At 37.4% G+C, this 117688-nt stretch overlaps 2 protein-coding genes and 1 long non-coding RNA gene across 5 annotated transcripts; 1 reads left to right on the forward strand and 2 right to left on the reverse strand.

Annotated features, from left to right (window-relative positions):
- The first annotated feature begins 6336 nt into the window (after positions 1 to 6336).
- On the forward strand, positions 6337 to 41532 carry LOC142531664 (uncharacterized). The gene is made up of 11 exons (XM_075637886.1): positions 6337 to 6400; positions 6539 to 6653; positions 6796 to 6980; positions 7612 to 7720; positions 8571 to 8910; positions 14664 to 14733; positions 14842 to 14909; positions 20438 to 20553; positions 20638 to 20744; positions 29566 to 29705; positions 41141 to 41532. Exons 1-11 carry the CDS (start codon positions 6378 to 6380, stop codon positions 41401 to 41403), a joined length of 1536 nt encoding a protein of 511 aa, XP_075494001.1. The 5' UTR covers positions 6337 to 6377; the 3' UTR covers positions 41404 to 41532.
- Positions 41533 to 41813: 281 nt separating this feature from the next.
- Positions 41814 to 116474, reverse strand: LOC142531663 (phototropin-2-like). 3 transcript variants are annotated; one of them, XM_075637884.1, is made up of 24 exons: positions 116320 to 116474; positions 115382 to 116046; positions 114493 to 114675; positions 104358 to 104449; positions 104043 to 104274; positions 103099 to 103315; positions 102810 to 102880; positions 102203 to 102309; positions 102081 to 102130; positions 101861 to 101965; positions 75926 to 75985; positions 75656 to 75745; positions 74666 to 74742; positions 73632 to 73716; positions 71915 to 71995; positions 60602 to 60705; positions 59631 to 59680; positions 59147 to 59253; positions 55552 to 55671; positions 55150 to 55201; positions 43294 to 43406; positions 42587 to 42727; positions 42380 to 42483; positions 41814 to 42265 (listed from the first exon to the last, which is right to left on the reverse strand). In XM_075637884.1, exons 2-23 carry the CDS (start codon positions 115936 to 115938, stop codon positions 42382 to 42384), a joined length of 2796 nt encoding a protein of 931 aa, XP_075493999.1. In that variant the 5' UTR covers positions 115939 to 116046; positions 116320 to 116474; the 3' UTR covers positions 41814 to 42265; positions 42380 to 42381. The 3 variants fall into 3 exon arrangements, with proteins under 3 accessions (XP_075493999.1, XP_075493998.1, XP_075494000.1); XM_075637883.1 differs by having other exon boundaries at positions 55552 to 55686; XM_075637885.1 differs by lacking the exon at positions 71915 to 71995 and having other exon boundaries at positions 55552 to 55686.
- LOC142531666 (uncharacterized) lies at positions 43407 to 45324 on the reverse strand. Its single transcript, XR_012816355.1, has 2 exons — positions 43763 to 45324; positions 43407 to 43673 (listed from the first exon to the last, which is right to left on the reverse strand). It is a non-coding gene; the product is annotated as an uncharacterized LOC142531666 (long non-coding RNA).
- Positions 116475 to 117688: the final 1214 nt, after the last annotated feature.

The raw sequence follows: 117688 nt of genomic DNA on the forward strand, positions 1-117688 counted from the left end.
AAGCGCTATCAAATCCCAAATCGCAATCAATAAGCGGGGCCACTAATGACTATATTTTAAGGGCCATATAATGCCAAACATAACATTGTATTCACAAACCCCATAATCAAATCCAATCATAATAGGGTATCCAAGGATCATAGCTCAACGTGTATGTCATGTATGCCACATCAACTCAACAAATAAGGCATATAGACATATATTTTCAATCAAATCAATCAAACATATATCATATGATACAGATACCTTTGGAATGTTACTCGGTCGCAACATACCTCAATTTTTCGTTCCAGTCGATGTAGCTTGAAGATATCAGTATAAAAATCTATCTACATCAATAACATATTCATTTCAAATCTAAATCATAACATAATTCAATTTCGACTTCAAAACTTAGTTTCTTGTCGGTTATTCTACCACGTATATGGATCTCGACTTCAAATACATGCTATTCCAGCATTTCAATAAATAAAGGTGTTGAAATTAGAAGACAATTGCGTCAAAAAGAAGCTCTCGATGCGAGTATTCCGAATATATAATTTGTTTTGCGTTCTAATAACGTTTCGAGGTGATTTTGTACGATATAAATCGGTTTTCAACTTTTACTCTAGGCTGAAATGAAAGAAATGTAATAACATTTCTCGATAAACTCATTCTTAATACATTACCTTTGGCGGTTTCGCGCTTGGGCAGTAATATCTCGCGCTCGAGCGCGAGATGTTCTGCCCGAGCGCAAAACCGCCAAAGGTAAGCTGATAATAATGATTTTATCGAGAAAGGTTATTACATTTCTAGATGTTCTGTCCTCCGGCTGTTCCTTATGCCGCGTTCGGGCGGTAAGATCTCACGCTCGGGTCCGAATTAACCAAAGTGGTCAACATACAATTTGTAAGTATATGTCTTATCTTTCATTTGTCACCAACCTCACTAAATTTGAATATCAGACGCGAGAGTTATGTTCATTCTCCCAACATGTGTCAGTGTAGGAACTGAAATGCACACGTTATACTTCAGACTGATTTTGCCCTATTTCCAGATGGATTTGGACAAAACTCAAAACATAAAAACTTTAGTACTATGTATTAGTTTTCTAATGAAATTGATCTCATTTCATTTGGACTAATACTCAGATAATTATGCTAGAAACCGTAAAATGTGTCACTTTTCTATTGCAGTTTAGCATATTATCCAAATACAATTTAATTACTACTACAATCATTCATTAGCAAAACATATTTTCTCTAACAACATAAGAATCTCATAAAATTATCGATAATCAAAGTTTGATTTACTATAATACGATGCATGGTTGTAATGCCCGATATTTTATTATTGTAATCTGAAATGATTAATTGATAATTGATGTGATTATAGACGGAAAAGATCAGATTGGGGAAGCTAAAAGAAGACATGTTATGTGCGAGGACTTAACCTCTCGCGCATATGCGCGACCAAGCAGGGCACATATGCGCGAGGCAGGTAGAGAACCTCGCGCATATGCGCGAGCATGACAGAGAACCTCGCGCATATGCGCGAAGAGAGGATGTGCATATGCGCGAGCTGAGGAAATGAAGAATGCCGAGACAGAGTGTCTCGCGCATATACGCCGGAGGAGGTCGCGCATATGCGCAAGACGTGCTTGAATACTGAGCCACGTTTCTTTGGACATGCATGATATATATATAGAAAATAACTTCATTCCTCAGAATTGAAGAAAGAATCGAGAGAACCTCAGGGAAAGCTTCAAGGTCTTAAATCATAGATTTGTGATTTGTGTAAGATCCAACCGTCTGATTTTCGATCCAAACATAATTCCGTGTTCCTCTCGTCAAGAACTTCAAGAAGAGGTAAATTTTATTGATTTCTAGCATGGTTCGAAATTCATGTGTTGGAAGAATTATGGTTCGCTTATTATTTGGTGTTCCTAATATTGTTGTCATTGTATAATTGAAATCAGATCGAAGAACGGATACCGTATGAAATTGTTATCATTTTCAGATTGAATTTGATTGAGATTATACAGATTTGGTATCAGATTGTGTTTATAGATTGATTATGAGTTATGATTTGTATCTGCTGATATTGTATTGTTGGGTATATCAAGATTGTACTGTTATGCCGTCGAAACAGAATTAGATTGAGTTCCGATTATATACAGTATTGATTGAGTTGTATATTTATATTGTACTTCTCAATAATGTCATTACCAGATTGAGTATTGACGACTTCGAAGAACGATCAGAACTAGATTGATATTGATTTCATTGATCAGACTGATCTACGAAAAGAAATGTATAAATCAATATCGAACCGGGAAGATACGACTCGAGTTAGATCCGACTTGAGTTTACCAAAAAAACCACATACTTAATTTATTGCATTGATGTTTGCAATTCATGAGATTGATATGCTTAGTCTATTGATTTATAGTAAAGCATGTATAGAGTTCGGGCAGATGTGCCTAGTCTTTGGCAGAGCCGCCAAGACACTGGACTTTTGGTGCATCGATGTTGCTTAGGAGTAGATCGACTTCTATCGCTGAGATTCGATACAGAATGCCAAAGTCTGAGTTCGATCGGGATCCCTAGATTAGAGAAGAGTCGAGTCTGAGATTATGAGTCAGAGTTTGATTTACAGTTTTATATCGATTAATGTCTTTCAGATTTTGATACATATTATTGATATCTATTTATATGATTGCATGTATACGTTGTTTATATTGGGAATATATTTCTCACCAGAGTTATCCGGCTGTTGTTGTGTTTGTATGTGTGCATGACAACAGGTGGGACAGGATCAGGGTCAAGAAGAGGATGAGAGATCAAGTTTAGCGTGGAGATCCGGACTTAGAAGTAGAATTGGCTTTCAACACTTGATGTATAGTGGTTGAACCTTAGTTTGAAATAAATGTACTTTGTACAAGACTTGTACTTTACTTTTGATGTTTATATCAGACTGATTATCATATGTTCCGCACATGCATTTTTTTTTAAAAAAAATTTAGACCCAGATTAATTAATTGATCCTAATGTTGATTAAGAAGACGAATTAGGTTCGGGTCTCCACAACGGTCCTTACAGAATTAGTTGTATCTCCATTCCATTTCTTGTAAATTCTATTGGAATTGCCATTTCCCTTCTGAAAGCTTTATAGATTAGATGATGCTTTCTGTTTCGTAGGCCAAGACTTCCTAAGAACTTTTCTACCTGTTCTGCAGAGAATCCCTGATATCTCTGAAGACTAGGATTTTCTCTCATGATCCTTTGGACCATGTTATTAGATATCAGGGATTCTTCATGTGTCTCTTTTCTCTCATGATCCTTTGGACCATGTTATTGAATATCAGGGATAAGAGACACATGAAGATTCATTTGAACCGTTGCCTGTCTAAAGAAACCAGACAAATCTTCATGTGTCTCTTGTCGAAACATCTCGTCTTCAGTCAGATTCCGATTCAGTTCCATCGGATTATTCCTGACTTAAAACTTCTTCTTCTTCATATATACTTTCGTATGAGACAATATCCTCAAACCGGTATACTTGAATAAGATCCTTGTAATAAATTGCTTCTTCAATATCCGGGGTTAGATCAAAGCATTTTATTCATCTTTTTTCATTTTCTTGACAGTTGGTCGAAATATGACCTCTTGCTCCACATGTCTAGCAATTACAATCTTTAAAACTTTCATTAGCTCGAGTGTGAGCTCTTTTGAAAGGTTTTTTTGTAGGTGTTCTCCTTGTGTTTCGAAATGTACTCGATGTTTGAGATGATATCTTACTTCTTGATGGTGCACTTCTTTGTCCAGATTTGTAAGATCTGGCTTTCTGTCTAGATCATATTGTTCTTGGTCTCCAATAGCTTCTTCCACTTCTGGCGTAAGGATGAGATCTAAAATTCTTCCTTTTCTGCCTTTGTGGTTTACTTCCAATTATTGTTGGAAGATTATTTTCTTTATAACACAAAGGAGTTCTTTTATTGATACCCCTTAAGCGTTTGTAATTCTTTTGTAATATTGCCATATGACACAATTCTGCCAATTTTTCTTTGAGAAAAGAGGCTCTTCGTGCCAACGTATCTGGATTGCCAGGGACATATTCCCTTATAAGCATTTCTCTCCAAGGACTCGGCATTTTGGCGAAGAAAAGCTGCATAGCTATATATTTTCTTCGACCCCTGAATTCCATCTATATTTAGTGAATAACATAATATATTCATCCACTAAACATATGTCATGTAATTCAAGGCTATACAGAGCTTGAGCATATTTCTTCATCTTCTCTGTATCTTGACTGTTAAAATAGTCTACCCCTATAAACTATGCTTTAAATAGGGTAGCCATTTTTCCATCTATCTCACTAAGAGATTCTCCAGCTAGGACTGACTCTTTAGTTTTTAATGAAGTCATACCCAAGAAATTTTAACTGATTCCATAAGACTCATTTCTAAAAATTTAATGAATCCTCATCTGTTGAGATCAAGTGTTCCTACAACGATTCTCATAGCAGATGTCCAGTCATCTATGAGATATTCTCTGTTTTTGAAATCTAGTACCTCAAGGTTAAGCATAACCCCATAAGGATGTATATGTTCTAAAACAGTTTTCCCGTAGGGTGTTTGATGCAAGGAAATTTGATTTCTCCTTGTCCTTGTTCACGCTGGGTGTGATTATCCACCAGTATGGAAATCGGGTTGAGATTCTCTTATATTTATATTCTGAGATCCACACTTTCCCTTGGTGGTTCCTGAGAAGATGACCAGGTTATAGAAGGTTGTTCACCTCCCGTTGGGTTCATCTTCAGACCTACGACCTTGAGATTTGAAAATGATTTTGCAAGTTTTTGTAGATCCTCGAGACCAATCCTTTCTAAAGTTTTCATCAGATTAATTTCTTTTCTGAGACAGATTTAATTAGATTGATCATTTTTTCTTCTTCAGTCAAAGGTTTTGACACTACTTTGGTCTTCCCTTGTTGATGTAACAAGGGTTCAGTACCAAAGGATGGTGGTAACCTTCCTTCTGAAGTTCTCTTACTAGAACTTGATTGTTGTTCTAGGATTTGAATTCTTGTTCGTATATTCTTTAATATTCCAAGAATTTATTCCTGGTTTTCAAGGATTTTCTCCACAATTTGTGGTACATAATACAACATATTGCCATAATTTTGTACCGTTTTTTGAATTTCTCTAAGATTTTCGGAGAGTTTAGAGGAATCCGGTATTATTTCTAAGAACCTGTTATTTTGAATCATAAGTTTTCCTTAGGATTCTGATAAGTTCCTTCTTGATATCTAACATTGGTTAGATCTTCCTGTTTCAAATATTCCGGAGTTCTGGAATAAATCCTGTAAATAATTAATCTCAAACCTGGGTTCGGATTCATTAATCGAGAAAATTTCCCTCCTCAAACATTTAATTACTCATAATAATAAATTTTTATATTTGAATAATTTACCTAGGTTCTGATACCATTTCTAACAGGAAAATCAATCACTTGAATATAAGGGTGTTTTTGTCACTTTTTTGATTTTTAGGGAGTTTGGACAAAGTGTTTGAGGTGTAGGGAGTTAGGATAAACTTAAGTTTGAGTTTGAGGATTTAAAGCCAATTTTCTCAATATATAATTTGGTCAATAAAATTTTTAATTTTCTTTTAATGATTTTATCGTTTGTAAAACAACAGTCACATTTATAAGACGTTATTACTAGCGCTATTCAAATAAATGATTGGACACTCATGTTGTCTGTGTTATAATACATGGATATCATATATTGAACATATTTTGTTTTTCAAAATTTTGATTTTGTTATGATATTTACAAAATTAAATATGATATAAAAGTTGATAAAATAATTTTTCTATAAAATGTAAAAATTCAAGCAAAATCCATTATGGAAGTTAGTTTTGAAATTAAAAAGAATTTCACCAAAAGTCAGTAGTGTTGGGATCTCTCTTAATTAATTGTATAAATATATATAATTTTTTTTTGTGTTAAATAATTTTTATTATTTTAATTTTAATTTTTTTTATAAGAACACTTTTATGTAGATATACAGATAAATAAACCCTGTAGTTTTATAAACTTGCAAAACTGATTATATTTATTAAGGTATTTTTGTGTTTGATAATTTTTATTATTTCTAAATTTATTTGTTTTACATATATGTAGATATACAGATAAATAAACTCTGTAGTTTTATAAACTTGCAAAACTGATTATATTTATTAAGGTATTTTTGTGTTTGATAATTTTTATTATTTCTAAATTTATTTGTTTTACAATAATTATGATAGTTTAAATATTTAATAGTCTATATAAAATTTTTAAAAATTTTACAAATTTCGAAAAAGTTTATAAAATCTTTTGTTTCTAATAATCCATGGCGGCGCCGGCAAACCCGCTGTAAGGCTTGTTCCCTCCCCGGGCTATTTTATTTTTTAACCAAAGGTTGTTATTTTTTAACCAAAGGTTGACTTGGTCTATTTTCCCAAATATCTCTTCCCTCAACGGTGATTCGGCTGACGAAACTTTCTTTTGTAGGTTAACTACTGTTTCTCCTTTCAAATTCTTCAAAATGGATTTGGAATCGATTTACGAAATTTCGCAAGTCGCCAACTTCATCCACTCCAATAATTTCACCAGAGTTGCTCTTCAGGTACCTTTACATCCTCTTATTTATTTCTCCACTCATACTATTCTATTTGTTTAATCATGAAGTGTGCAGTTGTTTTTTTATTGCTTCAATATTATATTAATGTTTTCTATTTGAATTCTTACGAATCTTGTTGATGTAAAAGTTCCCAGATGAGCTACTGAAAGATTCAACGATGGTCGTGAAAGCTCTGCGCCAGGAATTGGATGCTTCTGTCAAGTTGTATGTGATGGCTGATACGACTTATGGCAGCTGCTGTATAGATGAAGTTGGAGCGGCTCATGTCAATGCTGAGTGTGTCGTTCATTTTGGTCATACATGCCTAAGCCCGTGAGTATAAACATGGTGCTATCATTCAAATTCAAATCATACACAGAAAAGCAGATTGTCTTCATATTTAATCATGGCCTGCATCCCGTGATATTGAGATCCTATAAAGATGCTATTTAATTTACTTAGAATGTCAATCATTATTCCAAATTTGTTTTTCGGCCACATATTGTGAATTTAGGAGACACTGTTCATCAAAGTGAAGAAGTTAAGGCGGTAGTACTCGAACAAGGCCAGTTTATGTTGTGGTCGATCTGAATTTCAGAGAAGAACTAGCCTGCCTATCAACAATTCAGGTGGTTTGGTTGATACTATAGGCCCTTCTGGTGTTTGAGATTGCGATTTACAGCTTGTTTTTTCATATACTCATACTCGCGTGCGTCTGCGTTAGTGTTAACGTGTCAAGTAAAAGTTTGCACTTTAAGAGGATAACGTTTAACAGCCAATTTTAGAACTGAGGATTTAGGTACACGGGCCTGAGTAATGGGTATAATATTATTCTGGATAGTATATGTCTGACTGATTCAACAGAAAATTTTCAAGTGCAGAAATTTTGGTCCTGTAGAATTTCAGTCATGATCTTTTGAAGAGAACATTGTGTAATCTTCTTCTTCTTCATTCATGATTTCAGGACATCGACTCTTCCTGCACTGTTCATTTTTGGAAAATCCTCAATCAATGCTTCTAACAGTGTGGGGAACTTGCTTGTTTGCGGGTTGAAAAGTGGCAAGCCTGTATTGGTATGATCATGTTTTGCTTCCTTGTGCCAATATTAAGTTTTGGTGCTAAATTAGCAAAAAAGAAAATTGCATTTGATGTTGAACTAGTCATTTGAAAACAGTCAAATACGTCAATGCAATCAGTTTGTTGGTTGTGCAACTCTGTTATTTAACAACCGAGCCCATATCTTTGTAACTCACGGCGATCTATTTGATACCGTGTTTTTAGTTTTTACTACATGGAAATAGTTTATGGTCTAGTGATGGCCCAACATAGTGTAGAAGTAAGGTGAGCTGAGGACCTCGATCTGCCTTTATACCATATAGAATTTATGTTAAACTAAGCAATTATAAAACAAAAACAAAACTCGAGGGATTTAGGTATATAAAATGATTAATTTACTTTAAATTTTCATTTACTTGGGGGATTTAGGTGGACATACAACAATTTTTTTCAGCATGCCATTTTTTTCTTTTTCTTCTTTACAGATTTTCTCATCGGAGTTTCAATTCTTGGTGTGGTATTTCATCCACTACAACTGCTTTTCAGCTAAAGTTACTCAATTAAGAAAGGAATAACATTTATTCGCTCTCCGATACTGAAAAAATTGGAAGCAGTGAAGCACCCTTCTACTTTGTGACTGACATAAGTATTAATGCCGACAGACTTTCTTTGATCATCATGCTTCAGTTTCGCATTTCTCAAAAACTCAATCTAGAGATGTTCATACCCACATATTCCTCCATATTTGTAAGGTTGCTTAGCAAATTGGTTGAGTTAGGCCTGAGATAAAGTTTGATTTAGTAATGCTAAGTCTCATCTGTGTTTATCGGTTAATAGCTATTAGTGGCTTACCTACTGTATAAGCAGGTTCTTTTTGGACTGGAATACGCGCATGCGATACCGGAAGTTAAAGAAGCATTGGCAGCTGATGTATCGAGTTTAAATGGAGAATTCCTTTTCGCTGATGCAAGGTGTTCTATTATAAGCCCATCTGAAGCTTCTGGACCACAAAATCAATTTGGATTAAGTTATAACCAAGTGGCTGGTGAATGCTTTTCTAAAGGAGCCGTCCTGGATTATACTATGGGAGGCTTGAGCTGGAGATTGCCAGAAGGACGGAAAATGGAGGATTATTTGCTCTTCTGGATTGGGTTGAACAATCCAGCATTTACAAATGTCTTACTTGCATTCAATAGCTGTGAAACAGGTCAGTGTCCACACCAGCTTATGTATATATAGAGGTTCTGAATTTTTCTCCATTCTGTGTTTCTGTGAATTTTTTTAATTATGGTGTTCACCGTTTTCCCTGGGTTTAATCCGACTTCTTTATAGAAGTGATTGTGCATTTGACTTTTACCCACTTGACTTAATAAATGATCGTTGGTATTACACCTAGGACTGTAAACTCTCATCAGTTCATAAATCTACTGAAAATTCTGCGTTATTTTGAATTTTTTATTTGGCCTAGTATTTTTGAGAAAATTTTAATGGAATTCAACTGCATACAGTACTGACATATCCATTCTATCATGTATTTTATGTTGTGTTGTGTTTAGTCAAAATATTTTCACATGTACATCATTGATTGGAGAAGAGGAAAGTAGCAAAAAGAAGCCTGATAGTGTTCTATTTTGATTAACACCTCATTAAAATGCACGGGTCATTATGTTGACGACAGGAATTTCATTAGGATGATGAAGAATGTAATATAATTTGAAGACCATGCTTTTATAATTGCACAGTTCAGAAGTGCATGATACCTGCTTTACATGTCAAACCTGCTTTACATTTGTCAATGAGAGGGCGTCCAAAAGAAATTTATCATTAACTAATTGAAAACTTAGCTAAGTTACGTTTGATGAGGTTTATATGATTGTAGTTACTATAAAAAGAATGATGTAGTTTCTGGGTACGTGTCTTCTTTCCAGTCATAGTATAGACATGCAAGCCAGGTCCAGTGGGCAAATGAAACATGCCGTTAAGCCAATGGATAAAGAGGAAGTGGTTAAGATTGAGTTTAAGATGTTTTCATTAAAGTTGGTTAACAGAGGCTCTTCGATTCGGTGGTTTGAAAGAACAAGGAATGCGAGTTATTTACTGGACTTAGATCGAGACGAGGCTTGTTGGTTCAGTTCAAAACTCAGGAATTTCATTCACAATCCCCATTCATGCATGGATTTTTACCGGTATAGGGGCCGAAATGCGATAATCATCATACAACGATTTTTCAACATGAGAGGCCGATTCCTAGAGATTTCAAGATTTAATATGATGGGAAAGAAACAGATTGTCACTGTGCCAAGCGTTTTAAAGTCTCAAGGGTGGATAAGGATATCAGACATCCTCATTAAGCTATTGTCAGGGAATTCTCAGAGGCTGGACCAAACTTCTTTTGATCATGGAAGAGCCCCAATCATAATTACACGCACTCAACAGCCAAATAAGAATGAAGAATGGGCTTACCGCCGAGGATTGAAGAAGATCACGGAGGCCAGTGGCAGGAAAAGAATAGAAAGAAACTGGAATGAAGCCCTTATTCTCACTAAAGGAAGGGTTAACGTATCGTGGGAGCAGATTGAAATGGTATTAGGCAAAGACGTCAAAAGGAGGATCGAATTACATCCGTTTCAAGCTAACAAAGCAGTTTGGTGGCCTGCATACCCGAAGGAATTTTCTTATTATCTTAACTTGAAAAGAGGATTTTTCGACTATGGAGTGGCTTTAGATTTTGAGGAATGGAGGCCAAATATCAACTCAGCGGATACGGTTTACAAGTGTTGCAACAACTGGATTAGGATTTTTGGATTACCATGGAACTTATGGTCGCATGATAACTTCAAAGCGATCGGGGTTCAATGTGGGGGTTTGGTGGAGGTAAGCGACGATACGATACTTTTCCGAGACTTAGGGGCAGCCAAGATAAAGGTTAAAGGAACAAAAGATGGATTTATCCATAATAGAATGATGATACTCTTAAACGGGGAAAATACGGAACTTACAATTAGCGTTGAATCCTTCGATCTAGAGGCTTACGAGATTTGCGAAAAACAAACTTACGCCCAAGTCGTGGTTAATGGCAAGCGGATTGTGGCAGGGTGGGGAAACTCAAATATTTGCAAAAACATTGAAGATAATGGGGAGTCCACATATTGTCACAAGGAAAGGAACGAAGACGTGCGGGGTCTACGAACAGAGTAGAAGAAGGGACATCATAAAAGAGCTTGCCGGCAGTCCAACCAATGGGAAGAAAGGTGGAAAAAATGTTACAAAGAATTTCACCAAAACAAATCGAGGAGTCCAGAAGATCTCCCATCCATTCTATATCCAACATAGAAAATGAGGACAGGGACAAAAGAAAAGGTGATACTTGACCAAATACTTTATTGCATACTTACAGACAGAGTTACTGCAGAAGAAGTAACAAAGCTAACGAGGATACGAAACTTACTGAAGACAGAGAAAGGTTGAAGGCTGATGAATTGAACATGGAGGATTTAAGTAAGACAGGGGAAATCGATCTGGATGACAATGAAGAACTACATTTCGATGAACCAGATGACGACCTATTGGACGATGGGTTTTACTCTACAGAGTCTGGTATCCAAATATCTTGTCAGTCGGAGCCTTTGGCAAATAACGATACAGATGAAGTGGACATTAAGGGGCTGTTCTCACAAGAGGAAGAAATTCTGCCCAACAAAGAGCCTCCTATTCTTGAAAACACTAATCCTTTAGTGGGCAAGGTACTTTCTTGTTTCCATTCATCGAGTCTTAATCATTCATTCAAACTTCATTCTATCCTACCTGCATCTTTCTCCGTTCTGGGGCTGTCTAGTGGGTTATTAGGAGGGGTGCAATCAAGAGAACATGACAAGCCGGGTTCCGAGAGAGAAACTTCCGTAGGGAATGAATTGGAGGTAAATTTAAATGCCATAAGGAAAATTCAGGACGTGGGTTCTAAATCTACAACTAAGGAAGAACTCAGCAAGTCAACGGGGGATCAATTATGAGGAAGGATCGACTTTGAAGGGATCGAATAGGTTGATATGAAGCTTTGCTTTTGGAATATTAGGGGGGAGGGTCGGCGAAAAGTAGGGAAGTAGTACGTACGGTTATACGTAAGGAAAATCCTGACATTGTTGTGGTGTTAGAGACTAAGAACATTGCAGTGGATCGTCGCTTTGTTGCAAGTTTATGGAAATCAAGATTCGTTGATTGGGTGAGTTTACCAGCGGAAGGAAGATCAGGAGGTGTTCTAGTGATGTGGGAACCAAGAGTGGTCTTGGTAAGTGACAATCTGATTGGGAATTTTTCGGTGTCTATTGAAATCCAGTGGAAAGAAGAGACTAAATGGTGGTTCTCAGCCGTTTACGGCCCATGCAAGCCAAGGGATAGAGATTTATTTTGGGATGAACTAGCAGGTTTGTACTCCATTTGTGGGGACAAGTGTTGCGCCGGAGGAGACTTTAACGTGGTTAGAAACTTGAGCGAAAAGATGAATATCACCTCTTATACCACAAGTATGTACTGCTTTGATAATCTGATCGAGGAATTGGGTCTACACGACCCTCCTTTACTAAATGCAAAGTTCACTTGGTCAAACTTCAGGGCCAACCCGATATGTTGCAGATTAGACAGATTCTTTATCTCAGGGGGTTGGAAGGACATTTTCCCCACGTTCAGACAGACGGTGCTGCCAAGAATTACTTCGGATCATTACCCGATTGTATTGGACACTACGAAGTTGAAATAGGGTCCAACTCCGTTCAGATTCAAGAATGTTTGGTTGTTGCACAATAAGTTTAAAGCGTCAGTCGCAACATGGTGAAACAGTGGGAACACTTGGGGTTTTACTTTGGCTTTCTATCAAAAGAATTGGGATACGATTAAAGCTAATCTTATGAAAGTTTTTGCTGAACTCTTTGAGGGAGGAATTGTTAATGGAATTACGAATGAAACTTACATTTGCCTTATTCCAAGAGTGTTTTCCTCATCTTTTTCTTCTCTCATCGTCCATTAATAAACCGATTAACCATTTCTATTCCGTCATTGTTATTTAAGTTAATTCTATCATTCAGTGGGTTGTGCGGTTCAGAAGAGGGTTAAACAACATCGAGTTGGGAGAGTACACCATTCTTTCAGGGGTTTTAGACTCAGTAAGGTTGTGTGGGGGTACGGTGGACGTTCGGGTTTGGTTAGGGGAGTCCTCTGGTGTTTTTTCTGTTACTTCTCTTTACTCTTTTTTCTTTCCGATTAATCTTCCTTTTTTCCCCTACTTCTCTAACATCTGGCTAGTACCAATCCCACATAAGGATAAGGTTTTTTCTTGGATAATGGCTATGGGGAAATTGCAGACTTGTGACAATTTACAAAAACGACGGCCGGGCCATGTAATAAGTCCTCAATGGTGTAACTTGTGCAAGGAAAATGAGGAAAATCAAGATCATCTTATGTTACACTGTTCTTTTACGAGTCGTATTTGGATCAAAGTTATGAAACACTGGGCTTCGAGTGGATTTTTCCAAGCAGATCGAAAGACATGTTTCTCATGGAGCCGGGATTTCTCAATGGGAAGGGCTTTAGGAATTTTTGGTGCATCATTGTTAATTGTATTTTTTGGTCGACATGGATGGAGCGCAACAATCGAATTTTCAATGTCAAAGAAGACTCGTTGGAGGAAGTATGGGAGAAGATCAGATTCAGAGTAGCGAGTTGAACGATTAACATAACACAGTTTCAGCATCTGCTCATATCGGACCTAGTTAGGGATTGGTGCTTTATTTGCTACTGAAGAGTTTGTAGTTTATTGATTGCAGTGGTGTATTGTGGATCGCTCATCCACTAGCTTTGTAATCCTAACTATTATTATAATAAAACCATAGTTTTCAATAAAAAAAATTACCGGAAAAACTGAAGAAAATATTAGGTCGTGGATTTCAATTTTTTAAATGTTTTTTAAAAATGAAGAAAATATGAAGAAGTGGATTTCTGTTTTTTTTTGTAAATTCATTTGAAGAGTAGTGGAAATTCCAAAGGATTACACCTGAATTTATGAACAGTGTGAAGTTTTTTCAATAAATTTGAAAAACCACGTGGCATCTGATGGTGATGATTTTCATTATATTGTAGTCTATATTTCCATGGCAATGGGAGCATTTTTCTCTTCCACCTTCCCCACTTTCATTCTATCGACCTATTCATAGCATGACAGACATTTTCCAATAACACTGTACTCTGAAAGATGAGGTTCCCATGTTCAAATGAGAATGCTAGGTATGTGCTATGTTTCTTGGAGGCTGGTAAATCCTGTGGATGAGGAACATTAGCATTCATATTTCACACTATGAGATGGTTACAAGATACATGAAATTATACTGATCTTTGAAATATTGAATTGATTTAAAAAATGATGTATAGGTGTTTAATCACGTGATCTACTGCTCTGCAAAGACTTTATATGCTCTTTTCTCTGTTTTATGCATAGACTAATGGCTCATTATAGTTCGGTCGTTTGTTTTTTGCTCAGGCCAAGTTTCATTTATGTTATATTTTGGTCTGTTCTTGTGTTAGTGTCCATCTCACTTCTCAAGTGTTAAGAGATGTGGTTTTCACTGAAGATTTTCACAAAATTAAGCGAAACCATTCAAATTTATTGTTGTTTCTCTAGTTGCCAGATTTTCTGTAGAAGGAATGGATCCCTAGGTTTTTGGGTCAGGTCGCTACAACATATTCTGGGAAGATTTGTTTCTTTCTTCTTGATTTGATTGTGATTTTCGGTCCATACGTGTACCTTGTTATAAGCCAGGCACAACTATTACACAATTTACTGGTGATAGCTATTAGTGTTTTAGATACTCTGAGATTTTTTGTCTTTGCCTATTAAAATCTAATACATATGTATTTATTCACTCACTTTGTCACAAGGTAGTGATATTTCTGATGATGCCTTGCTTTGTTTAGTCAGATATGCTGCGAATGAGGGTTGCTTGGTGACTGACTTATCTCAGGAGAAAAAACTTCTAAAGCGTAGGTATTTGTCAGCTGTTGCTTCACGTGTACTCGTATTTGTTCCTAAACTTGTTACCCATTTGTAAGTTGTAATGTTCTCTGCAGTCTGACACTTTAATCAACTTTGCAGATATTATCTAGTTGAGAAAGCAAAGGATGCCAACATGATCGGAATCCTGGTTGGAACACTTGGAGTCGGTATGTCTTAGAGTAGAATCTTTGCTTATACTACAGGGATGCTCCAATTATGATTGGTTCATCTTGAACTGATTACACTAGCATGTGCTCTCTGCCCACTGTCCGTGAGGGGCATATTAAGCTGCTTGATAGGCTAATTTCCAAGATTTCTTAATAATAGCCTTTTTTTGTTATGGGATATTCATGTATCTCACACCTATATGAAAAAAGTAGGAACCGTCCGTAGATTCTAGAAATATTGATCCTCTTGGACCATTAACCAAAAAATCTATCACTGTTCTATTTTTTCCATCGGTCCAATCCATCAGGCAATAACATGCACTCTTTTTTGCATAGTCTTCCTGGTGGTCTTTCAGATTTTTTCGTATGCTCCATTTCTTTCTTTAAATAAGTTGGCCCAACTTCATGATAGGTTGACGGCTTCCAATCTTAAGTACAATAAGTCACAGCTTCTCAAAATTCCTTAAAGCTATCATAATTTACATCACTGAATGGAGTACTTGCATCATATTAGTGGTTAGTGATAAGTCGGGTATGTCGGAGAGCAAATTCCACATGGGTGATAACAACAGTGGGGGGATGAGGATATTGTCCGAACATGACAGAGGTAATGGATGCTTGGAGATGATGGGAGTACAAAGGGTGGAAGTGGGGGTTGGATTGCATTCGGTTGGAATAAGTGCAAGGGAAGATAAGAAGTTTAGATGAAGATTCTATCTTGGAATATAAGAGGAGGAGGTTCGGCAACGTGGAGGGGATTCATTCGAGATATGTTACGCAAGGAGAAGCCAGACTTAGTTATTCTACAAGAAACAAAAAAAGAAGTTGTGGGCAGAAGTTTTATATCCAGTGTATGGAAATCAAGGTTCGTTGAATGGATTCATCTACCTTCAATTGGCAGATCAGGTGGTATTTTGGTTATGTGGGATCCAAGAGTAGTAACCATCAAAGACAATTTGATTGGGGAATTCACGGTTTCAGTTTGTATAGAAAAGGAGAAAGACATAGAAAGTTGGTGGTTTACTGCAGTATATGGCCCATGCAAAATACGATTGAGAAATATGTTCTGGGATGAATTGGCGGGTTTGCGAGTCCTATGTGGGGAGAGGTGGTGTTTGGGAGAGGATTTCAATGTTGTGAGATCTCTGACCGAGAAAATGAACAGTCACTCACAGATAACAAGTATGAATTGCTTTGATATGTTGGTACAGGAATTGGAATTGTATGATCTCCCATTATTGAATGCCAAATTTACATGGTCAAATCTGAGGGCTACACCAATCTGCAGCAGACTAGACAGATTCTTGTTTTTGGGAGGGTGGATGGAGTTATTTCCATACCATAGGCAATCTGTTTTGCCTCGAATAACATCGGATCATTTTCCAATTGTTTTGGAGACACAAAAAATCAAATGGGGGCCGAGTCCATTCAGATTCGAGAACATGTTGTTGAAACAAAAGAGTTTTAAGGAAAATTTAAGAAGATAGTGGAATTGGTCACAACAGCAAGGTTGAGAGGGATATAAATTCATGAGAAAACTCAAGTCTGTTAAGGAAGAGATAAAATCTTGGAATGCCGAGGTGTTTGGGAAGACGAAGATGAGGGAGGCAGAATTGAAAAACAGAATTATTACATTGGATGAGATGGAGAGTGACGGGTTGGGGAATGCAGATGCGATGAATGAAAAAATACTTATCAAATGGGAGATGGAAGAATTAATGTGTCGACGAAACAGAATGTTATATCAAAAAGCAAAGATAAAATGGCTACAAGAAGAAGATCACAACACCAAATTCTTCCACTCTTTGCTTAATCACCGAAGGAGCAAAGGGATAATTAGTAGATTGGAAAAGGATGATGGAGTGGTTATAGAGGATGAAAGTCAAATAATTAAAGCCATTGTCGATTACTTCCAACAGCTATACAGTAAAAGAGAGGTGAGAAGATTTGGGATTGAAGGTGTAGAATGGAGGACTATCGATGTCGAAATGAGGACAGAACTTGAACAACCATTTCTCGAGGATGAGGTTAAGAAAGTTGTTTTTGAATGTGACAGATGCAAAGCACCGGGGCCTGACGGTTATACTTTGGCATTTTATCAAGATTGTTGGGATGTGGTCAAAGGGGAGTTGATGAAGGTTTTTGAGGAATTTTACGAAGGAGGGGTCATAAACGGAATAACTAATGAGTCGTACATATGCTTGATACCAAAGAAACATGACTCATTAAAGGTCAAAGATTTCAGACCCATTGGTCTCACAACGAGCTTATACAAGATAATTGCAAAAGTGTTGGCTACAAGGATGAAAAAAGTTTTGTCAAATACATTGTCCGAATCTCAAAATGCATTCATTGAAGGAAAACAAATTTTGGACTGTTCTTTGATTGTTAATGAGCTGGTGGAAGAAGGAAAGAAGAAAAAAAAAGGGATGGATCTTGAAAATTGATTTCGAAAAAGCATATGACAATGTGGAATGGGATTTCTTGGACTTCGTCTTAGGGAAAAAGGATTTCGGAGAGAGATGGAGAAGATGGATAAGAGGATGCGTATCAAATGTTTCATTTTCAATCATGATAAATGGGAGACCGAGGGGGAAATTTAAAGCGAATAGAGGGCTTCGACAGGGAGATCCTTTATCTCCATTCTTGTTCAATATGGTAGTCGATGTCTTGGGAAGTTTGATTGATAAAGCAAAAGAGAAAAAATTAATACAAGGGTTTGAAGTGGGCAGAGAAAAGGTGGAAGTATCACATATACAGTTTGCGGATGACACACTGTTTTTCGTTCAAAAAAAGGCTCATTTAAACTTTTTGGTGAAAATCTTGATGTTGTTTTGTGATATGTCAGGACTTAGGATCAATTGGGATAAGAGTGCTTTGTTGGGTTTATGTCAAGATGATGTTGAAGAGGAGGAGCTGGCACAGAGGATTGGTTGTCGTACGTATCAATGGCCAATCACATACTTGGGAGTTCCTTTAGGGGGTAATCTCCTCTCAAAGTGTCTTTTTGGGAACCTATACTGATCAGGATTACTAGAAAATTGGCAACTTGGAAAAAGGCATTTTTATCCCTAGGGGAAGAGTAACATTGATTGCTGCGGTATTGAATGCTTTGCCTATATACTTTCTGTCACTTTTCAGGGTACCGAAAGGAGTAACGGGGAAGATGGAGAAGTCAATGAGGGATTTTCTGTGGGATGGAAATGAGGGTGAATCACATTGTCATATGGTTGGTTGGGAACAAGTTTGTAAACCAAAAGAAAGAGGTGGCTTAGGTATTGGTAACATTTGCGTGAGGAACAAAGCTCTTTTGGGAAAATGGTGGTGGAGGTTTAACGTTGAAAATGAGTCGTCGTGGAAAAGAATATTAAAGAGTAAATATGGGTTACAAGAAAACGGTTGGGATGCAGGGTTGGCTACGAATGTGACGTTTAGATGCCCGTGGAAATTCATCTCTAGATCTTACCCGACATATCACCGACTGCTGAGATTAGTGGTTAGAGGGGGTACAAAAATCAGGTTTTGGGAGGACATTTGGTGGGGGGATTTGGCGTTCCGGGATTTATTCCCATCTTTATATCGTATTAGTTCGGTTCGTAATTTGCCTATATCTTTTTTTGTTGCATTCGATACTGTGTCACATCAGCATTCATGGGATCTGCATTTCCGTAGGTCTCTCAGAGAGGAGGAGGTCGTTCAGTTGTCCTCGTTTTTAAACATTTTGGATAGGGTTAGTTTGGTCGAAGGAGTCGATGATTTTCGAGTGTGGGATGGGGATCTATCTGGGAAGTTCACAGTCAAGTCTTTTTTCCATTCATTCTTTTCCGTGAATATTTGTGTCCAAAATTTCGAATTTTACCATATCATTTGGAAAACTCCTATTCCTTCGAAGATTCAAATATTCTCGTGGACGGCAATTCTTGGAGAATTACCTACATCCGAGATGATGCAAAAGAGATGGCCTACCTGTGCTCTTTCTCCCTGTTGGTGCGTGTTGTGTCATAATGATTCGAAAACGCAAGATCATATGCTCATTCACTGTAAGCTTGCTAATGATTTGTGGTCTAGGGCTTTGGAAGAACTGAAATTTGTCTGGGTCATACCGAAAACAACACAAGATTTGTTTAGTGCGGATCTTGGACAGCTGGTCGGCAACAGAGGAAGAATTTTTTGGAGGGTGGTGATCCATGACATTTGTTGGGGTATATGGTTAGAGAGAAATAGAAGAATTTTTGAAGAACTGGAAGACAACGCAGAGGAGTGCTGAGAAAAAATCAAGATTAGGATAGCAAACTGGATTGGAAATATTAAAGAGTTTCAAAGTTTAACCATACTAGATCTTTTGAGAGATTGGAGTTATGTTTATTGCTAGGAGCATGATTTTATCTTTCTTGGTAGTGGACCACTAGTCCACTTCATGTGAAAGAAACAATCTTTCTTTATTAATAATATTAACAAGTTTCTTATCAAAAAAAAAAAAACATTCATTAACAAATAATGCAAAAACTAAACAAAAGGATTATATCAATCAAGTACAAACCACATTGAAGTGCACTTGATTAAAAAAAGCTGGACAGTGGACTAATTTGCACCCCTTTCATTTCCATTGAAGCTTTATTGTGACAACAGATCAGCTATTAATATTGCTCATAATCCAGTACAACATGACCTTACAAAACACATTGAAGTCGATGTACACTTTATTAAAGAAAAGCTGGACAGTGGACTAATTTGCACCCCCTTTTATTTCCACAAGAGAACAAATTGCAGGCATACTAACCAAAGGATTGGTTGGAACAGTCTTCCAGAGACTAGTTAGCAAGCTTAGAATGGGTGACATCCATTCCCCATCTTGAAGGGGGGTGTGGGAAAATCACTTTAAAATGAAAAAGGATTATATGTATGATTATAATTATTAAATCAATATATATCACAAATTTTGTGCGATTTCAGTTAGAGTAAATATTCTCTATGATTAAATCATTCTAATTTAGCTCTTAGTTAGGTGTATATACGCTAGGCGCTAGTCGGGCGCTAGACTAGCGACTAGAGCTTAGGCCGCCTACACGGGGACTAGGCGCCGCTGGCGGATTCCACTGTATCAAGACACTTGTAATGGTTTTTAGACTAAATTTCAACCCAAACTTTGTTAAAATCCAATCGACACCTGGTTCATTCCTCCTACTTCTGCTTAAGGTGGATCACAATAATAGTCAATGCAAAAGAAATCAAATTAAAGAAAAAAATTACTTTTAGGGTCTGCATCAATTTTCTCAAGGACTCTATACCATCATTGGGGCAGTAACCAACAATGTGGTGACCACCGACCCTTTATCACGTTTGAGTCTTCCTTTTCCTGTGTATCTGAAGATGTCTTCTTGTTATCTGTTGAATCATACCGCCACCTTCAAAATGTCATCCTAACTCGAATGTTGCATCAATATTTTTTTGTGTTCTTCTAATGTCTTATTTTGTGCATGATTCATTACTTCTTAGTTTAGATTTTTTAGTGTGAATTGTTGTTGCAGCTGGTTACCTTCACATGATTCATCATATGAAAGAACTGATTACAATGGCTGGAAAAAAAGCATATACTTTTGTTATGGGAAGACCAAACCCGTCAAAACTTGCCAATTTTCCTGAGGTAAATTTTTTTTAAGATGTGGGTTGTTGCTGGTATTTTAAACTTTCTGATGATAATACTAATGCTCAACATGTTCTGTGGCAGTGTGATGTTTTTATAAATGTCGCTTGTGCACAGACAGCTCTATTGGATAACAGGGAATTCTTTGCTCCTATAATTACTCCGTTTGAAGCTATGCTTGCTTTTGACAGGTTGTCAGTAACTCTACAACTTTGAATTTTATTCTTTCATGATTTTGAAATGCAAATTATTCTCTTAGTTGATGAGTGCGATGGAGAAACGTCAAAGATCTTTTTGTGATTTTATCCATATTTGTTCATGTCCCGCAACTAGCGGGAATGTACTTTGATGATGATGATTCATATTTGTTCATGTTAAAACCTTAGTCAGTTAGGTAGTAGCTGAATGGACGTAATCCCACTAGGGAAAAATTGCAAATATTAATTATTTGTGTGTGACGATGGGGGCACTGAAAGAAACCGAGAAGAATCTACGGGAAACGAGATTGGAAGTGCTATAACAAATAGAAAGGTACAGTGGTCGTAAGGCTCCACCTTTCTATTCACTTGCCACTTCATTGACACAAAGGCCTTTGACGGTAGGATTTCATGTTGGAAAATTTGACCGTGGACAGCTTAAGAATGCATTGTGGCCATGAGCAGTACATTGGGGGTTTCTTTATTAGACCAAAAGATGAAAATGAGAAAGGTGAAAGAGCCCATGGCCGGATTATAATTATTAGGGCAATCAGGGCTATGGAATTAAGTTTTGGTTTGGAGAAGGAAATTGGACGGGATGTGTATGTATTTTTCAATCTAAGCTATGGAAGTGTTGTTATGGGGTCGAACGGTCAAATAGTGCAAGCCTCTATCTATCGTCAACTCCACACAATGGAAGGCAAGGCAGAATAAGCCAAACAAGATCATAAAGAAGTTGTGGAGTAAGAATTAAGGGAGAGAAGAACTGCAGATGGCGAATTCAAATGGTGAGGGCTACTATTCAACTGAGTGGAAGCAATGAACCTCATCCTTGTTGGTAGTGTATTTTGTGGCCCCACAGGTACGGTTATCATAAACAGTATTATATTGGGCTAGTTGCATCACCTCTTGTAAAAAATAAAAAAAGAAAAAGAAAAACGCCCTATGTAAATTAATAGCATTTTAGGCTCCATATTTTTAAAAATCAAGCATAAAACCCCCACCAGAGGGGTCATAATTATCAAAGGTGCGCTGCGCCTAGGTGCAGCCAGGTGCACGATAGCCCAGGCGCACCTCTTCAATCAGGCGCACCTAAATCGCACGCCTCTGCCTAAGCGAGAAGAAATCCTAAGGCGCAGAAGGGTGCGCTTGAGCAAATTTGTCTCCACTTTAAAAATTAACTCAAGATCAAGTTGTTTTTAAGCCCAATTAGCAAAGCTATACATATTTAACTTTAAAAAACCCTGCATGCATGACTTTTCATCTCCCAAGACCCAAGTGCAGCGCTACTCCCCTTCAACGTTCAATCAAATTCAAGATTCAAGCCTCAAGCCTCAAGCTAAGTTCTAGCTTTCTAAGTTCTGCCATATACCTATTTTCATCTCCAAGTGCAGCGCTGCTCCCTGAATTCTGCTTTATACCTCTTCATCTCCCATAATGCTTTGTTGATGAAAATGACGTAGTGGACAAATTCCTGAACAATAACTGATAGAAGTTCCACAAACAAATTCAAAATCACATTGTAATGTTAAAAAGAATAACGAGGGAGCGAATCTGACAAAATTGAGGAAAGAATACAAACTATTGAAAGCTTTGTGGGTTGAGAAACCTTGCATGAGCTGTATATGAATATTTGTGGGTTGACAAATGGGCAACACCTGTAGAAAGATTGTTTGTACAGCATATTTGTTCAAAACAGTATGTGAGAAAGCAAAAATAAAAAATAAAAAATATCTGCAAAGCATTATAGACAGAAAGTTTCCCAAAGATCCAAGCTTGTTATAACAGTTTTACATTCTTCTTTTTACAGCTTATTTACCGATAAAAATGTCAAATGCGATTAAATTCGGTAAAGCGTAAGCTTCGTCTTGTGCCTCAGGTCACAAGGCACCCTAGCGCTTTAGTGCGCCTTGCATCCCAAATAACTATGGAGGGGGTAAATATGTTTGAGTTTTTATAACATATGGGTGAATATGGTGATGCAATTAGCCCAATATTTTGATGATAATGGACAATGTTATTCGTCACATTTTTGTTTTATGGTTTGCAGTGAAGAGGGTGAGTTTGTTAATTGAGACTTTGACATGATTAGAATTCTGGTGGGGAATGGATATCAAGACGCGGTGAGTGGAAAATGTCGTGGATTGAGAATCAAACTAGCAGCGTGTGATGTAGATAGACAAACATATATTTGGAAGTGAAGGGGAACATTTCATGTATGGTCATGGTGGGTTGGAGAAGGACGATACTGAAGTATGAGAAGTGGAACGTGGACAAAGCCTATTTTCCGTGGGGTGGTAATGTTAAGGGCTCAAGTGTATTGGACTTAGAAAGTATATTGGTATAGAAAGTCAGTAATTACTAGAAATAGGAATTAGGCGAGGGAAAATATAAAGGGAGGAGAGTTGGATAGGGAAATTCATTCATGCATTTCCTTTCTGTCTTGTCTAGCAGTGGAACTGCAAGGAAAGGGAGTGTCTTTCTTCTTGTAAAAGATTTTATTCTTGCTGACTGTTTCATTCAGATTAGTTTTCTTAGTGGATCAGCCAATTTCTCTTTTTATTTTTATTTTTTTTAATAAGAAACGAAATTTTATTAAATACTAAAAGGTTTTTAAAATACATAAATTGGACTAGTGGTCCACTATCTACGAAACGCTGAACAATATCCTAACCAAATCAACATCAACAATACATAAAAGCTCAATCTCTCAGTAAATCTGATATCGAAACATTCTCAAATTTTACGCGAGATCCAATCCAAGTAGCTATTTTAATCTTGATTTTTTCCCAACACTTTTCACTCGTGTTTTCGAGATTGTGAAAAATTCTCCTATTTCTCTCACACCGACCAACAAACAATTAACTGCCACTCTCCAAAAAATTCTGCCCCTCTTACCGAGAATCTATCCCAGATCCGTAGCGAATAAATCTTGCGTCAATTTTGGCACCACCCAAACCAATCTCAATTCTTCCAAAGCCCTAGCCCACAATCCACTTGTGAAAGTACAATAAATCAACATGTGATCTTGAGTTTCTGTCTACTTCCGACACAACACGCACCAATTAGGGCACAGAGCACACGTAGACCATCTCTTTTGCATCATTTCAGATTTCGGTAACTTACCTAGAACCGCCGTCCACGAAAAGATCTTAATCTTGGTTTGAATCAGAATCTTCCAAATGACATTAAAAAACGGAAAGACGGGGAAACGAATGTTTGAAAATTAGGAATCAAAGAATGACTTAACTGAAAAGAGACCTGATCGATCCCCATCCCGCACTCGGACATCATCTACCCCTTCAATCAATCTGATCCTCTCTAAAACTCCCAATAACGAACTCAACTCGTCTAACACCTCATCCTGCAAAGCTCTCCGAAAATGCAGGTCCCATGAATGGGAAGAGGACGCATTCTCCAACAAAGCAAAATAAGATATAGGCAAATTATGAGCCAAAGAAGGTGGAAATAAAAATGGATAAGGATCCCGAAAGGAAGAATCCCCCTACCACCTGTCCTCCCAGAACCTAATTTTAGTACTCTCTCTAACCACTGATCTCACATGTATATGAAAAGTCGGGTAAGATCTAAAAATAATCTTCCATTGGCATTTGAAAGTCACATTCCTTGCTAAACCCGCATCTCAACCATTTTCTTGTAACCCATATTTACTCGCTATAATTTTCTTCCACATCGTCTCATCTTGAACATAAAACCTTCACCACCATTTTCCCAACAAAGCCTTGTTTTTCAAACAAATATTCCGTTTACAAATTTGCTCCCAAGCAACCAGATGACAATGTGATTCACCCTCAATTCCATTCCAAAGGAAATTCCTCATAATCTTCTCCATCGCCTCCGTTATGCCCTTTGGTACCCTAAAAAGTGACATGAAGTACATCTGCAAAGCATTAAAAACGGCCGCAATCAATGTTAATCTTTCCTTCTTGACAGCAATGATTATTCCAGCTTGCCGATTTCTTTGATAGCTTAGTCATGATGGGTTCCCATAACGATTTTTCATAGGATTACCTCCTAAAGGCACCCCAAATATTTAATTGGTCATTTCTCTCTACCACATCGATTTGCTCGGTTAACTCATCCACTTCTTTTTTTTTGCAGATTAAACCCAACAAAGCACTCTTCTCCCAATTGATTCTTAGCCCTAACATTTCACAAAACGACCTCACAACATCCACCAAAAATCTGATATGATCCTCCTGCTTAACAAAAAACAGTGTGTCATCAGCATACTGAATATGCGATATCTCAACCCCGACCCACCTCGAAGCCTCTAATAAAGTCCGAGGCCTTTGCCTTGTCAATCAATCTCTCCAACACATCCACTATGAAATTAAACAAAAATAGTGGTAGAGGATCCCTTTATCTAAGCCCTTTTACCCCTTGGTCTTCCATTAATCATAATCGAAAATGATACATTCGACACACAACCCTGTATCCATCTTCACCATCTCCAAATCCCTTCTTTCTTAATACAAAATCAACATTATCATATGCTTTTTCGAAATCAATTTTCAAAACCCACCTTTTTTTCTTCTTCCACCTCATTTCTTCTACTACCTCATTCGCAATAAGACAATAATCAAGTATTTTTCTTCCCTAAATGAATGCATTATGAGATTCTTATATTGTATATGACAATACTTTCTTCATCCTTGCAGTTACACTTTAGCTATGATCTTTATGGACTAGTAGTAAAAAAATTCTTTGACCTTGATCGAATCCTGTCTCTTCCGGATCAAACATATACATGTCTCATTGGTAATACCATTTATATCAACCCTTTCGTAGAATTCACTGAAAACTTCCATTAAATTAACTTTAACAATATCCCAACACTCCTGATAAAACACCAAGGTAAATCCATCTGGTCCCAAGGCCTTACATCCATCACACTCAAAACACTGTGTGGGGACCCGGACGCTAATCATCTTCTTAATCATTTTTGGGATTTAATTATCAATTAAGATAAATAGGGTCTAAAATTTTTTCTTTCACAATGCAAGGGCGGAACGTAATGGAATTTAATTAATATACATATCAGTATAAAAATACAATTCTGTACAATACACATTCAGACTAGACTAAGGTTCAACTACTAGATTCCAAGTGTTAGAACCATATCAACAACAAGTCCGGAATCACCACGCTAAACTTGTCCTCTCTCATCATCTTCTTGACCCCGATCATGTCCCACCTGTTGTCATGCACACATACAAACAAGACAACAGCCGGATAACTCCGGTGAGAATAAATCCCAGTATAAACAATGTGTACATGCCATGGTATAATAAAGCATGAAACAGATATCACATGTATTATAATCTAACAATGCGAATCGATATCAAACTTTAAATAAAACATGAATTGAAATCTACGAAACATAAATTATACAATCTGTAATTCAACTCATGACTCGGCATCTCAGACTCGACTCATCTCTCATCTAATCTAGGGATCCCGGTGAATAAGAACGTAACAGGTCTCCCACCTACTACTACCGGTCACGGTGGCGGTACGTTCTTATTTCTGGACTTTGGTCTAGTCTATATCGAATAATCTGTAATAAGGATGCTATCTGTATCTGAAGAATCTCGATATACCAAACGTCCAGTGTCTTGGCATGTCTGTCCAAGACTAAACCTATTCTGACAATGTGCAATGGGCCAGTGACTCCTCTGTCATAGTCTAGCCCCTCTGTCAGTGACTCTCACTCAATAGCTCTCTGCTTTCTACTTTTTAATTCAATAGAATAAACATAATCATTAAAATACAAAGGTATAAAAACAATACCATACAAGTATGTGGTTTAGGGAAACTCGAGTTAAATCTAACTCAAGTCGATCTCCCAGTTAACATCGATTTATACCTTTCTCTTCTCGATCTGACGAAGTCGAAGTTTCGGGTTCAAATCTGTCCATTCCCAATCTAGCAATGACAATCGAATATGTATAATATCAGTGAACAACTCAATTCAATACCTGTTCTGATCAATACTCAAAGCAACACATAATCTGATCAATGTCAACGACATACAATGCAATCTCAATCACTATTGAATCTGATCAAAATCAATCTACTGATGTCTCGACGGCATATAACAATACGGTCTTGATAGACCCGTCAATCTCAACATCACAGATATAATCATACAACTCATAATCGCTACCAATACGAATCATAATCTCAATTCTGTACAGTCTCGCAATACCGGCAATACAATATCAGTATATTCGAATCAACAACTCATCTGATCCAAATCTGAATAATATCAATATACCCAGCGATACAGTATAAATCAGATATCAATTCCAACACCTCATAATCGATTACAACATAATTTTGATATCAAATCGGTATAACCACAATTGAATCAACTCTGAAAATTCATAACAATGCATAAACAGTCTGTTCTTTAATCCGGTTTCGATTATACGATGTCTATTGTCTCGAGAACAACATATATGAATCATATTCAATTCCATCAACATCATATTTTCAAATCATATCAAAACGTAATAAAACTTACGTCCTTGTGTAACTCGTGTCGAGAGGAACTCAGAATTGAAGTCGGATTCAAAATCGGACGGACGGATTTCTCACAATTTACAATTTAACCTACAAAAACAAGAAAGTTTTTTTCCTAGAGAGTCTCGGCTCTTTTCTCTCTGAATTTCGAAAGAAGACATCATATATATACTGCATGCAACACCAGGAAACGTGGCTTATTTTTCATGCTGCACGTCACACCGCGGGTGCGCTCACTTTTGCACCGCGGGTGCGCTCAGTGTACTGATATACATCAAATTTTCTAGAAGCTTGGACCGCGGGTGCGCTCCCTTTGGTACCGCGGGTGCGGTGCACGTTCTGCCCCAAAAACGTACCCTACTGCCCTCCAAGCGCGTGTGCGGTAGAAGCTTAAGCGCGGGTGCGGTGGGTATTGAAATCAAAAATCCAACTTTCTGCCCTTACACCGCGGGTGCGGTCTACTTCTTGGCGCGGGTGCGGTCTCTCTCTTTGTCAACAAACTCAATTTGCAACGTCGCTTCTCCACGTCTGTTCTTCCATCGCCTTATTCATAATATATAACAATTCAAAAATATCAAACTAAAATCTCGGGCATTACACACTGCCTTCTTGAACTCATCTTCTAATTATGGTTTCTCAAGCTCTAAACCATCTCGTCATCAATGGGGCACCACTCCACTCCATCAATACCATGTCCCCTTGTCTCTAGTTTACTACACAAATCCTTGAAATATTGGACTATGATCAATACTGTTCGTTCCTCATCCTCAGTAACCGATCCATCATCCCTTTCCATTTAACTGATTCTAGCCTTACTCCTCCACTGATTCAAAAGGAAATGAGAGAGCTTTGTATTTTGATCCCCTTCCTTAACCCATTTGACCTTTGCTTTTTGACTGCTCATTTGATTTCTTTGACACACCATTTCTTCTAACGTCCATGTTGCTTCTTTTCTTTCAGCTACCACCTCTTCATTCCCCCGACCCCCACTCTCCATCTTGTCCAACCTACTAATTTTTTCTCTCAACTCAGCCTCCCTCACTTCTGCTAACCCAACACCTCTTCATTCCATCTTCGAACTTTACTTTTAATAGCCTTAAGTTTCTGCTTAAATTTATAGAGGCTATGTAGAGAGGTCACCGTTGTGGAAGAGGGTTGTTATGAGTAAATATGGGATGCAAGAAAATGGATGGGAGTCATGGGACGTGGGTTTAGCAAGGAATGTTACATTTAGAAGTCTCCTAAAGATTGTTGCCCAAATTTATTACGGATCTCTTTGCTTCATAACAAGCCTATTATACAATTCATTCAAGAGGAAGGAGATCGGCTTAATTCTTCTTTATCTTGGGTTTTGCACTTTCAAAGGGATTTGAGTGATGGGGAAGTGAGATGGTTGATTTCTTTGTTAGGGGTTTTAGATAATGTTAGGTTGGATGTGGATGGTGAGGATTTCAGGGTTTGGGAAGGGGATTCCTTAGATTCTTTCTCTGTTAAATCCTTTTACGATTCATTCTTTCCTATTAGTGCCTTTCCTTCTTCCCTCCTTTTAAATTTATTTTGAAAGAACTGATCCCACACAAGGTACAAGTATTCTCGTGGATTGTGGCCTGGCTAAATTGCCAACTTGCGACACGATGCAAAAACAATGGCCTAATTGTGCGCTATGTCCAAACTGGTGTATCCTATGTCGAAAAGAGGATGAGACTCAAGATCACTTACTTTTGCATTGTCCCTTTCACGAATGGTATTTGGTCAAAAGCTCTGGAGGAGTTGAGTTTGGTGTGAGTTGCTCCGAGATCTGTGTGTGAATTGTTTATCTTAGATGGAAAAAGTACTTTTTGGCATGTGACAGTCTATTGTATCCTTTGGTCAATTGGTTGGAACGGAACAACAAAACCTTCGACAATATAGCAAAGTCGATTGATGAATGTTGGGATAAGATCAAGTTTAGGGTTGCTGTTTGGACAAGGAAGCACCCCGATTTTGTGCATTTATCGATTTCAGATTTAGTTAGGGATTGAAACTTTTTTTGTTGTTGATGATGTCAGAACTTCTATTACCTTAAAACAGAGATTGCTTCCATGAGTTTGTAATTAAATGATTTCATCAAGCGAGATTGTTTTCTGCTGCATTTTGTTTGTTCAAGCCTAGTCTTGATTTCATATCAACCTATGTTAAAGTTATGCTGTGAATGTCAAAGATTCTGTATCTATCCGACAAATACAGGAGTTCTCTGCCTTGTTTGTGAATTATTTTGAATTCATAGGGGAAGTCAATGGACTGGAGGATATGTGATGGAATTTCAGAGTTTGATTGGTTCAACTCCTGTAAAAGCAAGGGAACAGCCTGAAGAAGCACGATTTTCTTTCCTTCAGGGTGGTTATGTTGAAGATTTGGAACTACAAGGTACTTGGATTCTTTTGTCTGATTTGTAGATCTTTTAACTTGACAATCTGAAGGATGCCTGCATGGTAAACTATTGAAGATGCTTATTTTTCTGCTGGAATGCATATTTTATTATTGTAGTTATTGAAAAGGCAACTTTAATAATTCACGATTTCATCTTTAGTATTTACCAATTCTTCTGCATACATGCTACTAAATATGTTATACGAGAAATTTCTACTCCTGTGGGGCATTATTGTGATCTTGAAGATGACTGAATCAATCTCTTAAACGGGTTGTGGAAGAGTATTAATTCCCCCACAGTTTTTAAATTGCAAAAATATGTCCAGCTATAATAAAATGTAGTAGCATAACATGTTCTTTAGATTTATTACCGTGCTAGAAGATGGTGCCAACAGTTAAACTAACTAGTTTTTGAAGGTCTCGGAAGAGTAATCATTATGAACTTCTCCTTTCCAAGGATAAGCGTTTTATGTTACAAAAGAATACATCATCTACAAATTAGACCTGGACCATTGCTCAGTTACATGTTCATGTATCTTTTTATCAGTCTTGCTCCAAAACGTATTTTGCAACATTTCAAACAATTAAAAAATGACATTTTACCTCTAGATGTCCTTTATCTTCTATCCAGGTGTTACCTCTGATGGTATTGCCCCCAGCACCCCCCATTATTTCCCGGGCATCATGTCAAAAAGGTTTCTTCTGTTAAAAAAATCCCACTTAATAGCAATCATTGCGTCAATCTCTCTCTCGAAAGATGAAAGGGCTCCCACCATCGTACAACATCTTCCGACTCTAGGAATTGGGGTCTTGTTTTGTGTTAATCTATTATGATTTGGAATTAGCGTTGTCTTTGTGGACCTCTGGTTCATTTATTGTAACTAAAAAGTGAGAGCTTGTTTAACGAATGTAGAGAGATAATTTTTTAAAAAATGCTCTCCCCCTCATTTAACCGTCGCTCAATCGGGTTCTTCCACTGTTCAACCAACATCTTCAAGTCCTGAGTTTCGTCGATCGCACCTCCCTTCTGTCACCGGCGCTAGCCGTCTACCGTCGGCGGCCCTCTACCTTCACACCTTTCTTCGCCGTTCTCGCTTTAGACAAATCGAATATGCTTTGTCCCCCTCTTCGCTACCTAGATAGCCTAGCTGCGCTTTTTGTGACCTGAACAACCAGATAGCCTAGACAATCCTTTTTACCTCACCGCGACTCCAAGCTTAGTTAGACCAGACAACTAGATGACCTTAGTGTCGACCTGAACATAACTGCTCTGTTACCTACCTACAAACCGAACATAGCCAGTACAATAACCACAGCTAAGATATCAGTCATGAACAGAGGAACGAATCGGGATAATTGCAGGACAGCTTGCGAGGTGAAAATAGAGCAGAAATTGTTTCTAATAAGCAGTGGTAGGAGGGGCCTTACTGTGTGTATGACGGAGAGAACTAGAAATGCGAGCTATGGGTTGGAAGTGGATTTGGAGAGCTTATATTGGATCTTGGTGAAATTGTGGGAATATATCAACAAACCACAATCATGTTCTAACTTTAATAGATTTAGAGGAAGAGAAGCAGTAATTTATATGCAGAAAATTGTGAATGACCGAGGAAGCTATCTCGGAGTCTCAAAAATTGTCTGGAGGGGAAAGAGGCAGTGCATCATCATGCCAAGTGGTCGATCTGATTGGGGTTGGAAATGGGTGGCACACAATCTGTCCAGATTTATGAAGAAAAGAAGGGATAATGTAATAGCATCAGCGAACAAAGGAGACCTATGGAACAATCACAAAAGCTTGGAAAATTGTGCCCGAACCACATTAAACAAGGGATTGTAGAAGCTGATACTTATGATCAATTACCAGCATGTTTGATTAAGGATTGGAGTAAAGCTCTCATCATCACAAGGGAATGTGTCAATACATCGTGGGATTTGGTGCGCCTCACTCTTCGGAAGGCAGTCCAGAGGAATATTGAAATATTCCCATTTCAAGCCAATAAAGCAATATGGTGGCCACATAACGAAGAGGATGCCTCCTTTTATCTGCAGATGAAGAAATGCTTTCTGGAGAAAAAAGTTACCTTGTCATTTGATAGATGGAGGCAGCAAATCAACTGTGATGAAGAAGTGTTCGAATGTTGTAATAGCTGGGTGCGTTTATTGGGGATACCTTGGGACTTATGGTCCACTGTGCTTTTCAAAAACATAGGAGACCAATGTGGAGGTCTATTGAGCATCAGTCAAGACAATATTCAACTAAAAGATTTGTCGGCGGCAAAAATCAAAGTGGTGGGACTTGAAGGTGGGTTCATTAGTAGAAACATAAAGATCTCAACTCAAAGAGGACCTATGGTTATTCGCATTGTAGTGGATTCGGTCAACATATCAGCATATGAAACTTATGAAAAAAGATCTTATGCACAAGTGGTGGTTAATGGTGCTAGAGTGTTGGCGGGATGGGGTAAAGCGAAAGGATTCAACGGAAACGGTAGCAATGTAGTACCTACAAGTGACACTCGCAAATGGATTCGGATGAAACCAAACTTCAGCAAATAAGAAATGAAGAAGGATCCAGTGAGCTTAATCAGAAAGGTCAAAAATTGAGGATGGAGATCAAAGTTCAACCCACAGGACAACAGATAGAGGTAATAAGAAAGGAAGAAGGATCCAGCAAGCGTAATCAGAAAGGTCCAAAAAGTGAGGATGGAGAAGATTTCAAGAAACTTTTTATGCGATGGAGCGGATGGAGATGTACGTAGCCACTTGGTCGCGTGGGAACATATGTGCAAACCTAAGGAAAAAGGCGGATTGAGTGTTGGGAATATTATATTGAGAAACAAGGCCATGTTGGGGAAGTGGTGGTGGAGATTTTAGGCGGAAAATGGGACGTTGTGGAAGAAAATCATTGTAAGTATATATGATTTACAAGATAATGGGTGGGATGCGGGGTTGGCAAGAAACGTTACGTTCAGGTGCCCATGGAAATTTATTTCCCGCATATACCCAACTTTTCAGCATCGCGTTTCAATTAAGGTGAGAGGAGGTAACAAGATTAGATTTTGGGAAGACAGGTGGTGGGGAGATTCTTTTTGATAGAACTTTTCCGGCATTATTTCAGTTCTCAGTGGTTCATAATTTGCCTATTTGTCATTTTGTCCAATTTGATAATGCCACATCTATTCAATCATGGGATTTTCATTTTTTTTTTTGATAGGAAAAATAATTATATTATAAAGAAATTGTTTTACAGTTACATGAAGTGGACTAGTGGTTCACTAATAGCAAAGGTAAAACTCAAAATTAGCAATACACATAAGTCCAATCCCTTAAAAGATCCAGTATTGATAAACTCTGAAACTCTTTATTATGTCCAATCCAGTTGACTATCTTGATTTTGATTTTCTCCCAACACTCTTCTGCACTGTCCTCCAAGTCTTCAAAGATTCTTCTATTTCTCTCTAGCCAGATGCCCCAGCATATGCCATGGATCACCACCCTCCAAAAAACTCTCCTCTTTTTCCAACCCACTGTCCAAGATCCGTATTGTACAAATCTTTGGTAGTCTTCGGTATCACCCAAACAAAGTTCAATTCATTCAAGGACCTTGACCACAATTCATTAGCAAGCTTACAGTGAATTAGCAAATGATCCTGCGTTTCCAACTCATTACGACACAACACACACCAACTGGGAGAAAGAGCACAGTTAGGCCATCTCTTTTGCATCAACTCTGATGTAGGTAATTTTCCGAGAATAGCCGTCCAAGAAAAAATTTGTATCTTTGAAGGAATAGGTGTCTTCCAAATGATATTGTAAAATTCGAAGTTTTGGACACCAATATCCGCGGAGAAGAATGAATGGAAAAACGACTTGACCGTGAACTTCCCAGACGGATCCCCCTCCCACACTCGAAAATCATCAACCCCTTCGACAAGCCTAACCCTTTCTAAAATACCTAACAACGATGACAACTGAACAACCTCCTCCTCTCGGAGAGGCCGACGAAAATGCAAATCCAAGGAGTAATCATTTGACACAATGTCGAAAGCGAAGAAGTAAGATATTTGCAAGTTACGAGCTGAACTTAAACGAAACAAAGAAGGGAACAAATCCCGGAAAGCTACATCCCCCCACCAAACATCCTCCCAAAACCTGATTTTAGACCCCCCTCTAACCATTAATCTCAATAGTCGGTGATAAGTCGGGTAAATTTTAGAGAGAAATTTCCATGAACATTTAAACGGCACATTCATCGCCAACCCTGCATCCCAACCATTTTCTTGTAACCCATATTTACTCCTTACCACAACGGTTCGTTCTCAACGTTGAACCTCCACCACCATTTTCCCAAATTGTTCCTCAAGCAAATGTTTCCGATACCCAATCCTCCTCTCTCTTTCGGTCTACAAACTTGTTCCCACCTTACCATATGACAATGTGATTCACCCTCGTTTCCATCCCACAAAAAATCCCTCATTATCTTTTCCATCTTGCCCGCTACGCCTTTCGGTACCCTGAAAAGTGACAGAAAGTATATAGGCAAAGCATTCAACACCGCAACAATCAATGTTACTCTTCCCCCTTTGGACAAAAAAGCCTTTTTCCACGTTGTCAATTTTCTGTTAAACCTGATCATGATTGGTTCCCAAAAAGACACTTTCAATGGATTGCCCCCTAAAGGAACTCCCAAGTATGTAATTGGCCATTTATACCTTCGACAGCCAATCCTCTTGGCTAGAACCTCCTCTTCAACCTCATCCTGACATAAGCCCAGTAAAGCACTCTTATCCCAATTGATCCTAAGTCCTGACATATCACAAACAACTTCAAGATTTGCACCAAAAATTTTAGGTGTTCCTCCTCATGCACGAAAAATAATGTGTCGTCTGCGAACTGTATATGTGATATTTCCATCTTTTCTCGGCCCACTTCGAACCCTTTGATTAAGTTCGCATCTTTTGCTTTATCAATCAAACTTCCCAAAACATCGACTACCATGTTGAACAAGAAAGGTGACAACGGATCTCCCTGTCGAAGCCCTTTACTTGCTTTAAATTTCTCCCTCGGTCTCCCATTGATCATGATGGAAAACGAAACATTAGATACGCATCCTCTTATCCATCTTCTCCATCTCTCTCCGAATCGCTTTTTCCGAAGCACGAAGTCCAAGAAATCCCACTCCACATTGTCATATGCTTTTTCAAAATCAATTTTCAAGACCCAACATTTCTTTTTCTTCTTCTTCCCTTCTTCCATCAACTCATTAGCAATCAAACAACAATCCAAAATTTGTTTTCCTTCCGTAAAAGCATTTTGAGATTCGGACAATGTATGAGACAAAATTTTTTTCATCCTTGTAGCCAACACTTTTGCAATTATCTTGTATAAGCTCGTTGTGAGGCTAATGAGTCTGAAATCTTTAACCCTTAATGAGTCATGTTTCTTTGGTATCAAACATATATACGATTCATTTGTTATCCCGTTTATGATCCCCCATTCGTAAAATTCCTCGAAAACCTTCATTAACTCCCCCTTGACCACTTCCCAGCAATCCTGATATAGTGCAAATGTATAACCATCAGGCCCCGGTGCTTTGCATCTGTCACACTCGAAAACAGCCTTCTTAACCTCTTCCTCGAGAAATGGTTTTTCAATTTCAGTCCTCAAATCGACATCGATAGATCTCCATTCTACACCTTCAATCCCAAATCTGCTTACATCCCTTTTACTGTACAAATGCTGGAAGTAGTGTATAATGTATTTGATTATTTGACCTTCATCCTCTATAACCACCCCATCCTCCTTTTCCAACTTACTGATTTTTCCTTTGCTTCTTCGGTGATTAAGTAGAGAATGGAAGAATTTGGTGTTGTGATCTCCATCTTTTAACCAATTTATCTTTGCTTTTTGATATAACATTCTATTTCGTCGACACATCAACTATTCCAGCTCGCATTTTATCAGTTTTTTTTCATTTACCCTTTCTGCATTCTCCCTTCCTTCACCCTTTATCTCATCCAAAGTAATAATTCTGTTTTTCAATTCGGCCTCCCTCATCTCAGTCTTCCCAAACAGCTCGCCATTCCATAACTTGATCTCTTCCTTAACAGACTTGAGTTTTCTCATAACCCTCCCAACCTTGAAGTTGTGGGCTATTCCACCATGTCGAAAAATTTTCTTTAAAACTCTTATGTTTAAGCCACATGTTCTCGAATCTGAATGGACTCGGCCCCCATTTAATTTTTTGTGTGTCCAAAACAATTGGAAAATGATCCGATGTTATTCGAGGCAGAACATATTGCCTATGGCATGGGAAAAATTCCATCCACCCTCCCAAGAACGAGAATCTGTCAAGTTTGCTGCATATCGATGTAGCCCTCAAATTTGACCATGTAAATTTCGCATTGAGTAATGGAGGATCAATCAATTCTAATTCCTGCACCAACATTTCAAAGCAATCCATACTTGTTGTCTGAGTGTAGCTGTTTAATTTCTCGTTTAAAGATCGCACAACATTAAAGTCCCCTCCCAAACACCATCTATTCCCACACAAGGCTCGCAAACCCGCCAATTCGTCCCAAAAAACATTTCGTAATCGTGCTTTACATGGGCCATATACTGCAGTAAACCACCAACTTCCTATATCTTTCTCCTTTTCAATACAAACTGAAACCGTAAATTCCCCAATCATATTATCTTTGATGGACACCACTCTTGGGTCCCACATGACCAAAATCCCACCTGATCTACCAAATGAAGGTAGATGAACCCATTCAACAAACCTTGATTTCCAAACACTGGATATGAAGCTTCTGCCAACAACTTCTTTTTTCGTTTCTTGAAGAATAACTAAGTCCGGCTTTTCCTTTCGTAACATATCTCGAATGAATCCCCTCCTCGTTGCCAAACCTCCCCCTTTTATGTTCCAAGAAAGAATTTTCATGAAAAACCCTTTTCTCCCCTTACACTTTTTCCAACCGTATACCATCCATCCCCCATTTCCACCCTTTGTACTCCCATCATTTCCAAACATCCAACATGTTTTTCATGATCAGTCAGTATCATCTTCCCCTCACTGTTGTTATTATTGTCGTGGATATTGATCTCCGCCATACCCGACTTATCACCAACCATTTTATCTTCCCTAACCTCTAATACCCTCCCCTTCCCCGAGACTCGATTGAATGAAAAAGACAAAGAAGAATCAAGTGAAAGTTTGGGTACCTGGTTATGAGAGTGAATATTTCTGTTGAGTACCTTATCAGAGTTTGTTGCGAAGAGATCTCCTATGTCCTCCAATCCCAAACTGGTGTGTGTCGTCCATAGTTGTCAAAGGCGCGCCTAGGCGCGCCTCAGGCGCTAGGCGGAGCTTCAGCGCCTTATGGGCAACCAGGCGACGGTGCATGGGTGGGCGAGCGCCTTTAGCGCCTTGAAGCCGCCTTTCTCCGGGCGATAGGCGTTCCAGGCGTTGCGCCTTTTTTTCAGAACCATGATCGCATCGCATAAGCAGGTTTCTCCTTTATTTTTTAATGACCCAAAGCCCAACTAAATAAGCCCATAACTAATTTCAGCCCACAAGTAATTTATTTTTAAAAAAAGCCTAGTTTTGCTTTGCATGTCGATACGTATTCTCATTTCTCCCTGCCGATTGAAGCTTCTGCCGCACACCATTCTCCCCTGCCATTTCTGCGCACACCATTCTCCCCTGCCTATTGAAGATTGAAGCTTTATTTATTTAGTTTTTCATATAGTTCATTTTTATTAATGGTTGATTTTTAGTAGAACATAAATATATAATACATTCTCTCTATATTATCGCCTCGTGGCTAGGCAATCGCCTTTTGTCGCCTAGGCGTTCGGGCGCTAGGCAGTGGCTCGTCGCCTTGACGTCGCCTAGCGCCTTGACAACTATGGTGTCGTCGCGTCCGAGCTGTCTGAAATATGAGTTTCAACGTCACTGTAATCGCTATCCTTTTCCGACGCAATATCGCGATCCAGTGTGGAATCCCTGTCCTCCCATGTACCATCCTGTCTTCTATTCGATGGTGCATCATTAATCCGCCGTGTGTTTGTCTTTATCACGTCGAATTTCCTTTCTTGTTTGCATGTATCATGAAAACAACCATTTTGCTGTGATTTTTCATTGTGCACTCTGTTCATGGAATTCACCAATCCCTTCTCAAAATGCTCCACCCCTTTCGGACTAACCCTTTTGAGAATGCTGATATGTTTTCCCCCGCACAATGGTTCTGACCCACTTGATTTAGGACCCCTAATCCCTCTCCTTCTCGCTGTGAGGACGCTTTCCTGTTGATTTCCAACAAACACTTCCATTCCTTGAATGACTCGTGTACTGCTGTATTTCCGTTCTTGGTATATCGAAGGAATTTCTCCCCCCAATTCCATCTCTGTGCCATTTGTTTTCTGTTGGCCAGCTTCTCCTTCAGTTATTTTCTGACTGTAATTTGTTGTGTCCTCCTGAATCTTCTCTACACAAACTTTTTCCAGAAGTCCTGTATCATTAGTAGCATGTTTTGTCACTCTTCCCCAGCCAGCTATCTTTCTTGCACCATCAACTACTACCTGTGCATAGGATCTTTGTTCGTATATTTCATACGCTGAGATGTTGATCGAATCAACATAAATGCGAACTGTCAGAGCACCGCGGGGTGTCTGTATTACCAAAGAGCTATTAATGAAACCTCCTTCTAATCCTTCCACTTTGATTTTAGCAGCTGCCAAATCCTTGAAGAAAATTGTATCTTGACTGATATCCACCAATCCACCGCAACTGTCCCCTATGTTTTTGAGCACTTCTGTTGTCCACATATCCCATGGTAAACCAATAATCCTGATCCAGCTGTTGCAGCATTCCCAGACTTCCTCTTCCGTGTTGATGTCACTCCTCCATCTTTCAAAAGTTAAGGAGATCCTCTTCTCCAAAAAGCATCTATTAATTTTCTAGTAGAAATCATAATACTCCCTGCTATTTGGCCACCACATTGCTTTGTTCATTGAAAGGGAAGATCTCAATCTTCTTCTTCACCGCCTTACCAATTGCTTCTGTTACCATTACCCAAGAGATATTGACGCAGTCTTTCGTAACAATCAGTGCTTTATTCCACTCTTTGCTCGAACACTGTCGAAATTCTGAACGGGCATCAATGTCCCCTGACCCTGTAAAGCTTTGACTTGTCTTACCACGATTCATAGATTGTTGAATTTGCTGTTTACCCTTCTTTTGGAATGATACTTTGATTGTTGTGTTGATCAAAACTTTATCAATGTAAAACACCATGCATCTCCAGCCCTCTTCATACCTTCCACTCGGGATTATAATTCGCTGTCTCTTGTTCGATCTCTCATATCTTGCCACTTCAATATAGCTTCCTCGGTTATTGACAAATTTCTGCACAGATACAACTACTTCCCCCCATCTCATTCTGTTAAAGGTTGTAATCGATTTAGGATTGATAATGTAATCACACATTATTTTCCTCAACCAGTTAGCACTCTCACTATGTAGTTCCAGCATGTAGCTCGCATTCCGAGTTCTTTCTGTCACACAGATAGAATCACCCCTTTTTCCCACTGATATCAGAAATAATTTTTGCTCTATTCTCACCTCTTCTACAGCCTTAGCAACCTGGAACTTACTATTCTCCCTTCTTGACATTTCTGAGTATGGTAAAGGATTCAGTTTTGTGGATGAACAGCTTGAATCAGTGTGAAGCTCAGTGAATATTAAAAGAAATAGGATATTATCGGGATGAAGAGAAAATGTAAGTCGCCGATATGGTTAGAATCGGAAATGGTCGGAAATGGTCGATGATAAATGGCGAAGAGCGGCTGATTTCAGTTCGTTAGGAACCAACCCACTGAAATGACGATCGGAAAAGGTAAGCAACTTCGAATTTTCGAATTTTCGAATTTTTGAATTTTTGTAAGGAAGTGATAGTATGAGCGTCGCCGACGGCCGGCGGCCGGCGCCGAAGGTTGTGGAGCTGTCGGTCAACAGATCTCAGTAGAAGAAGGTGAAGATAGATCGGTGGAGGAACCCTAATGTTCGATGTTTGAAAGTGGGGAGGAGCATTTTCAAAAAATTGTCTCACTAGGTGATGTCCGAGTTATTAGGTGTGTTAGAGAGAACTAGGTTGATTGAAGGGGTAGATGATTTTTGTGTGTGGCGAGGGGATTCTTCTCGTATTTTCTCAGTCAAATCCTTCTTCGAGTCTTTTTTTCCCTAAACTCGTTTTTCAGTTTTTCCTCTTTTCCATCATGTTTGGAAGGTTCCGGTTCCAAAAAAGATTCAAGTATTTTCGTGGACAGCGACTCAGGGTAAGCTACCCACCTCAGAGATGATGCAAAAAAGATGTCCATCAATTGCTATGTGCCCAAATTGGTGTGTGTTGTGTTCAAATGAAACAGAAACTCAGGATCATATGCTCATCCATTGTCCATTCACGTTCGAATTGTGGGCTAGAGCTTTGCAAGAGCTTGAATTGGTTTGGGTGTTGCCGAAGTCAACGAGGGATTTATTCGTTTTGGATTTAGAGGGGCTAACCGGTACGAGGGGAAGAATTTTTTGGCAAGTCGCGGTTCATTGCATATGCTGGATAGTATGGCTGGAAAGAAACAAAACAATTTTCGATGATAAGGAAGAAACTAGAGAACATTGCCGGGAAACAATCAAGATCAAAGTTGCTATGTGGATCAGCAATCATGATGGCTTCAAGAATGTCTCCATATTAGGTATTTTTGAGAGATTGGGCTTACGTGTATCATTAACAAAAACTTGATTATGTACTTATGATGAAAGTGGATTACTAGTCTATTGATGTACTAAGTTCTTATAACATCATTAATAAAATAACGATTTTTATTAAAAAAAAATTATTGTAACTAAATTTATTAAATAATAAAATATCGTTTCTTAAAAAAAATGGCATTGACTTCCAATCAAAATCCAAAGACATAATTCCCAAGAGATTTGTCTAAAGGTTGATTAAAAATCAAACCTCGGTTTCAAAGGAAACTTCAAATAATCAGCGGCTCCTAAACCTTGTGAGATCAACCAACCAGTATTATTATGAGAAACACATCCCTTTCTTTTCTTGATGGGGGCTCAGGTGTAACATGAAGTTTTGGTGTAATTCTTGTTATTAATTCCTGATTTGTGTTTGAAATAAGATTGAAATATACTCTAGAAAAATTGAAAATAGAGCATAGCATTTCAGTTTTAGTGTGAGCTACACCTGCTTCTGTTTAAACTTCTGGTTATAATACATTTCAATTGACACTTTAAATGCTCAAAGTGACATTTCCCTATTTAGTCACAAAAATGTTAAAGCTTGTGATCATTCGCTGTTTCTACAATTTCTCTTTTAGAAGCTGCATTTTGTTCCATAATGTGTTTTATGTTTCTCAATCAGACACCCATGCGGTAGAGAAGGATGGAGTTCTTGCATTGGTGAATGCCGCAGAAAAGGCTCTGCGAGTACGTGATGTCAACTCACAATCTGTCACGAAGGGCATAGCAAAGTCTGGGGCTGAATATTTTGCCAGTCGATCATACCATGGCCTTAATATTAATGCAAGCAATTCTCTTCCGGAGAAATTTTTGATTGGGAAAAGTGGAAAGGCATCGGGTTACAAGAATGAGAAGGTGGGGAACCATAAACGGTTTGAGCATTAACAGTTCTTGCATTTTAGATGCATTAGTTTGTTTGGAGTACCTTATGTGTGCACTAGATTTAGATCTATGCGATTGGAAACTAATTTGTGCTTGGTGTTTTGGTCTTTTAATTCATTCATTTATCTATTTTTTCTAAGAACTGTGTAAGAAACTGAAGAAGAGAAAATGTTTCCTATTTTATTAATTCTCACTTTTCTCAAATACAGCTTAAATCCATATAAAGAGGAAATTATGTAATGGGATTTCAATCAATCCCTGCTATTTGGAGTTTAGATGGAATAACACTTGGAGCCACCCCTGTCGAATGGATGTTTTTCTTTTTGAAGGTCAAATGGATGTTCGTTTGAATTGCTTCAATGCACAGCTGTAATACGCAAACTATATTAGTAGCAATGTATATGTTAGGTGTCATCTTTAAAATATCATTAGAAAATAAATAAATGTTATATTTTAACATGTAAAATTAATTATCTCTTGATCACTTTATACGCTATATTAATTTGACGAAATACATCTCGTTCCTACAATGATCTCTATATTAACACAATAAATTACAAATTCGCAACATACACAACCACCAGGAACAATAGGCCCACAGACTCCTTATGTTTCCAATTTGTATTAACCTCGTATTTATGGCCTATTAGTACACATTCCATTAGCTTTTCCAAATTAGCTAAGTTTTCACGTGCAACCCTTTTTCGCCACTGGCAGGGCCATTACTGGGGAAAACACTTGTAAAAACAAACCACTGCCAGAGATTTTCTCATGTTGCCATCTTCCCTCATTATTCACAAACTACAGCCAGAGATTTGTAGATTTCAAGAAGCTCATTCCTCATCAAGTGTGCGCGTCGAGAGGCCTGCAGTTTACCGTTGAACAATAAGATATAGCTGTCCCTTTCTTTCCATGAAATTTTTTTTCAATGTGACAATCGATACATCAAAATATACTTAAAACACAACATTATTCAAACCTCTAAAATAACTCCACTGAATTTTTAAGTACTCCATCGCCTCTCCAGTTTGCATCGTCTAGAGTTTCAGTTATTTGGAGAGGTGCATCCAGTGGGGGTGGCTTCTACTTGCAAAAGATTTCCGGTTACATAGTAAACCATTTCCATGATATACATATAAATAGCTAGAAATCCAATATTTAGTATCCTAATTAAAGGATTTGCTACCATGCAACGAATGAGAGGCCAATTTATTCCTTGAAAAAAAGGATGTTCCTTGATCTCATTTGCACCACGAGATGATCCTAAACGCCCAATTGGATCTCGATTTAACAACGCATGAATCAACTGTCTTGCAGCAAGACTCACCTGGAATTTTGTCATATCAGAATTTCAGCCTTTAGTATCTGCCTTTTAAAACAGTTTCTAAATAAAGTAAGTTTTTTGCATACATGAATCATGCATTCTCAATTGCTTCAATTTCACCACCATTCGTTGTAGAGGTAGAAGAATAAAAAAGGAGAACACAATAAATGAATACAGAGCAGATGATCTCTAATAAATTTGGGAGATCTAAATTCTGTTATTTACTGTTTCAATCTCTCAAATTGTTCCCCTTGCCCCTCACCATATTAAGTGGAATTCCTATATCTAGGAAATCAAGTATTCAATGTATACATAGATATATTGTTCGTAAAGTGATCCTGTAGAGGTGGCACAATTTTCGAAAATATCATTATCGAAACCAAACTTTCCAATGACTGCCATGAGTAAGGTTATTAATAGGAATATGGAAATAGCGTTATGCAACACAGTTGAAGGTTTACTTTGTGAGCACACTCATGATACTTTAGAAACTGATTGTGCTTGATACATTTCAAATTTCAATATTGTGCCAGTTTACTATATATACTTATTAGGTAACAGGACCTTACGGGAATACTACTTGGGAAGGTGAGGCCTTTGCGCAAGATGTTAGCAAAAGTATTCTGCCTATTCTTCCCCCTGAATGGTGTGCGGCCATAAAGCATTTCATAGAGCAAAATACCTGAATTTTAAATTAAAATGAAAAAAAAATGTCAAAATGGAAATCATAAGAAATCAAAGTTAACAATTCAGTTATTTGACACGATGAAAGTATATTTAATTAATTATTAATTAAAATATAAAGAATGATCTAATAAGCAATACAGATTTTAATGAGAAAGCACTTTAAGAATAAAATATGTATTCTGGAACAAACAGGATGACTGACCATGCCGCAGTCACTAAACATTCTAGTTTAGTTGTTAGCAACTGAGATCAAGTCTACAAGCTGCACAAGATGAATACCTAAAACATCAGATGACCCTGGAATAAGTAAGAAATAAGATCATCCCAACCGAACTTGAGTGGAAAACATACTCTCCAAAAATAAATGGCACCATCTTTCTTTGAAGGTTGCATTAGCTAAACATCCACAAATGTGTTCCTTGCCGATAAATATGAGAGAGGTGGGTTGGAAATTTGGGTGAATGGGTCGAATTCTAGTTAATATTGATCTCATTCCCAAGCCGAATGATCCTGTTTGATGATGAGCAAACGAGTCTGATTCAAGATAAAGCCGGAAGCAACAATATTGTTGGCAAAATTCCAATCCATCACAATAGCCATCAATTTAGCCTTAAGATTGGACCCGACTCCAATATAATCTTGAAACTCCTAGATGGGAACACCCTAGGAAGATTCTCTTGGATTCCCACGAGAGCAGCAGTCCGTATTACAATAGAATGAGCCGAAGAGGTTTGATCCATTTAATCACAGCCACACGAGTAACTCTTTCCATATTAAATGAGACACCCCAAACTCTGGCAGTAGAAGAATATCCTCTCCAATGCTCAAATTTACACATCCCCCCGTTAGCACAAATAGTGATATGGGATGAAATAGTTCGAATATTTCTAGAAGCTAAACACTTGATGTCCCTATGCTTGGAGTTGTTGGGTGTAACCCTAATAAACCAGATAATAAGAAAGGGAATATCCCCTTTGATGTGCCCCTTGTGCTGCCACCTTTGTCCAAGCTTCTAACCTTCCAAAATGACAACCCCCAAAAATCGAACAAAATGTGTCCATACCTGAATAGCAATGTCACTTGAAAAGAAGAGATGCTCCACTGTTTCTTTGCTTTGACAGCATTGACATTTAGACGCTAGCTTAACTCCACGAGCTTTAAATGATGTCGTGAACTGGAATTCTCCTAGCTCGGAACCTCGAATAGAAAAAGGAAATGGTAGGATAAAGTAAATTAGTGGGGTATAGATGGATTTTATGTCTTTTAATGAGCGGATAATCTGCCATACTGACTTGGTGGAAAAAGAACCACTAGAACTATGTTTCCAGATAAGTTTGTCAACCAAAGATTCTGAAATCAGGACATTTAGTATGGTGTTAACAATGTTTGGGGGAACAACACCTGAAGGAGTTTCTCGACGTGCCACCGACCTTATACCAAAAGAAATTAACCCTAACATCCCTAGGACCAGTCACCTTGCGCAAACTGGAAAAGGGACCTGACGTCAACCAGGTATTGTCCCAGAAGCTGGTATTACCGACACCCAGGCCCCAATCAATCCCTGCATGTGCTATAGTCCTATCTAAAGGAGCCAACACTGAGTAGGGGAGATGCCCGCTCTAAAAGGTATCTAGTTGGAGAGCACTAATGTCAGTACTTGTTCCACATGAAATCAGTCCATAAGAATTTTGAAGGCAAAAGCGCACAGAATACCCAACCCTTCCTCAAAAACTGGAAGACAAATTTGCTTCCCCAAAATCAAGTGGAATCTCTTGTGACGAAGTTCGATCCCATAAAAACCGAGATCATATCAATTCCAGTCGGTGAAGAACAGTACCCGGAGGTTGCAAGACCTGATGTCACAATTTTACAGCAGGAATGAATGTTGTTTTCAAATAAACAAACCGAAGATTAACGACCTTTAAAAAATAACGGAGTCCCTTCTCAAGTCCATTTGGTTTATAGCTTGTCATCTTCATCAAGAAATTTGGATCGAGCTCGCAGGATAGATCTGATTCGTAAATGGAAGAAGAAAATATCGTGGTTTGAAAAACTTAATGAGATGGCTCTAGAGATGGAGTTCGACCACTCATCTAAAACCAAATTATGCCAATTATTTATCATATTTTAGAACTTGACCATGAGGAAATGGAAAAACTAAGGCATCTAAGGGTTTACTTGATTTGCTGAGTAGTGGATCATCAGATAATCTATTGGATCACATCTGGAAGTGTGGGAAAATTTCTTCCCAATCAAACAAGATTGTGTGAATAATTTAGTTTATATATTTCCAGATTGTGTGGGATTTAAATTAGAGTAAATTCCCTAGGACTTAATATTCCTAAATTAGATCTTGATTATTGTCTATATATAAACCGATGTAATCATCATTATTAAGATAAAAGAGTTATATTTTTCTCTCTAAACTTTTGTCATGGCATTAGAGCTTTAAGTAAAAAATCAGTGAATTTTTTTTCGTCACCATTATATCACCGATATCTCTATTCCCCTCAATCACGTAACCAGTTGTCAAGCAAATATGTCAGAAGTATCTGATAATAACAGCGCTAAGGCCACCAAAGAGATCCCATAGAATGAGGGCAGCAATCTGACATCAACCGCGGAGCTACAAAACATTCACTCAGCATATAGGCTGCATGGGAAGAACTACCTCAAATGGTCTCGATTGGTTCGCAGATTCTTGAAGGGAAAAGGCAAACTGAGTCATCTACTTGGTACTGGCTCAAAAGAGGGAGACCCTCGATTTCAAGCATGGGATGAACAAGACTCGATGGTGATGTCCTGATAATGGAACTCCATGATGCCTGAAATCAGCGAGACATGCATGTTCCTCACCACTGCAGGACATATGGGAGAACTGTGAAGCAAACATACTCCAAAGCCCGAGATGCTGCACAAATCTATGAAATCAAGACAAAGATTTCATCAACTAAACAAGGAAATTGGTCAATCACAGAATATTCCGATCTTCTACAAAGTTTGTGGCAAGAGATGGATCATTATCAATGCACAGAAATGAAATGTCGTGATGACGCAGTACTTCTTAAAAGGTTGGTTGAAAAAGATCGAATTTATGACTTCTTGGCTGGATTAAATATGAATTTGATGCTGTGAGAGTACAAATTCTTGGAAAAGCAAATCTAACAATACTAAATGAAACAATTGCAATTGTTCGAGCTGAAGAAGGAAGAAGAGGTGTTATGATAGAATACAATTCAGCCCTTGCAACCACAAAAGGGAGGAACTTTAGCACCGAGCAGTCGGCAGGAAAGGATAATAAATAACCTGATTTTTCATTGAAATTAGACATTAAAAATTCCATGTGGTGCCCTCGCTATAAAAAGGACAATCACACTGAGGACAAATGCTGGAAAATCCACGGCCGGCCACAAAGATCGATTAAAAATTGGACAAACCAAGGTGGACATTCAAAGAGACAAGGAAAGACATTTACAACTTCCAGTGATCAACAAGTTGGAGAAAATAACCCTCAAGGATCACCCAGCGAATTCAACAGAGAAGAAATGGAGAAACTAAAGAATTTTCTGGGAACTTGCACTTTGGTGTTCTCAGGTATATTTTCTTCTTCTCATGCCTTCAACGTCTTGGATACTGTCAACACTAGCTCTTGGGTCATTGATTCGGGTGCTACAGATCACATGACCCACTGTCCACAAAAATTTGTCATATATGAGCCTTGCCCACGCACAAAAAGATAACAATGGCTGATGGTTCTGCCACAACAGTAGCAGTACAAGGAGACGTTATAAACAAAACCCTCACTCTTAAAAATGTCCTGTATGTCACAAAACTTTTTACAAATCTGTTGTCAATCCAAAAACTCACAAAGGATTCTGCTGTTTTTTATGGTTCTCACATTGTTTTTCAGGAACAGGGGACAAGGAGGATGATTGGACATGCTAGAGAAAAGAACGGTCTCTACTACCTTGAAAAATCGAGTGGTCGGGAGAGAGTTACGAACCCCTCTCCATCCTCATTACTTTCAGAGTCTTCTAAATTCAATAAAAGGCCAGATTTGGTCACCCATCGTTTAGAGTCCTTAAGATTATATTTCCTTTCTGTTCAAAGATTTGGATATTGATAATTTTAAGTGTGTTATTTGTGAACTAGCAAAGCACAGACGTGTCTCATTGCAAATAAGCAGTAAAAGAACCATTATTCCATTTAATCTCTCTCATAGTGATGTTTGGGGATCATCCACTATTCCTACCATATCTGGTTCTCGATGGTTTATTTCCTTCATTGATGATTGTACACGTATAACTTAGATTTTCCTTATGAAACAAAATCTGAGGTCAGCACCATTTTCCCCATCTTCTGTCACATGATTAAGACCTAATTTGATAAGGAAGTCAAAAAATTGTGGTATGACAATGCTAGAGACTATTTTAATCAAGTTCTTAAACCATATTTCCAGGAAAAATGCATAATACACGAATCCTCGTGTTAATATACCCCAACAAATGGGGTGGCTGAGCGCAAGTTACCAGAGCCTTCTTGTTTAAAAAAAATATTCATAAACAATTTTGGGGAGAGGCAGTCTTAACAACAGCTCATATCATTAACAGATTACCAACCAGAATTCTTGATTTTCAAAGTCCATGCATACCTTGCTGAAGTTCTTTTCAGATTTTAACATTTTTGGCAATCTTGCTCCAAATATATTTGGTTGTGTTGCTTTTGTCCATGTTCACTCTCATAAGAGGGGAAAGCTTGATCCTCGGGCCCCCAAATGTGTTCTTCTTTGCTATTCCTCCACTCAAAAAAGGTACAAGTGTTACATTCTCCCACAAGGAAAGTCTATATCATTGCCGATGTAACTTTCAATGAAGATCCTTATCTTCAGGGACAATGAATTTTTCCCCTTGATCATGCTCCTTCTACATCACCTACAGCTCTTACACCTACCCAGCTATACATTAAGAAAGTCTCTATGTGGATTAAAACAATCCAAGATCTTGGTTTGGGAGATTTACTAAGGCGATGCTCAATACAGGGTACAAACAACCAAGGTGATCACACCCTATTTGTAAAATACTCGAGTTCAAGGGGACTGAATGCATTATTAATCTATGTCGATGATATTATAATGACAGGTGATGAATGGGAAGGAATGGAGATTTTGAAGATATGTTTGATGAAAGAATAGGAAATGAAAGAGCATGGGAGGATGAAGTATTTCTGGGAATCGAGGTAGCACATTCTCAAGCAGGAATCTTCATATCTCAGCAAAAATACATAACATAGCAGAGACACCTATAGAGTTTAACCACAAGCTAGGGGATAATGTGGAAGACTCAACCGTGAACAAGAGATCTTATCAGAGACTAGTGGGAAGACTTATTTATCTATCTCACACACGACCAAATATAACTTGTGCAGTTAGTGTGGTTAGTCAATTCATGCACGACCCCGAAGAGCCACATCGTAGAGCTATACATCGGATCTTTCAATTCTTGAAAGGCACACCGGGAAAAGGAATTTTGTTCAAGAAAGTGGAGTTGACCCTTGAAGCATATACAGACGACTATGCAGGATCTATAATCGATAAGAGATCTACCTCAGGTTACTGTACTTTTCTTGGAGGTAATCTTGTGACATAGAGAAGTAAAAAGCAGGAAGTTGTGGCAAGATCCAGTGCAGAAGCTGAATATAGAGCTATGGCTCTTGGTATATGTGAATTATTGTGGCTGAAAATTGTTTTAGACTTGAAGGTTCAATGGAAAGGACCGATGAAACTTTATTGTGACAACAAATCAGCTATTAATATTGCTCATAGTCTGGTACAACATGACCGTACAAAGCACGTTGAAGTGGACAAACAGTTTATAAAAGAAAAGCTGGATAGTGGGCTGATTTACACTCCTTTCATTTCCACAAAGGAGCATACTGCAGACGTACTCACCAAAGGATTGATTGGGACCATTTTCCAGATACTAGTAAGCAAGCTTGGAAGGAACAAGGGGAGTGTGGGTTGTATATATTATGCAAACCAAGCTTGGAGTTTAATTCATTGAAAGCAGCTCTTGGAAGTGCTTTGGTGAGAATATCAGCAATCTGTTGTCGTGTTGGAACATAACTGAGTTGAACAATTCCATTGTTCACCTTCTCTGATATGAAATGTCTATCGATCTCAATATGTTTAGTTCTGTCATGATGGACAGGATTCTTGGCTATACTGATGGCAGCTTGACTGTCACAAAACATCTTTACTTTGTCTTGTGTCTGAACCTTGAGCTCTTTTAACAACCTTTGAAGCCACATTCCTTCACAAATCCTAATGCCAAGGCACGGTACTCTGATTCAGCACTACTGCGAGAAATAATAGCTTGCTTTTTGCTTCTCCACGTCACAAGGTTACCCCAAACATATGAACAATAACCAGTGATTGATCTTCTATCTGTTAGTTCTCCTGCCCAACTAGCATCGGTGTAGATTTCTATATCCCGATTTTTAGACTTTCTAAATAGAAGACCATGTCCTGGAGTCATCTTCAGGTATTTCGAAATTCAAATCACTGCTTCCATATGATCCTCATTTGGATCATTCATGTGTTGACTTACTACACTGACAGAGTATGCAATGTCAGGTCTAGTATGAGATAGATAGATGAGCTTACCAACTAGTCTCTGATACCTTCCTTTATCAACAAGGCTGCTGTCCTCACTCCTGATCATTATCTTATTAGGATCCATAGGCGTGTCAACAGTTTTGCATCCAAGTAAACCTGTTTCACTTAACAAATCTAGTATATATTTTCTCTGGGATATGATAATTCCTTATTTGGACCGAGCCACTTCCATTCCTAAAAAATACTTCATGTTCCCAAGGTCCTTGAAATCAAACTCCGCAGCCAACATATTTTTGAGACTGATAATTTCCTCTGAATCATCTCCTGTCAGTATGATATCATCAACATATACTATGAGAATAGCAATTTTCCCTCCTGGTTTGCTTTTTATGAACAATAGATGATCTGCCTGACATTGGTGATACTCATTAGCGATTACAACCTTAGCAAACCTATCAAACCAAGCTCGTGGTGACTGCTTCAGGCCATACAAGGACTTTTTAAGTTTACATACTAACCTGCTGTTTGGCTTGGTTTCCATTCCTAGAGGGATAGTCATATAAACTTCTTCTTCTAAATCCCCATTCAGAAAGGCATTTTTTACATCAAGTTGGTGAAGAGGCCAATCCAAATTCACTGCAAGAGAGAGTAAAACTCGAACTGTGTTGAGTTTGGCAACTGGAGCAAATGTCTCCTGGTAGTCAATCCTATATGACTGCGTGAAACCTTTGGCCACAAGTCTAGCCTTGAATCTTTCAACACTGCCATCTGCTTTGTATTTTACTGTGAATACCCACTTACAACCAACTGGGTTTTTGCCAGTCCATGTATTGTTCATTTCTAAAGCCTTAAACTCCTATTCAACTGCCTTCTTCCATGCTGGAATCCTTAGAGCTTCCTGTACAGAATTAGGCACTTGAATGCTGTCAAGAGTTGAAATAAATGTTCTGTAAGTAGGCAGCAACTTTCCATAGGCAACATGCTTCTCAATAGGATGATTAGTGCACCCTCTAACACCTTTCCGATGGGCGATTGGCTGATCCAAATCATCAATCATATAATCATCATGGGCAGGAGAGTCTGGTGTTGATGATTGAGAATTCTGAGTTGGAATGATGTCCTATATATGCTCGATGGGATTTCTCCTTCTATAGACACGTAGTTCGGAGTTGTGAGTGTCGACTTGTGGTTGTTTTAGATCAAGTGGAGCAGTTTCAGTAGTAGGAGTAGCCAAGGTTGGAACTATTTCAGGCCTAGGTATGGACACAGAAGTGGACATTTTTTGGGCTGGTGCTAGAACTATTTCAGGCTCGAGAAGATACACAGGAGCGGGTATTTGTTGGGCTGGTAAATCATTGATATCTAGGAAAGGATCCGAAGTCCGGGTTTCCCCCTGAAAGTCGGATTTGGAGAAGTAGGGCTGATGTTCAAAGAATGTTACATTCATGGTGTTGTATACTCTTCGAGTGATTGGAGAGTAACACTTGTAACCTTTTTGGTTGGAGGAGTATCCAATAAATATACACTTTAGAGATCTTGGATCGAATTTAGTGCGATGATGTTGGTGAATGTGAACAAAGGAAGAACATCCAAAGATTTTGAGTGGTAGATCGGAAGAAAAGGACTGAATGTGAAGATATGCATTAAGAAGTGTCTTACGGGGGGTTTGAAATTTTAAGACTCGGCTTGGCATCCTATTGATGAGGTAAGTTGCAGTAAAAATGGCCTCTCCCCATAAATACTTAGGGACATTGTTGGTGAACATGATAGCACGGGTAACTTCGAGTAAGTGTCTATTTTTCATTTCCGCCACTCCATTTTGTTGTGGGGTATTCACACAAGAACTTATGTGAATGATACCGTGTTTGGAAAAATAAGATCCAAGGACAGAGTTGAAGTAATCCTTAGCATTATCAGTCTTAAGAACTTTGATCTTGCTCTGGAATTGGGTGGATATCATGGAGTGAAAGGTTTGGAAGATCATGGATGTTTCTGATTTTTCCTTCATGAGAAGGGTCCAAGTAATTCTTGTGTGATCATCTATGAATGTAACAAACCACCTAGCCCCATTAATATTCTTGACGCGTGCGGGTCCCCAGATATCACTATGAATTATAGAGAATGGAGATGAAGTTTTGTATTGTAAGCTTGGATAGATACTTCTTGTATGTTTAGCAAGTTGACAAAATTCACATTGGTAAACGCTTGAACTTTTATTAATGAATAGATGGGGAAACAACTTTCCTATATAATCAAAGTTAGGATGACCAAGGCGAAGATGCCATAACATAACTTGGCTTTCAACAGACGCTAAATTAGAAAAAGACACAGAATTTGGGAAACACTTGACTGAATTTGATGTAGGACCAAGGCCTGGTGAGTGAACTTGTCTACTGAGGAGATTATTTCCTTTGAGCAAATACAGGCCATCATGCATCTCAGCATTGCCAATCACCTTCCCCGAATCCACTGCCTGAAAATCACAAAGATTGGAATAGAACTTAGTCACACAATTAAGATCCCGCGTAAGTCGGCTGATAGAAATCAAATTACAATTCAATTTTGGAACATAAAGAACATAAGAAAGTTGAAGGTCCTTTGTCAATTGAATTGATCCTATTCTTGCCACGGGTGATAAAGAGCCATCAGCTATTCGGACTCCAGAATTATTCGTGCATGGCTGATAATTTTTTAGGAGGTTGGAGTTTCCAGTCATGTGATCTGAGGCCCCTGAGTCGATTATCCATGGCTGCAAGGATTTATTTTTGACAATATGAGCGTAGGACATGATACCTTGGTGTGCAAGAAACACCGTGTGTGACTCGGCAGGTGCATGGGATAGTTGTCCGCGGCTCAATGTTTGATTTAGCATTTTCTACAGTGCCTCTATTTGCTCTCTAGTGAAAGGACTACCCTCGGTACTAATCTCTGTGGTGGTGGCATTATTTGCACGGATGGCTTCCAGTCTACTGGTTTGCCGTGTAATTTCCAGCAAGTAGCCTTGACATGACCCAGTTTCTTGCAATGGTCACACCAGGGCCGTCCCTTGCCAGACCTATTGGGTTGAGAGGAATCGTAGGTGAATAAAGCCGAGCTTTCCACTCCGGATTTACTTTCTGTTAACATCAACCTTTTCCTACTTTCCTCTCTCCTAACTTCTGCAAAGGCCTCTCTAAGGTTAGGAAATGGCTTGATTCCCATGACTCTCCCCCTGACTTCATCTAGGTCTCTATTTAGGCCAAGGAGAAATCGAACTGTCCTTTTCTTCTCAACAATCTTCTTATACAGTGCATAATCATCAACACACTTCCAAGAATATACTTCGTATAGGTCTAGTTGCAACCAGTAGCGTGTGAGAGTGTTATAGTATTGAGTAACGCTCATATCCCCTTGTTTAAGATCATACAGTCTCGTCTCAACCTCAAGTAGTTCAGAGGTATTTTATGTGCTTGAGTATGTTTCAAGTGCCGCTTCCCATATGTTCTTGGCTGTTTTGTGAAGTAGGAAACTGTCTCCAACTTCAGTAGTCATGGAATTTATCAGCCAAGACATAACAAGGTGATCATCAATCTTCCAAGATCGGTGTTTGGGATCCGCAGTCTGCGGAGCCGTAGTTTTACCCGTGAGATGTCCATCTTTCCCTCTACCGCAAATATACATGAACACAGATTGTGACCATTGAAGATAATTCTTGCCATGGAGTTTGTGGTTTGTAACAATATTAGAGGAGAAGTTAGGGATGGAGGAGATTGGGGAATTGACTTCAGAGGAAGTGACTTCCGAGGAAGATGCATTTGATGTCATGCCGTAGTTAGTGCCGTAATTAGTCATGCGTATGGCTGAACGACTAAGGACGAAGAAGGGATGAGGGCTGCCGTACTAATAAGAATGAAAAGAGGCGGCTATGGACTGCTTCTACCGGACGAATAAGAAAGAAAAGAGGCGGCTAGGGTACCGAGATCGGCTCTGATACCATGAAGCAATACAGACTGTTTTTCTTATTATCTTCCAATAACAATATACAGTCCAACTATATATAGTTGATGTGATCCCATCAACTAAGGAAACAGAATAACAAACTAAGGAAACATAATAACCTAAATCTAATCAAATCTAAATAACTAAGGAAACAAAATAACAAACTAAGAAAACAGAATAACCTAAATCTAATCAAATCTAAATAATAAACAATTATTGATGTTTTATATATGCTAAATATCGATCAAAACTTGCTTAGAGTTTGCTAGTTAAATTAAAAAAGCTTCAAAGTCATATTTGATGACAAAAGGTGCTTGATCAACAAATTTGGATCCGAAAATTACTTGCAGACGTACAAATGGAGCAAAATGAAGCAACACATATGCATGTAGATAGCCATGCTGCAATTGGAATCTCAAAAGATCCTCGTTTTTATGGCAAGGCTAAGCACGTCAAGAACAAAAGTATGATAGGATGGTGAAATCAAATTGTTTTATTGCAAGACTGAGGATCAAGTTGCATATATCTTAACCAAGGTTCTACAAAAAGCTAGATTTGAAATGTTAAGAAACAATTAGACCTCTGCAGCTACTAAGGCAAGGAGGAGTGTTGGAAATGTGCCTTAGTAACTATTGTTAAAGATTTGCAAAATAATTGGTCAATTGACCAAATTTTTGAATTATTTTGAATTGTAATTAGGAAGATATTTTGGTTTTCTGTTATATTTTTCCAGCTCTTTATAAATAACGTTGCAGTTGATAAGAACTATGAGAATACAAGATGCATTTTCTTTAGTTTCTTTCTTTTGATGCCACGAATTATTTGTTTGGGTTTCTGCTCTATACCAACAAAAGAAAACATGAAAAATCTAAAAGTGTACTTGTATCCAATTAGCCATTATTAAGTCTCTGCCCCTAAGAATAGATTGGGTACAGTAGTTGTTTTCATGCAGCCTAAAAAAGACTGTTTCTATTATGAAGTATTGAATTGACATTGCACTAATGATAAAAATTTATGGTGCACTGGCAAGAGTGTGATCTACCAAGCATAAGACCCAAAACCAGCTCCTAATAGAATACATCTTCAGTTTATGGCTTTCCATGCAATGAAAATACTAAATTGGGATGCATGTAGCTCATATGCTTACCAAGAGCCCACCAATCTATTGCGCTACTATGACCTGAACCCTTGACAATTTCCTGCATTCAAATCAACCATCAAAATAAGTGGTTATAGAAACGATTTCTGGGAAATTGATTTTCTATCTGTTAAAAGTTCAAATGCACTAGAAACCTGAGGGTAGCCCTGCTGAAGGTTTTACAAGTGTAAATCAAACACATCAGGAATCCTACTTTCAGTTTGTTTCGTTATAGAATATTTAGTTGCTTTCAGATCAAATTCCTAAAACACATTTAAGTGTCTTGTTGGCTAGATTAATGATATAAATTATGGTTAGAAAACCATAAAATTCTGAAGAATATATGCTGTACTTATGAAGTAAAGAGAACGCACAAAGACAAATAAAACACCAAATGACACTCGACTGTACCGGAGCAACATATTCTTCAGTTCCAACAAACGAATTTGATTGACCACTCGGTTCAGAAATTAATATCGGAGGTGGTTCACTTCTAGATCTTCTCTTCTTTGGAAGAAGATGCTTAATAACCTGGAAATTTGTCATCTTCAGTATATTACAATAACTCACATCGATCAGTTTTAGAATAAGCAATAGTAAGCAATAGACAAGAAAATTTTCCAATTTTCGTGACTAGACACCAAATATTTTCAAACATGTAAAAAGAGTGATTTTGCTAACATTTAGTTGAAAGTTAGTTTCAAAACAAATACATGCATAATATTTGTAAATAAGCCAACAAAGACGTGTGACTGAATGGAATCGAAAACGTAGCAACTGATTCTTTTACTCAATCGGCAGTTAAATTGTTTAGAACTAGAAAACTGTCTTATACTTTTAAGTATACTACCATGAAGCACGTGCGATGCACGTAAATAACAATTATATGATAAAAATAAAAATTTGATTTTCTAAAAATATAATTTGAATCATTTTGTTATTTATTTGATTTTAATATCTTGTTATATTAGACGAACAAATTAATTTAAAAACTTATATAATTTACTTTCAAATTTTTTGCCTTCAAATTCAAATTGTTAATTTTATGATATATAATAAATTATAATTAGCATAATATATAGAATAAAATGAACTGAAACAATTTTTTTTAAAAAAATATATCCAAACACCACGTTTAAGGCACAATAAACTAAAAATCAATCAAATTGTGAACTTTATCAATGCATAAATCATAATTTACATAAATCAATCACACTAACGATAAATAATTATGAATTTAAAATATCGTGACTAACTCATCAAAACAACATCAAAATTAATAAAATAATAATATTGATAGTAAATTATAACTCATAATATTTCATTTAAATAATATTTAAACACCTACATAATTTTTTTACTTTTGTTTTTAGAATTTTATAACATAGATAATTAATTTTATATCATAATCTATCTTTTATAAACTACATCGATGATTATTAATTTCTTGTTAAATATAATTTTAAAATAATAAATAAATCAACATATGTAATGAAATACACATTTAAAAAAGATTATATAGTAAAAATAATAAAATCTAATAAACTCATAGAATAATTATTAAATATAAATTTTAAATTACTGGTATGATTCATACATAAAAATTTGAAATGCATAAAAAATGCTATTTTTTGTATTTGTTGAATTAGTTAGTTTGATTTCAAAATAAATAAAGATGTTAAAATATCATATGTAAAAGCTCTAATACTTTGACAGATGTTAATCAATGATCATTATAATTTATATTTATTATAAGGATTATGTCATATATTATTTTTTATAGTAGGAAATAACTTTCGTCTCATCAAAATATTATCAAAACTAATGAAATAATAATATTAATAGTAAACTATAACTCATAATATTTAATTTAAAAATATTTAACCTCCTACAGAACTTTTTACCTTTTGTTTTTATAATTCTCTATCATAGATAATTTATCCAGCATTGTTATATATATATATATTATATTATATTATATTATATTATATTATGTATTTGTATGTGTTTAGTACTTATATATGTATGTTCATTGAACATTTCAAACTATTTGTTTTTTTGATCCATTTTTAATATCAAATAGGTCGTAGTATTGAACATTGAAATCATTTGTTTTTTTAGTTTTAGAGTTGTATCATAGTCAAATTATATGCAATGTTTTTGTCACCTACTTGACTGTAGATTTTTTAATTTTTTTTCTAAATTTCATAAATAATTATAAAACATATATATAAATTAAAAATTATAAATAAAAAAAATCGCATACTACCAAATTTTGTGTATTAAATTTATAAATTCGTCTGATATATAATTTTTTTTGTGTATTAAATTCATAAATTCGTCTGATATATAATTTTTTTAAAAAAAATTGTATTCTCATGCATTTTTAAATCTTAAATAAAATAGTTATACAATATGTGAGACAATGAAATTAATTGTTTAACAGTTATGTCTTAAATTTATATATTATGAGAGCTGATTTTGGAACTGAAGTCAATAAAAATTAGTTCTGATTTTGGTTTCATTGTTCCTGAAAACCATGGTCGGGTTTACCTTTAGACTCTTATTATCTAAATCTTTAACATTCTTAGTAGATATTTCAAATGCTACCAAATTTTTGTTTATTGAATATATAAATTTGTTTGATATATAATTTTTTTTAAAAAGTGTTACTAAAATCTTTAAATTTTCTTATTATAGCTAAATTGTTTGAATTCTTCTAAGATATTCATAATTTATGTATTATTAATATATTAACACTCATAATTATTGATAAAAATTCTCCTAAATAATTTATTAAACTCTTATTTTCAATTCTTAGTTAAAAAACCAGAAAATATATCAGTATTAAACTTCATATTATTTATATTTATCATGTTATTCTACTTATTGCATATATAATTAATTTTTTCATATTTTTTTTTGTGATACTATAATTTATTACTTAATTAGAAAATGCACTAAAAAATATAATTAAAATCTGCATTAAAATAATAAAATATGATGTAGAGAGAAAATTAAAAGGATAAAATATTTAAAGGTAATATAAAGATGAATTATTTGAGAAAATTAATTAGGAGTTACATTTTATTCTTGAAATGATATAAATTACTGCAATCAATGTAATTGTAGTGATAATTCATTAGCAATTTGTTAGAATTTTACATATATATCCTTATTGAGTTTTTGGATTTTTATTAATAAGGAGGACATTTGTGTCTTATCATGGGTCCTTCATATATATAATTTTTTGAAAGTTTTTTTAAAAATATATATACTTTATAATGGGTTATTTCATTATGAATATAACTCAACTTTATTTCTATCACGATTAGAAAAATCCACACATTTGTATGTATATATAATGAAATATTGTTTTTTTAAAAGAAATAGAATGAAATATGACATAATTAAATATTATAACGAAAAAAAGATAAGAGTAGAAAATCAAAAACACAAAACCATAACCATAAAATGTAGTTAATTAGTATTAATTATTGATTAATAGAATTACTACATATGTTACTTGATAATGAAAAGAATAAAACATGTGAAGGGTAATTATGTCAGTTCACAATTGGAAAACTTTTCAAATATCCACACTTTTATAGGTGTATAGATTCTTGGCTTCAGAAATTCAATTATGACAAAATTTGTTGATTAAAGACGATGAGACTGGAATATTCATGGTTTCTGTTGTCGCACCTAATTATATAAGCCTTCACTACTTGATTAGAGAAAACGAAACTCATGTTCATCTTCCGACCATACAGTATGCCAGAAAAAAAAGTCACCTAGTAAACATATTTTTCTCCAAGAGATATCCAAATGGAACTAACGAAAATAAGGTTTAAGAGACGTGATCATCGACATAGAAAAAATCACCTCTCTATGCGCATTTGTGCACTTCACTAAATTGAACATAAGTATAAATAAAGGAAACAAACAAATAGAATACTCCAAATACAAATAAGTAAATAATAGTATTTATACTAGATGTACATACCTGAGGTTTGCAAGCTGTCTTAAATGATAGATCGAAGTCAGTTAATACAACATGCCCATCTTTTTGAAGAAGAATATTTTCTAGTTTCAAGTCCCGATAAATTATTCCTGTAGCGAAATGATAACACAATAAAATAAACATTTTAATCCACACATCAAAACAAATTCACACGCGGCTACATTAAAATGTTCCATGTAAGTAACTTCAACTTGGTCACAATATTTAACACTTTTTTATTGTAATATAACTTGAAATTTGAGAAATGCTACACATATCATAAAGGGATGTGAAAGATGATTTGTACCAGATATTTGGTATGACATTCAACTAAATGGAAGCCATAAAATATCAAGACGTGAGAACTCGGATCTCAAGTCTTTCATAAGGATCACTTCTTTTACATGGAAAAGGTTACAGAATTAAGCAGGTGGGTGTACACTTAGTGCTGTAACGAGTGTATGAAGTTGTCCACTACATAAGATACCTAAACAATGAAGATATTCCAAGGCTATGACAACTTCTGCTGCATAAAACCTGGAAATTAATAAAAAAGCACATTCAAATATGATGTCTAACCAAGAAAATACAAGCATATCTCTCTAAAAGTTAATTATGTCAAATGATAGATCAAACTCGTGATTCATGATTTCACGGTTAAAATTATTCGGTAATAGATGTTTTTCATAAAAGTATTGATTCAACACTCCTGAGTAATGAATTTTGCATACTTTATAATTGATGAGAGGCACTTGAAGCTAAACAAATTACTTCTATCTTGTTCATCATTTTAAAATGCAAAGATCAATATCCGGAGACAGTTTAGCAAAGAAGGTTAAAAATTTCTCTATTAACAAACACTATCCACCTAAATATAATATTCAGAACATCAACTTACTTCGCAAATCAAATCAGTTGATGACAAATAGAGCGACACACTCTGCAGCTTATGTAAAAAATTGGCTTGGGGTTCATATAAATTCCTTTATGTGCTGGTTGATGTTTATAGTACATAAAGCTGTCCAACAATGTCCAAGTGACAACATTAAGTGATTTAACAACTCATATGAAAATGATAACTCGTAGACTATGGTATTCTACATTGTGTAAACATTGTATGTTCATGAAAGAAACACCTTTATATTTTCCCTGCCTTCTCTTAGAAACCTCACAGGAAGCCCACTAAGTTGATGCAAGTCTGTCTTAATCTTTGGTCTTTTGAAAGTTATAGACATGACCTTCATTGACAAATTAATATTCTTCTGAGTAAACTTTATCCTATTTATCATATATAAAATATCGTTTCATATAAAAAATATATATTCTTCTGAGTGCTGATCTTCTCCAATGAAAAAGGAGCATAAAAAAGTCCTTGTTTTCTTGAAAACGAATTTTCTTCGAGGTTCATATAGTGAAACAATTGTTGGAATTGCTATTTTCAGTAGGTCAGTCAACTACCTGGCTGATTCTTCTTTAAATATTTTCAAGGGTTGTTTGTCAAGCAATGTGAATATCTCTCCTCCAGGACAAAAATCTGTGATCAAGCAGACATGTGTAGGTGTCTGGAGACAAAGATATATCAGATTAATGCCTATATAAACGCTAAATAACATCAAAATGCAGCATGTTAGTAACTAAAACTACGATTTATTTACTGTGATTATTATGGCTCACACTAACATTACTAATTCATATGGCAGCCGTTTAGAAAGCTAAGAGCAAAGGAAGTGGTGCTAGACCTCGAGACTTCATTGCTGTTGGAATAAGTAGGATTGAATAATTGGAATAGCAAAGTATGCCAGATTCAGCATTTCAGGCGTCATAACCGGCAGATGACTATTTTAAGGGAATAGAATTGCTGCCTTTTTTCTGATATAAACGATAGCTCTGTGGATGTAGGCCACGGCAAACATGCCTTAGTTTTGAGGCCAAACTCTTAAATTAAGGCTTCATTGCCAGTAAACTTTTATCTAGAGCCAATTAATATTGAGACTAAAAAGCAGAAGTTTTTCTGTTCATTTGGCATTCTTAACACGATCATGCATGGCTCTTGAGCCTCTTTTCCTTTTTTGACCAAATCGTAGTGTTTTATTAGTGTTCATGCTTAATCACTGCTTAATCTCACTTTTGAAACCACTAATCCAGGGTGATACAAACTGAAAAAAGCCGAAAGAAAAAGATAAATAATCTCAGGTTGGTGCCACTTAGAGTTGTCGGGGCGGGGTGATTCGCCATTTGAGCGGGTTAGGAAATTTCCAACCCTGGCCCCGCCCATTTCGACAGCTCTAGGTGCCACTTAGACTCCATCTCTATGGCCTTTGTGTCTCAGGCTACTCATTTATCTCTTCAAGAAGGTAATTCTGGCCTAACCTTGTTTCTGTTATCTTCAACACATGGATTAATGATACGAGTGTTACTCCTTCCATACTCATTAATCTAATGCACTAAATTGTCAAGTTTGTTCAGGTTGCTAGTAAGGCTCCTATGTCAGTCTCATTGGTTGAAAACATCACATTTTCTCTTCCACTTTCCATTTCCTCTATCTTACTTGTGTCTAGCCTCTCCAATAGTCTCCTTTCCATTAGCAAGATTACTAAACACCTTAACTATTTGAAAACCTTTTATGCCACTGACTGTGTTCGTGTTTCAAGATATTCAAAATAATCGCTATTGGTTAGGAGAGAGGAGGTCTCTACTACTTGGAGGGGGCAAGAGAGTTGCAATCTTAATATGATTGTGCATTTATGTGGTATTGTCAATTGGCTCATCTTTACATTTTTGGAACCCTTTATTTTTTAAGTTGCTTAACACTGTTCCAATTTCTAGTTTAAAGTGTGACAAATGCAGTTATGCTAAGAATAATCGCGTAACTTTCAAACTAAGTTTCAATAAGTCTGATTCCTTATACATTTGTTTATCCAGATGTTTGGAGTCCTCCTTCAATGATTTCTCGTTTCGGTGATAAATACTGTATTTTACCAATGATTGTACTAGAATGAGTTGGGTATACTTGCTGAAATCTAAGGATAACATACCACAAGTTATGCCAAAGTTTTTTAAAACTAATTGTTGCACAGTTTAACACACCAGTTTAGGTCTGTCATTCCGACAACGATCATGTGTTCAATAATCTGTCCCTCATGAATTTATTAAAAAAATGGATTCTTCACCAGACAATGCGTGCAAACACACCCCAGTAGAACAATATAGCATGGCGCAAAAAGCGCATATTCTTGAAAGGTCCACACAAGCTTTATTGTTTATTTTGTACGTTCCAAAGTATTTTTGGCTGATGTAGTTTATTACTCCTATTTTTTCTTATCAACCACATGTTTGATTGTGTCATTAACTATCAAATTTTTTTTGTATGTTATCCAAGTCTCCATATATTCCTTCTACCTTGACAATCTTTGTGTGAAGACCCAAAATTTTACTATACAAAGAGACGAAATACCAAGTTGATTTTAGATTTTGCATTGAAGATGAATTATGTCATGGAGAGGGAATGCCGAAAGTCAAATTGGTGATTACATGTCATAAACCATGCAACCTTTGGTATGGAGGGGTAAGGCCTAAAGTCATATTGGTGATTACATGTCATAAGCCATGTAACCTTTGGCATGGAGGGGGAAAACCTAAAGTCACATTAGTGCGTATAAATAGTGGCAAAAGAATGAGTGAAATCACACCAAAACAACATCAAAATTTCTCTCCAAAAGTTGCAATTTTCGAGTATAAAAAATTCTGCCCAACTTCAGAACGTTTTGCTCATTGTTTTACAAGTCCAAATCCGATCTCCATCGGTCAGAATATACCTACACGTGTTTTGAGCAACATATCCAAAATTCAGACCGATCCAACGGTTCAATTAGAGGCAAAAATTTTTGTAAGGTGACTGATTTTTCAGTGTCAAACTCCAACTTGTTCATTACAAGATTTTTGGAACAATCTTTCAAGTAAGCGGGTTTTTGTCATATTTTTATGTAAACTTGCATTTCATAAGCCTACTATTTGATATATATATTGACATACTTGTTCTTCGTAAGTGTGTCCACATTTGCACAAAAATAAAGTATGTATGTTCTTGAAATTCGATCGGTATGATATGTTCGTTCCTATTTGTTATGAAAATCCTTGAACAATTTGTTGTTGATATTAGTTATAATATTTGAAAGCATGTTTGAAATATTTGAAATGCACTGTAATGATTCGAATTAGAAATGACAAGGAAATTACGATATTTGATATGTTTTGTTTAGGTCCTGATGCAGTGGGATATAATAATCGTTCATTTGGCCTCACCTCTTAGAGGAGTAACATACAGGGGACTAATCAGTGAACCATGAAAAGGAGATGATTTACAGTGCTATGTTTGTATTTTATTCCTATTCGATTCAACATGCTTATTATCGAAATTAAGATGATATATTCGTATAATTGTAACCTTGATATTTGTTATGCACGATCGACCCCCATTTACTGAGTATTTCCCGAAATACTCACTCCTTACATTCTAACCCCAGATAAGAACGAGGAACAAATCGAAGATAAAGAACGAGAATATTTTTGAGGATGGTGATGAAACCAATCCAATTGAAGACCAGTCTTGTTATTCTATCTTTCAGTATTTTACACTTCCGCATTCCGTTTTAATCTCATTGTAAAGACGATTATTGATTTATATAATAGACTGGCTTTTGGCTATTTGATGTACTACGTGGCTTGTTGTTATACGATTTTAAATTGTTGAACAACGCCGATGGCACGGCTCGGTTTTGGGGTGTGACACTTTGTCCTATCTTTCTATTATGTTCACTCACACCAGAGGTACAAGGTTGATCCTCGTGCTCTTAAATCACCATTTCTTGGTTTGTTCAACTCTTAGAAGGGCTACAAATGCTAACATCTTCCCACAAGGAAATACTATGTCTCAATCGATGTTCACATTTGAGAATATCAGTCTTATTTTTCAACAGATGCTGCTAGTTCCTCTACAGGGAAAGATTAATAGTAAGGGACAACAAAAATGATGGCCGGAAGTGAAAAGATTTTGGAAATTTAGGAGTTTAGGTGGAATCTCCTAATGATCCTGAACCTATAATGGTCACCGGGCCCTAGAAAAAGAAGGGAAAGACTGGATGAATTGTTCTTCAAGCACACATGTACAAGGAAGATCAAGGATGTTATAGTCAAGCCCCTTCCAAGCACCATTGCTCCCCTAAATCATATTAACATGCCACCAGATGACGTTTTTGAGGTATGCTCTTATCTACATTCTTCTTCATTCTATTTATCCTATCTCAAATGGATAAAATGTCTATGTTTCGAGGTAAGATATTAGCTACAGGTTATTGCACTTTTTCCTTGGGAAAACTTGTTACTTGGAGGAGTAAAAAATAGAGCATGGTGGGTCAAAGTAATGCCGAGGCTGAACTAAGATTTGTGGCCAACGGAGTTTGTGTGTTGTGACTAAAGTTGGTAATTGAATGATTCTAACTCCAATGAAAGTGTCTTGTGATATCAAAATATGCAATTAGCATTGCAAATAATCTGATTCAACATGATCTCACCAAGCATATTGAAGTTGATAGGCATTTTTTATCAAAGAAAAAGTGGAGAGCAGAATTATTTATACGCCATTCATCAAATCTGAGCAACATGTAGGTGGCATCTTCACAAAAGGTCACTTCCGACAAAAGTTTGAAGACTTCAGCCAAGTTGGACAAGATTGATACTTATGCCAAAATTTGAGGTATAGGAAATATTTAACAATATTTTAATATAGAAACAAGTGTATTTTATTCCTAAAATGAAGGATAGAGGATTATATAGTTGCCTTATTAAGTTAGTGTTTTTTCCTTCGCTGTATAAATTTATATACCTTGTAAAGTAAATATTCATTCGAGAAATAAGAGGAATACGAGTCTTCCCATTTCCCTCAAACTTATTGTTATTTTTTCTGTTCACATCTATAAATCATGGAATTTGTCAAACCATCCACTGAGAACATTAATTTGCATTTTATTGGTGGCATAATTAAATTTCTAATTTGTGGAAGGAAATCCCTTCCGGATTAAAAAGTATGCAGCAGTTAAGTTCTTGAGGGATCACCGTAACCAGTGAGAGGTGGTATTGTTTTGATTTCGATAATATAATGGTTGGTATTGAGACCGCCTATCACCGAGCACCAAATGTTCTTTTTGAAAAGAATACAGTTAAATCATATCTCAAACCTTCTTGCCGGGCTAAACTTTTGGTTCCAACAGTTTCTAACAATAGCCAAGAAAGCTGAAGTCGTGCCTTGTCGAATTTTATTTGATAGACTTGTTAGCACAATACATAAAAATGAAATCAGAACTCCAATGAACTCTGATGGGTACCAACATAATCCTATATTATATAAGGAATGTGACAAGACCATCATTGTAACGACCATGGGCCGTAGGCTGACCTAACGTGAGTCTCCACCCATACTCATGCGCCGCTTTTGGTAATAGGTCGTAGGTTGGTCTAGCATGAGTGTAGAAGAATAATATTCATTTATTATTTAGATTTGATTAGATTTAGGTTATTCTATTTTCTTAGTTTGTTATTCTGTTTCCTTAGTTGATGGGATCACATCAACTATATATAGTTGGACTGTATATTGTTATTGGAAGATAATAAGAAAACAGTCTGTATTGCTTCATGGTATCAGAGCCGATCTCGGTACCCTAGCCGCCTCTTTTCTTTCTTATTCGTCCGGCGAAGCCGTCCATAGCCGCCTCTTTTAATTCTTATTAGTACGGCAGCCCTCATCCCTTCTTCGTCCTTAGTCGTTCAGCCATACGCATGACTAAATACGGCACTAACTACGGCATGACATCAAATGCATCTTCCTCGGAAGTCACTTCCTCCGAAGTCAATTCCCCAATCTCCTCCATCCCTGACTTCTCCTCTAATATTGTTACAAACCACAAACTCCATGGCCAGAATTATCTTCAATGGTCACAATCTGTGTTCATGTATATTTGCGGTAGAGGGAAAGATGGACATCTCACGGGTGAAACTGCGGCTCCGCAGACTACGGATCCCAAACACCGATCTTGGAAGATTGATGATCACCTTGTTATGTCTTGGCTGATAAATTCCATGACCACTGAAGTTGGGGACAGTTTCCTACTTCACAAAACAGCCAAGGACATATGGGAAGCGGCACTTGAAACATACTCAAGCACAAAAAATACCTCTGAACTACTTGAGGTTGAGACGAGACTGTATGATCTTAAACAAGGGGATATGAGCGTTACTCAATACTATAACACTCTCACACGCTACTGGCTGCAACTAGACCTATACGAAGTATATTCTTGGAAGTGTGTTGATGATTCTGCACTGTATAAGAAGATTGTTGAGCAGAAAAGGATAGTTCGATTTCTCCTTGGCCTAAATAGAGACCTAGATGAAGTCAGGGGGAGAGTCATGGGAATCAAGCCATTTCCTAACCTTAGAGAGGCATTTGCAGAAGTTAGGAGAAAGGAAAGTAGGAAAAGGTTGATGTTAACAGAAAGTAAATCCGGAGTGGAAAGCTCGGCTTTATTCACCCACAATTCCTCTCAACCCAATAGGTCTGGCAAGGGACGGCCCTGGTGTGACCATTGCAAGAAACTGGGTCATGTCAAGGCTACTTGCTGGAAATTACACGGCAAACCAGTAGATTGGAAGCCATCCAACACTCGGGTTGAGAGAGAAACCCGTGCAAATAATGCCACCACCACAGAGATTAGTACTGAGGGTAGTCCTTTCACTAGAGAGCAAATAGAGGCACTGCAGAAAATGCTAAATAAAACATTGAGCGCCGGACAACCATCCCAAGCACCTACCGAGTCACACACGGTGCTTCTTGCACACCAAGGTATCATGTCCTACGCTCATATTGTCAAAAATAAATCCTTGCAGCCATGGATAATCGACTCAGGGGCCTCAGATCACATGACTGGAGACTCCAGCCTCCTAAAAAATTATCAGCCGTGCACGAATAATTCTGGAGTCCGAATAGCTGATGGCTCTGTATCACCTGTGGCAGGAATAGGATCAATTCAATTGACAAAGGACCTTCAACTTTCTTATGTTCTTTATGTTCCCAAATTGAATTGTAATTTGATTTCTATCAGCCGACTTACGCGGGATCTTAACTGTGTGACTAAGTTCTATTCCAATCTTTGTGATTTTCAGGCAGTGGATTCGGGGAAGGTGATTGGCAGTGCTGAGATGCATGATGGCCTGTATTTGCACAAAGGAAATAATCTCCTCAGTAGACGAGTTCACTCACCGGGCCTTGGTCCTACATCAAATTCAGTCAAGTGTTTCCCAAATTCTGTGTCTTTTTCTAATTTAGCGTCTGTTGAAAGCCAAGTTATGTTATGGCATCTTCGCCTTGGTCATCCTAACTTTGATTATATAGGAAAGTTGTTTCCCCATCTATTCATTAATAAAAGTTCAAGCATTTACCAATGTGAATTTTGTCAACTTGCTAAACATACAAGAAGTATCTATCCAAGCTTACAATACAAACCTTCATCTCCATTCTCTATAATTCATAGTGATATCTGGGGACCCGCACACGTCAAGAATATTAATGGGGCTAGGTGGTTTGTTACATTCATAGATGATCACACAAGAATTACTTGGACCTTTCTCATGAAGGAAAAATCAGAAACATCCATTATCTTCCAAACCTTTCACTCCATGATATCCACCCAATTCCAGAGCAAGATCAAAGTTCTTAAGACTGATAATGCTAAGGATTACTTCAACTCTGTCCTTGGATCTTATTTTTCCAAACACGGTATCATTCACATAAGTTCTTGTGTGGATACCCCACAACAAAATGGAGTGGCGGAAAGGAAAAATAGACACTTACTCGAAGTTGCCCGTGCTATCATGTTCGCCAACAATGTCCCTAAGTATTTATGGGGAGAGGCCATTCTTACTGCAACTTACCTCATCAATAGGATGCCAAGCCGAGTCTTAAAATTTCAAACCCTCCGTAAGACACTTCTCAATGCATATCCTCACATTCAGTCCTTTTCTTCAAATCTACCACTCAAAATCTTTGGATGTTCTTCCTTTGTTCACATTCACCAACATCATCGCACTAAACTCGATCCAAGATCTCTAAAGTGTATATTTATTGGATACTCCTCCAACCAAAAAGGTTACAAGTGTTACTCTCCAATCACTCGAAGAGTATACAACACCATGAATGTAACATTCTTTGAACATCAACCCTACTTCTCCAAATCCGACTTTCAGGGGGAAACCCAGACTTCGGATCCTTTCCTAGATATCAATGATTTACCAGCCCAACAAATACCCGCTCCTGTGTATCTTTTCGAGCCTGAAATAGTTCCACCACCAGCCCAACAAATGTCCACTTCTGTGTCCATACCTAGGCCTGAAATAGTTCCAACATTAGTTACTCCTACTACTGAAACTGCTCCACTTGATCTAAAACAACCACAAGTCGACACTCAAAACTCCGAACTACGTGTCTATAGAAGGAGAAAACCCATCGAGCATATACAGGACATCATTCCAACTCAGAATTCTCAATCATCAGCACCAGACTCTCCTGCCCATGATGATTATATGATTGATGATTTGGATCAGCCAATCGCCCACCGGAAAGGTGTTAGAGGGTGCACTAATCATCCTATTGAGAAGCATGTTGCCTATGGGAAGTTGCTGCCTGCTTACAGAACATTTATTTCAACTCTTGACAGCATATAAGTGCCTAATTCTGTACAGGAAGCTCTAAGGATTCCAGCATGGAAGAAGGCAGTTGAAGAGGAGTTTAAGGCTTTAGAAATGAACAAGACATGGACTCTTGTAGAGCTGCCACATGGCAAAAACCCAGTTGGTTGTAAGTGGGTATTCACAGTAAAATACAAAGCAGATGGCAGTGTTGAAAGATTCAAGGCTAGACTTGTGGCCAAAGGTTTCACGCAGTCACATGGGATTGACTACCAGGAGACATTTGCTCCAGTTGCCAAACTCAACACAGTTCGAGTTTTACTCTCTCTTGCAGTGAATCTGGATTGGCCTCTTCACCAACTTGATGTAAAAAATGCCTTTCTGAATGGGGATTTAGAAGAAGAAGTTTATATGACTATCCCTCCAGGAATGGAAACCAAGCCAAACAGCAGGTTAGTATGTAAACTTAAAAAGTCCTTGTATGGCCTGAAGCAGTCACCACGAGCTTGGTTTGATAGGTTTGCTAAGGTTGTAATCGCTAATGAGTATCAACAGTGTCAGGCAGATCATACATTGTTCGTAAAAAGCAAACTAGGAGGGAAAATTGCTATTCTCATAGTATATGTTGATGATATCATACTGACAGGAGATGATTCAGAGGAAATTATCAGTCTCAAAAATATGTTGGCTGCGGAGTTTGATATCAAGGACCTTGGGAACATGAAGTATTTTCTAGGAATGGAAGTGGCTCGTTCCAAAGAAGGAATTATCATATCCCAGAGAAAATATATACTAGATTTGTTAAGTGAAACAGGTTTACTTGGATGCAAACCTGTTGACACGCCTATGGATCCTAATAAGAAGATGATCAGGAGTGAGGACAGCAGCCTTGTGGATAAAGGAAGGTATCAGAGACTAGTTGGTAAGCTCATCTATCTATCTCATACTAGACCCGACATTGCATACTCTGTCAGTGTAGTAAGTCAACACATGAATGATCCAAATGAGGATCATATGGAAGCAGTGATTCGAATTTTGAAATACCTGAAGATGACTCCAGGACACGGTCTTCTATTTAGAAAGTATAAAAATCGGGATATAGAAATCTACACCAATGCTAGTTGGGCAGGAGAACTAACAGATAGAAGATCAATCACTGGTTATTGTTCATATGTTTGGGGTAACCTTGTGACGTGGAGAAGCAAAAAGCAAGCTATTATTTCTCGCAGTAGTGCTGAATCAGAGTACCGTGCCTTGGCATTAGGAATTTGTGAAGGAATGTGGCTTCAAAGGCTGTTAAAAGAGCTCAAGGTTCAGACACAAGACAAAGTAAAGATGTTTTGTGACAGTCAAGCTGCCATCAGTATAGCCAAGAATCCTGTCCATCATGACAGAACTAAACATATTGAGATCGATAGACATTTCATATCAGAGAAGGTGAACAATGGAATTGTTCAACTCAGTTATGTTCCAACACGACAGCAGATTGCTGATATTCTCACCAAAGCACTTCCAAGAGCTGCTTTCAATGAATTAAACTCCAAGCTTGGTTTGCATAATATATACAACCCAGCTTGAGGGGGAGTGTAGAAGAATAATATTCATTTATTATTTAGATTTGATTAGATTTAGGTTATTCTATTTCCTTAGTTTGTTATTCTGTTTCCTTAGTTGATGGGATCACATCAACTATATATAGTTGGACTGTATATTGTTATTGGAAGATAATAAGAAAACAGTCTGTATTGCTTCAATGAGTCGTGCCCATATCCATTCCCCGTCACTCATAGAATATCTCACCCCTGGAAAATGTCTTATTTTCGCCTCCCCAACACTCGAATCCAAGACCTTTAGGCTTAAATACCTAGATTCCTAGAGTGTTGGTATCAATTGAGCTAGCCCCGTCACTCATAGAATATCTCACCCCTGGAAAGTGGTTTCTTTCGCCTCCCCCAACACTCGAACACATGACCTCCAGGCTTAAGTACCTAGATTCCTACAGTGTTTGGTCTAGGGATCTAGGTACTTAAGCTTGAAGGTCCTAGGTTCGAGTGTTGGGTGACAATTGAAGCAACGCTCTAGGAATTTAGGTACTAAGCCTAGAGGTCCTAAATTCGAGTGTTGGGGCGAAAGAAACCACTTTCCAGAGGTAGATATTCTATGACTGACGGGGCATGGGTAAACCAACCTACGGCCCATGACCAGTAGTGGCGCATGGGTAAGAGGGTTGTGGGCCGTAGCACAACCCTTACCCATGCGCCACTACTGATCATGGGTCGTAGGTTGGTCCAGCATCAGCCGTAGCTCATACCCATGTCCCGTCACTCATAGAATATCACACTCTTGGAAAATGGTTTTTTTCGCCTCCCAACACTCGAACCCATGAGTGGCGCATGAGTATGGGCTGAGGCTCGTGTTGGGTCAGCGTACGGCTCATGGTCTTTTCATATTATGCTTCACGGAGATTGTGATGTCTGACATCAGATATGGAACAGAGATTTGGATAATGCTATGTGTATGCAAGGACTTTTCTAATAATTGGGTTAATCATTTTCACAAATCAATGACGGAGTATGAAATAATGGTCAATATAACTCATCATCCATAGTTTTTCTATGTTTTTTTTTAAAGAAAACATTGGCATGGTCGTATCGAGTTTGGCAAGTGGGATTGCTCCCCTTAGGTTTAGGAAGACGTGCCCCATCTCGCACAAGATATGCTTGACAATGTTAACATGCTTGGACTAAGGAAATGTGAATTTTATCAAATGTCCAGTTACAGCATATGCTTAAAATAATATAGACTGCAAATAATTGGTTGTTGACTGTTGAGGTATACCAACGGGCTTGTGAACTTGGTCGTGAACAAGGTAATTGACAACCACACTCATGCTAGTCTAACAAGTCACAAAAGCAACATTTTAAGTGTAAAAAAGCAAAGCTACTTGCATGCTCAACGATCGTTTGTTGCCTTTATATTTTCCATACTTTTTAATGTCAATAACAAGTAACCTGATGAGTTTCAAAAAATAAGAACCTGAAAAGATGTGTACAGAGTGGGCAAAAATGGATGATCCAAGAGCGAGATAATTTCTCTTTCAATACATGCACGATGAACCTGTAGAATTATTCATCACGTCAAAATACACCTAAACAAATAAAAAAATATGAAATTTATGTTGATTTGGTCAAATCAATCGTAAGTTTGACCCAATAATTTCAAAGATGGTAATGCATCACCAGAAAAACAATGACTATTCTTAAAAATAATTTACTTTTGGTTGCCTCCATTAATGTTTCTGGTCTACTACTGCTAGAGGACTTTTTGTTCCACATTTAAATACCATAAATTACTAATTGATAAAACCTTGTTCGGTTATGTTTTCGGTGTTTTGAGGTTTGCTTATTTAATTTTTAGAAATCTATCTAGAATGAAATGTATATTTGGTTTTATTTTGCAAAGAAAGATATAAAATTTCATTGTAGTGTCAAATTATATAAGTGGTAATAATAAATTTCAAAGGACACAGTAATCTGTTAGAATATGGTATAATAATATAATAATTTTCGAGAGGGGTGAAAAGTTAAATTAAAATAATGACTATGTTGACTGTTTGAAAGATAAGAGAATGATTTTAAAAATGTAAACATAAACAAAATTTTGAAAGAATCAATATCAAGTATTAATATTTATTTCAACTTTTTGCATTATCCTGAGGAAAGAAGATTTGTGCATAATGCTAGAGTGAACATTGTTTTTATCCTCAACAATCACTCCCGCAACTGTCCAATCTTGTGATTGTGGTCTCTTTCTATTTCTTCCGGTTCAAAAATAATGCTTTCCGCGTAAATGCCTAAGCCATCCTATTTTAATTTTGAGATCCAATCCGAAAAAACGTTATGAAAGGGTCTCAAAGGTTTAATCACCTTCATAATGACCAGGCGATGACTTCAAATATACCTCATGAAAAACTCAGAAACTACTGCCATTTTCATAAACAAATGACCATTGTCTTTCAAACATACAAATCCTACAAACTAACAGTAGAAGGTAATACTTTTCTAATGGCCTTATCATGTACCAAATAATCATGGATATTACATAAAAGTTCTTGTCCATATACACCCCAATAAAATGGAGCCATTGAGATAAAGCATAATATATAATTACTTGAGTTGTTTAATTCCTCGTACTCACCGACAATCACTTAATATCTTTTTGTGGAAAAGCAGCCCGCATTGTCGCTGCCTGCTCAACCACCATACCCCACTCAATTGTCTCCTTGATACATTCCCTCATACCGGATTTTTAGAAAATAAATTTTGAAAATGGGAGAGATTAAGGGATAATCTCATGGTAATTGTACATTTATAGGGCTGATAATGGATACTAAATCTCCTAAAAACAGGAAGCTAGATAAGTGGGATTCCTAAATTGTCTACAGATCTTCGATACTCGTTCTCCCTCATCATGTTAAATATCACTAGGCGATGTACTAAACAAAAATAGAACTCAAAATGGGATTTATGTAAAGAGAAATGTGTACAATTTCAATTTCATTGACTAACATTTACATAATATGCCTTTGTAAGGTGGTGTTTGTTGGAGAAGATTGATAAAAGTAGAAGTTGTTATAGTACCAACTCTTTTATCAATTTTTGAAAAATTTACGGATCCATACAAAGGGAATCAAATTATACGGTAATTGAAATATTTATTAAAATAGTGATTTGTAAACCATTTTATGTCATACCTTGTTTCGATTCAGCAAAACAGACTTATCCATTGCCTTCATAGCAAATAAGTGACCAGTTCCTGTTAATTCCACCAAATGAACACTGCAGAAAAATCAATGATTGCGTAAACAAGATTTTGTTCATCGAAAAAGCCTTTAGCCCATCATTGAGATAGCATAATTGTTTATTAGGTGAGAAATCTTATATTAGCTTTATCATGGAAGACTAAACAGTTTTAAGAATAGGAACATTAAATCGACAAGCACGCTATACTATCAGGGGCGAATCTCTCAACTTTTTTTATTAGGATAATTTTATTTTACAATTTTTCCACACAACATTTTCAAATTTGATAAATGGACTTTTCCTCACCTAAAACCCAAAATCAACAAACCCTCTCTCTTCTTGCAGATTCACGTGACAAAAATTCCTTCAAGATCCAACAATTTGATTTTTTATCCACCGGCACTTTTCTCATCTATGGTTGAATATGTGATCGTTAAGTTGCTCTCCCAACTCCCCCTTGGAAATATTCTCTTTTATTTTTCTTTACTCTTGTAAATTTTATTGAAGTTTTTGTCCATTTACATTGAGAGTTGTAATTTACATTCAGGTTTTATTATTGGTGAGTTGAAGATTAGTATACATGGAGAAATTTCTCAAAAGAAAATCTATATACCCCTAATCAAAATAGGGTTGTTTATTTTGAAAACCTTCCAATATACCTGGACAATGACCAACAATATGGAGTTACGCTGCTTGACAGGGAATATGATGAGTGCCACATCATATAAAAATAGTTTTTAAAAATATCGTGATTTGAGTTATAATAAAAAATACCTTGTAAAAAATTACCTTAAGATCTAATCCATATTACTTGCACCCAAATACATATTACTTTGGCATAAATAATTGAATTAAGATCTAATATATATCCTGTTTAAGAAAGTCTTAAGGTAATTATTTAGGCCCAAGTAAAAAACGTGGATCTGATGCGTAAACTTAACAGAGATTATTATCGCTTTAAATGATGCTTAAAGCATAAGTATACCTGCCAGTATCTCCAGATCCCAAAGGTCGTATAGGTTTGAAGTGACTCACTCCAATCTTTTCATCCTTTTCAATGATCTATAAAGGATGGAAAAAACCAAAAGAAGTAAAACAGATATTTTACCACAAAATCTTTGAGTGCGTTTGGTCGAATAAGCCAACGGACTAAAAGCATTATTTTTAAAAAAGTATATTGTTTGGTTACAAAAGTTGTTTTATAAAAACACTTGATTTAAGTGTTTTTTAGAAGCCAAAATTTATAGTTTTTGGGTTTCTCCTTCTATTTAAAATAAAAACAAAAACATTTTTTAACATTTATCCAAATATCAAAACCGCTTATGTTTTTTTTAATAGAAACACTTTTAAAAGCTGGACTTGTCTAATCACTCATCTAGTCAATTTTAGGAAATCCCATCTCTCATAAAAGGGTTAAAGAATTTTGTAACCGTATCTGCCTCATGGATGGTGCCATTCTGACCGTGGTTTATCAAAGCTAAGAAATCAGAAATACCAATGCAAATATATTTAAATAGGTTATTTTTCTCACATTAGAGGAAATCTCTCCTCAGCATGTCACCATTTGTTTGTTTCCTAATTTAGTTATTCAGTTTCTAGAAGAATATAAACCATTTAGAAAATGTTGTATCAAAGCCTTTTTTGTACGTGATATTTACTTGTAATTCAAGAAAGCATGAGGTAGAAAACTCCATCAATTTGTCTCATGGTACCTGGTCAAGGTCTTGACAATTGATAACTAAGGTCAATATATCTTTCTAAACTCAGGGCACAGCCAGCAGAAAGGAATGGCCCTCATCCAAATCAACACGAATAGCAATGCTTATTATATAGAAAAAATAGCTCAACTCCCATACTTCGTCATTTTTGTACTAAAAACAGAATGAGATACAGTAGGCAAAATATAGAAAATTGGTTAACATTTTGTTTTGAAATGACTTTGTGGCACATATACTCAACTTTGCTAAGTGGCTACCTTTTTTATTGCTGCCCAACCAGAGGAATCCTTTTTGTGTGCCTTTGGAAATACAGATTGAGAATGCAAAGCCCATAGGTCTTCTGGTCTCTGAAGGTGTCGTGGAAAATTTTTCAGAAAAAAACAAAAATGACACGCATAACCCATGATTTCAGATTATTCTGACATTCATCTTGGAATTATTAGGCACCAGAAAATTGATTGACTGCATCCAACAGAATAGCAAAGTTAAAACATGCTGATTTAAGGATAGAGAACAGAATACCTTACCGAGTTGGCATCAGGAAGTTCTCGAACTGCTTCATCAACATTTTCTGCTGTAGCTTTGGCCTGGTGAAGAAATTTTCTCATTATGGACTAAGTTGAACTTCGAAAAAGTAAAATGTTACACAACAAAACTTTGCCTCTTACCTGGTTCAAAACATAATGTTTGCTATCTTATATTACCCAATGAATTAAGATTCCAGAAGGATGAAAATAATTCTGCACAACTTTATGAAGTATATCACACTGGTCAGAAGAATCCTTTATTCGGTAGGTAACTAGAATGCTAGTCTTTGAGATCGCAAACGCCAAAATTTAGACAATGACACAAGCCAAAGCTAACCCAGTTCAGATACACAACCATAACATTAGGAATATATCAATTCAAACAATATTATGAGTAAAAGCAATTGTGAATGTCAGCAACTCCAGAGAACACTTTGCCACCGTGAACTCTTTCATGGAAGGTATTTCATGTAGGTCTGTGAATGAGTAGTAACGGTATGTACATTAAATTTTGGATAATAAGTGCTAAATTTAAATATTTAGGATTTTGCAATATTTTATGAACGTATGGAATAATATCTAGTGAGAAATTTATATTATTTTTAGGTCATTTCCTTATGAAAATAAAGTAAGATATTGATGGGCATTGAGGAAGTGTAGCATACATAATAAGTTCCGACTCTTCTTATAGTTAAAAAAAAAATCTTTCCTTTCTGCTTCTCAGACATAGAATGCCATGGAGTATGGCGAAGAAGTCTAACTAGCAATAATGAGAAAAGCAAAAGAAGGAATTGAGCTCAAGATATAAAATATTCCTGTGGTACGAGAGCTCCGAAAGCGTTACTTTGAATTATCTCAGACCATGAAGTAGAATTCAAAAGTAGCTTGATAGCTCGTGAGGCACTAACATCTAAGGAACCCTAGCTAATGGCTTCAGTTAAACCCAAGAAACGTCGGACCCTTCGAGATTCTTGAAAGAGTTGGAACCCTAGCTTATCGACTAGCCTTGCTGCCGGACATGTCAAGAATCCACAACATCTTCCACGTTTCGCATCTAAGAAAATACATTCCCGACTCGAGTCATATTCTCAAGGTTGCACCGCTGATGATTGAAGGGCAGCTGAATGAAGAATTTAAATATGAAGAAGTCCCTGTTCGAATAATGGACACAAAAGATCAAGTGTTGAGACACCGGAAAATTCCATATGTCAAAGTACAGTGGTCAAATTGTAGAGCCCAAAAATCAGTACACGTAAAACCCATGCATTTATTTAATTGTTAAATTATTTATTTAAGTTTAAAATGATTTTTTTAGCGATGCATGATTTATTAAATTGCATTATTTAAATTATTTATGTTTATGTGATGCATGTTAAATGTTTTCTCGAGTTTCATGTTTCAGGCGATTATTCGATGCGGGATCGAGGAAAAGAGACCGACGACGATGAGGGCGATTTTAAAAGGTGGTATTTTATTTTAGTTAGGATTGGGGCATTTTAAAAAAGTTATTTAGTTTTTAGCATTTTTAAATCCTAATTGATTTAATTAGTGATTTTAGGATTTTAAAACTTTTAAAATTTAGCAAGTGTGCATTTCATTTTAAATTAAGAGATTGTTATTTAAAGTTAGAGGAAGGTTAGTATTTTAATTAATTGTTTAATATTAATAAATCACATTATTTTCCCTAATTCACACCTAAACTCACGCACACACCCACTAACACACACACACATTCACGCTTAAACACACAACACACACATACACATTTCATTTTCAAATTTTATTGGAGAAATTAGGGTTCTTAGAAAAAGAGTGCAGCCGCCCCCATCATCTGAATATTTTCCAGTGAGTTTTGTTACTTTTCTTCAAAGAAAATCGTTCCACGTTCGTCCCGGATCAACCCTCGCTCCGTTCCCGCTTCAGTATCGTCGGTTCGGTAATTTTAATATCAAAAGGCATGTATATTCTTCCGTTTTTGCATCGATCTTGTCATAGTAACGATTTTTATGTTTATTGTATGAAAAACATGTGTATGTTATGTGGAAGTTAGAGCAAATATGGTTGGATCACTTTTGAAACTGTTTTTGGATCTCAAAACACGAATTTGCTGTCATTTTAATTACTGTGATTTTTCGATCGGTTTTCTGGAAAAACTTTCAACATATAAAACGTAGAACTTTTCGATACCTTCGATTTGACAGTAAATCCGAAATATTTGGATAAGAAATGAGTGAGTTATGATCGTTTTCGTGGGACTGCTCAAACTGCGTTTTTCCGAAAAATGTGTTCTTGATGTGTTCTTGAAGTTTTATTGTTGCAGACTTCGTTGGGGATCAACGGGTGATAACTGCTGCGTTTAAGTACATCGAGAATGATGTTGGGATGATTGTTGGTGTTTCATTTCGTGTCATTAGGCACTATGTTGAATTAGAAGTCGTAGGAATTGATTTGGTGTCAAATGTCGTGTTCACGGATTGGGTTGCGTCGTTTGTGATGCATAGCTGTTTTGGGGTGTTTGTTGGAGTTTTATTAAGTGCCATAGCATCCCAGGATGGGTCTCGAGGCATTGGTTCATGGTCCGTATCATCGAGTTAGGAGGAATAAGTCTTAGGTATAGTGATTTCCTGTTAGTTCGCGTTTCCAGCACCTACACGGACCCGTAGCCGGACCCTGGCACGGGGTCCGTGCACTTTTTCCTTCAAAATGCGAATTTATAGTGCCTACCCGGACCCCTACCCGGACCCGTACACGGGGTCCGTGTACCCCTTTAAAAAAAAATTTAATATTTTTAATACGAATATAAAAGTAGGATTTGTTTTGTGGTTATATTTTGGGGTTTTATGTCATGATTTAGTACAATGATTAAACGAGGTCAAGTCCCGAGAGATTTAGAACGTCATAAGGAAATTTGTCATTTTTGGGTGTGAGCATGACTATACGTCTAAACTATGAAAGATAAGTGTTTGAACACATGTTAGTATGTGCAGCAGTGGCCCCAAGCAAGATCCAACGAATTCCTCAACGCCAAGTAAGTGTGTTCGATGTGCAAAAGAAAATATTTTAAGTTTTGGAGGTATGCTAAATGTCTTGTGACCAAATTATGAACGGGTTTGGAAGTCGGTGAACGTGGCCGAGGACCTCTTCACCCCGGTAAAGTATGACCGGGTTTAGATCAGGATTGGAAAGCGGTAAAGTATGACCAGGGACCAATCCACCCGTTAAATTATGAACGGAGATCTCATGTATGTGGTAGTGGACTTTCCCTGCCAGCCCAGTACTGTGGTTTAGTCTGATCAGGCACATTTATGTATGGGTCACTTGCTTTGAAACATATCTCTACGCAAAATGATATTATGTATGCTCAAGTATGTATGAAGCAAGCATGTTTAAGAAAATTCTTATGATGATGGCACGTCTACGTTTATGCTATTACGTTCAAGTTTCAAGTATGTTTATGCTATTACGTTCAAGTTTCAAGTATGTGAGCTCTACTTTAAAGATGCATATGGTTTTATTATGTAGTACTTGCTATCTCCAGTTTATACATGTTGAGTCTTTAGACTCACTAGACTTGATCGATAAGGGTGAGGATGACTTTGAGGAGACGAGGGGTGGGGACCAATGAGCCCGCTTGGACTGCGCAGGAGGCTAAACCCGAGGACCGCCCATGTTTTAAGATTTTATGCATGAAAATTTTTAATACTCTGATTTCATGAAGTGGTTTATGATGTTTAAACGATCATTACTTTGGCAAACTTGGTTTTGGTTATTTTAATGCAACTTTCAAAGTTTATTTTGTATTTAAGAAAATTTTTATTTTTCCGCAAATTTCAAGTAGTTCAAAATACGGTACGTTAGGTTCAATCTGGGAACTAGAAGAGAATATGCGCACACAATACCCTCATCTATTCAAAAGATTGAGTTGATTTAAGTTTCGAGGACGAAACTTTCAATAAAGAGGGTGGGATGTGAGAACCCGGAATTTTCAAAGCAAATAATGTAAGAAATAAAAACTCGAAACTAAGCTTAAACTAAGCTCAAAACTTTTATTCTAACTATAAAACTCAAATATGAACTTAAATTTTCAGTTAACTTAACTCGAGGAAGTAGCTCCAAATCTCGGGGATTAGCTCAACGGGAAGCTATGAGATAAGAAATCACATCAATCGAAGAGTCGTAACCAATAGAGTAAAACCCCAGCTCATGAACTCAAGATTTCAGCACAAAGAAGCTCATCTCACCTTGTCCTAAAAGAACCTAAAATGGAGCTCAGAGAAGGGCTAAAGGATTGGGCATATTTTTGACCATTGAATTAATCAAGAAGAAATCCAAAGGAGGAGCTAAGGGATTGGGCAAATTAATTATACAAGAAATGACCTTTGGGAAACCCATGTGACTCTTGGTGTGCTTGGATGAATGAATGAATACAATCAATGCTTGCTTGAAATGCAAGGGGTTGGCCATGAGGGAGCTCAACGGGCAAAATCTCACCTATAAATATTGAATGCAATGCTAAAGGAGATGCACTTCAAAAAATCCTCTCCGAGAGGGCTTCGTGCAGTCCGAGTGATCAGAAAATACGTCGAAGTGCTGCTGGATTGAAGACATAAAGTGCTCGAGTTTTACGTCGAAGTGCTGTCGAATTTTCGAAGGAAAACTTCGTCCAAGGATCTGCATTTTCGAAGCATACCTTTTAAATAGTAAGTGGGTTTTTGTTATATATTCGTTTGTAATTTTAAAACTTGGATATATATATCATGACATGCATGTATGTGTCTCTCCATTTTCGAAAATATGATGTCCGTCTGTTTAAAATTTCGATCGATGATATATTCTTTCTGTTCTTCGAAACTCATTGATTCCGCTGTATCCGTCTGAAATTCTGATAAGTTCTGTTCGACAAAAATTTGAATTCTGTGATACACTGTCACAATTCGAATTTGAAATGGGACAAGAATTGTAATTCTGTCTGGCCCCCATTGGTGGGTATAAAACCATGTTCTGACTGGCCCCCATCGGTGGGTATAAAACCGTGTTCTGGCCTCACCCCTTAGAGGACTAACATATTGGAGACAATTTGACCATGGAAATGAGAAGAGTAACAGTGTTGTGATTGTTCTGAATTGTTCTGAATTGCTTCTGAACTGCTCTGATTTGTCTGATAACCTTTGTCTCATATTTGATTCGGTTCTGTTATGATAAGTTAAAAGTATTAAGTTTTGAAAGTTTGTTAAAGACATGCTTTAAAGATTAAGTTCTATATGTATCATTGGAAATCGATCGACCCCTCACTTGCTGAGTGTTTCCCAAAACACTCATTCCTTACAAATTTCAGATAAAAATGAAGAGCAACTGAATGAGGAGGAACAAGAAGCTTTCTGGGGATGGTAGTCGATGAGCAAGATTCAAGAATCGTGATTTTATTTTCCTTTTGTTTAGTTTCCGCTTTCGCAACTCTAATGTATTTTTATTCTATTGTCAATGCAAAGACAATGTTTTATTTATGAAAAAGACTGGTTTTTGGCATTTCGATACGAGGCTTAATTGTTTTCAAGTAATTGTTAAACAATGCCAGATGTCACCGACGCTTCGGACACGGGGCGTGACAGCTGTCTGGTTGGAACATAACTGAGTTGAACAATTTCATTGTTCACCTTCTCTGAGATGAAATGTCTATCAATATCAATATGTTTTGTTCTGTAATGATGAACAAGATTTTTGGCTATGCTGATAGCAGCTTGACTGTCACTAAACATCTTTACTGTGTCTTGGGTCTAAACCTTGAGCTCTCCTAAAAGACTTTGAAGCCACATTCCTTCACATATTCCCAATGCCAAAGCACAGTACTCTGACTCAGCACTACTACGAGAGACAACCGTTTGCCTTTTGCTTCTCCACGTCACAAAGTTACCTCAAACATATGAGCAATAACTATCTGTTAGATCTCCTGCCCAACTAGCATCAGTGTAGCTTTCTACCTCCCATTTTTCAGACTTTCTGAATAGAAGACCATGCCCAGGAGTCATCTTCAAGTATCTCAAAATTCGATTCACTTCTTTTATATGATCCTCATTTGGATCATTCATGTGTTGACTGACTACATTAACCGAGTATGCAATGTCAGGTCTAGTATGAGATAGATAAAGAAGCTTACCAACAAGTCTTTGATATCTTCCTTTATCCACAAGACTGTTGTCTCCACTCCTAATCATCTTCTTATGCGAATCCATAGACATGTCCATAGGTTTACATCCAAGTAAACTTGTTTCACTTAACAAGTCTAGGAAATATTTTCGTTGCTATATGATAATTCTTTCTTTAGACCGAGCCACTTCCATCCCTAGAAAATACCTCTTCCTTTGTCTCCAAGACTGTTGTTTCTGTGGAAAAAATAATTCAGGAATAATTTCTTCCTTGTTCGATAATACAATAAGTCAATAAAAGGTTACATAAATAGGGATTTACAGAATACTCTAGAGTAACAGAAAAAGGAAACTAACTAACTAATTCCTAAAAATCTGCATATTGACTAACCGAATCCCTTAATTAAGGGAATTGGTTTTACCCTAATTTACATCACATTTCGACACTCCCCCTCAAGCTGAGGAATAGATGTCTTCCATTCCCAGCTTGGATATGAGCCCATGAAAACTTGAACTGCTTAGTCCCTTAGTCAGAACATCAGCCAACTGGCAGCTGTTGGAACATAGGACATACACACTAGTTTTCTCTCCGATTTCTCTTTGATGAAGTGTCTGTCAATCTCAATATGCTTTGTCCTATCGTGTTGTATAGGATTATGTGCAATGTTGATTGCGGACTTGTTTTCACTGTAGAGTTTCATGGGACCTTCTACCTGGACTCGTAGATCATCCAAAATAATCTTTAGCCATAGTATTTCGCATAGTCCTTGAGCAATCGCCCTGAATTCTGCTTCGGCTGAGGACCTGGCCACTACATTCTGCTTCTTACTCCTCCATGTTACTAGGTTGCCACCTAGAAACGTACAATACCCCGAAGTAGACCTTCTATTAGGCTTCTACAGTAAGCCTCTCGTTCCTTTTGAACATAATCCCTTTCCCTGGGTTCCCTTTCAAATAATGAAGTACCCTATTTGCAGCTTGAAGATGGGACTCTCTTGGATCATGCATGAATTGGCTGATCACACTGATTGAGTAGGCAATATCTGGCCGAGTATGAGCAAGGTATACGAGTCTACCAACTAACCTCTGGTACATCCTTTTATCAACTGCTGGTTCCTCTTTATCTTCTCCCAATTTGTGATTCGGATCCATTGGAGTAGAGGCCGGTTTACACCCAGCCTTTCCTGTCTCGGTAAGTAGGTCTGTAATGTATTTTTGTTGAGAGATGAGAATCCCGTGTGTAGAATAAGCCACCTCAATACCGAGAAAGTACTTCAACCTGCCCAGTTCTTTTATCTCAAACTCCTTTCCCAATCTTCTCTTTAATTCGAGCTTTTCTTCTTCATCATTCCCGGTTACTATGATGTCGTCGACATAGACTAGAAGAGCCGTTACTCCCCCTGCAGAGGAGTGTTTAATGAAGAAGGTGTGATCACCTTGGCTTTGTTTGTATCCAGATTCCTTCTTAAAGTTTGCAAACCTCCCGAACCATGCCCTAGGAGATTGTTTTAACCCATAAAGGGCCTTCTTTAATTTGCACACCTTATTGCTTGATTCTCCATCAAAACCCTGTGGGATGTGCATGTAGATTTCTTCATCTAAGTCACCATGGAGAAAAGCATTCTTAACATCATACTGCAGAAGTTGCCAGCTATAGTGAGCAGCTAATGACAAAAGAATTCTCACAGTGTTCATTTTGGCAACCGGGGCAAAAGTTTCCAGATAATCAACTCCATACGTCTGAGTATACCCTTTGGCTACCAACCTTGCCTTGCATCTCTCAAGGGATCCATCAGCCTTGTATTTCAGTGAAAAAATCCATTTACAGTCAACAATGTTCTTTCCCTCTGGTTTATTCACAACCTCCCAGGTTTTATTCTTTTCCAATGCTTTCATTTCTTCTCCCATAGCATCTCTCCATTCCCTTGTTGACAATGCCTCAGAGACAGTAGTAGGGATTGCAATGGTGTTTAAACTGACAATGAATTTTTTGTGGGCTGGCGATAGGTTTTTAAGGGAAACATAGTGAGATAATGGATATAGTGGTCGTTTAGTGCATTCCCGGGTATCTTTTCTGATGGCAATAGGAAGGTCTAGGTCATTTTTTGGGCCAATGGTTGGTGTTTCACTCTGTTGAATATGAGAAGGGTGTTCGGGACTTACCGTGGTCTCATTTCCGGAGTCTGGATTGGAAGCTTGAACTTGAGTCTGTTCCAGGGCAGTCTTCCTCCTTGAGTACACCTGAGAGAACCTAGGAAACTTGTGGGAAGATGACACATTTGTGGGGTTAGAAGGCTCGGTTGCTATAGGAGGGAGATCAAGAGTGTGGATCGGCTCAAAGGATTCCCAAGGACTATCTTCTAGTGGACTCTCCCCCTGAAGAGAGGACTTGGAGAAGAACGGTTTATTTTCACTGAAGGTAACATCGATAGAGATGTACGATTTTCTGGAAGAAGGATTATAGCACTTATACCCCTTTTTAGTGGCTGAGTAACCGAGGAACATACATTTGATGGCTCGGGGATCCAACTTATCTCTTTGGGTGTTATGGACATGAACAAAGGCAGTGCACCCAAATACCCTAGGGGTGAGTCCGTTTGAGGTTCTAAAGTGAGGATAGAAGCTGTTAAGGCACTCTACTAGACTCTTGTTGTCAAGCACCCGTGAAGGAAGTCTATTAATCATGTGTGTGGCTGTAAGGACAGCTTCCCCCCAATAGGTCTTAGGAACGTTTCCATGAAGAAGTAGGGCTCGGGTAGTGTTTAGCAAGTGTCCATTTTTTCTTTCAGCCACCCCATTTTGTTGAGGTGTTTGAACACACGATGATTCATGGATAATGCCATGTGACAGGAAATAGGGTGATAGGATTTGGTTGAAGTAATCTGTGACATTGTCTGTCCTAAACCCTTTTATTTTTACTCCAAATTGGTTTTGAATCATCGCATGGAAATTTGGTATAATAGTGTTAACTTCAGATTTATGTTTAAGGAGAAATATCCATGTGACACGAGTGCAATTATCAATCAAAGAGACAAACCAACGGGCCCCAGAAATGTTAGGTATCCGAGAGGGACCCCATACATCACTATGAATTAAATGGAAAGGAGAAGAACTTCTTTTATTACTGATAGGAAAAGATACTCGAGTATGTTTTGCCAATTCACATGTGTCACAATGAAATTCCGAAATATCTAATCCTTGAAATAAATAAGGAAACATAACTTTTAGAGTCCTAAAGGAAGGATGACCAAGGCGCAAATGGTGTAGCCAAATGGTATCTTTATTGGATGAACTAAACAAGGACAAATTGCTCATGGCTTGTGGTGCAAACTCAAGGTAGTAAAGGCCCCCCCTTTCCTTAGCAAGTCCAATCTTCCTCCCCGAAGCTAGGTCCTGAAAAACACCATAGGAAGGGAAAAACGTAACATGGCATTTAAGATCACGAGTGAGTTTATGGATGGAGACAAGGCTGCTGGACAGTTTTGGCACATGAAGTACATTTTTTAGGCTAAGCATAGGGGAGATATGTATGTCTCAGAAGCCTGCCACATTAGCCACAGAGCCATTTGCCACTACAATTTTCCTGTTACTTGGGCATGGTGTATAAGAGTGAAAAATCTGAGATATGGGTGTCATATGGTCACTAGCACCAGAGTCTATTATCCAAGAGTTGGCATTTAAGGTTCCTGGGGCATTTACAGAAAAGGAGAATGAACCATTACCTGAGAGGGCTAGAGAACATGTACCAGAGGGCTTCTCTAGGGACCCCAGCAAATTTTTTAGCTTCTCAATCTCCTCTCGGTTAAGCCCCTCTGCTGCTGAGTTTTCATCCCTGGTTTGATCCTCAGCTATGTGCGCTTGAGGTCTCGGCTTCCCTACTCGGGCTCCCCATTCTTTGCTTGGTGGTTTGCCATGTAGCTTCCAACCATTCTTGCAATGAGTACACCATAGGGTGTCTTTGTTCCCCTTCCACTGATTTTCTCTACTTGGATATGGTCTTTGCATATCAGCCACCTTATTCGTCTCTAGATCCTCTCCTTTTGTTGCAAGTGCTGATCCATTCATGTGCTGTGGCTCAAGCATGATACCCCTGCGACTTTCTTCTGAGCGAATCAGTGAGATCGTCTCTTCTAGGGACGGTGTGTCCTCTCGGCCAAGGACCTGAATTCTTACTTGATCAAATTCAGGGTTTAATCCGGCCAAAAAATCATATATTCGGTCTCTCTCAATAAAGTTCTTCAATAGTACAGCATCCTCCGGGCATTTCATCTCAAAGACTCAGTAATAATCAAGTTCCTGCCATAGATTTTGCAGCAGAGAAGCATACTCAATGACATATTTGGTACCTTGTTTGAGGGCTGCAGTTTTAGTCTTTATCTCATACACCTGAGCAGCATCCTTGGCCTTTGAGTAGGTGCGGCGGATATAGTCCCAAGTTTCCCTCGCTGTGGAGAAGAACATACATGTGTCACTGATCACGGGATCCATGGAGTCCCATAACCAGGACATGATTATAGAGTCCTCTTCATCCCAAGCGTCAAACTTTGGATCCTCCCTCGTTGGTCCCGTTCCAATAAGATGGCTGATTCTTCCTTTGCCTTTGAGATACGTGCGAATGAATTGGGACCACTTGAGATAATTTTTCCCGTTGAGTCGATTGGAGGCCCGAATATTAGAGATTGACATGGTGAATGATAGGGAAATAGAAAAGAAAATACAGCAATGAAGGCTTGAAGAAAAACTGGACAGCAATGACGGCTGGAATGTGCGGAATGAATGAACCCAGACTAATGTCCTAGGGCTCTGATACAATGTGGAAAAAATAATTCAGGAATAATTTCGTCCTTGTTCGATAATACAATAAGTCAGTAAAAGGTTACATAAATAGGGATTTACAGAATACTCTAGAATAACAGAAAAAGGAAACTAACTAACTAATTCCTAAAATCTGCATATTGACTAACCGAATCCCTTAATTAAGGGAATCGGTTTTACCCTAATTTACATCACACTTCGACAGTTTCCACTCCTAATCATCTTCTTATGCAAATCCATAGACGTGTCCATAGGTTTACATCCAAGTAAACATGTTTCACTTTTTTTTTTTTGATATGAAACAAAAATTATTAAAAAAACTAGCCCCAATTACAAAGGAGAGTAATCCACAATTCAGGTTTACATATTTAAAAAACAGTTCTAAACTAATATCAGCAGCATACAAACTTCCAATCCCTAACCAAATCAGAAATAAATAAGTGGTTAAATTCCGGCAACTTCCTTTTCCCGTTGTGGAATACTGTCTCCATAAGAAACAAGTCCCGGGCTTTTTTTGGAAAGGTCTAGTCGAAACCCAGCTCTTGTAGTACTTTTGTCCAAATTCCAGTCGAGAAAGAACAATGCAACAAAAGATGGTCTTGATTCTTCTCATGTTTCCAGCATAAACTACACCATTGAGGGCATAGTGCACAGCTAGACCACCTTTTTTGCAACGTATCACAAGTGGGCAGTTTCCCCAAAGCCACTATCCACGAGAAGACTTGAACCTTGTGCGAGACCGGTATCTTCCAAATATTATAGTAATACGGGAATAAAGGGAAAATAGAACCCGGGGAGAAAGAATCATAGAAAGACCGAACAGAAAAAGACCTGGAAGAGTCCCCCATCCAAACTCTAAAATCATCCGTGCCCCGCTCCAACCTAACCGTGTCTAATACCCGAAAAAGATTAGTGAATTCATCTAATTCTGCCTCATTTAAAGTTCTCCTGAAACGCACATCCCAATGAAAGTCAGGATTGACTCGAAGATCGTTGACATCTAAAAATGACCTGATCGGTTTATTAGTCGAGGTGGAAATGTGAAACAGAGATGGAAAAATCTCTTTGAACGACAAGACCCATCCCCCCAAATGTCTTCCCAAAAGCGAATGATATTCCTCCCTTTTAACACCGCCCTAATCAAAAGATGAAAAGTCGAGTAAGAACGAGAGATAAATTTTCATGGGCTTTTAAAAGTTGCGTTCCTAGCCAACCTCACATCCCACCCGTTTTCTTGTAGACCATAAATGCTCTTGATTACTTTCTTCCACAAAGATTCTTTTTCCACTGAACATCTCCACCATCATTTCCCAAGAAGCGCCTTGATCCCACCCAACGACATGGCAATGCGTCTCCCCATCAGCTCCATCCCACAAGAAATCCCTCATCAATTTTTCCATCCTTTTCACCACCCTAATTGGCACTTTGAAGAGAGACATGTAATAGGTCGGCATCGCACTTAAAACTGTCTTGATCAACATAAGTCGACCTCCTCTTGAGAGAAAAGACTTCTTCCAACTCGATAATTTCTTGGACATTTTGGATACCACGGGTTCCCAAAAGTCAACGGTCTTAGGATCGCCTCCTAAAGAAGCCCCGAGATACTTGATCGGCCAATTCTCTCTTTTGCACCCAACTGCTAATGCCAAGGCAGCAACTTCCTCTCCCAAAACATTTAATCCCAAAACCACACTTTAATCCAAATTGATTTTCAATCCCGATTTAAGACTGAAGGAGTTGAGAATTTCCACCAGTGCCAATAGCTGCCTTTCAGACTGGACAAAGAACAATGTGTCATCTGCGAATTGGATATGTGAAATTTCAATTTTGTCTTTCCCTACTTCCAATCATCTTATTTCATTCACTGTCTTGGCCCTATCGACCAACCGCCCCAATCCGTCGATCACTAAATTAAAGATGAAACGGGATAGTGGATCCCCTTGTCAAACGCCTCTCTCCCCATCAAATTTCCCCCGTGGTCTACCGTTGATAAAGATCGAAAAGGAAACATTCGAAACACACCCTTTAATCCACGACCTTCATCTTGTCCCAAACCCTTTCTTTTGCATCACAAAATCCAGAAATCTCCAATCAACGTTGTCGTACGCCTTTTCCAAATCAACTTTAAAGACCCATCCCTTTTTTCCGGTGGTGTTCCTCTACTATTTCCTTCGCGATCAGGCAGCAATCCAAAATTTGTCTTCCTTTAATAAATGCGCACGGACTCTCTGCAATTGTATGTCCCAAAACCTTCTTCAATCTGTTCGCCAAAACTTTAGCCAGAATCTTATACAAACTCGTTGTCAAACTGATTGGTCTAAAATCTTTAATCTTAATTACTTCTTGTTTCTTTGGGATTAGGCAAATGTAGGTTTCATTTGTAATAGCATTAACAATGCCACCATTAAAAAATTCAGCAAACATCTTCATTAAATCTGCTTTGACCGTATCCTAGCACTTTTGATAGAAGGCCAACGTAAACCCATCCGGCCTGGCGCTTTGTTTCCATCGCAATCAAACACCGCTTTTTTAATCTCATCCTCAGAAAATGGATTCTCCAACTCCTCTGCTTCACTCGTATCTAAGGGACTCCACTCCAACCCATCGAAACCCCCACCCTCACCATTAGATTTCCTGTAAAAATGTCTGTAGAAACTGATAATGTTCTCCTCAATCTGTTTCTATTCCGTAACCACAGACCCATCTTCCAACTCCACTTTATCTATCATTGATCTATTACTTCGATTATTGAGTAATGAATGGAAAAATTTTCAGTTCTGATCTCCTTCCCTCGGCCGTTTAACTTTTGCTTTTTGACTTGCCATCATAAATCTTCTAAATGACAACACTTCCAATTCAGACCTCACTTCTTTTCTTTCATCTTGAAGATTTTCAGACCAAGATCCCCCAGCCTCTAACTCCTCCAACCGCTTAATCCTATTAACCACCTCCGTGTATCTAACACCCACGTCTCCGAAAACCTCTCTGTTCCATTTAGAAGCTTCAACTTTGATTTCACGATTATGTTTTGTGGATCGCTCATCCACTTGTTTTGTAAACTTTAAATCTTCTATATTAAATCTAAGTTTCTTATCAAAAAAAAAAAAACTTTGATTCCTTTGAGTTTCGTCATAAACGTATACCCTTCCCACCCCCGTGTGACCCCATTGTTCCACCATGACATAACCAAATCTTTGAACTTGTGATGGGACAGCCATGTATTCTCAAATCTGAATGGAGCAGGACTCCACTTCAACTTAACGGTATCAAGCAAGATTGGGCAGTGGTCCGAGGTGATTCTGGGCAGTACCGTTTGTCTTAATGTTGGAAAAATGTCCATCCAGCCCCTCGAAATAAGATATCTATCTAGTCGGCAGCATATCGGATCAGCCCTAAGGTTTGACCACTTGTACTTCGCGTTCAACAAAAGGGGGTCATGTGATCCCAATTCCCCAGTCAGATTATCGAAACATGACATACTCGTGGTATTGGAAAGGTTCATCTTTTCTTCCGTATTTTTGACCACGTTAAAGTCACCTCCCAAGCACCATTTGTCTCCGCAAATAGAATGCAACTCTGCTAATTCATCCCAAAATAATTCTCTTTGTCTTGATTGAACCGGTCCATAGACGGCCGAGAACCACCATTTGATCTGATCATTCCCTTGAATTTCAATCGACACCGAAAAATCCCCCTATCAAATTGTCACTTACCCCACCACTCTAAGATCCCACATCACAAAAATACCTCCAGATCTCCCTAGTGATGGTAGACTGACCCAATCCACAAATCTTGATTTCCACAAACGAACAGTCTGTCTACCACTTGTTGCTTAGTTTCTAAAAGTACGACGATATCCGGTTTTTCCTTTCGAATGATTGTTCGTACCAGTTCCCTCCTTGCTGCACCCCCGCCCCTAATGTTCCAAGAGCAAATTTTCATAAAACCGTCTTAGGACCCTTTGAGGTCGAACCTCTCTCGTAGTTAACCCCGAATCTAAGTCTGTGTAATTCTCTGCTCAAAAGACCTGATGATTTCTCAACCCCTCCCCAACAATTCACTTCTGGATTTTTTCCCTCAAACTCCATTTCGGTGCCCAAATTGTCAGCCACTGCAGCCCTTTTAGAAATCTCTCCCTCGGAACTCGACTTATCATCTAACCTCGTTGCCCCTCCACCTAAGAGACCACTAGACAACCCCAGGACAGAAAACAACGTTGGAAAAATGGAATGAAGTTTGAAAGAATGGCTAAGGATCGATGAGTGAAATCTGGAAAATACATGTCCCGCTGAAGGTATCTCATCTTCATGTTGAAGTGACTCGATGTTAGACGGATGCTCATATGATGATGAAAACAGCCCCTCAATATCCTTTACTACTCCTTCGATGTGAACTGAATCTTCAGATTGTTCAGAGACATGACTATCTGAGTCGGACGATTCGAATTCTTCCTCCAGCAAGTCATCTTGTAAGTCGTTGAACACACATTCTTCTCTGTCTTCCATATCAAATTCCCCCAGCTTGCTAACTTCTTCATGATTCAATAGCCCTGAATATTTTATCCCGCCATCGTCATTGGCAGCCTCATCCTCAATATTTATGTTCTTTTGTCTTCGAGTGCATATTTTTCCATATGTAGGCAATTGTGACTTGTTGCTTTCATTATCCACCCTCTTATCTTGCTCCTCGGCTCCTTTGATATTCATGGATTGAACGGGTGAGCCTGCTGAATCTTGTAACTTCCTTTGGAGTTATATTCCTCAATATTTTGAAAGCCTTTCCCCTCGAAAGAGGTGCTGACATCGCACATTTTTCTGCTAGACCAGTTTGCTTATTCTTCAAATGCACAGTCCCTTGCACTTCTTCCATCCTCTCCCCTTTATTGCCAGATTCGAGTCCTAGCCTCCCATCTGTTGTGCTTGTTGCTTGATGCAATATAACCCCTGATTCGATCTTCCCATCAGTATGGCAACTGTTGAGGTCTTCATTTTTGATTTGTTTCCGGCGCATAATTGAGTTACCCCACCCCGCCAAGGTCCGTTTACCATTGACCACCACATGTGCGTATGATTGTCGTCCGTATTGCTCGTAAGCTCCAAGATCGAAGGAGTCTACCCTAATTCAAATCTCTATGGTCTCCCCCTTCAATGGATCTGCATCCTAGTGCAAACAAACCCTCCTTCCTTACCTTTCACCTTAATCTTTGCTGCCCCTAATTCTCTGAAGAGTAATGTATCCGCACTGATGTCTATCAAACCTCCGCATTGATCCCCTATGATTTTGAAAGTTTCTGTCGACCATAGATTCCATGGTAATCCAAGGATCCAAACCCACCTATTGCAGCATTTTTCCACCGTATCAACTGTAATGATATCCGGTCTACATGCCTCAAAAGTCGAAGTCACCCCATTGTCAAAGAAACATCTCTTTAAATTTAGATAATATGAAAATTCGGAAGAGTCGGAAGGCCACCATACGGCTTTGTTAGCTTGGAACAGAAATAATTCAACTCTCCTGTTTTTGTATTTGGCAAGACCGGTCTGAATCTGATCCCACGAACTGTTCACCCTACCTCTAGTAACAATAAGTGCTTCATTCCACTTCCTACCCATCATCGTCCTACCACTGCCTTCCTTCTCTTTCAGCGACCCTCGGCTAAACTCCTTTTCCTTATTGCTGTCATCCCGGATTAATGTATTAAATCTTGTCTTTGCTGACCCGTACCCAATGGCAGGTTGATGCAGTTTCCTCTGAGAATTCCCTGACAGTAGCATTACCAACGTATTTGAGATATTTTTCCACCCCCTGAATTAAAGCCGCTGGGAACAATTGTGACCTGCTTTCTACCTCGCAAACTAAACTTGGTAACCTCTAAGAATCGTCCACGCTTGTTTGAGAATCGTTGTATAGTGAAGACCGATGTCCTGCCCCTAAAACAAAAGAAGTCCGAACCCGAATAAGGATTGTTGATGAAATCCTCGAGTCTTAGACTGAGCCAGCTTGTCTCTTCTCGTCTAAATCCAGCAAATAAGTAGCATTCCTAGTTTTTTCAGACCACCATATAGAGAATCTCCAATCTTAGAGTGAACACTTTCTGTTCAATATTAATGACTTCATCCCTGGAAGCATTCCTAAGGACAGTAGGTGCTCTCGTACTGGGCCGTGCATTCATATCCGTGCCGATGAAAAGGACAATGGTTAGCGTTGAGGGAAGCAACAAAAGAATTCCGGTGGGCTAAAACCACAAAACTGGATACAGACGCCCTCCAACGATAATGCACTTCCGTGAAAAAGAAACGAGAGTCACTGGAGTAGGGCAAGGAGAGAGAAAGGAAAGAAAAGGTTAAAGGACCACCGGCGACTTCGTTATCCGGCGTCCGGCTGTCAGTGCCGGCAGGATTCTCAGGTGCGGTCGTTGATTCCATCCCTAGAAAATACCTTATGTTCCCAAGGTCCTTGATTTCAAACTCTGTAGCCAACATGTCTTGAGACTGGTAATTTCCTCTGAATCATCTCATGTCAAAATGATTTTATCAACAAGTACTATGAGAATAACAATTTTTCCTCCTGGTTTGCTTTTTACGAACAATGTATTATTTGCCTGACATTGGTGATACTCATTAGCAGTCGCAGTCTTAGCAAACCTATCAAACCAAGCTCGTGGCGACTGCTTCAAGCCATACAAGGACTTCTTAAGTTTGCATACTAACCTGCTGTTTGACTTGGTTTCCATTCCTGGGTGAATAATCATATAAACTTCTTCTTCTAGATCTCCATTTAGAAAAGCTTTCTTTACATCAAGTTGGTGAAGAGGCCAATCTAGATTCACTGCAAGAGAGAGCAAAACCCGAACTGTTTTGAGTTTGGCAACTGGAGGAAATGTCTTTTGGTAGTCAATTCCATATGACTGAGTGAAACCTTTGGCCACAAGTCTAGCCTTGAATCTTTCAACACTGCCATCTGCCTTGTATTTTATTGTAAATACCCACTTATAACCAACTGGAATTTTGCCATGTGGTAGCTCTACTAGTCTCCATGTATTGTTCATTTCTAAAGCTCGAAACTCCTCTTCCACTGCCTTTTTCCATGCTGGAATCTTTAGAGCTTCCTGTACTGAATCAGACACCTTTATGCTGTCAAGGGTTGTAATAAATTCCATGTATGTAGGCAGCGACTTCCCATAGGCTACATGCTTCTCGATAGGATGATAATGCACCCCCTAACACCTTTCCGGTGAACAATGGGCTGATCCAAATCATCAATCATGTAATCATCAGGTGCAGGAGGATCCGGTTCTAATGATTGAGAATTCTGATTTGGAATGGTTTCCTGTATATGCTCGATGGGTCTTCTCCTTCTATAGTTCAGAATTGTGAGTGTCAAGTTGTGGTTGGTTTGCATCAAGTGGAGCTGTTTCAGTCATAGGAATATCCACGGTTGGAACTATTTCAGGATCGAGAATGGACACATGAGTGATATTTGTTGGGATGGTGTTGGAAATATCTCAGGCCCAGGGATGAACACATGAACATATATTTGTTGGGCTGGTATATCATTGGTATCTTGGAGAAGATCCCAAATCCGATTTTCACCCTAAAAGTCAGATTTGGGATGTTCAAAGAATGTCACATCAATGGCGTTGTATACTTTTCGAGTGATAGGAGAGCAACACTTGTAACTTTTTTGGTTGGAGGAGTATCCAATATACACTTGAGGGATCTTGGATCAAATTTGGTGCGATGATGTTGGTGAATGTGAACAATTGAAGAACATCCAAAAACTTTGAGTGATAGATCCGAGGAAAAGGAATGAATGTGAAGATAGGCATTAAAAAATGTCTTACGAGGGGTTTGAAATTTTAGAACTCGACTTGGCATCCTATTGATGAGGTAGGTGGCAGTAAGAAGGTTCGAAATTTTAGGGCTCGACTTGGCATCCTATTGATGAGGTAGGTGGCAGTAAGAATGGCTTCCCCCCATAAATATTTAGGAACATTGTCGGTGAACATGATGGCACGGACAACTTCCAGTAAATGTCTATTTTTCCTTTCCACCCCACACAAGAACTTACGTGAATGATACCATCTTTGGAGAGATAAGATCGAAGGATAGAAATGAAGTAATCCTTAGCGTTATCGGTCTTAAGAACTTGGATCTTTGCTTTGAAATTGGGTGGATATCATAGAGTGAGAGAATTGAAAAATTATGGATGTTTCTTATTTTTCCTTCATGAGAAAGGTCCCATTAATTCTTGTGTGGTCTTCTATGAATATAACAAACTACCTAGCCCCATTGATATTCTTGATGCACGAGGGTCCCCAAATATCATATGAATGATAGAGAATGGAGATGAAGGTTTGTATTGTAAGCTCAGATACACACTTCTTGTATGCTTGGCAAATTGAGAAATTTCAAATTTATAAACGCATGAACTTTTATTAATGAATAAATGAGGAAACAATTTTACTATATAATTAAAGAAAGGATGACCAAGGCGAAAATGCCATAACATAACTTAACTTTCAACAGATGCTGAATTGGAAGCAGACACAGAATTTGAAAAACACTTGACTGGATTTGATGTAGGACCAAAACTTGGCAATTGAACTTGTCTACTGAGGAGATTATTTTCTTTGAGCAAATACAGACCACCATACATCTCAACACTGCCAATCACCTTCCCCAAATCCACTGCCTGAAAATCACAAAGATTGGAATAAAACTTAGTCACACAGTTGAGATCCCGTGATAGAGAGCCATCAGCTATTCGGACTCCAGAATTGCTAGTGCACGGCTGATAATTTTTGAGAAGGCTGATATCTCTAGTCATGTGATCTGAGGCTCCTGAATCGATTATCCATCGCTGTAAGGATCTATTTTTGACAATATGGGCATAGGATATGATACCTTGGTGTGCAAGGAGAACGGTGTGTGACTCAGCAGGTGCGTGGGGTGGTTGTCCAGAACTCAACGCTTGACTTAGCATTTTCTGCAATGCTTCTATCTGCTCACCCTCGGTACTGGTCTCTGTGATAGCTGGCATTAGCATGGATTTCTCTCTAAAACCGAGTTTGGAATGGCTTGTGAGAGTGTTAAAATACTGAGTGAGACTCATATCCCCTTGTTTGAGGTCATACAGTCTCGTCTCAACCTCAAACAGTTCAGAGGTATTTTCTGTGCTTGAATATGTTTCAAGTGCCGCTTGCCATATGTCCTTGGCTGTTTTGAGAAGTAGAAAATTTTCTCCAACTTCAGCAGTCATGGAATTTATCAGCCAAGACATAACAAGATGATCATCAGTCTTCCAAGATCGGTGTTTGGGATCCATAGTCTGCGGAGCCACAGTTTCACCGGTGAGATGTCCATCCTTCTCTCTACCGCAAACATTCATGAATACAGACTGGGACCATTGGAGATAATTATGGCCATGGAGTTTATGGTTTGTAACAATATTAGAGGAGAAAACATGGGTAGAAGAGATTGGGGAATTGACCTCGGTGGAAGTGACTTCCGAGGAAGATGTTTGTGACTCCATGCCGTATTTGCTCATGAGGATGGCTGGCGAATAAGAATAAAGAAGCGCGGCTGAATGAGAATGAAGAAGTGCGGCTAGGGCACAGGATCGGCTCTGATACCATGAAGTAATGCTGAATATTCTTCTTATCCCCATAAAAACATTTACATTTAAATATATAGATTATTCAAGTCCACCAAATAAGGAAACAAAATTCCCTAAGGGATCCTAACTAACTAGAAAACAAAATAAATTAAGGAAAACAGAATCTAATCTTTTCTACACTAACTTCATGCAAAGGTATGCTTACTAAAAGATTTTCTAGTTAAGTTTGAAATATTGTGTTGAGTGTTTTCACAAAAGATGGATTGAATTCCCTCGTTGCTCTTAAAAATAAGTATAGTCGAGTAGGGCTAATTGTGCTTTGAAGGGATTCCGGCATGTGTCTATCAAAATTCGATATATCAATAAATTGATCTATTTGCTACACTTTGAAATGTGTTGAAGATTAAGATCAGATTAGATTAGGATCTTTTATTAGTTGGTAGAATCATATCGCTTGATTTGTTTGATGGTTATATCTTTTATCTCATCCTTGTATTTTAAATATTTGGGTAGATTAGTTTGTTAGCCTTAGGGTTTCAGTAGCCTATTTATTCAGCTTTGTACTTCATTTTATTATTCAGTGGAAATAAGAGATTCCCTCTCCCAAATCTCACATATTAAAACTTACATGGTATCAGAGCCACTGGCAGCCGATCCATGACAAAATACGGGACGCAATCCGGGATGGCCTCCACCTCTCAAATCACAACCTCTTCACCGGCTCCTCAAATCACAAGCGACGCATCACCCCTTTCAATCACTTGCCATAAACTTAATGGCAAGAATTTCTTACCTTGGTCACAATCTGTATTCATGTACATATGCGGCCGAGGGAAAGAAGAGCTTCTCACGGGTTCCTCATCACAGCCCGAAACCACCGATCCAAACTACAAAACATGGAAGGCTGAAAACAACCAAGTGATGGCATGGTTAATCAATTCCATGATTCCTGAGATCGGGGAGAATTTTCTCCTTTATCCCTCTGCCTCGGAGATTTGGGAGGCTGCCCGTGAATCCTTCTCCTGCCGCGACAATACGGCTGAACTCTTTGCAATCGAATCGGCGGTTCATAATCTGCGACAAGAAGACTCCACAGTGACTGAGTATTTCTCTTCTCTTACCCGCAATTGGCAAACCATTGACTTGACAGAGACACATGATTGGAAATGCTCCAAAGACGAAAAGGTGTTCAGATCATTTATTGAAAACAAACGAGTCTTCAAGTTCCTCATGGGTCTCAACAACAACTTCGATGACGTCCGGGGCAGAATCCTTAGCACAAACCCCCTGCCGAACCTCCGTGCTGCTTTCTCAGTGGTTCGCCAGGAGGAAAGCCGACGCAAGGTGATGCTGGGCTCATCTCCTCAGTCATCTGATAACTCTGCACTGGTCGTTCAACGCCAAAATAGCTTTCCAACTAGTAATGTTACAGCCCCCCAAGGACTTCATCAAGGGCAGCCTTCAAGCAACACAAAAGGAAAAATGATTCCAGGACGTCCTTGGTGTGAATATTGCAAGAAACCAACTCACAATATCGAGAGTTGCTGGAAGATACATGGGAAACCACCTGATTGGAAGCCAGCCAGAGATCGCCGCGCTCACAGCGTGATTTCTGAACCGACTCCTCCCATAGCAGCGCCTTTCACCAAGGAGCAGTTGGAGGCGCTACAGAAATTATTCTCCCAGCATGTGATGCCATCCTCAGTCATCGGAACGGGTAGTACAGCAATCCCAGGTGATATTCCCCTCACCCTTATTTCCCAGACTAATTTATCTAGCTACTGGATAGTAGATTCTGGTGCTTCAGACCATATGTGCAGCCAATTACAGATGTTCACCTCATACAGCCCCTCACGAGTCTCTAAATCAGTTCGAGTGGCAGATGGTTCTTGTACAAAAGTTCTGGGTTCGGGTTCAATTTGGTTATCCCCAGAATTATGCTTACATAATGTCTTGTTCGTTCCTGCACTTCATTGTAATTTGCTGTCTGTCAGTGCTTTCAACAAGAACTTACATTGCTCGACCATTTTTTCAACTGACTCATGTGTTTTTCAGGACCTGGAATCGGGGAGGACGATTGGCAATGCTAAGTGTTGTGCTGGTCTCTACCTATTCACGATGAAGCCGCCCGTAGAGTCATCTTCCAATGCCCCTGACCACCATACTTCCGCAGTCCAATCCATTAGGAATAACGAATTTTTGTTATGGCACTATCGTCTAGGTCATCCAAATTTTTTGTATCTCAAGAAACTATTTCCATCATTAGTAAACAACAAAACTTCTCATTTGCCTTATTGTGATGTTTGTCAGTTTTCAAAACACACTCGCACATCGTTCACACCACATACATACACACCATCAAAACCCTTTTCCCTAATACATAGCGATATTTGGGGTCCTTCTCGTATAAAAAACATTACGGGTACTCGGTGGTTTCTACTGTTTGTTGACGATCATACTCGTCTGTCATGGGTTTTTCTCATGAAAGACAAAAATGAGACGTCTACAATTTTCAAAACATTCTCCACCATGATACAGACACAATTCTCCGCCAATATCCAAATTTTACGAACTGATCGGGCTCGAGATTTCTTTAACACTGTTCTTGGAGACTACCTAACCACTCAGGGAATTATTCATCAAAGCTCCTGCGTTGACACACCTCAACAAAATGGTGTCGCTGAAAGAAAAAACCGACACCTCCTTGAGGTAGCTCGTTCTTTACTATTCACGCATAATGTTCCCCATCACTTCTGGGGTGATGCTGTCCTCACAGCCACATATCTCATAAATCGAATGCCTTCTAGAGTCCTTAAGTTCCAAACTCTCATTCAATCTCTTCTCAGCAGCTATCCTAACTCACACCTAATTCACAATCTCCCATTACGTGTCTTTGGGTGTGTCTCATTTGTGCATATACATTCCCAACATAGAAGCAAGCTTGACCCACGCTCATTAAAATGCATCTTCTTAGGATACTCTTCCAATCAAAAGGGGTACAAATGTTATTCTCCGACCACAAGAAAATTCTACAACACCATGGATGTAACTTTCCATGAGTCTGATCCGTTTTTTCCATCTTCCTCAGCTCAGGGGGAGCAAGGAATTCACGGCCATGACCTTTATGACCTTCAGAATCTGGATCCCATACATACTGATGGTGTAGACGTTATCCCACCAAATCATTCCCAACCACCAAATCATTCCCAAATCCTTCCACCAAATCATTCCCAAATCCTTCCATTTGATCATGTGTACACTCGTAGGAATTCTCCTCAAGACCAACCACACAATCAGCAAACCAAGAGCACTCCCTCGATCCCAGATCCTCTGGAAAACAATCAAGGTACGTCAATTATCAACTCCCATGATATCGATGATAGACCTATTGCATTAAGAAAAGGAATCAGATCATGCACTCAATATCCTATCAGCAATTTTGTCTCTCTTGATCTATTGTCTCCTGCATATCGAGCTTTTATTGTGAATTTAGACCAAGTACAGGTCCCATCAAACATCACTGAAGCCCTGGAACATCCACAATGGAGGGCAGCAGTTTTTGACGAAATACATGCTCTTGAGAAAAATAACACTTGGCAGATCACAAATCTCCCTCCTGGAAAACGGACTGTTGGTTGCAAGTGGATTTTCACAATCAAACATAAGGCTGATGGGAGTGTTGAACGATACAAAGCTAGACTAGTAGCCAAAGGGTTTACTCAGACATATGGGATTGATTATCAGGAGACATTTGCTCTTGTCGCCATGTTAAATACGGTTCGTGTTCTTCTATCTATTGCTGCAAATCTAGACTGGCCCCTATATCAACTTGATGTCAAAAATGCCTTCTTAAATGGGGATTTGGAAGAGGAGATATATATGTGTATCCCACCTGGATTCGAAGATAAGACAACGGCTAATCAAGTCTATCGGTTAAAGAAATCTCTTTATGGTTTAAAGCAGTCTCCGAGAACCTAGTTCCACAAATTCACGAAAATATTGAAAGAAAGTGGATACATACAGTGCCAATCAGACCACACTATGTTTGTCAAGCATTCCAACCCAGACAGGATCTCTGTTATCATCGTATATGTTGACGATATTATAATTACTGGGAACCATGAAGAAGACATCAATCAAGTCAAGCAACTACTCTCAAAAGAATTCGAGATGAAGGATCTAGGGCAGTTGAAATACTTCTTGGGGATGGAAGTGGCCAGATCAAAACATGGGATTTTTATTTCTCAAAGAAAGTATGTCCTTGATCTACTGAAAGAAACTGGGATGTTGGGATGCAAGCCTGTTGATACTCCTATGGATCCAAATATAAAACTTGGAAAGAATGAGGAAAGTCTAATGATCGACAAAGGACGATACCAAAGATTAGTAGGTAAACTGATATACCTATCACACACAAGGCCTGACATTGGATTTGTTGTAAGTGTTGTTAGCCAATTCATGAACAATCCGACTGAAGAACACATGGATGCTGTTTTTCGTATATTAAAGTACCTCAAAGGATCACCTGGAAATGGACTATGTTTTCAGAAGACAGCTCTAAGAGATATACAGATATACAGTGACGCTGATTGGGCAGGATCTTCCACTGACAGACGATCCACATCTGGGTATTGCTCATTCATATGGGGAAACCTTGTAACATGGCGGAGCAAGAAACAATCTGTGGTAGCAAGGAGCAGTGCAGAAGCCGAATTTCGGTCCTTGGCCAATGGTACGTGTGAAGGAATATGGCTACAACGGTTATTAGCAGAACTGAAAGTAGGAGGACATCAAGTGATCGAACTAAAGTGTGACAATCAAGCAGCAATAAGTATTGCCAAGAATCCAGTCCACCATGATCGAACTAAACATGTTGAAATCGATCGTCATTTCATAAGTGAAAAGCTCGAGAAAGGGACACTGAAAATCTGTTACGTCCCCAGCCACACACAAGTTGCAGACATCCTAACTAAGGCCTTGTACCGACCAATCTTTGAAAACTTGGTATCCAAGTTGGGTATGATCAACATTTACCACCCAACTTGAGGGGGAGTGTTGAAGATTAAGATCAGATTAGATTAGGATCTTTTATTGGTTGGTAGAATCATATCGGTTGATTTGTTTGATGGTTATATCTTTTATCTCATCCTTGTATTTTAAATATTTGGGTAGATTAGTTTGTTAGCCTTAGGGTTTCAGTAGCCTATTTATTCAGCTTTGTACTTCATTTTATTATTCAGTGGAAATAAGAGATTCCCTCTCCCAAATCTCACGTATTAAAACTTACAAAATGTAATATGGCCTGGGCTACAATTATCAGTAATGCTTATAGGCAGCTTGTTGTATGAACTATACATACCAATTTAGCACTTTCTTGCTCTGTTGACTCTCGGAGGCGATTCCTCGGTGTTTCAATTAGATTAGTCCTATCTAGTTGAACACCAATGAAGTATTGAAGATTCCCCTGATCAAGTTAGAATAATTTAGAAATCCAAATAAGAGTACCAAAGAAGTTAAATTTCTCAATAAGCCACAAAAAAATTAATAAAAACTGTATTTAACATGGCAAAGCACCTTACCTTTTGATCACGCATAGGTTGCAAGTGAAATAAATTCCAAAATTTCTTCCCTGTTTGAAAGAACAAATTCAGAAGTCCATGTTCGAACTATTACTCAGAGAACATAGAAAGGGTTATCGTACCAGTTTTTGTATAATTTATTAACAGGACAGTAGTTTCCATTTGTTTGTCTATGGCATCCCTAATCTTTGAAACAGTGTCTCGATCAGTTTCTGGACCCTGAAGAAACCTGTGCATAATTCCACCAGAATTAGGTAATTCTCCGAGACTTGGAACTGTATGTTGAATATTATAGAAGGTAACTCTCAATGACCACAAATTTTGGGCACATCGTGGAAGAGAGCTTCATAATATTTCATAAAACCTCAAGAAACAGGAATTATAAATTTTAATTTGAAGTTTGCCAGAGCAACATGATTCAAATGAGTAAGCGGTAGGCATGGTCACAAGATTCATATAACCGCAATTTAGAGCAATTGAACCGACATGCATTGTCATGATTTTACCACATATGAAATGAAAGGCGAGATCAATCAATACAAGGGTAAGTGTCCAATAAGATGGAGATAATATTGTTAATTCTAGCTATCATATTGCTCAAGTGGACCTAGCTATCCTATTGATCAAGTTAATTCACTGATAAAAAGGGAGTTTTGAATGTTGTTAACATATTCAGAAGACACAACTGAAGATATTTAGAAAAATGAAAATGATGGCATTCTTTCATACCTGCAGTTCCTTCCCAAAATATCTTCTCGTGCATACTCAGTCAGTTCAAGAAAGTTATCTGATGCAAATATCTGCAAGTTAAGAACTGCATTTTTTATAACCTGTGAAAGGATATATTGTTTATACAAAAAAAAAAAGATGAAGTAAATTACATCTAAAATTGAGAATATACTATACTAGTACAATAATAATTAAAAAGGAATTTTTTCATACATTAACAAGAATGTATCGAGGATATCGCTTATGCATGTTTGTGTTTATGCAATATTATATAGTTACTTAATCTTACGATTGGATTATCATGAATTCTAGGATCTGTTATCACAAAATTTTTTTCAATGCGTTCTAATGTTGTTGCTAGGTCAATGCCTTGGCGCATGGTCCTTTCTCTTCCAGCAAGTTCCCAACTGTCTTTCCATTCAGAGTCCTGTGTCATCACTATTTCTGTCTCTGAAAGTGATTGAATTTCGTGTGTGGTGGCATTATTTGACGGCTTTCCTTTGAACCTGCAGGAAATTATAATCCAATTTAAAATAGTTGTGATTTCTCAAAGATAATAATTCTTGGTCAAGTATTATCAAAATCTTTGTCTTCTGAAGGTTAGAAAAGGATTCACCACATTTTAATGGTTATATACACCACCATTCAACAAAGGGGCATATCAAGTACCGAATGGTTTCCAGAAAGGAATATTTAACCTTTCCAAGTTCAAAATTTCCAGTCAGATAAGATAAACACTCAAGTACAACTGGAAAATAAGCAATATCGCGGTCATCATGCTTTCAGACAACAGAAATTAATGGTCTAGGAGATGCTGCCAATATTAAAACTCCACTGAATGATTTGACAAAATTGTATAGATAGAGAAGCCATATATGTTGTTAGTTAAATGTTTAAAATCATCAAGTAAGTTGGCAGTTTCAAAATATCAAGTTCAAAATTTTTTCAGCCAAACAAACAATAGAGATGATTGGTAACTTCTCCATTCACGTGCATCATTTCTCTAACTCAGTTGTTATGCAATTAAAATTGGTCTGAAATAGCTTTTATGGTAAAATATGTTAATTAGTATGTTTGTATACATTCGTGTACATATGTATTTGTGCATGCATCAATTGAGTGTTAAGGTAAAAAAAAGTCAAACCGATACAGAAAGATATATATGGCTGCCAAGAAATGCTAAGTTGAACGAAAAAGGATGTGGAAACATAAAAGAAAGCGTCAAAGACTGACCCCTTGAAGGAAATAAGTCCAGACTTTTGGGTCTTGTTGCTTGTATCATGAAGAGAACCTGAGCAAGGGATATCTTTGATATCCGTTTCAGCTGGTCCAGGTAGCATATAATCGAGGCTTAGCTTCTCAGATTCAGTATTGTCGCTGAAGTAAGACATCATGTGAGACCTGGGATCCTTAAGTGTTTGCACAACTTCAGCGATGGAACCTAAAGCCTTTTCCATTTGCCGAGCTGAAGCATGTCATGCAAAAGAGTGAGACTCTAAAGGATAATGGTTATATGCGATAAACCGCAAAGGCATGCGTATCACTTACCATCATAGCGAATTAATGACTTAGGCAATCCATTAGGTCGCAATGCTTTATCCTTTATCCCTTCCGTGTATTTGCTGACCTCAACCTGCATTCTGCCGTGGAGTGTGGCATGACCCAAGAAATTGTTACGCTTTTAGGAGAAACAGTGCTAAGAGGATGATTTATTAGTTAGTATATTTTGCGTTGATTGTGGTTAAACAAGTAATCCGCTCCCTTTGAAATGTCATATATACACACACTTAGAAGATAAAATCACAGCCGAAGACATAAAACAAAAAAAAAGAGGAAGATGAAATGCCCATCTGCTATAAAGCAATAGGTACTGTCCTAGCACGCATACATGGGAGATTATTCCAAAAATTACAGTATAAACCTTAATGAAAGATTTTTTATTTTTATTTATTTATTTTACTTTTTTAGAACTTTATTCCTAGAAGGAATGCTTTCCATTTCATACTGATGTCCTCGTAACATGTATACTGTGCAAAGGGACCAATTGGATAATTTCTAATGAAATTCTGTTGAGAAAAGAAAGATTTGGGCTTCTGAATTTCAGAATACTAGGAATGTTCACGTGCGATGAACGTGAGTGACTAATCATGAAAAACATAATATGAGATTTAGATAATGTTTAAAATCGTTTGAATAACATCATGTTTATGAGTATCGTATATATTTAATTATTTATATAACATTTTTCAATCCACATGATTATAAGATACTGACAACTCTCTCAAATTAGCAAAAATATATTTCATCCAAATATCATTGACAATGGAAAAACAATAAAAATAAAATTAACAAAATAGTGAGCTTTACCAAAACCAAAATCACAATATGCTTAAATGGAGTACACATAGTGATTGTCAAATAAAATTCTCTTAATTAACTAAATTATCGTAATAATGTTAAAATAAAACCACTAAACTTGTTATTAAGTCAGTTGTGTTTTTGCTAACTTTTAACCCTTTGCGTATTTTGTTTAAATCTATTTTTTTAAAAAAAAATACATATTATAGATAGTTGATTTTATATCAGAATGAATCATTTGTAAATTAATATTGATGATTAAAAATTTCATGTTAAAAAAATTTTAAAATAATATCATTCAAATAAATATGTGTGGTAAAAAACATATATAAATAAAATAACATGTAACACTCAGTTAAAAAATATCATGTTTAAAAATTTTAATTTCTAACAAATGATAATAAATTATTATTATAATTCATATTTATTATAAGGATTATCTAAGTTAAAAAATTATAAGGATTATCTCATAAATTTAATTAAAAAAAGTAGAAAGTAATTTATATTCCTTTTAATTTATCATTAATTTTTTTCTATTAATAAAGTTGAAATAAATCAAATTATACTGCAAATAAAATATTAGAAAAATTTGCAATAAAATATGTAAAATCTACATGCTCTCGATGTCCATTTTCATTAGAAAAGTATCATAAAAAAAATTACATTCTCTCACATGTTTTTAATGAAACTTATAGAAATAGAAAAGTGTAAGTTTGAGATTCATATATTTATAGGTATATAGATAGATAAAATAATAAAATAAAGTTATTCTCATTTCTAATCTTAATCTTTAAATCAGAAAATTGAGAAGTCACCTAAATAAATAAATTGACAAAGTAATTGTAGGTGTTAAAATAAAACCACTAAACTTGGTATTAAGTTAAATATCAGTTGTGTTTTTGTTAACTTTTAACCCCTTGCGATTTTTTTTAAATCTATTTTTTAAAATACATATTATAGATAGTTAATTTTATATCAAAATGAATCATTTGTAAATTAATATCGATGATTACTAATTTCATGTTAAATAAAATTTTAAAATAATATCACTCAAATAAATATGTGTAGTAAAACTCATATATAAATAAAATAATATGGAACACTCAGTTAAAAAATATCATGTGTAAAAATTTTAATTTCTAAATTATCATTATAATTCATATTTATTACAAGGGTTATCTTAGTTAAAAAAATTATAAGGATTATCTCATAAATTTAATACAAAAGTATAAAGTAATTTATATTCTTTTTAATTTATCATTAATGTTTTTCTATGAATAAAGTTGAAATAAATCAAACTAATCAAATTAAAATGTAAATAAAATATTAGAAAAATTTTGCAAAAAAATATGTAGAATCTACATGCTCTCAATGTCCATTTTCATTGGAAAAGTATCATAAAAAATGACATTTTCTGACATGTTCTTAATGACACTTATAGAAATAGAAAAGTGTAAGCTTGAAATTCATATATTTATAAACATATAGATAAAATTATGAAATAAAGTTATTCTCATTTCCAATCTCAATCCTTAAATCAGAAAATTGAAAAGTCACATAAATAGAAATAGAAAAGTGTAAGCTTGAGATTCATATATTTATAGGTATATAGATAAAATAATGAAATAAAGTCATTCTCATTTATAATCTCAATCCTTAAATCAGAAAATTGAAAAGTCACCTAAATAAATAAATAAAACATTGATTAAGTAATTGTGGGGAAAAATGGTAATTAAGTAAATTTACAAATCAAACTCATATAGATAGGTAGGTAGATATAGATAGATAGATAGATTAGTAGATCTTCTAGCCGTGAATATTATCTGTAATTAGTTTTAGCCAATACAGCAAAATAGGAAAACAGTGGCCAGCTATGATTTTTCCTCTTCTATTATGATTTTTAGCTGATTTGTGCTTTGATTCTCTTCCAAATAGAAGACTCTCTATAAACAATCTAATGAACAGTAACATATTCATTTCAATTCTTCATAGAATGAGAGACACCCTAAAGGACACGTCCACAAGAAATTTACCTATGCAGTTGGAGTATTTCTAACTGAACCAACTGGTTCCCTCTTTTCTCCATAAATATGGTTTCACGAGTAGTAGTAAGCTGTCCTGGAAACAGCCTATTGAACTCTTGTGGCTACAGAGCGTCTATGTTGTTGTTTTACCTTGCCCTATACGGGTTATTGAATATTCTCAGTTCTGATTGTCAAATTAAACTATTTCTTTTTTGTACGTTTTTCCTCTTATCAACCATTTCTGGAGAATCCTCCTAGTCAACTCCTCTTGTCATCGCTCAACTAAACACTCAGCCCCAAATATCTAATATGTACTCCACTCAGTCCAGGTCAATATCATCTGCCTTAATTCCGATAATTGAACTCTCGTTGTAGAGCTTCTATATTGTTGGTTTTACCTTTCCTTATACGGGTTGTTAAGTATTCTCAATTCCGATTGTTGAATTAAACTTTTTCCTTTCTATACATTTTTTCAGTGATAAACCATTTCTGAAGTCCTCCATGTCTACTCCTTTTGTCATCGCTCAACTAAACGGTAAGCCTCAAATATTTAATATGTACTCCCACTCGTTTCAGATCAATATCATTTGCCTTAATGCTGATAATTGAACTCGTGTTTTTGCAGAGCCTCTATGTTGTTAGTTTTAACTTGCCCTATACGGGTTATTGAATATTCTCAGATTTGATTGTCGAATTGAACTTTTTCCTTTCTATACATTTTTTTCACTTATCAACCATTTATGAAGAATCCTCCTTGTCTACTCCTCTTGTCATCACTCAACTACACACTCAGCCTCAAATATCTAATATGTGCTCCCACTCGGTCTATATAAATATCACTCACCTTAAAGGCTATAATTTTTTAAGGTGGTCTCATTTGTTGGGATATCAGGGAAATAAACGAGGTAACATCACAGCAGAACATCATAAGTAATATCGATAATGAATAAGATGAACACCAATATTTATAGTGGTTCATCCGTCCACTCTAAACCTCTCAAGAAGATCACTTCTTTATTAATAACAAAGAAGACAAGAGAATTGAGAATACAAAGTATTTCAGTCAGAACACTCTGATTTTAACACTCACTTTCTCTCCACTAATCCTATTCCTTCCGAGGATAAACACTCTTTAAAAAATCTCACACTAAATCCTTTGTCTCACATCTACACTTATGATTATAGATGAGAGTATTTTGTGTTTTTGGTGTGATTTTGAAATGAAGAATGAATGAGTATTTATAGGTGAAGTTTAGGGAAGAAAACAAAAATTAAAATATCATTACTTACATAATCAAACCTAATAATTTTTGACTGATCAACACATTGTTTACAATTCAAAAATTGTGTTCTTTGAATTCAAATTTAGGTGGCTTTGAATTCAAAGTTTGCTTGCTTGATTACTTAGCAATTCTCCCCCTCAAGCCCATTTTGTGAATTCGATCAAATCTGCAACAGCTCTATAGTATTCCAACTTCCATTTTGCCAATGTCTTGGTCATCATATAAGATCCATTTTCATCTGTGTAAATCTTTTCAAGCTTTAACAATTTCTTCTCCAATACATCTCGTATCCAATGATAACGTACATCAATATGCTTTGATCTTGAATGCATTGAATGATTCTTTCCAAGATAAATTACACTCTGACTGTCACAGAACAACTTGTATTGATCTTGCACAAAACTTAATTCCTCCAAAAACCCTTTCATCCATAACAGCTCCTTGCATGCCTCAGTTGCTGCAATGAACTCCGCTTCAGTGGTTGACAATTCTACACATTTTTGCAACTTTGATTGTCATGACACAGCTCCCCCTGCAAATGTTATCAGGTATCCTAATGTAGATTTTCGGGAGTCAATATCTCCTGCCATATCTGCATCTGTGTAGCCTACAAGCTCAAGTGTAGATCCTCCAAAACTCAATCTATGTTTAGAGGTTCCCCGTAGATACCTGAATATCAATTTTACTGCAGCCCAATGTTCCTTTCCCAATTTTGAAAGGAATCTACTCACTACACCTACTGAATGAGCTAAATCTGGCCGAGTACATACCATGGCATACATCAGACTTCCAGCAGCTGAAGCATATGAAACACTTTTCATTTCTTCTTCCTCATCCTCTGTAATAGGACACTTCTTTGAATTCAACTTGACGTGGTTGGCAAGAGGACATCCAACTGCTTTTGTCTGGTCCATGTTGAATCTCTGAAGTACCTTCTCAATATACTTCTCCTGCGACAACCAGGTCTTCTTGGCATACCTGTCTCGATGGATGTCCATTCCAATAATTTTTTTTGCTGGCCCCAAGTCTTTCATAGAAAAAATCTTGCCTAGTTGCTTCTTTAGGCCTTTGATTTCAGAAGCATCTTTGCCAACAATTAACATGTCATCTATATAGAGCAGAAGCACCATCAAACCATCATCAGAGGTATCTTTGACAAACACACAATGGTCTGTAGTGGTTTTCTTGAATCCCTGTTGAGTTATCACCGATTCAAACTTCTTGTACCATTGTCTTGGAGCTTGCTTGAGACCGTACAGACCCTTCTTTAATCTGCACATGAGGTCCTCTTTCCCCTTCTCTACAAACCCCTCTGGTTGCTCTATGTAGATTTCTTCCTCCAAATCCCCATGAAGGAATGCGGTCTTGACATCCATATGTTCCACCTCCAGATCAAGCTCAGCTGCTAACCCTAGCACAATCTGGATGGATGTCATCTTCACCACGGGTGAAAATATTTCGTCAAAGTCGACCCCATGTTTCTGTTCGAAACCTTTGAAGACAATCCTAGCTTTGAATCTTGGTTGACTACTGTGTTCTTCGTGCTTCAATCTGAACACCCACTTATTCTTCAAAGCTTTCTTGCCTTTCGGCAACTTCACCAGCTCAAATGTCTCATTCTCCTGCAATGATTGCATTTCTTCTTGCATAGACTTCATCCACTTATCTTTTTGTTCACTGGTAATAGCTTCTCGAAGTTCTCTGTTCTCCCCCGTCAGTTAGCATGATATATTCATTTGAGGAATATCTGGTTGAGGGTCGCGCTTCTCTTCCAGTTCTCATGGTCATTGTACCACGAGAACTTTCTGCTGGTGGTTCACTGTGAACACGGATGTCATCATCATCCTCATGATCGTTCTGAAATTCTTCATCTTCAACCGGTTGTGGATTTAACGTTGAAGGCCACCATTCCAGATCTTGTTCCCAGAATTCTCCTTTTCCACAGTCTTCAAAAATTCATTCTCCTGAAATACGGCATCACGACTTCCTATAGGCTTTTTGAGATCTATATTATAAAACTTGTAACCAAGTTGATCCTCACCATAGCCTATAAATATGCAATTCCTTGTTTTGATATCCAACTTCTGTCTTTCATCCTTTGGTATATGAACATAAGCAACACAGCCAAATACCCGCAAATGATTATAGGAAACTTCTTTGCCTTGCCACACCTGCTCCGGGACATCATAATTGAGAGGAACAGGAGGTAAGCAATTCAATATATAAGCAGCAGCAACCACAGCCTCACCCCAAAATTCTTTAGTCAGATTTGCATGTGAGACCATGCTTCTCCCCAAAATTCTTTAGTCAGATTTGCAGGTGAGACCATGCTTCTGACTCTTTCTGCTAAAGTTCTATTCATCCTCTCAGCTAATCCGTTGAGTTGTGGTGTCTTTGGTGGTGTCTTTGGTGTCTGATTCCGTTCTTTTTGCATATCTCATCAAAACTTCCAATGTATTCTCCTCCATTATCTGTTCGAATACATTTGAGTTTTATGCATGTTTGCCGTTTAATCAAGTTTAGAAAATTGTTGAATGTTTCCGCAACTTGGTCCTTGGTTTTGAGTGTCCACACCCAAATTTTTCGAGAATGATCATCGATAAAAGTTACCCAGTGCCTCGCTCCTCCGAGCGACAATGGCATCGGACCACATAGATCTGAGTGCACTAGATCTAGAATTTTATCGGCTCTGCTAGGAGGTGAACTTTTGAATGATATCCTGTTTTGTTTTCCGGCTAAGCAGTTTGTACATTGTTTCATATGAACCTGCTTTATACTAGACAGAACTTGCTTGCTCACAAAGCGTGTAAGATTCTTCTAACTTACGTGACCAAGACGTCGGTGCCACAACTCTGTTGAGTTCTCTTTCCCTGGGTAGTTCACACCTTTCGAATGATTTCCTGAACTACATACAGCTTTGACATCTTTAATCCTTTTTCTACCACAAGTGATCCTTTTGAAATCTTACATATCCCATTTCAGAAGGTTGTGCAGAAACCTTCTTCATCGAGTCTTTCGACCGATATCAGACTCAGGCACATATCTGGCACATGCCTGACGTCTTTCAGGGTCAGTGTAGAGCTATCCACGGTAGTCAAGCTCACATCTCCCTTTCCCACGATTCTGGATAAGTGGTTATTCCTCATCCTCACCACACCAAAATCCCCTTGTGTGAAGGATATAAAGCATTCTCTTCGAGATGTGATGTGGACTGTTGCTCCACTATCGATCATCCAACTAGTTACTTGAGTTGCCAAATTTACGGACTCCTGCTCTAGCTCGTGAACAACATTGAATTCGTCAATGGCGTTTGTTTGCTCATCATCGGTTTCATATTTGTCTTTCGTTTTTCGACAGTATTTTTCAATATGTCTGTTTTCTCCACAGCGATAACATTTTATGTTGGCATATCTCCCCGCTCCCCCTTGACTCAGCAGCCAAAACATCTGACTGTGAGATAGAGGATCCTTGAGATCTCCGCCTCATCTCTTCATTCAAGATGTCATTCTTGATGAAGTCCATACTCACGACTCCTCTTGGTGTTGTGTTCGTGAGTGATACCTTCATAGTCTCCCAAGACTCTGGCAATGAAGCTAGCACAATCAGAGCTGTCACCTCATCATCAAGTTTAATGCTCATACTTGATAACTGGTCCACAAATCCTTGAATCTCGTTCAGATTATCTGCGACCAAAGTTCCTTCTTTGTATCGAACCTGGACAAGCTTGCTCAAATAAAACAATTTGTTGTTGCCAATTTTGGAGGCATATAGTGTCACCAACTTTGTCCAAAGCGTACGAGCATGTGTTTCGTTAGAGATGTGATTATAGACGTTGTCATCGACAAATTGTCAGATGTACCCGCAGACTTGCTCGTGCTCGAAGTTTCATTCAGCATCTGATTTATCATCTGGTTTAGACTCGCTGAACACCGGTAGGTCCATCTTGATGACGAATAGAAGATCTTTCATCTTACTTTTCCAAAGTTGATAATTAGAGCCATTGAGGCTAATCATCTTTCTTGTGCGTACCTCCATCTTTTGTGACTGCTACCAACGAATTAATTGTCAAAGCCTGAACACAAAAGAACCACTTCCCGAATACTGTCTAGAAAGTCTTTGCTGATGTGGAAGTCCAGACTAAGGTGCAACCACAGAGCATACAAGGACTTCCTATAGTATTTGAGAACCTCGCTCTGATACCAGTTGTTGGGATATCAGGGAAATAAACGAGATAACATCACAGCAGAACATCATAAATAATATCAACAATGAATAAGATGAACACCAATATTTATAGTGCTTCAAGGATAAACACTCCTTAAGAAATCTCACACTAAATCATTTGTCTCACTTTTATACTTAAGATTTAAGATGAGAGGATTTTGTGTTTTTGGTGTGATTTTGAAATGAAGAATGGATGAGTATTTATAGGTGAAGTTTAGGGAAGAAAACAAAAATTAAAACATCATTACTTACATAATCAAACCTAATAATTTTTTACAGATCAACACATTGTTTATAATTCAAAAATGGTGTTATTTGAATTCAAATTTAGGTGGTTTTGAATTCAAAGTTTGCTGGCTTGATTACTTAGCATCATTTTGCATGGATGTAAGTAAGAGGGAGAGGAAAAAGTGTTTATTGAATGGTCACTTGGGTTTGAATGGAAATTTGAACCGGCCAAAGCTTGCATTCTATAAAAGTCATTATTTGGACTCGAACATTCCCCTAGAGCCTGGTTTGACATATTTGTAAGAACCGTGAATAAATATGGCTATTGTCAAAGCAAGTTGATCGTACTATGTTTTACAAACACCGCTAAAGAAGGCAAGGTAATAGTTTTGAGTGTTTATATAGATGACATTGTCTTGCATGTAACGACAATGAAGAATAGAAAGACTAAGAAGAAGGTAAACGGCTGATTTAGAGATCAAGGAGTTGAGTGCACTAAAATACTTGTAATGGAGTCCGCCAGATCCAAGGAAGGGATATATGTGAACCAACGTAAATATGACTTTGACTTGAGAAACATAGTGAGCCCAACCTTAAGCTGGAACTTCGTAGAGCTGAAGATGCTATCAATAAAAAAATATCAGAGACTTGTTGGAAGACTAATTTACTTATCACAGACGAGTCTAGATAAAGCCTTTGCAATTAGGGTGCTATAGGTTTGCAAAGAAAGTATTTGTTTGTTGAACGTGAAACTTCATTATCCTATAATCTTAACAAAATGAGGAGAAAATGAGGGATAAATCACCCTAATTAACAAGATCTTTAACTCAGATTTTATTGAACAGAAATAACATAAAAAAGTCCTAACTAGCTTCCTAAGTATTCTTGACACTCACCCTCAAGTCGGTACATTGATGCCTATCATGTCCGACTTGCTAACAAGAAGCTCAAAATCTAGCCAAACAATCCTTTTGTGAAAACGTCTGCAGTTTGCTCAACATGTTTCTTGTGATCGTTCTGCAACGGATTATGAGCTATGCTAATCGCTGCTTTATTATATATCCTAGCTTCATCGGTATGGAACAGAGTATTAGTAGATTTCTTAGCTGTGAATATTAGCTGGAATTAGTGTTAATCAATACTATAAAAATAGAAAAATACTTAGGCTAGGCCAGCTATGATTGATTTGTATCCTCTAATATTATGATTATTAGCTGATTCTGTGCGTGTATTCTCTTCTATAAAGAAAAACCTGTGCAAACAATTAAAGAATATAATAAAAAATCATTTTCCTTTCGATTTTTCAATTTCATTTCATGTAAGTGCAAGAGTAACTAAAACTATGACATATAGGACCTAAAAGGCAGTATCCTTAGCAACAAAAAAGAATAAATGGCTTGGTTAATAATTATATGTTTGAGATAAAATATTTGTTATATAAAGCAAGAATTGAGATGAAGCTACGATATGGTCAGAAATGAAGAGTCCAAACCCAGTCATGTAATTGGATTCAATTCTACTTCCAATCAAAAGTCAATTGAACTAAGTCAAAAATAAAAAACTTACCCAATAAACTTAGCGACCATTCCTTCACCATCTTTGATCGGAATGATAGTAAGAAGATTCCAGAATGGAGTGCCATCCTTCTTATAGTTCAGAAGCCTCCCACAATAGCTTGTCCCCATTGCTATTGTGTTCCTTATTTTATCTACCTCCTTCTGATCTGTGTTGGGGCCTTGCAGGAAACGACTGGACCAAAGGGAAAAGAGAGGGCGACTGCGTCACATCTCCAAATAAAATCCAAGCATTTAGTAAATTCAAGACTTTCATGTGTTCTCAAGAATATAATGCGCCATTCAGAAAAATAAAATAAAAATATATTTGAGCACAGGAAACTTTTCAGAGCTCAAGAACTTGTTGAATCCCAACATTCCAACGTGATGTGTCCAAATATTTTTGAATAGCTTACACAAAAGTAGAATTCCCTGTAACTGGAATTCCATAAATTTTCACCTTCTGTCCCCAAATTAATCTACAAACACGTCCAATGTGCAGTTCATGTATTACCAGAGAAACAGAGGTCAGGGACAAAAATATTTTGCAAAAACTGTCTAATGGAACTCATGTATTAACATGAAATTATAGCGTTATAAGTAGATCTCAATGCTTCTAAAGAGTGGAGATTTATCATCATTATTCAAATTTTTTCAGCAGAAACGACAGCATAAAAACAAAAGCATAAACCTAGAGCACACATAGATAATACTCTCATGCTTACAGACGAATAGAGTTAGTTACCCATAACATTTTTCCCAGGATAGATTGTACTGTGTCCTAACCATCATTTATGTGATTAGAGAATTAATTAGCCAGAGTTGAACACAAAAAACTACATCTATTCCTCAAGTTCCTTTATGTGTTACCAAGAAAGAAAGAAAAGGAAAATTTTTCATACCAATTCTTGCCAATGACCTCTTCTGTATTATAACCAGTCATGGTGAAAAAGCCATTGCTAGCATAAACAACAGGACAACCAGGTTTTGCTGCATCAGAGACAACAAACGTTTGTTGCAATGTTGAAAAAGCATCCTTCACCTCTTGAGGCACGTCTGGGATGCCTAAAATCGTTTCTTCCCAAGTCCCTGCTAATCCAACAGAAAGTTTTTCTCTGAAACTCTTGTTTCTTCCTCCTCCAATTGGACTGTTGTCCCCAATCGTCTGAAAGCTACTTTCTCCAACTTCTTTCCTGTCAGCTATGCTATTCTCCATGCTTCCCTTGATATTTTCAATATCATCACAGAAAGAAGTGATCTCAGACCTGCCAGGCTGAATGTCGAATGCCATCCATCTACTACCGGTAATATCCCTTGATGCTTCCCCTTGCATAGGAAGTACTTGAACATCAATTTCCTCATTCCTGGCAAAAGTATTAGGAACTCCAGCATCAATGCTGGTCAACGGTTTGAAAACACCAATCGACTGCCTCTGGTCTTTATCCCCCGGTGACTCCATTAAACCAATTCCTTCACTACCACGAATGAATTGCAAGTAACTAGCCACCAATCATTACTAAGTGTTTGCACAATATTTAACACTAAGGTCATGACGTCTCTACTATTTCTGTACCAGTATAAATCAATGGCATCGAACTATTAGAAAATCAAAGGAGAATCAGTGAGAATAGCAAAGATAACAAATTTGATTCCAACTAACAATGATGATATCGTCAACAGCAGCTCTTAAATCTTAGTTGCAGAAATATAATAACAGGATAAGCGTTACCCCAACTCATTGCATTAAAATGAGTTAACTTGAAATAAGATTTGGAGGTTTCATCTCCAAAATAGATATATTAAAACACTACTCCGTTAAATTCGAAAATAATATGATAACCTTTTCTGTTGTTCCAAGAAATGGCAAACCACACAACTTGATGATAATGAGAGATAACACACAAACAAATATTAATGGGAATGAAATAATAATATTGATGGGGATGAAGTAGAGATAGCATTCAAGAATAGTGGGAACGAAATTTATAATAGTTTTACTTACACTGAGTTGTGAGAGAGCAAGTACCTGGAAGTCGTTGGCGTGGGTATTACTGGTTTTTAATTGGACAGAGCTTAGCGTGAGACAAGGGAACAGATAAGTGGAACGATAATGTTCACAGAACAAACTGGATTACCAGGAGTTGTCGTTTACCATGAATGTGTATATATATGACCACCGGCTTTCCTGCGGAAAATTTAGAAAAATAGACCTCCTCAGTCCTCACGATCCCATAAGAAAATAACCTTGTTTGTCATATTCCAATTTACCATTTTCTTAACTAATTTAAAACCATTATTTAAGTAATAAAAAATACTTAAACGCTTAAACAGAAGATCTCTTCTCCTTCCTTCAACAGCTCACGTTCCCTCCAACAGATGTGCCAGTTTTCTCAGTTTTTTTCGTAGACTCTCCTTTCTTCTCAAAAGCACAGAAGACAATGGATTTGGCAGATTGATTTCTCGATTGCGTGTGAATTCCTCAGTCATAAACCATATATTTGAATGGTACACTAGGTCAAACTCTCATTTTTGTTGCATAGTTGTGATCTTTTTGTGTTAAAAATCTGTTCAAAATTTATTATTCTAATATCTTCCTCATTTATCCAAAAAAAATATCATCACTTGAAAAAGAGAAAAATAGTTGAGCTACTGCTTGTCATTTTTGAAATGAATGTTTGCGTGAAATAATTTTAAACATCTATTGGGCTAGTGAGTTAAAGTTGGAATTGTTTGAGAATTGAAAATTCAAGTTTTATGGATTTGTTTTCCTACTTCTTTAGATAGTTGAGAATTTACAATGCTATATGTTTTCCTATCTCACCATCATAATGCTTCCGAAAATGTGAGGAGCTAAATGCATCCATTAATGGTGACAGATAGAAGCTTGAACTTCGAAACACTTGATAGGTAATAGATGGTTATTCCGTTTTTTATTTTATTTGTTTATGGATGAATTTGAATCTTGCAGGAGATGAATTTCCTAACCTTTCAACTTCTTTTATATCAAATATTTCATTTCCTCTATCAATTTTGAAGTTGATTTTAAATTTTTTTTATCAAGATCTCTTCTCTTTGAAACTTGTTGTTGATAGAAGAAAGAATATCAGATATGGTTGCACAAAATATTTGGGGGAAAATTTAGGAAAATAGACTCCATCAAAAAGTCATTTACGAAAATAGTCCTCTCACTACAAATGTCATTCTTGCCC

Source organism: Primulina tabacum, chromosome 17, assembly GCF_025594145.1.
Source record: "Primulina tabacum isolate GXHZ01 chromosome 17, ASM2559414v2, whole genome shotgun sequence".
NCBI lineage: Eukaryota > Viridiplantae > Streptophyta > Magnoliopsida > Lamiales > Gesneriaceae > Primulina > Primulina tabacum.

What these genes read in the sequence shown, in the direction of transcription:
- LOC142531664 (XM_075637886.1), top strand. Translation starts at nt 6,378, where the DNA reads ATGGCGGCGCCGGCAAACCCGCT. An exon ending in GGTTGGAACACTTGGAGTCG is followed by an intron (nt 14,910 to 20,437) that starts GTATGTCTTAGA and finishes TTGTTGTTGCAG; the next exon opens with CTGGTTACCTTCACATGATT. An exon ending in AACTTGCCAATTTTCCTGAG is followed by an intron (nt 20,554 to 20,637) that starts GTAAATTTTTTT and finishes GTTCTGTGGCAG; the next exon opens with TGTGATGTTTTTATAAATGT.
- LOC142531663 (XM_075637883.1), bottom strand. Translation starts at nt 115,938, where the DNA reads ATGGAGTCACCGGGGGATAAAGACCAGAGGCAGTCGATTGGTGTTTTC. An exon ending in GAATTCATGATAATCCAATC is followed by an intron (nt 102,881 to 103,098) that starts GTAAGATTAAGT and finishes CTTAACTTGCAG; the next exon opens with ATATTTGCATCAGATAACTT. An exon ending in GGAATATCTTCATTGTTTAG is followed by an intron (nt 59,254 to 59,630) that starts GTATCTTATGTA and finishes ATTTCGCTACAG; the next exon opens with GAATAATTTATCGGGACTTG.